At 40.8% G+C, this 123,392-nt stretch overlaps 1 protein-coding gene across 2 annotated transcripts; it reads left to right on the top strand.

The window, feature by feature from the left end:
* Positions 1 to 36,856: 36,856 nt before the first annotated feature.
* Positions 36,857 to 119,304, top strand: CIB4 (calcium and integrin binding family member 4). Of its 2 annotated transcripts, none has more exons than XM_072644113.1 (7): positions 36,857 to 37,006; positions 37,702 to 37,736; positions 46,200 to 46,296; positions 109,362 to 109,503; positions 113,411 to 113,520; positions 115,441 to 115,529; positions 119,096 to 119,304. In XM_072644113.1, exons 1-7 carry the CDS (start codon positions 36,953 to 36,955, stop codon positions 119,124 to 119,126), a joined length of 558 nt encoding a protein of 185 aa, XP_072500214.1. In that variant the 5' UTR covers positions 36,857 to 36,952; the 3' UTR covers positions 119,127 to 119,304. The 2 variants fall into 2 exon arrangements, with proteins under 2 accessions (XP_072500214.1, XP_072500204.1); XM_072644103.1 differs by having other exon boundaries at positions 109,359 to 109,503.
* The last annotated feature ends 4,088 nt before the right edge of the window (positions 119,305 to 123,392 follow it).

Raw genomic sequence — 123,392 nt, 5'->3', positions numbered from 1 at the left:
TCTCTCCCTGTAATTTAGGAATTTCTTGAACAGGATTCTCAGAATAATTGGAACTCAGAATAGGAAGGGACCTTAGAGGCTGTCTACTCCAAATCATACCTGAGTATTATTACATCATACCTATCAAATAGTTATCCAGCTGGACCAGCTCCAGTGAGGGAGAACCTCTCCTCTCCACAAGTAGCCCATTACATGCTCTAATTGTTAGGAAATTTTTCTTAACCTTAAGCTTAAATTTGCTTTTTTCAACGTTCATTAATTTCTCTTTGTTTCTTTGGGGCCAAGTTGAAGAAGTCTAATCTGTTTTCTGCATGACAACTCTTCAAAAATGTGTATATTCTTGCAGTGGCAGTTTATAGGACCCAGGTTTGGGAGGATGGCATGGGGGGAGAGAATATCCAGAGTTCACCAGTTGACCATTGAGGGACACACAAGAGTTAGAGCTGGGCCACTACAGACACCAAAGGGGTGGAGCCATCCTTCCTCCTTTATCTGTGCCTGAGGCAAAAAAGGAATGATAGCTCTCCTTTGCTCATGGCTTTTGGGAATCTTTGTTCCTTTGGTGGTCTATACCTCTCTTAGTTCCTTTAGTGGTGCACACCTCCCTTGGTTCCTTTGGGAAGATGAATATATGAACTCAACCATTAATGCTATAGCTGCAAGCTAAAGTCCCAGAGGGACTGATCCTTTTACTCTAGCAATATAAGTAATTTGAGAGTCTCAATATTATGTTCTGTTTCTTTTCTATTTGGGCAATAAATGTACCTAAACTATCATCAGTGTCTTTTTTCCTTTTCGTCACTCAAGGCTGGCATAGAGATGAACATCTTAATGGGGAAATGAATTTCACAATGTACATTTCCCATGATTTCTAGGGTGGGGACAAAGTATGAGTCAAAATTATGATAGATTTATGAAATATTATATGCAGATGAAATGATGGGTTGAGCTGAAATGAACCAAAGCAGCAGTAAAGGAGGATAAGAGCAGAGGCAGTTTGGAAAATCTTACTAGATGGGTGGGGCAGACATCATTCTTTACCTACATACTTTTGATGATGGGAAGAGATCTTTCATCTCCTTAGGATCTTTCCCCATCTCTCTATGTGGGATGGTTCTTGTTATTACTTCCAGTAGCAAAATGGTCAATAAGGACACCCACCTTGTATTTTCTTTTGTTTGAATAAATGCTCTACTTGTGGCTGGTAATCTACCTTGCAGTCACCTAAGATGAATGTGTCTGGCTCTGTGGTTCTCTGAATGCCCTGAATGGGAATGGTTTAAGAACATAACATTATAATGGAGGTATAACAGTATGGCTCGGTAAGAGGATCCTTGGATGTAGAGTCAAATGAACCTGGATTCTAATCTCATCTCTGCTACTTTTATGACCTAGCTTTTGGCAAATCAATTTTCCTCTGTGAACTTCAATTTCCTCATCTGGTAAGGAGGGAAAAACATTTATTAAGCACCTACTATGTGCCAGGTGCTATATTAACTGCTTTGCAAGCATTATCACACTTGATTCTCACTACAACTCTGGGAGGCAGGTGCTGGTATTATCCCCATCTTATAAATGAGGAAACTGAGACAGACAAAGGTGAAATGACTTATCTAGGAGCAAAAGAAAAGAGGTGCTAAGGTCTCTAATATAGAGACTTTTGCAAATTGTAAAATAATAAAAATAGCTGGCATTTATATAGTGATTCAAGACTTGTGATCTCATTCAAGACTTGTAATCTCATTTTATCTTCTTAACAACTCTTGGGAAGTAAGTGTTATTACAATTCTCATTTTACAAATGAGGAAACTGAGGCAGAAGTTAATTGACTTCTTTGGGGTCACACAGTTAGTAAATGTCTGAGGCTGGATTTGAACTTGGATCTATCCTGACTCTAGGTCCACACTCTATCCACCATCCCACATACAATGAAAAGGTTAAGATAAAAGGGAGAGGAGGTAGATTGGAGCAGAAGAAAACAAGAAGGCTTGGCAATTGATGGGAGGTGGGTGATGGAGGTGAGGGATGAACTTAAGATCATTCCATATAAGTCACTAAACAACAGCATATTATGGGAAAGAAAAATGAAAAACAAATGCAGCTTGGATTTTCACAATCTCCCCTTCTTATTTCATTCTGCCCTGTGGCTACAGTGCTGTGTAGATTCAGCTTGTGTCAGGGGCTTGGAACTCTAAGGTCTAGGGGAAAAGAATCACTGGGGGCAAGTTGCAAACTGCAGAGAATGGAAAAGTGAGCTGATCACACTCGAGGCAATTAACACAAAAAAGGAAAGTAACCATGACAAAGATGGTAAAAGTGATGTCACAGAACAACCATGTGGGACAATGGAATGTGCTTGTAACATGAGGAGTCTGAGAGAACAAATGGAAAATTAACTGTCAGGCCCTGAGGGATATCTCCTGCCTCCCTACCTTGATAGGGTGCTTCATTAGGCACCTGGTTAGACCCTTCCTGTGGAGCGGGAATGGGCAGCAAATTATAGTACAGGCAGAATCACCTGGCTTGGGGACCCTGGGCAGGTCACTTGATATCCACTTTCTCCTCTACAAAATAAGAAGATTGATTAGACTTGGGAAGGTCCTTTCCAACTCTGATATTCTGTAGTTGAACAATTATGCCCTTGAAATCTCCACAGTCTTGCCTTCTACCTCTCCTCTTCCCTCATATACATACAATTCCTTATCTTTCTATTGGGTAGAGCACTGGATTTGGAGTCAGCAAGACTTGGGTTGGAATCCCTACTAGCTTTGTGACTGACCCTGGGCAAGTCTCTGTGCCTCATTGTTTTTATCTATGAAATGAGGATGATAACCTCACTGGGGTAACATGAGGAGAAAATGAGATTAAGTCCTTTACACATTTTAAGTCGACAGATAAAGTGTTAGCTATAACAAGATACTTGTTGAATTGAACTGAGTCTACAGACAGCTCTGTTGGAATGGAATGGAACACTAAATTTGGCATCAGGAGACCTGGTTACCAGGTTTAAAATTTCAGCTTTGCTATGCCATTTTTGGCAAATGATCTAGCCTATTAATTTCTAATTAATATTTGCCTGACCCACCTCACAAGGTTATAGTGGAAGCCCAATGCAGAGACAGACATATAGATCTTTATAAATTGTAAAGTAAATTAGCTGCTGTTGTTCAGTCACATCTGATTCTTTGTGTCCCCGTTTGGGGTTTTCTTGGCAAAAACACTGGAGTGTTTGCCATTTTCTTCTCCAGTTCACTTTACAAATGAGGAAACTGAGGTAAGCAGGGTTAAGTGACTTGCCCAGGGTCATACAGCTAGTAAGCATCTGAGGCTGAATTTGAACTCAGGTCTTCCTGACTCCAGGTCCAGTGCTTTATCTACTGTACCACCTAGGTGCCTTGTAATAATAATAATAGCTAGCATTTATATATTGTTTTAAGGTTTGCAAAGTGCTTTACAAATATCATCTCATTTTATCCTTACAACAACCTGGGGAGGTAAGTGCTATTATGAACTTCATTTTACAGATGAGGAAATGGAGACTGTGAGATATTAAGTGACTTGCCCAAGGTCAAATAGCTAGAAAGTGTCTGAGGCTGGATTTGAACTCAGGTCTTCCTAACTCAAGGTCCAGTGCCACTGTATGTACTGTGCCACTTACATGGCTATAATTTACCAAATAAATTGTAAATGTCAATTCTTATTATCAACTATTATCTTGAGTTCAAATCAGGCCTCAAATACTTACTAGCTGTATGACCCTGAACAAGTCACTTAACTCTGCCTCAGTTTCCTCATCTATAAAATGAACTGGAGAAGGAAATGGCAAATCACTCCAGTATTTTTGCCAAGAAAACTCCTAATGGAGTCACAAAGAGTCAGACTCAACTGATATAACTGGACAATAATAACAATAATATTGACCTCAAGGAAAGACATGGATAAATTGGAGTATGTCCAGAACCTGGCCACCAGAATGGTGAAGGGTCTTGAGTCCCTCACATATGAGGATCAGTTGAAAGAACAGCAGATGTTTAACCTGGAGAGGAATAGAACTTGAGAGCTTTCTCCAGTTACATGAAGGGCTGCATATGGAGGTGAAATTAGGCCTATTCTGCTTGGCCCCAGACCACAGAACCAGGAGCATTTGGTAGAAGCTGCAGAGAGAAATTTAGGCTTGAGGAAAAGGGAAGGGAGTGGGGTGGAGTGGGGAGAGGAGAACAAGTATTTATTAAGCCCCTACTATGTGTCAGGCTCTGTGCTAAGTTCTTTGTAAAGGTCCCAATTGATTTGAACAACAGTCCTGCGAGGTCAAGTTTTGTTTTGGGTGGGCTTTTTCCTTTTTTGAGTCCAGATTGATTTAACTGATAATAGGAACTCCTAGTGAGGAAATCTCTTCCTCCAGTATAGAAGAGTAACTGCCCTGCATCTCAGAATTCTAGAATGTTGTCCGGCTTGGAGAGATTAAATGACTTACCCAGAGTAACACAGTCAGTGTACAACAAATATTGAGAAACCCAGGTCTTCTTGACTCAGGCACTGACTTTCTCTCTACTACACCATACTCTCCCTTGAGGTAAACACTAGCTACTTTTATCTCCATTTAACAGGTGGGGAAAATAGAGGCTCAGGGAGGTGATAAATGACTTGCTTGATGTTACACAACTAACAAATGTCTGAGGCAGGAGTCAAACCTAGTTCTATCTGATTTTTAATGGATGCTCTGAGTTAGTGGTACCTTTTGTTTGAAATAAAATCCTATAATTTCAAGCCATTTTTATTATGAGCAAAAATCTCTGCTTTACAACCTCTACCTCTCTTTGTCCTCTGGCTTATTTCTAGCAGTATGAGATATAAGAAAAGTAACTGGCAGTTTTGTGGAATTGGTTGTAACCTACGAAGGGCTGGCCAAATTCTGCAAAATGGATGTATCAGTTCATCAGTCAATCTTGGACTGTTCCTGTGAAATCTTATAAACTGAGGGGAAACCCAATAATTCCATTTGCAGCTGAACTCTAATTACCAGATCCTGGAGCAGAGATGACCCTCCCAAAGCAAAGAGCAAGAAGCAGCTCGATGCCACAGCAGATAGGCAACTGCTCTTGGCCTCAGAGGAGCCTGAGCCTGAATCTTGATGAAGATAATCTAACCCCCTCACAGCCTCATTTTTCTCATCAGTAAAATGAAGATAATGAGACATGTGAAGTGCTTTGCAAACCTTAACATGCTCTAGACATTCTTGCTATTTGATTATTATTAAAAGGTCTCCCTCACTCACATCTCCTCTGGTTGTCATCCTCATAATCATTCTTCTGAGGACAGTTATTATTGTCCTGTTCAACCTTCTCTTCTCCAGGCAAAATCATTTCAGTTCCTTAAATTGCAAATTGTATTTTTAAATCTTCCATTATTTTGATATGAGTCACTAAGCCTATACTCACCACCTGGGCCAACAACCTCACCACCATCCAAAGCAGGGAATAGGGAGAAGGAGAGAGGTTATCAGGGAAGCCTAGAGAACAGTCTAGAAATATCATTGCCCAGAAGGAGAAACTGAGGCATGAAGCTAGCCAGTGATGGAGCAGAGGCCAGACTCTCTCATCTTTGAATTCCATATAAGGGACTGAGAATGGCCTGGGACTATAGGGGTAGACAACAGGGTGGGGGAATAGTCTGTTTCCTCAGGTTCTCAATTGGGATTGAGAATGCCAAATCCTCTTTGAATGAAACAGAAAAGGGATTAAAAAGAGAGAGATGGAGAGATCAAGATATTAACCTGCTGAAACAGGACACTTCCACATAGAGATTAAATTCTTTTCCTAAACATTTTTTATTCATTTTCATCAACATCTTAAAAATCTATCCTTGCATCATAGGCTTCCTGGATTATGAATGGATGGATGGGTGGCCTTATTTCAGAGACATGTGTGCACGTGCACATACACACATATTCATCCACACACAGAGACTTGAGAAGAGGAAGGCAGGTCTCTTGGGTGGAGGGGCTACTGCTGGTTAAAGGTAGAGAAGCCTAGAAAATTACTGATGTTTTTAGAGCTGAAGGAAACCTTGGGGATCACCTCCATTTCTCCCACCCCCTCTCCTTTTATTTACAGGAAATCAAGTTGTATGACTATTTGCTGGATATGTTATAAAAACTATTTCTTTTGTATGTGAGTTTGACTAAAGAGAAGCTGAGGTCTCTTCCAACTCTGAGATTCTATGAAATTGAAAATGGACTGGACTTGCTTGAAATCAAATAGATATTGGCAGAGCTCGGATTAGAACCCAGGGCTCCTGACCCAAGATCCAATGCTTTTTAAATCATGCTCCAACCTTCCCTCATTCATTTATTCATTCCAATCATCACTCAAAAGTACTTACAGTGTACAGAATACCATGATAGGTGCCAGGAGAGATGAAAAGACAAGTCAATACTTGGTCACAGCTCTTAGAAAGCTCACAATCTAGCTGGAAGGAATACAATATACATATAAATATTAAAAACTATAAAGTAAATTAGGTAATTGGAGGGCAAGTTTATGAATTGGTTATTGCCTATAATCTTTCTTGTCTGGCCTGACTTTTCTGCTAAGGAGTCCCAGCTCTATCATTGTCCCAGACACCTGCCTTACTCCTATCCTACCACAGGCCTGGGTTCCTCAGCCTCTACTCCTGGCTTGTCTCATCAAACATTGGTCCAGTCCCATCTCTAGCATTAGCTCTCTGAGCTCCATCACTCCTAGGCCTCAGTCTGATAGGAAAAGTCCCTGGACTTGACTCAGGACTTCACTGGCTGTACTGGGGTCTGACCAAGTACCTAGACCTATTTCTTTTAACCTGAGTCATAATTTAGAATCTGAAGCCAATTCATTTGAATTTGGAAGGAAGTATGGGGTGTCTTAAGGAATCATTGTTGGGTGTGATTGAAGTAGATTGGAGAAAGAGGTCATGGAAGTTGAAAGGTTGAGGAACTAGGAGACTAGGGTGTTCAAAAATGGCAAGGGCTGGGGCTGAGAAGACTATGAGCATTACTGAACTTATTGGGGGAAGAGGGAGAATGACCTTGGCTATCACGGATGATAAATCAAGATCTCTCTATCTGGAGGGGCTGGGGTGACCTTGAAAGGAGGGGAAGAGGTTGTGGAGTGATGTAACAGAAAGAGAATCTGGAAGGAGTGAGGAGCAAGGGGTATGCCAGCCCCCATTTCCTCTTCTGTGTCTCTGGGATGTGAGAAGAGCAACCAGACTTGGAGAGAGAATGCTAAGTGATGTGGTGTCTTCAGGAAAACACTCGGCTTTAGTGAGCACTGGAGAATGAAAGAAATGTGAGAGGAAGTGCTCTAGTATCATAGGATGAAAGCTGGGGAGGAAAACTTGGAGATTAAATAATCCCATCTCATTTTGCAGATAACTGAGGAGCAGACAAGTGAAGTGACTTGCCCAAGGTCACACAAGTAATAAGTGGCAGAGGGGGTTTAAACTCAGGTCCTCTAGACTCCAGTTTCAGCAACCTTATCAAAGGACCAATAATAAAGGTTTTATAGGGTATAATGGAAGGGAAAGGCAGAGGAAAGAGTGACCAGGAGAGGGCTAGGGCTGAGTCTACTGTGAGAGAGGGGGATGGAGAAAGGTAGGCAGTTACAGAGGTCAGCATTGAGCTACCTTTGCATCCTCCCAGCTGATCCTTGACTCATCATGTGGTGTAGGTTCCCAGACCAGGGTTGGAGTAGAGATACATACTTACCATCCCCAGAGGACTGTAAGGGTCATAGGAACCTGGAATCAGTGAGAAAGTGGCCTAATGGGGTGATGGTGGTGGTGGTGACTATACCTTCCAACTGGTACTGGTTGTGGGGAGGACAAAGAAAGGAAGGAGAGTTGGAGGAGGAGAAGAAGGGGCATAGGATGTCCCAATCTGGTACCTTGTCCCAGTAACCCGTACTAGTTCTGGCTATGTTCTTATCTCTCTCAATTACTGTATAAGAAAAGTTTCTTTGCAACTTTGTGTTAAGGTAGAAGACCTTAGTTCCATCCCTTCATGAAACCCAAACCTTGGAAAGGCAACAGTGTAGTGGAGAGAGTGCTGGTTTTGTAGTCACAGGATGATTGTAATGGTCTTGGGGGACTCAGAGTCAGAAAGAGTATGGGCTAATGGGAAAATTGAGGTGAATTACCTGGTACTGGAGTGAAGGGGGTTAGGGACAGGGAGGAAAAGAGAAGAGGAAGAGGATGGTAGTTGGCCATAGTCACAGGAACTGGGTTAAAATCCCAACTCTTTCTTCTTGTGCAAGTTTGTGCAAACCACTTTATTCTCTCTGGATCTCAATTTCCTCATCTATAAAATGACAGAGTAGAGCTAGGTGACCTTTTCAGTTTCCCTCTTGCTCCAAATCTATGATGGTTTCGGTTTGGGATGCAGATAGATTCTGACAAATTACCAGGTAGTAGATGGTTAGCATTTCAGGTACACTGAAAAAAGAAAAGCTTACTGAGATTCCAGCTTGGACAACACACCTCACCCCCGCCACTCTAGTTTCCTCACAGAGAGTAAATAAGATTTAGACAGTGTTCTGGCCAGCAAGGAAAGCACTGTCTAAACACACAGTGGGGCCTGCTGGTCTGGTTCTGGTTTTCTGGTTGTCACTGCTTGGCCAGGTGAACCCATTGACACAGAACAGGAATTTTCCATTTGCGTAGACCCCGGAGGCTTCACACTTCACTCTCTCTGATTCAGATCCAAGGCATTTTCAGTGCTTCTTGTAAATTCTAGTTGCCAGTCTCCTCCCCGCGCCCCCCCCCCCCCCCCAACCACATCACCACTCCCCTACTGCTCAATTTTGCTTCAAACCAGCAAGTACTCTTCAGTTTCAGCTATGTGCAGGACACTGTCCTAGGCACAGAAGGGAGCTAAGAGGTTAAATGAGATTTAGTCTCTCCAACTACACCCAATGGATATTCTAAAAAAAAAAAAAGCCTCTGTATGAATCTTAGCACTGTTCCATTATCCCCATCCCTGCAGAAGAAGAAAGAGCCCACAAAGGACTAATTCGTTACCGAGTGGGAGTGGCCAGCCTCTCCTTGCTTAGTTCAACTACTTCTAAATAAGCAGATACAATCTATTACTGGGATTATACAGGAAACCTTTCCAGCTTGGTAGGACCTGCCAGAGTTTTGTGCCATGCTGGCATAACCCTTGAGAATGGTGGTATAGTGGGTAGGGTGCTGGACTTGTAATAAAGAAGACCTGTGTTCAAATCCTACCTCAGACATACGCTAGCTATATGACCCTAGGCAAGTCCCTTAACCTCTCTGGGCCTGTCTCCTCATTTGTAAATGAAGGAGTTGGATTCAGTAGCTTCTAAGGTCCCTGTCAACTTTAAATATGTCATCCTATGAATCCAGAATCACTCCTGTTCCATGATGTCAGCTTGGAAAACTAACAGATAGCCTACATATTCCATTGGTATCTTTGCTATGTCAAGAAAAACCAGGGAAATTCCCCCAGTATGCTGGGTAGACCCTTGGTAGTGTATTTACTGGAGCCCTCATGTGAAAGTGGCCCAGAAGGGATGGTCCCAGATGGGCTGCCATCTGCATCACTGGAAATATCTGCATCATTGAGCTCATAAGTGCACTGGAGTATTTGAGCCTAGACTCAGAGAAAGAGTTTGTGTCCAGTAGGAAGGAAGAACTTACAATCTAAGGCCTTGGGTCAGCTGCTTCACAGCTTCTAGGTGTTATTTATCCTTCATTTTCTTTTTTGTTTATTTATTAAGTTTACTTTTTGACATATTGAATTAGAATTTTTTTAAAAAAATTTATATTTAAAGTTTTTAGTCCCAAATTCTATCCCTCCCTACCTCCCCTTTCCTCTCCCTGAGATGGTACAAAATTTATCATTTTGTACAAGAAGACTCGAATAAAAAAAAAGAAACAAAGAAATTAAAAATAGCATTCTTTAGTCTATATTCAGTCAATATCAGTTCTTTCTCTGGAGTCAGATAGCATGCTTCATCACCAGTCCTTTGGGATTGTCTTGGATCATTGTATTCCTGAGAATGGCTCAGTCATTCACAGTTCTTCATTGAACAATATTGCTGTTAGTTCCTGGGCACAATGTCATCCTGGTTCTGTTCACTTCACTTTGCATCAGTTCATGTAAGTCTTTTCAGGTTTTTCCGAAATCATCCTGCTTATCATTTCTTACAGCACAATAATATTCATTATAATCATATACCACAGCTTGTTTAGTCATTCCTCAATTGATGGGCATCCCTTTGATTTCTAATTCTTTGCCACTACAAAAAAGAGCTGTTATAAATATTTTTGTACAAATAGATCCTTTTCCCTTTTTTTTGATCTCTTTGGGATATAGACCTAGCAGTGGTGTTTCTGGATCAATGGGTATGCACAGTTTTATAGTTCCAAATTGCTTTCCAGAATATCCTTCATTTTGAAAGAGGACCAATGACATCATAGGGTGATGTCTAGCCTTGCTTGTGAATTGGACTTAACTGAGACAGAGCTGCACAAATTTGTCAGCCTCATTTTCTCTTCCAGAGCCATCAAAATCCAGTGGCAAGAGAAAAGTCAGAATGACTGGTGAGGACCTGGGATGCAGCAGATGACCTTGGCATCTTTGATGTCTGACCAAGCTTTAAGCACTGTACAGGGTCTGCTTCAGCTGCCTTTGCAGCCATTGAAACAAGTTGTTCTCATCTGCCCATTCTTCTGGGGAAAGTCTTCACATACTTGGAGTGGACATGCCTCTAAGTCACTAACAGGTTTGAGGCTGTCAGTTTTCCTCAACCTGGCTTAGCCTATCTGCCCAGATAGTTTGACCAGGGTGTGACCAGTGCACATGCTACAGCTTCTTTGAGCCACAGGTGAGAGTTGAGTGACAGGTGGACACCAAAGTTGGATGATCAACCCTCACACCAGAGGTCCTAATCCTCCTTGCCCATACCACATAACACCAGCTTTCAGGTAGATCTCCAGGGATTCTCTCAGACCTCTTTTCCTAGATATTTGTCCTGTCAGGTCTTCCTTACCCTAGCTCTCATTCTTTTTTCCGGGAAGTCTTGGTCAACAGTGGGGAGAATAGATTTCTCCAACAATTTAATCCTATGTGTTGGCCCATCTCCTTTCATTTGGCTTTGTACTACATCAATGAATACATCAGGTATGAGGGAAAAAATCCTTCAACTTAAGGAAAAATGTTTACTACCTGGCACATTTACTTTAATACTTTCCATAATCATTTATGGTTCAGGTCTAAGTCCTTGGAATGCATCTAGACTGCCTATAAGAACTTAGAACTTCCCACGACAGGGAGCCAAGATGTCAGAGTAGAAAGACGCATATACTCCAGCTCTTCCCCTGTAGCCCACAAAATAACTGTAAAAGATGACTCTTAATGAATTCTAGAGCAGCAGAAACCACAGAACAACAGAGTGAAAGAGGTTTGCAGCCAAGGGTAACCTGGAAGGTTGACAGAAAAGGTCTATCCCATGGGATACTGAGCAGACTGGAGCCCAGCCCTGGCTGTGTGGCACTGGGAGGAACAGAAGCTGAACAGACTTCCGGGGCATAATTTCCAGCATGGAGGGTTCCAGATCCCTCAACCTGCAAGCAACAAAGAAAGCTCCAAAGGTCAGTGTGGGAGGGCTTTCCCAGCTGGGCAAGAGGGGAACAAGGTTCCCCCAGCACTAGCCCCAGGTGATGGCAGCAGCGGGAGGTGGACAGCTATGGTGGCTGAGAAAGCAGCCTGGGTCCGTTGTCTAGGAAGCTCAGCTTAAAACCTCTGGTGGAATCAAGAAATTGATCTGATCCTCAGCCCTCAGTGGTGGCCCCATCCCTACCCAAAGCCCCTGGGGAACTGAGTAGTTGATTTGAATCTCAACCTTGTATTGGGGAGAAGAGAAGCACTAGGACCCTCCTCTTGACAAAAGATGCAGAAGTGAAGTTACTGGCTGGGAAAATGCCCCCAAAAATAAGACCATAGAAGGTTACTATCTTAGTAAACAGGTGTCTCCTTCCATCCTTTCAGATGAGGAAGAACAAGGCATGCTGTCAGAGGAAGTCAAGGCCTCTGCCTCCAGTACCCCGAAAATGAATATGAAATGGGCTCAGGCCATAGAAGAGCTTGAAAAGCATGTCAACAGCCTGCTAAAGGAGAACCAAAAAATGCTGAGAAAAATAACACCTTTAAAAAGAGGCTAACTCAATTGGGAAAAGAGGTCCAAAAAGCCAATGAGGAAAATTAGCCAAATGGAAAACAAGATTCAAAAGCTCACTGAACAAAATAGTCCTTTAAAAGAGAAAATCAAGTTCAGGGGGAAGCTAATGACTGTGAGATAAACCAAGCAGTTAGAAAACAAAACCAAAAGTTTGAAAAAATAGAAGATAATGTGAAACATCTCATAGGAAAAACAACTGACCTGGAAAATAGATCCAGGAGAGACAATTTAAAAATTATGGGACTACTTGAAAGCCATGATCAAAAAACAGCCTAAACATTATCTTCCATGAAATTATCAAGGGAAACTGTCCTGATATTCTAAAATCAGAGGGCAAAATAAATATTGAATGAATCCACTGATCATCTCCTGAAAGAGACTCAAAACAAGAAATTCCTAGGAATATTGTGGGCAGACTTCAGAGTTCCCAGGTCAAGGAGAAAATACTGCAAGCAACTATAAAGAAACAATTCGAGTTATTGGGGAAATACAATCAGAATAACACAGGATCTGGCAGCCTCTACATTAAGGGATCAAAGGGCTTGGAATAGGATATTCCAGAAGTCAAAGGAACTGCGATTAAAACCAAGAATCACCTACCCAGCAAAACTGCGTATAATACTTAAAGGGAAAAAATGGTCATTCAATGATATAGAGGACCTTCAAGCATTCATGATGAAAAGACCAGAACTGAATAGAAAATTTGACTTTCAAACACAAGAATCAAGAGAAGCATGAAAAGGTAAACAGGAAAGAGCAATCATAAAAGACTTTCTAAAATTGAACTGTTTACATTCCTACATGGAAAGATAATATTTGTAACTCTTGAGATTTTTCTCAGTATTTGGGTAGGTGGAGGGATTATACAAACACACACACACACACACACACACACACACATATGGACAGAGAGTACAGGTTGAGTTGAATCAGAAGAGATGATATCCATAAAAAAAATAAAATTAATTTAAGGGGTGAAAGAGGAAAATATTGGGAGGAGAAAGGGAAAAATGGAATGGGGCATGCTATAACTCATAAAAGAGATAAGAAAAATCCTGTTCCATGGAGGAGAAAAGGGAGAAGATGAGGGGAGAAAAGTGAAGTTTACTCTCTTCACATATGGCTCAAGGAGGGAATAACAGGCTCACTAAATTTGGTACGAAAATCTATCTTACACTACAGGAAAGTAGGGGAGGAGGGGACAAATGGGGTTAGAAGGGAGGGCAAATGGGAGAAGGGAGTAACTAGAAGTAAACACTTTTGGGAAGGGACAAGGTCAAATGAGAGAATAAGAAAAAAAGTGGGGGAGGACAGGGTAGGATGGAGTTAGTCTTACATAGCATGACTATTATGGAAGTCTTTTGCAAAATTACACATATATAGCCTGTATGGAATTGCTTGCCTTCTCAGTGGAAATGGGTTGGGAGGGAAGGAGAGAAGTTGGAATTCAAAGTATTAGAAACGAATGTTGAGAATTATTGTTGCATATAACTGGGAAATAAGAAACACAGGTAATGGAGCATAGAAATCTATCTTGCCCCACAAGAAAAAAGAGAAGATGGGGATAAGGGAAGGGAAGGGTGTGATAGAGGGGAGGGCATATTGAGGGAAGGGGTAATCAGAATGCAAGTTATTGTGGGGAGGGGGAGGGGAGAGATGGGGAGAAAAATTGGAACTCAAAATTTTGCGGAATGTTGAAATCTAAAAATTAATTAATTAATTTAAAAAAAAGAACTTCCTGCAACAATGTTGCAGGCATTGGAAACCCATAGAACAGTCTCATCTACCAGACTACAAACTTCATCAGGAGATGCACCAGGACTGACTATTTCAGAAGCCCTCATTTCCTCTGGCACAGTGCTAAAGAATACAGTAGACATTCTATAACTATTTGTTGAATGAGAACCAGCTGATGATTATAAAGTGCTTTAAAGTTTATAAAGCACCTGACATACATGAACTCACCTGAGCCTCACAAAGGAGGAAGAAACCATAAGTAATATTATTCCATTTTACCAGTTAGGAAATTGAGGCTCAGGGAAGTTAAGTGAGTTGTTCACATTCACACAATCAGTGAGTATCTGTGTCAGATTTTGGACCCAGACCTTCCTGACTTTAAAGTTAATTCTCTAACCACTGTTACACTGTCTCCTTTTCAATTCGATATGCCCAAAATGGAACTAGAATATTTTTCTCTAGACTTGTTCAGTCATTTTCCAATTGTGTCTGACTCTTTGTGACCTCATTGAGGATTTTCTTGGCAAGGATATTGGAGTGGTTTGCCATTTCCTTCTCCAGTTAATTTTTACAGATGACGAAAACAGTCCTCAACAAACAGGATTACGTGACTTGCCCAGGGTCACACACCTAACAAGTACCTGAGGGAGGATTTGAACTTGAGAACATGCATTTTTTTGATTCCTGGACCAATGCTTTTTCCACTGCTCCACCTGGCTGCTCTTTTCTATCACTTCCCTTCCTCCAAATTTCCCCAATTCTATTGAGGGTCCCATCATCCTCCCAGTCTCCTAGGTTTACAGCCTCAGAATCCTCTTTAGCTCTTCTCTTTCCTCCTCATTCAGAGAGCTGGGCCTGGAATCAGGATGACCTGAGTTCAAATCTGACCTCAGATACTTGCTAGCTGTGTGACCCTGGGCAAGTCACTTAATCTCTGATTCCCTGAAATGGGGATAATAATAACATCTACTTCTCAGGATTGTCATAGAAGATCCAATGAGATAATATTTGTAACATATTTAACACAGTGCCTGGTACATAGTAAGCACTATATAAATGCTAAATCAAAATTATTATTTGATTGACAACTTCTATTGCTTCTATCTTGTCCGCAACCTTCTCTTTCTCCTTACTCATACAGCCACTACCCTAGAACATTTCCTTTTACCCTAATTATTCCAATATTCCAATATTCCAGGCTTTTGGCTGGTCTCCCTGCCTCAAGTCTCTCCCTACTCCAGTTCATCTCCACACAGCCTCCAAAATAATCTTCTTCAGGTATAGGTCTGTCCATGCCATCTTCCCACTTAAAACCTCTCCTTTGTAGTCTCTCTTATCTCTAGGATAAACTTCAAACTCCTCAGTCTGTTCTAAGGACTTCCATAATATGACTCCTATCTACCTATCTAGCCATATTCCCCATTATTCATTCCCCTTCATGTATCCTATGATCCAACCAAACTGGACAGACTACTTTCTATTCCCTGAACATGCCGTCTCCTGTCTCTAGACATTCTCACACACCTAAATGGCTCTCATTCCTCATGTCTACTTTTCAGAATGATCATTTCCTTTCATGCTCAGCCCAGGTGTCACCCACTCATGGAAAACTTCTCTGATCTCCCCACCTTCTTCTTTAGTATCTTCTTCCTCCTAAAATATTCCCAGGGCACTTGGACTGATTTTTCCTTTGTCCCCATCACTCCCCAGTCCTGGACGATTTATCTACATTCAAGCTGTATCAGCTCTGTGGAATATAAGTTCCATGAGGGTAAGGATTGTTTGATTTTGCTCTTCGTATCCCCAATGTCTTGGGGATACAACAGGGAAGCTGGAGATAGTAGTGCACATAGTTTGTTTTTCGTATTTATTGAATATGAGTCTCATTTCATATTGCTTCCTCTTGAAGACAATTCCAGTCATTCTAGTTTGTTAGCTAGTCCCAGGATGTACCATTCTAGCTGTGTACCTTTTTTTGCCTTTGCACAAGTGATCTATCTCTTCTTCTTACAATCACACAGTTTCTTAGATGCCAATGTTTGCTGCAAGGGTGCATCGATGAAATTTTATTGCATTTAGGTAAATGGAAAACAGTGTTGGTGATGAGAAGGTCATGCATGACCATTACTATTGCCAAGTCTGATAGTCTGAGTCTACTCTAGCATTAAAGTCACCCAGAATTATAAACTTGTCCTCTTTTGGCACATTGTTGATAAAGGTCTCTAGATTTTCATAAAATTTTTCTTTGTTCCAGTGGCCATGAAGGCAGCTGAAGCAGGTGATGTGGAGCTCTTAGAGCTTGGTTAGACACTGAAGATGCCAAGGTCATCCACTGCATCCTGAGCCATCGCCAGACATCTTGACTCTGTCCTGCCACTGGACTGTGATGACTCTGGAGGAGTCCTGTGTCCTTACCTCTGCTGCAGAAAATCTTTAGCTTCCTTTCCATAGGAGCTCAGGCACCAATCCTACATGGACCTTTCCTGGTTTTCCTAGTTATCAGTGCTCTCTACCTCTTGATCTCATCAAGGTTTGTCATGGTGGGAGCATAGGCACTGATGATGATAGCATGGCATTTTCCTGCAAGTGGCAATTGCATTGTCATGAGCCTTTCATTCACTCCTTTTGGCAGGCATACTAGCTTGCTGACTAGATTAGTTTTGATTGCAAAACCAATGCCAGCTTCACGGTGCTCCTCTTCACTGTAGCCACTCCAGAAAAATGTGCATCCAGCTTCAACTTCAGTAAGTTGGCTTTCACTTGCCAGCCTTATTTCACTCAGGGCTGCTATTTGTATGCAATACCTGTTGAGTTCTCTTGCAACAAGAGCAGTTCTTCTTTCAGGTCTACTGAATTTTGTGTTGTCTATAAATGTGCACACGTTCCATGTGGCGATGGTGAGTGGAATCATCTTTGTAGAATGTTTTTGTACATTTTGTACATTTTTTTGTATGTTGATAGTAGAGTGGGATTCCCTGCCTGCTGTGGTAATCAGTCCAGGGTTGGGTAGGCAGACAATTTTTAGGGCACCTTTTCTAGCCCCCTTCTTCACACCAGGAAGTAAGCAGTGTGATCCTTAAAAGGCTGCTCAGACACCCAGGGGGCTGCTGAGTCCCACTGCTTCTTCCAGTGAGAAATGACCCTATGGCCTGAGCCGCCTAGACGCAGGGTTGTGACTACAGCTCCCAGTGTATCCGCACCTGCTACTTCATCACTTGCCTGTCACCACAGAACTTTGAGGCATAATAGTAAAATGGTATGGGTGATGTCTTTTGATTCATGCTTAAATTGGATTTAAGTGAGGCAGAGTTGCATGAAGTTGTCAGCCTCACACTCTCCTCCAGAGTCATTATAGTCCAGTGGCAGGACAGAGTTAAGACATCTGACGATAGCTCAGGATGCAGTGGATGATCTTGGTGTTGTCAGTGTCTAACCAAACTCTAAATGCTCCACATCACCTGCTTCAGCTGCCTTATGGCCATTGGAACAAAGAACAATTTTATGAAGATCTAGAGACCTTTATCAACAATGTGCCAAAAGAGGACAAGTTTATAATTCTGGGTGACTTTAATACTACAGCAGGCTCAGACTACCAAACTTGGCAGGAAGTTCTAGGGAGGAATGGAGTTGGAAACACCAACGCAATGGTCATTTACTGCTGAAGACTTGTGCATAGCATGACCTTCTCATCACTAACACTGTTTTCCATTTACCTACATGTAATAAAACTTCATGGAGCACCCTCTCAGCCAACATTGGCATCTAATAGACTATGTGATTGTAAGGAGAACAGACAAGATGTGAGAGTGACAAAGGCAATGTGTGGTGCAGCGTGCTGGACTGATCATAAACTTATCCTTTCCAAACTAAATATTCACATTCATCAAAAGTGCTGCCCCCAGGGCAAAATGACTACCAGAAGAATTAATGTCAACAAATTAATGTCAACAAATGTCTCTGAGTAGGAACAGTTTGTTGCTAACTTGGAGGGAAAGTTGGACCAACACACAGTTGGCAACAGTGGAGCAGAAAAGGAGGGGGCAGCTTTCAGAGATTTGATGTACAGCACTGCATTTGCTCATCTGGGTCAGAACACTCACAAACACCAAGACTGATTTGATGAAAATGATGGGGAAATCCAGAAGCTGCTAAATGAAAAACAAGAACTCCACAGGATTTACCAGCAGGATAGTTCATTCATCTCTAAGAAAGCAGCATTTGATTCCATCAAAAGTAAAGTACAAGCAAAATTTAGAAAGATGCACGATTCTTGACTCTGTAAGAAGGCAGATGAAATTCAGTTTTATGCTGATAGTAACAATCCAAAGCACTTTTATGATTCCCTGAAAGCTATTTATGGACCAATAACCTACAGTGCATCACAACTACTCAGTACTGATGGAGCCACATTGATTAGTGATAAGGACATGATCCTAGAAAGACAGGCTGAACACTTCCATAGCATTCTCAACAGACCATCATCAATCAATGCTGAGGCCATTGACCATTTACCTCAGGTTGAACTCAATCCCTCCTTAGCTAAACTTACAACTGAAGAAGAGGTTTTCAGTGCCATTAGACTCCTTTCATGTGGCAAAGCACCTGGTGCAGATTCTATTCCAGCTGAGATTTACAAGTGTAGGGAGACCATTGCTCATACAAAAGCTGACTGAAATATTCCAGGTTATATGGCAAGACAAGGTTATCCCCCAGGAGTTCAAGGATGCTTCCATTGTCCATCTCTATAAAGGTAAAGGGAATAGATTACCTTGCAACAATCATAGAGGGGTCTCTGTCTTAGTAATTGCTGGCAAGCTTCTTGACAGTCCTCCTTAATAGGCTGATCCTTCAATGGAAGATTGTCTTATACCTGAGAGCAAGTGTGGCTTCAGAAAGGGCTGAGGAACAGTTGGTATGGTGTTTGCTGCCTGACAACTCTAGGAGAAATGCCAGGAGCAGAACAGAAGTGTGTACACAACATTTGTAGATCTGACCAAGGCTTTTGACACTGTTAGTCATAAGGGCTTATGGAAAATTATATCAAAATTTTGGTTGCCCAGAGAAGTACATCAGCATTGTATGTCAATTTTATGATGACATGTTTGCCTGGGTTCTGGATAATGGACAAGGCTCTCGTACCCTTCCAGTCACCAATGGAGTGAAACAAGACTGTGTGATTGCTCCCATGCTTTTTAGCATGATGTTTTCAGCCATGTTATCAAATACTTTCAGTGAGGATGAACACAGTATCAAGGTCAACTACCTTACCAATGGTAAGTTCTTCAGTTTGGAAAGGCTACAAGCCAAGACCGAAGTGGAGGGAGTGTTGGTGCATGATTTTCTGTTTGCAGATGATTGTGCACTCAATGCAGCCTCTGAAGCTGAGATGCAACAAAGTATGGATCAATTCTCTGCTGCCTGTGCTAATTTTGGCCTAATAATTAACACCAAAAAAGCTCAGGTGCTCCATCAGCCACCACCACATCATGCATACATGGAACCATCAATTACAAAAAATGGAGAAGTTTTGAATGCTGTGGATAAGTTCACTTACCTTGGTAGTGTACTTTCCAGGGATGTATACATTGACAATGAGGTTGATGCACACATTACCAGAGCTAGCTCAGCATTTGGGAGACTCCAAAGAAAAATTTGGGAGAGAAGAGGTATTGTACTGATCACCAAGCTGAAGGTCTACAGAGCCGTTGTATTGACCTCATTGTTGTATGCCTATGAAACATGGACAGTTTACCAGTGCCATGACAGGAAACTGAATCGCTTCCATTTGAACTGTCCTAGGAAGATTCTGAAGATCACTTGGCAGGATAAGGTATCAGAGATCAGAGATCCTTGCTTGAACTAAACTGCCAAGTATTCAAACTATGCTTCAGAGAGCTCAACTCTGATGGGCTGGCCATGCTGCTCAAATGCAAAATGTACTCTTGCCAAAAAGACTATTTTATGGAGAACACACATGGGGCAGGAGATCACATGGTGATCAGAAAAAGCGATACAAGGACTCTCTCAAGAACTTTGGATTTGATTGTGGGACATGAGAGACACTGGCACAGGACTGCTTAGCATGGCATGCCCACATCAGAAAGTGTGCTGTGCTCCATGAGCAAAGCAGAATTGAGACAGCACAAAGGAAATGTAGGATGTGTAAATTTGGGGTAAATATCCCAAATGTTCATGTGGGCTATCTGTGCCCAATCTGTGGTAGAGTATTCCAAGCTCATATTGGTTTGATCAGTCACAGTTGGACACACTGAAACTTCACTTTGTCATGATAATGTCATTTTGGTCCTCTTGAGAACGAAGGACAACAACCAACCAATCCACCTCTTGATAAACTTTAAAGTTTTGTATAAATGTTAGCTATTGTTAACCTTATCACTGTTATAACTTACTATGTATTTTGTATTTACTTGTCTTCTTTCCCTATGCTCCCCTTTAGAATATAAGCTCACTGAGTTCAGGGACTATTTTACTTTTGTTTTTAATGTCTTCAGCCTAGTGCTTAACTCCTATTGGTATAGTGTCTAGGGTGGTGGAATTAAAGTCAGGAGGACCTGAATTCTCTTCTGCCTCTGATATTAACTTAGCTATGTGTCATTTAAGGTTAAATCATTTAACCTCTCTGGGCCTCAGTTTCCTCATCTGCAAAATGATCATGTAGGATTAAATGGCCTCTGCAACTACTTTCTATCAGTTCTTCCTATGATTCCCCTTTCCCCTCCCCTAAAAAGAAAAAAACGATCTTATGATCCCAGGAACCTCCCCACTGACTGAGAGAAAGAATTCTCCTCCTTTTCTAAAGTCCTAATTTTAAGAAGTTCATTCTCTTGAAGGACATTGCTGACAGTGACATTGGACTAACTTTCTTGTTCAGACCCCACTCAAGTGGAGTAATCACTGTGTTCTGTTCAGGCTTGGGTGGGGCATGCATTTTTTTAATAGCTTGCTCAGGGGAGGATGGTGGCAGACTGGGGAGAGGGGTCAGTGTGGGTATAGAGATAAATCTCTCTGTCCAAGGGTGACATGATGTCACTCTCAGGCCCTCACTGAACACCTAGTCTTTGAAGGTTGTATAAACTGTGAGCCACCCCCATGATTGGCTTTGGTCTAAAAGAGAGACAGTCAAATGATCATCCTTTTAGTCATAACGTGCTGGCTTTACTAATAAAATGATTCAATTACTGAGAAACCATGTCTCTGGAGTCTTTTTAACTGTCACATTGGCCCTTCCTTCGGTAAAGGCTCAGGAGGGTGCCTTCCCTCGTGCACCATCACTTCTCTGCAAGCTCTAGTTCCCTTCAAAGCTCAGCTCAAGCACTGAGGGCCCTACCTTGATCCATCCAGTTGGTAACTCCTCCTCCGTGGGATTACTTTTGATTTTGAATTAAACCTGTAATTTCATTTGCATGGGGAACTCCTGATGAGGAAACTCCTTACATAACCATACATCATGTTTTAGATTTGTATCACTTCCCTTGGCAGTTTATAGTCTTTAGAGTTGTCTGGGCCCTGAAAACTGACTAAACCCAGGCCATGCTCTTCAGAGGCAGAACTTGAACTGAGGTCTTCCTGAATCTGAGGACAGCTTTCTAATCAGCATGTATCACTGACTCTCACTTTGTATTTACTTTGCATTTATTTTGCATTGACTTCTTTGTGTCCATATTGAATTTCCCCACAAGTAAGTTTCTTGGGGATGAGGGGGAGGGAGCTCTTTCATTTTTTCTTTTGTATCCCTAGCACCTAGAATGATGTCTTAGGGACACTAGGCACTTTGGATCGTAGGCTCATAGATTTAAAGCTGAAAAGAAACTTAGGGAACATCTGGACCAGATCAATCGTTTTATGGATAGGGAAACTGAGGCTCAGAAAAGGTAAGTAGCTCGTAGGAGGAAAAATGTAAAGTATGTGTGAGGAGAAATGTCTGCCTTATTCTTCCCTCCTGGCAGCCTTTTTATCACAATAAAGAAAATAATCTTATCCTTAATCTCACAGTGAAGAAACCTAAGAATACTATTCAGCTTCATCTCTCTGAGACCATTTCCCCACTAGGAAAATGAGGGGTTTGGATTAAATCACAGGATCCTAGGCTGAGATCAGGAAGGCATCTCAGAGATCACCAAGGCCCCTCATTTTCCAGAGGAGGAAATAGCAGCCCGGAAAAAGGTAGCAATTTGCCCAAGATTTCACGGGTCCTAAGTGTCAGAGCCGACCCCCAGATCCCCGCAGTGATCTCCGAGGTCCCTTCCAGTCCTGACATTTTATCTGAGCCTCTAATTCTCTCGCAGGGTGACTAGACCACGTGACAGCTTGCTATCACCATCAGCAGAACTGTTACTGGAGGGCTCTAACACCAACCCTGATTTCTGAACAGAAATAAAATTTGGCTTGTTTCTATTTATGCCCCATCGTTAGTACTGCACCTGCAGCTGGTTGCCAAATCCTGCTGCTTCGCGGATCCCTTCTCACTCTAAATTTCTGATCCTTTGATCTTCTGACGTCTGCCCCTTCCTCCTTGTCGTTAGCCTTGGTTCTAGGCATCTTTCACCTACAGTCGGGGCTGCATCTCCTCACTACTCCTTCCCATTCCACTTTTGTTAAAACGATCTCTCCTTTGGTTTGCTCTCCATATGCTGCATCAAAAACCTTTTTTTTTTTTTTTTTTTACCAGCCCCCATCCTTGGCTAGCTTTTATTAGCTCCCAGTTTTTTTTTCTTATCACGTGGTTTATTCACCCTGCTTAGAATGATAGAATCAGAGAAATTCTCGGACTGGAAGGGCTCTTAGGGATCATCTAATCTAATCCCATTAGTTTCCTGGTGAGGAAACTGAGGTGGAGAAAGGTGAAATGATTTATGCATGCAAAGTCACACAGATTAGTGGCATAGCTTGGACTAACAGGAAGGAAGAAAGGAAAGAAAGGAAAGAAAAGAAGGAAGGAATGAAAGAAGAAAGGAAGGAAAGAAAGAAGGAAAAGTAGAACAGGAGGAAGGAAGGAGGTGGCATAGTGCTAAGTACTTTACAAATATTACCTGATTTTATCCTCACAACAACTCTAGGAGGTAGCTGCTATTATTATCCTCATTTTACAGCTGAGGAAACTGAGGAGGATATAGGTTAAGTCACTTGCCCATGGGGCACACAGCTACTAAATGGGTGAAGATGGATGTGAACTCAGGTCTCCTGATTATAATGCCTATACCCTTTACATTGTTTTGAATAATGATCAGCATAGTCCTCTAAATAGTTTGATGAATGATATTCCTGATACGTGACATTTCATCTCTTCTCACCATGCCTTTGCAGAGGCTGTCTCTCATGCCTAGGGTATACTATCTCCTCTTATCTTCCTCTTAGAAGTCTCTACCTTCCTTCAAAGGTCAGCTCAAACACCATTTCCTATATTGGACTTTACCAGTCCTTCTGTTCTTAAATGGCCATATATTTACTTCTGTGTGGACATATCTGTGTACATTTTGCTTCTCCAAATAGAATGTAAGCTCCTTGAGGGTAGAAATTGTTTTTTTTTCTCCCTAGTACCTACTACAGTGCCTAGCACATAGTAGGTGCTGAATAAACTGAAGAACAGATAGTGGTTGATAGAATTAATGAAGTAGTATGTAGTGGAGAGAGTGTTAGATTTGGAGTCAGAAGACTGGGTTTGAACATTACCTCTGTGTAAACTTAGGTAAATCACAATGTCTCTGGACCTCAGGTCCCTCACCTGTGCAATGGGAGGTTAGAACTAGTTAACCTGAAAGGTCCTAACATCTATGCACCTATGATTCTTTGAAAATGATGATGTTGCGGTAGCTGGTTAATAATAATAACCATGAATTTTCATAGCCAAAACATTCATGAGTTTAGGTGATCACTCAGGGTAACCTTCATGTCATGGTAAGGAATCAAAGTAGGGTTTTGGTCCAGGAGAAGGACTCTAGCTTTCTAGAAATCAATTATGGGTATTTTAATATCCATAATAATGAGGGCAGCTAGGTGCAATGGATGGAGCATTGGGCTTGTGTAATGGCAGATAAAATTAGGATCTTTTGCTGTTTTTGTTTTAGTATAGTCGAGTGTCTGACTGAATCTTGCCTTTATCAATCAAGAATTTTTACTAGGAGTAAATTACAGAAACAAGAGTTTCTTTAACTAGAAACAGTATATGTATTTGTATTGTTAATGTGATTAAAGATCTTCTCCACCCATTAATGGGCCTGCTCATTAAGGGGAGTTTGATTAGGGAAGATTTGGAGGAACACCCATAGCTTTTGTTAATGAGACACTGGTTCTCAAGGGTTGGGATGCCCTCTGGCTCTGAAAAAGGTATAAATACTCTGAGTGGAGGGTAAGAAGGTCTGAGTGCCAGATGAGGACTCTGGGAAGCAGCTAAGGAGCCCCCTGGCTTTGAGAACCCAGATGTCATGCTTCCCTCTCTGGTAACTATGGTCCAATTGGGGTCCAATTGTCCACTGAATTCAGGCAGAGGAAGCCATGTCTGTTGATCTTTTGATTTCTCTGTATTTTCTTTGAAATTCTGAAATTCTGAACTAACCTGAATGATATATGTACTTGGTTAAATGAATGATACATGTGCTTGATTAAAGTGATTGTTAACCTCTCAAAAGCTGCCTTTCCAGATCTAAGAACCTGTGGTAGCAGACCCTCCAGTGTATGTTGAGGTTCTTACTGATACAACTTAGAATTGGAAAGGCTCTTCTTCTTGAGTTCAAATCTGACCTCAGACACTTACCAACTGTGTAATCTTGAGCAAGTCCCTTAACGCTGTTTGCCTTATCTGTAATTTGGAGAAGGAAATAGCAAACCACTCTAGTAGCTTTGCCCAGAAAACCCAAATAGGGTCATGAAGAGCCAGACACAACTGAAAAAACACTGAATAAAAGTAGTAAGCACAATGAAGATGTTAAATATCTCAGAAACCAATGAAAGTTTGACAGTAAACTTTTGATCTCCTTGTCAGAAGGAAAGAATTATCAGCCAAGGGAAATAATGATTTAGAATAAAAACTCATTTGTAAAACACTCTGGAGAATGATGGCAGAGGACCACTGTGAAAAGTAGTATAAGTAAAAATAAGCCTAGAGAAAGCTTGGCATGAGACATGCTCATATCCCCATCACATAATTCCAAGGGTTGTCAAAGATGAACCTGGAAGGAGGACAATAAAGAGACGGGAAATCAAACTGCTGTGTCAGCGTTTCTATAATGCTCTATTTTCATCATCAGTGACAAAAAAAGTGCTAGATTTAGATCTTAACACCTCAGTCCTCAATGCACAAGGAAATCACAGCAGCATTTAGGAAGAGGAAGTCAGGAAGAACAACTAGACTACAGCAAACATCCCCTGAGAAAATCTATGTAAAAGATGATGTAATCTTAAAAATATTGAAGACTTGATTTCCAAGATATTTCATGGGGGTGGGGGTGGGGGGTGATACCAAAATAATGGAAAAATCCTAGATTATAATAACCAAAAACAGTGATTAAGAGAGAATCAAAAATTGCTGACTCCGATGCCTGCTTTTTCATCTTTATAAAATATGAGAATGGTCTATGTGCAAATGGAGGGTATCCTTGATGAAGGTAGGAGAAGGGAGCAGGTAAGCTTTTGCAAACCATCTCCTTTAGTAGACTACATGTTTATATTCATATAATTGTCATAAAGATTCATAGAATGCAAGATTCCACTGTATTTATTTTTTGTTGATCACACAAAAAAATGCATTTGAGAGAATGGCAAGTAGTAATGTAGGAAAAATAGCATTCTAGAGGACAAGTAATTCACAGGACAGAGGAGTCAAGGAGAGAGCTGTAAATAAAATTGGTGGCCTAATATGTCTATATAGAAATATACAAATTATGAGTAATATGCAAAAAATTCTAATGCCAGGAAGTAAATTTAACCACATAGTTATTGCTAAGACTCATCCTGACTAACAGAAAACTATGAAAGGGATGTCTCCCTAGCAAGGAGTGTAGTTAAGTTCTACTTATATCACCCTCCCCCTTACCTACCTAGGCAGTGGCTGAATGTCTCAGGTTGGCTTTACCTGAAAAACTGAGGCTAAAAGAGCTAAAGAATGTGTGGGTGGCTGGGGAGTAGGTGGGGGGAGGGAAGAGGGATGACCAAGTGGGACTTTTGAAAAGGAAAAAAAAAAAAGCAAGGAAAGAAAAGGTAAGAGAATTCTGGGCACAAGAAGAGTCTTTTTTCATGCCATTGTACCCTTGAACCCAGCCTACATTACCACTAGTGATAAGCAAGCATCATGGAATGACTAGGGTCCCAAACAGACTGGCTAAAACAAGATATATCAGAAAGCAGTTAGAAAGTAAATTATTTCCAGTGACATAATTCTGAGTAATAAAAAGTAGATGGAAGATAGATTGAGTCCAGAGTTCCCCAAACTGACTGGGCATTGACTTCAACTGCTATTTGGCTGAGAGTAGAAGAGCTTTGAGGGAACCCCGCTTGATATCAATTTCCAACAAAATTCCATTGTTGAAGAACCTGTGAGCATTTAGATAGGAAAACAAATTATTAAGAGTCAGCATGACTTTCTCAAGTACTGGCCATGCCAGATCAATTTTTGACATGGTAACTAAACTATTAGGTCACTAGAATGTTATAGAAATAGCATACCTGGACTTCAGAGAATCCATAGATTTTCATGTTATTTTTTTGGACAAGATAAATAAAGGTAGGTTAGGTGATAGTGTAGTTACGTGGTTTTGGAAATGGCTAAATGACTGGATCCAAAGGGTAGTTGTCATTCATTGACCAATGTCAAATTGGAGGGAGGTTCTGGTAGGGTGCCACAGGGATCTGTCCTTCACTCTATGCTGTTTGGCAATCTTGTCAGTGTTAGAATAAAAGCTTCTATGTCATTCTAATCAAATATTTGGAAGACAAAGCACTGAAGGAAAGCTAATACACTGAATGACTGTTGGGATGCCAAACAAATCCCAAAAGGATAAAATGGTGAGTCAAATCTAATAGAACAAAGTATGATGGGGATAAACATAAGTGCTTCACTTGGATTCAAAAGTCAACTTCACAAGTATGACATGGAGAGGTATGACTAGTCTAGACAAAAATACATGTGAAAAAGATCTAGGGGAGCTTGGGGGACTACAGGTTCAATACGAGTCAACTATGCAACATGGGAGCCCTGAAGGAGAGTGGAGGCTAATCTGAGGCATAGGGTCTATAACATGGGAGTTGTACTTTTTCCTGGTCAGACCACATGTGCAGTATGATGTTTAGTTCTTGGGGCAATGGACAGTTGGAAGGATATGAAGAAAACATACTGATAAGATGCAACCTGTCAAGAGATGAATTACCTGGGCAGTGAGGGTAATGGAACCTGAGTCATGTGATACCTGGTAATGAGAGATGGTGGGCTGGAGAATAGAAGAATTAAGGGGCAAATGATTGCTGTCTTCAAACATCTGAAGGGCTGGCATGTGTACAAGGGTTTCTAGCCTATGTAGCTCCAGAGGGAAGAACTAGGGTTAGTGGATAGAAGAGGTAGAGAGGTGAGAAGAAGAGAGAAGGAAAAGAGAGGGAAGGAAAAGCCATCCTAACAATTTATTCAATCATTTTTCAGTCTTGTCCAATTCTTCATGACCCTATTTGGAGGTTTCTTGGCAGAGGTACTAGAATGGTTTCCATCTCCAACTCATTTTACCCATGAGGAAACTGAGGCAAGGTTAAGTGATTTGCCCAGGGTCACACAGTTAGTAGGCATGTGAGCCTGGATTTGAACTCAGGTCCTCCTGATTCCAGGGCTGGCACTCTATTCGTTGTGTACCCTAGATGATCCATTCTAACAATTAGAGCTATACTAAAGTGGAATGAGCTGCTTCAAGAGGAGGTGAGTTCTCTCTCATGAAGTTTTTCTTTTATGTATGTATGTATTCATTTGCTCATTTGTTTATGTGTACATATATACATATACATATATGTATTTTCACAGGGTTTTTCAAACAAAGATTGGACAGTATTTCAATGGGAATTCATGTTCAAGTAAGGGTTAGATCAGATAATCTCTGAGGTCCCTTTCAACTCTGAGATTCTGTGAAATTTTGTTCTTGCTCAACTCCCTATTTGACTTGGGGAAAAAGGTTTTGTCTTTCTTGCTGCTATTAACATTTTTTTATCCAAAATTTCTCCTAATTTCTCTTTTCACAGGGCTGATGTCTTCCAAGGAGAGAAAACTTTGCATAAAAAACTTGCAAAGGAGCTTCTGGGATTGGCCTAACACTGTAGGCCTGTGATATGGAGGACATCACAGTGTGGTACTTAACAGTTTGGTTGGGGTGGCCTATGGACCCATAAGAGAAGGATGCCATAACCAGTGTAATGTCTGTGGATTAAGTTCAATAGGAAGCCAGAGAAAGCAGAGATCAATGTGGACCAGAGATGTTAGGCAAGTCCCTCTGGAGGCAATGAGACCTGAACAGTGAATCCGGCCATTGTTTGTTTGACTCTTCCTGGGGCCATAGATTTATGTTCTCATGGAATCTGAGTTGGAAGGGATATCATCTTGATCCAAACTCACCACCACTGTAATAATCCCCCGCAATAGCATCAGACTTCTGTTTTGTTAAGCCCTTTACATCTGCTTCAGGAGGGGGCCTTCTGGGCTTCAGTCTCCTGGAAGGAGCACTGGACTTGAAATGAGAGAAGCTAAGTTCTTGTCCTGCCTCCTCCCTAATTAGCTGGATGACTTTGGGCTCTGGGCCTTGGCTCACCCATTTGTACAATGAAGCAATTAGATGGTCTTTAGCTGGCCTTACATAAACATGAACTGATTCCAGAAGATCTTCAGTAAGAAAATCTCAAGATGATTTCAGAGAAACTTGGCAAGACTCATACCAACTGATACAGAGTGAAATGAGCAGAATCAGGAGAAAAATGTCTTCAATAACAACGTGGTAAAGAAAAACAACTTTGAAAGATGTAAGAATTTCGATTAGTGCAATAACCAACCATGATTCCAGAAGATCAGTGATGATAACGGTGACCTACCTTCTGACAAAAAGGTGAAAGATTCAGGGCATAGAATGGGACATACATTTTTGGACAAGGCCAATGTGGGAATTTGTTTGCTCACCTGTTACTAGGGAGAGAGAGACAGGGATAGAGAGAAACGCAGAGAGAGAGAGAGATAGAGACAGGAGACACAGAGAGAGACAGAGACAGAGAAAACATGTTAAAAAATAAAACACAATAAAAGTAATTTTAGAAATTTAGAACTAGAGGGAGCTAGGACTAGTGAGAAGTTGCTGGGAGTTCTATTTCACTTCAAAAATAAGGAGGAACTTCATAACAAATACAACTGCCCCAAAACAGAGCAAGCTGCTTCACAGCATAATGAGCTCCCTATCACTAAAAGTGTTCCTACAGAGTCAGGATCACTAATCATCCAGGATGTTGTAGAAGGTATTCATGCTCTGGGTAGGAGGTTGAACTTGACAGCCACTAATTAAGCTCCCTTCTAACACTAAGTTTGTGTCCTATCCTCATTTCTTCCTGTTCTTGATCTTCTGTTATTTTATCTGACAGAGGGGAAAGCTGGTGATTGGAAGAGCTCAGAGGGATAGACAGTTTCAGGATCTCTCCATGCCTTTCTGTGTGGTACTGTTGCCTCTCCCACTAGATCAGGGACCAGGGTCACACATCTCTCTGGATATTCTCTCTGGCTGTGTTATACACTTGACATGCTATGTATTCCCCTTTAAAGGGCGTTAGATGAGGTAAGGACTTGACAAACTAAACAAATTTTCTCATCAGTTATATTCAAAAAATGATGTTTCATTTTGTGTGTTGAGTCTCATCACCTCTATATTAGGTGTTGAGTGGTATGCTTCATCATGGTCCCCTGAAATCATGATTGGTCATTGAGCTGATCAGCATTCTTAAATCTTTCCCAACTGGGAATATCTCTGACTTTCTTTGTCTAGTCTTATTCTGACCAACATTTAGTCTGTTCCCCAGCCACATTCCTTTCCACTGCCAGGTTCTCCTCTGTTTCTGGCCTGTTCCCTTTCTGTAATCTTCTGTGACTGAATCTTTTCTGCTGCCTGGAAGCTTTTAGGCAACAGGTTTTTCATTTCCTGCTAACTGGTGCCTCCCTGCCTGTGACATGAGGTTGGGGAAGCCAGTCAGACCTGCTTGAGAAGGATCATTATCCCCCCTCATCTGAGCAGCCATGATCCATATGCATCCATGATCCTCTTCAGTTTTCTTACACCTCACTGCTGGACTTGTACTCTTTGATCCAGTGACATTCATTTCCTTCCTGTTCCACTAACAAGACATGCCATTTCTCAGCTCTGGGCGTCCTCTCTGGCCGTCCCCATGCCTAGAATGATCTCCCTCTTCTGCTTTGACCGCTGACCTTCTTGGCTTCTTTTAAGTCCCCACTAAAATCTCACCTTTTACAGGGAAGCCTTCCCCAATCCCTCTTAATATCTGTGCATTCTCTATATTAATTATTTCCTATTTATCCTGTATTTGACTTGCTTTGTACACATTTGTTTGCATGTTGTCTTCACCATTAGACTGTAAACTCCTTCAGGGCAGGGACTGGTTTTTTTTTTTTGCCTCTTTTTGTGTCCCCACTTCTTAGCATAATGCATGGCACATAGTAAGTGCTTCACAAATGTGTTTTGATTGTTGATAATCTCTAAGATGAGATAGCCATAACCCTGGAACTGTTTAACCTGCCCAGAATCTTGGACCCAGGAGCCTCCAGGAAGAGAGATTATCATATTTGAGACTCTCTGGTGACATTCTTGGTTATGTGGCTTCTCTGGCCTTTCCCAGACCCACTGAGGGTTAGTCTCCATGGCAGGGTAGGTCCTGCGCCTAATGTGAGGGGGACTGTCATGGAACTGTCCCAATAGCACCTTTTCTTTATTGTCCCTGCCTCCCATTCTCTTGGTTGTCTCTAATTAAGCCATGTGGCCTTCCCTTTCATGCTTTTCCTTAGACTCCAAATAAAAGGACCTATTGCTCTCAACCTTGACTGGCTTATCTGATTCTTCTGCAATGCCTTTTTATCCCTAGCAACAGATTCTTATATCAGGGGACCTTAAGTAAGCCCTATTAGCTCCAAGAATTTAAACTAGTATAAAGACCAAAGAAGGCTGTACCTACCATTTGAACAGAACTCATATAGCCTTAACTAACCTTACTTTATAATTGGTGAAGGAAGGGGTCATGGAGAGACAGAGAGACATAGAGAGATAGTGAGAGACAGAGAGAAAAATAGAGATAGAGAGAAATGCAGAGACAGAGATATGTGAAAGACAGAGAGAGAAACAGAGACAGAAAGAGAGATGAGAGAGAGAGAGAGACAGAGAGAGAGAGAGAGAGAGAGAGAGAGAGAGAGAGAGAGAGAGAGAGAGAGAAGGAGACATATAATTTGAGAGATACAGAGAGATAGAAAAAAAGACATAATTAGCAATAATAGCTAACATTTATAAAGCACTTACTATGTTCTAGGTACTCTACAAATATTATATCACTTGATTCTCACAATGATCCTGGGAGGTAAGTCCTTATACTAACTTCCTAATTTTACCGATGAGAAAAATCAAGGTAAAAGAGGATGGAACTTGCCAAGGGTCCTACAGCTGGTAAATGTCTGAAGCCAGACTTGAACTCAGTCTTCCTGACTCCGATCCCACTGTGCCACCTAGTCTCTCCCAGAAGAAAAAGGAAATGAGGATGGAAAACAATCTTAGAGTTAGCAAGGAGCTAATTAGAGGCTGTCAAACTCAACCTCCCACCCAGTACATGAATATTGTCTACAATATCCTTGATGATTAGTGATCCTGCTTCTGTCGGAACTCTTTTAGAGATGGGGAGCTCATTATGCTGTGAGGCAGCTTGCTCCATTTTTGGACAGTTGTATTTGTTATAAAGTTCCTCCTTATTTTTGAGGTGAAATAGAACTCCTAGTAACAGAGATAGCAAGACAGAGACAAACAAAAATATAAAGGTAGAGAAGGGCAGTGGCAGAAAGCAAAAGACAGAGATACTGGCAGGCAGAAAGAGGGATGGGAATAGAGAAAGACAAAGACATAGAGAGACAGAGACATACACAGGGACAGGAAAGGAAGGATGGAGGGGAAGATACAGAGGGGGGTAGGGAAGGGGAGAGAGAATGGTGGGGGAGAGAGAGAGAGAGAGAGAGAGAGAGAGAGAGAGAGAGAGAGAGAGAGAGAGAGAGAGAGAGAGAAACACACAGTATTTTCACTTAGTGCTGGAGGCATCCCAGGGCTGCCCTGGAATATAAATGAAACCACTCCATCATCTTAACCTGCCTCTAATGACTTCATCTATAATTAAAGAGGGACTTTGTGGATGGCCAGCAGGAGGGAAAGAAGGAAATGCTTTGATTAGATGGGTCCTCTTCATTGAGAAGAAACAGCACAGAGGAAAGAGAACTTGTTCTGGAATCAGGAAATCTTGTTTCCAATCCAAGCTCCAACACTTCCTAACTAGGTGACCTTGGTCAGTCAACCTCTCTAAGCCTCAGTTTTCTAATCTGTAAAATGAGAGAAAAAAATATTTGCACCACCTACCTTCTAGGGTTGTGGTTGTGGAATGGAGAAAAAGAGAGAGCTAGCAAAAGGAAGAAGGAGAGAGAGAGAAGAGAAGGGATGAACTGCCCATGATTCTTCCCTTTTTTCCACAGGAATGGGACCAGGCATCCTACTTTAGGTCCATCTGTCTTGGGTTTACACTTCCTGCTTCTTCTGACAGTGGTTCTCCCCAAACATCCCACTGTGACACATTTTTTTCCTCACTGTTGCCTTCTTTCCTCCTTTGCTCCCTCCTTCTCTTTCCCTCTCTTTTCTTACTCAATGAGAGCAATATTTATAGGTTAAATCTTAAAGCCTTTCTGTTATTCACATTTCCATTTTCTAGAATAATTTCCAAGCTGTCTCGTCTACCTACTTTACACAGGTCCACCTTTTTTTTTCAGGTGTCACTTCATCTCCTGAGATGTATTTAACAACTTGGGGACCACAAATTTGGGAGACACTGCCCGCAGCTGTCCTAGCTCTGGCAGAGCTTGGTGTCTGACCCCAGAAGGAGGGACAACCTACCCAGGCGCTACCCTAGTGGAGCATTCAGTTGACAAGGCCCCTTTAATGTGGGGACAGATTTCAGGGATGACACTGCATGGAAATCTCTGAGACTGCTCTATAAAGGGAATTATATTTATCTATAATATTCCCTTTATAAAGGGCACAACTTACCCTCCTGGAAGAGATCTCAGTTGCTGCTTTCAGCCACGTTCCTGCCCCCTCCCCCACACCTCTACTTCCTTTTGGCTACTCTTACCTTGACCTAGATTGTTGACTAAATTTATGCTAATTTCTCTTGTCAGCCAGCCTTAGTTTCCACCTTTGAATTGTCCTTGCTTGGTTTGCCCAATTTCGTGAGGAGTCTCTGCCCCTCCTTTCCCTGTCTCAGCCTTGCCTTTGGCATTGACTCCCAGGTCTCTTGAGAAAACATCTGTCCAAGCCCTGTACTTGTCTAAAATATCTGGACCCAGTCCCGCAACTAGATCATGCATCTGCATAATCAATAATTCAACCCAATCCAAAGATCAACCAGCAAGTATTTATTGAGAGCCTACTATGCGTAAGGCACTTTGTTTTAGGTGCCTTAGACACCTAACAAAAAATAGCTGGGCAACATATACCAAAAACTATAGGTAAACATTAAAGATAAACAGACGATAAAGGTAAACACATAAATATTCACATGATAATTTGAGGAGAGAGTAAGTTCTAAAAAGTAGGAGAGATCAAGAAAGTCTTCCTGTAAGAGGTGGCCCAGATGTTAAACCTTCAAGGAAGCCAAGAATCCAAAGAACCAGAGTGAGAAAGGATATCTCAGGCATTGGGCACAGCCTTTGTAAAGTCACTGGGACAGGAGGTAACGTGCTGAATTTAGGGAATTGCACATGGGCTGGAATGGTTAGAATGTAGAATGTATGAAGGGGAAAGAAGGATGCAAAGATAGACTGGAGCCAGACTAGGAAGTGCTTGAAATGCAGAAATAAGGAGTTTTTATCTTATCTTCAAGACAATAGGGAGTTGCTGCAGGGCCTTGAGCAGGGAAGTGGCATGATCAAACCTGCTTTCAGAAGATTCTTTGGGCAGCTGTTTGGAGGAAGGATGGGAAAGGGAAAAACCTTGAAACCAAGACTCCAAATATCCCCAGCTTCTGATAGGACCATGCCTATCATCAGTCAAGCCCTGGTTCCCTATTGCACCTTGCCCTAGCACATCTAGCCTCTTAAATTAGCTATTCCACCAATAAGATAAGTACCATATTTTGCTAATTCTCCAGGCAGGTATCAGAAATATGATCCCTAGAATTTTATCTTCTCTTTCTTGGGCTGCCACAGATTCTACCCTTGAACTCCTACTAATGTGGTTTAGGGAAAATGGCAATGAATTTGATGCCCAAGGACCGGGGTTTAAATTCTGCTTCTGCTTCTACCTGTGTGACCTTGGTCATGTCACTTCCCCCTCTCTCATTAGAAACGTAAGTTTCTTTATTTGTCAAATGAAGGAATTGAACTGTATTGTCTCTAAGATCCCTTCTAGCTCAAAATCCTGTGGTTGTCTGATTATTACCTCTCAGTGTTCAGAACCCTCTCATCTACCCATTCCTCCTGCCTCCAGTTTCAAGGGGTTTCTTCCTCTTCAAATTACCAGGCATTTTAGGGTGTAGTACATTTATTAGTTATATATCATTGCATATTATATATTTATAATTTATGTAGTTCTTATATTTATCTGTGCCCATGTCATATGCCCTTCAATACAATGAAAACTTTTAGAGAGCTATTACAATTACATTTTGTCTTCTTTGGCATATCCCTAGAACCTTACACAATGCCTTGTACGTGTGTAGTTGTCAGTTTAGGGAACTTCTGGTGTGGGAACTCACTCCCACCAAAACATTGCAATCTGTCTCTAACTTAGTAGGTCAGTCCAAGGGAGTTGCTTGAGGCATGTAAAGGTAAAATAACTTGCCACAGATAGTCACACAGGTAGTAAGCACAGAGGTGAGATTTTATTTTTTCCATTTTAAAAAGTATTTTTATTTAGAGTTTTGAGTTTCAAATTCTGTCTCTCCCTCCCTCCCTTCCTCCCTCCCTCCCTCCTTCCCTTCCCTCTCCCTGAAATGGTAAGCAATCAGATATAGGCTATACTTCTGCAGTTATACATACATACGTGTGCAATTTCCATATAAGAAGACTCAAATGAAAAAAGAAAGCAAAAAACCCAGCATGCTTTAGTCTGTATTCAATCAATATCCATTTTTTCTCTGGAAGTGGATAGTATGCTTCATCATTAATCCTTTGGGATTGTCTTTGATCATTGTATTGCTGAGAAGAGCTAAGTGATTCACAATTCTTCGTTGAATAATATTGTTGTTATTGTGTACAACATTCTCCTGGTTCTGTTCACTTTACTATGCATTAGTTCATGTAAGTCTGCCCTAGTTTTTCTGAAACTATCCTGCTTGTCACTTCTTATAGCACAATAATATTCCATTACAATCATACAACACAGCTTGTTTAACCACTCCCCTATTAATTGGCATCCCTTTGATTTCCAATTCCTAGCCACCACAAAAAGAGCTGCTATAACTATTTTTGTACAAATAGGTCGTTTTCCCTTTTTTGGATGTCTTTGGGATATAGAGCTAGCAGTAGTATTATTGGAACAAAGGGTATGTACAGTTTTATAGCTCTTTAGGCATAGTTCCAAATTGCTCTCCAGAATGGTTGGATCAGTTCACCACTCCACCAACAGTGTAGACACCATTGGTGTCCCAGTCTTCCCACATCCCCTCCTACATCCAACATTTTCCTTTTTTTGTCATATTAGCCACTCTGATAGGTTTGAAGTGATATAGAGGTAGGATTTTAAAATCAGTTCTTTTTTGCTCTTAGGCCATCATTTTATCATCTATGACAGATTACCTCTACTGCCAGTATTTGGTAGGCATTTAATGTTTATTGGAGTAAATTATAATTTCTGCTAAATACTGCATATCTCATATCTTTCCCACTACACTTTACATTCCTCAAAGACAGGGATATTCATCTTATTCATTCTAGCTGGCCTGTCTACGTGGGCTTTGAATTGTGGAGTGTTAAAATGGAGTCATGGGATCTAGAGTGATAAGGGTCTGGGTTTGGGGAAATTATCAGACCATTTAGATTTGTATCAAATGTTAATATTCCCACATACACCCTGGCAACTATGTGAGAAGGTAATATAGCATGCAAAAGTCTGTGGACTTTCATTTTCAATTTTAAAGAAAAAAAAAGGTAGAAGTGCCTAGTGGTACGCTCTGTACCTGGTAGAAGCTTGAGAAATGAATGGATATACTACTCTGGGACTTTCCCAGAAGGCAAAGAGACACCGGGACACAAAAATGGGTTTAAATTCTGTCCACGGAGAGGTATATTCCAGGAAAGATAATGTGGAGGTATTGATATGGCTTACCAAGGAAGGATATGTTGATAATATCCTTTTGGTTGAAATGGATTGGGTTCAGTTCAGCCTGGAGGTAGGAAGATGTATTAGGTGACCCCTGGAAAGTCCTTTTTTAAACAGCTGGTTCCATTCAGGATTTGGGGAAAGCCCACCAGCACCAATGCTGCTATGCTCAAGGATTTGATAAACTTGGGAACCAAAAAATTCTGGCCCTCTTCACTCTTGGCCCTTTATTCTTCATCCTAGATAGAATAGGCAGGAAGTGGAATGGAATGTCACTATGGTAACCAGGCCAATCAGTGACCATATACTGGAGAGAGAAGGTTCCCACTAGGGCATGGGCTCCTACAGTACTGACTTCAGGCTGAGAGAAAAGCCATAAGAGATAGCATGGGCCAGTGTATAAAGCATTCCATGACCTGGGAGGAATTAGAAGAATATCAGGTGGGTACAGTTAGTAATGTTATCCCTTGGAACCCCTCCACTCCATATGCCCAAAGTTCTGAAGAAATGCTAGTGAAGGAAAAACAAGCCTTGCCCATGCTTCTGATGCTACAGGATGGTTTTAGATAATTGGCTCTCAAAGTATAGTCTGGGGACCTCCAGGTATACCTAACATCCTTTCAAGGGATACATTTTTATAATAATATTGTTTTAGTTTCTAATACAGTAAATACCATGAGATATATCTCACATAAACAAAAGCTCTTTGGAGGATCATCAGTAATTTTTAAGAGTATAAAGGAATCCAGGACCAAAATGTTTTAGAATCACTCATCTAGAATAGATCAGTCCCTTCAGTCCTGTCCTTGCCCTTTCCCATTCTCTTCACCTAGTGCTTAAGACTCTCACAGTCTTGACCTGATCCTTACATCTGGTCCTTGGTTCTGTCCATATCGTAGTTCAGTCCTTAGAGCTTTCTTTAAACAGGAACCTGTCCCATTTCCAAGAGACTCCTAAAAGATTATGTGAGAAAACAAGCTGATGACTGCAACTCTACTTCCTGCACAGGACATTATGTGACTCAGGCCCATTTGATGTTTCTGTTCTCCCTTGTGTAAAATGGGAACCTGGTCCTTCCCTCCATGATTCCTGGGACCCCATAACTCTGAGTTTAATGGCTCTATGGTTAATTGCAGGCGCTGACTTTTCTGACCAAGAATGAGATCTTACGGTAAGTGGATTCCCCATCCATTCTCAGAACAGATGTTTAGTTTGGGAGGATGCTCACAGCCCTTAGTCCTGGGTCATTTGTCCCTATCTCCACCTTTTCTCTACTCAGGTTATTGACTAAGGTTAAAGTAAGAGAGTCAATAAACATTTATTACTCATTGACTAAGTATCAGGCACTGATAAGTGCTAGGGATACAAAGGAACACAAAAGACAGTCCCTGCCCTCCTGAAGTTCACAATCTAGCAAGGGAAAGATGACGCATAAAAAGAAGCTGAAAAGTGATAAGGAAGGGGATAGTAACCTGGCAAAGGGACATGATGGAGATCTGCATCCTGGAAGGGAAATAATTTGAGGAGGTTTGAGTTACACTGTTGATTTCATTTTGTAGAATAATGAGTTTCTGGAGAACATGAAACACAGGAGAGTCTGCCTAGTCTCCCAAGTAACCCCCTCTTAGGTTTCCTGCCTGGGTGCAGATCCTCTTGTTCCCTCTGCCAACCTGATTTCTGCAGCTTTCCTGCCTTTGATCACTTATGTGGTTTGCCCATTGCCAGACACTTTACCCTGTTACCTGCTGGTTCCCCGGCCTTAGGCTACTCACCCAGTTCTAGATTCCCAAGGTTCACCTTGATCCCCAGCTACTTTTCTGGATCTGATACAAGTCTTCCTCCTCCAGTGTACTCCCAGATTGGTTGTAGTCTTGATTCTGTAACTGAGACTCCATATGCTAATTGCTACTCAGTTTCCCTGAGTTGAACCAGACTGCCTAGCTGTCCCGTGACATTCACCAAGGTCTACACCAGGGTTATCAAACTCAGGCAGAAACAGAACCACTCAGCCATCCATCAAGATTCATGCTAGATGCATATTGACTTAGAAAACCACATACTAACATTATCTATGTTGTACTGAATTTTTATTTGTTTTGTTAAATATTTCTCAATTACTTTTTAATCTGGTTCTGCCATCTTTTCTACCTGGCAATATGTTTGATGCCTTTGGTCTACACAATCTCTAGGATGCTGGTCTGGGTCAAGAGGTGCTAAGACAACATCCATGGTGATAATAGGTTGCGTTAATGAACAGCTGGGTAGATAAGAAAGAATGATGAAATAATATTTAGTTTTATGTTATGATATTTCATAGAGTGTTGGGTCTATAGTCAGGAAGATCTGAATTCAAATCTGCCCTTAGACACTTACTATCTGTATGACTGAGCAAGTCAGTGTTTGCCTCAGTTTCCTCATCTGTAAAATGAGCTGGAGAAGGAAATGGCCAATCACTCTAGTATCTTTTTTTGCCAAGAAAACCCCAAATGGGGTCACAGAGAGTTGGACGCAACTGAATAGTGACTGAACAGCAATTAGAGATAAAAGGAACCTTGGAAGAAACTTTATTTAGCCATCTCACAAATGAAAACTGAGGGCCAGATAAGATAAGTGACTTGTCTAAGGTCATAGAGCAAGTGAATGTCAAACTGGGCTCAAATCCAGGTCTCCCAACTCCCTGTTCCTGTATTCTTTCCATCATATCATGAGATTGTTGTGTTGTTGTTGTGTTTGTCCTTTGTTTCTGGAAGGGGACCATGACATCAAGATGATGACATGACTTGCAATTGACTTTGATTTGAGTGAGGGAGGGCTGTGCAAGGTTACCAGTCTCGTTTTCTCCTCCTGAGCCATCTGGATTTAGCGACCTGATATTCATCAGGATGACTGGAGATGGACCAGGATACAATGGGAGACCCTGGCCCTTTTAGGCTAAGGTCTTATCAGATTCCCATTTTGAGTGAGATACAACCATTCAATGAATAGGCCTCTTTAAGTAGTTACTCAGGGGATGAACCCTTTTAATAATAATAAAAAAAAAATCAAACTGGGAGGGGAAGACCCTCAGGGTTCCTAGATAAAAGAGAAGCAGTTACTATTTAGTATTTACATTCAATTTGTGCTGGCTGAGGGGGGTCCTGTTGTCCAATCTATGAGCTCCAGAGTGAATTGGGTTTAAGGCTTGGTCTTTGAGCAAGAAATCTAGCCAGTAAACCCAAAGGAAAAAAGGCAGCTTTTGGACATGAAAGTGTATCTTCCCCTAGGTAGAACACCCCAGGCAAGGACAGAGAGCATAAGGGAGGGAAGAGGAGAGATGGGGAGGGGAGGGTTGAGGTGGGGAGGGAAGGGAAGAGTACATAATGTTCTATGGTTCTATGGCCTGGGGTCAGAGTAATCAATTCAGCAAAGCCCCTGAGAATAGACGTGGGTGAAGTGGCCCTGACTGTGGCCTCTAAGGTATCTGCCGCCCTCCAAACTAAAGCATCTTAGGCTTTCCTGATTGGCCAACTTCTAGGCATTTATAGGGCTCTTATGGTACATGTGCTTTGGAAAGGACATCTCTAAGTAGGGAGGCTAGAAGAACACCCTGGAGTCTTGGGACCTGGGCCACCATGTTCCTCCTCATCACTACCATTACCATCTAAAGCATGGCCTTACAGTGTGGTAGAGAGTGCTAGACTGGGAATCAGAAAGACCTGAGTTCCAAACCCACCCCTGCTACTTACCAGCTGTGAGAGCCTAGGATGTCATGTATCCTCTCTGAGCTTTAGTTTCCTCAACTATAAAAGGAGTGAGTTGGATTAGGTAGTCTCCAAGGTTCCTTTCAGTTTTAAATCCATGATCCTATGGTCAGAGAGATGCCTGGGTCCCTCAGACTTGTTGGATTCAATGCAAATGAATTCAATTCAATACAAGTATCTCTTAAACATACTATGAACTAGGTGCTGTGCTAAAGCTCAGAATATAAGAAAATAAAGAAGTCCTTGCCTTCAGGGAGTTTACAATTTTTTTTTTGGATGCTGCTTCTGTTTCCCCAGCCCAGAAAATGATTTTTCATTTTATCTCCATGCATTTGTCCAGGAAGTCTTTTTCCTTTTTTAGAATCCTTTTCTCCCTGCAAAGCCCTCTAGGTATTTCCTGGCCTATGGACGCTTCCTTAAGCCCCTCAGTGGAAAGCTTTCTTTTCCTCTGCAAATTTTTCTAGAGTCCTTCACATCTTTTCTTTGTTTCCATTTTTCTTTTCCTTGTGAACAACATATCTATACATGAATCACATCTTACCCCTCTCCTTCCATCCCCCCACCTCTGTCCTGTCCTGGTAGCTAATAGCTAAGGTTTGTAAAGCACTTTGGCTATATGATGTTATTTTCTCCTGCAGTTAACACTGTGCCAGAGTATCTAACACCTGGCATGCCACTACTTACACTTAGCAGGTATTTAATAGAAAAGAAATTCAGGAAAATGTCCTGTCCCTGTTCTTAGCGGTATTTCAGTGACTTGCCCATGGTATGTGTCAGTCAGGATTTGAATCTAGCTTCTCAATCCATTTTACTATGTTTGTTTCTGTAATTATATTTATTAACAGAGCAAAAAAGATCTAAGAATACTTATGCAGTGGTGAAAGGGTTCTTTGTTGCAGGGAATTGATCCTGAATTGGGAGTTGAAAGCTACTGACACACTTAGGGCTTGAGCATATCGGAGGAGATGGTGGGTAGGAAGGCTGCTGGGAGAAGCTTAGGAACTTTTGGTTGTGGCCTGTTTCCCCCTGTCTGAGAGCAAGAAGTGGAGGAAAGCTGCCGTCTGAGGCTGCTTGATTGATCATCAGTCTAGCTGGGTGAGCTTTTAAATCGTTGGGACTTTGGAGTCCATTAGCAATGACTACAGCCCTCCATTTAGAATCCATTGATCCATATTTGGACACACAGAAGGATGTCTTATGGCAGGAGAGATGCGTGCATCGTGCCCAAGAGGCATTTCACTATCAATCCTCAAACATAAGGGCCTTCTCAGTCATCTGGAAAATCACATTGTGTCAGGGTCCCATGACATAGTAGGGTTCAGGAGGCCTTGTCAAAAATGCAATGTAGTGTTACTGAAAGGGCCCTGGATTTGGAATGAAAGGACCTGTATTCTTATTTGGACTCTGATATTTACTTAACTGCATGACTTTGGACAAGTCACTTAACCCCTCTCAGCTTTGGGGTTTTTTTATCTGTAAAATGAGGATTTGGGGTAAGATGAGCTACTAAGGTACTTAGAAGATGTATTTTTCTTTCCTTTATCATTTTTTCATTTTTAACATTCATTTAAAAATTTTTTTGAGTTCCAAATTCTTTCCCTCCCCCACCCATTGAGAAGGAAAGCGACGTGATATCCATTATACGTGTGATGTCATACAAAACATATTTCTGTATTAGCCATGTTGCAAAAAAAAAAAGCATGAAAATCTTCACTCAGAGTTATCTGTTCTCTCTTTGGAGGTGGATAGCATTTTTTATCATGAGTCTTTTGGAATTGTCTTGGATCATTGTATTCATCAGGGTAGCTAAGTCTTTCATAATACAATATTACTAAGTACAATGATTTCCTGGTTCTACTTACTTCACTTTGCACCAGTTCATGTAAGTTTTTTCAGGTTTTTCTGAAACCACCCCTACTTTGTCATTTCTTATAGCACAATAGCATTCCATCACAAACATATACTGCAACATGTTCAGCCAATTGATGGACATTCCCTCGATTTCCAGTGCTTTGCCATACTTGGCAAATTTAAAATGATGATCCCTAAGAACCAAGGATCCCTTCTGAGGCTATGACGGTTATCATCACCCAAACCCTTTGGTGTGCTTTGTGCCCAAGACCTCGGAATTTTCAGAATAGACCAATGCATGAGACATCTCCAGGAACTAACACAGGAACACAAATGAAGATGTGCAAAAAAGCATCCCAGGAACCTTAGACTCTATGGAACTAGCAACTCAATCTGCACAAGGAAGTGACAAACATGGCTTTTCTGTTCTCTTCTTTTAATGCCATTAGTTATGAAGTCACAGAATAAAGCTGAATTTCAGGTTAAAGATTTAGGGTCTCCCTGATTCCAGCCTCAGAGAGGCAGAGAGGCCTTGTGGCCTTGATGGGCCTATTGGCAGCAAGGCTCTCTTCTTGCTCCTGCAGTTCAACTCGGCTGCCTTCTTGATTGTACGGCTGCTTCAGTCCTGGCGGAGGCTTCAGGGTCGGTTTTAAGAGGCCCAATACCCATGAACCTGGATCCAAGCTAGGAGGAGAGGAAGCTTACATAAAGATTGGTTGCTGATGTTTTATATCCCTTTCCTTAATTGCACAAGAACCCAGAGCTACTAAGAAGAAAAGCTGGGATTCAAATCCGAGTTTCTTAATGCCTAGGGTCATTGTCCTGCTATACACCCTGCAAGGAGATGAATTGGTTTTAGGTTTGCTGAGGAGAGGTGCCAGTAGGGTAGTCAGTGTGGAGATGTTCTGTGGGGATGGTGGTGGCAGAGAACAAGCATTTATTAAGCAGCTACTATGTGGTAGACATTGTACTAAGTCCTTTGGAAATATAATTTCATTTGATCTTCACCCTGGGAGGCACGTAATATTATTATCCCCATTTAATAGTTGAGGGAATTGAGGCAGAGAGTAATTAAGCAACTTACTTAGGGTCACACAGCTAGTAAATGCTTGAGGCTGGATTTGAATTCAGGTCCTCCTGACTCCAGGACCAGAATTCTATCCATTGAACTTTGGGAAAGAAATATGTGATAAAGAAGAAAAAGTATGGAACAGGGAGTTTAGGGACTTGGTTTCCAGTCTTCAGCTCTTTTGTCGTTAACCAGCAATAATTATATTATTTTATAATAATAATATAATATATAATAATATAATATATAATATAACAATATAATATAAAATATAATAATATAAATATTATTATTTTTTAATAATAAAAGTTAATAATAATAAGTTAAGGATTTATCCCTTAACTTCAACAAATTTATTTGTTTTCAAAATGAGAAAACTATTTCACAGAGTTTTTGTGAGGAAAATCATGTTATGAGTTAAATTGTATTTAAATTGTTGTCATTTCTGGTTATGCATGTCATTCTTCTCATCCTTCTTCAATGGCATTCAGACAGAAAAAGTCCTGGGGCAAAATTCTTTTCTGTAATTATGCCTTTATGTGCAAAGTCTGGTAGACTACTAGTGATAAGCAATATTTAGTGAGAGCAAGTTTCTAAAGGTCTTCTCAGGTTCTGATTGGTTGATTATATACCAATAAATTCATAACCCCCCTGAATTAAAACTATTTGCTTTCACTCTGGAAACCACTAGTGTTCATGGTCACAAGAAGTCCAACACAACAAAGATTTTAAGTTGGAACAAAAGTGCAACAGATATTAACATGCCATTAATATAGTAAATGACAAAACAGTTATGTCAAGGGAGTTGACAGAAAATCTAACTTCTCTATGAAACTAGAAAGGAGGAGCCGATAAGATCTATAATTATTGGCTCAATAACTATCGGCTTCCTAGTACCACACAAATTACTAACAAAGTATTTTATCAGCTTCTCAGAAATAAGACTGACTCAACTTTTCATAATAGAAGACCTGACATATTTGCAACTACAAGATGCCAGTGATCTGTCTAACTCTGGGCCAATTATTTGTTCACATACTTTATATAAAGCATTTGCAGCTCATGTCACTAAAAAAAATGTATAAATACTTAGAAGAAAACAATATATTGGCTGAGAAGCAAGAAGGATGTGTCAAAAAATTCCAGGGTTTCAAAAAGCAACTTAACAATTTGGCAAATTGAATAAGCCTCAATGCACTGTCACATGTATATAGTCTTTGTTAATTATTGCAAAGCCTTTGGTTCAGTTCAGTGCTCATGGCTTATCTGTGTACTGCAGTTTGTTAATAGCTTTGATGGATCTCAGTTTCCTTATCTGTAAAATGGGGATAATAATTCCTGTCTACCTCCTGCGATGAGCATGAGGTTTCAAGTGAGATTTGAAAGCATTTTGTAAATTGAATAAATGTAAGGGAAGCTAGGTGGCACAGTGAATAGAACACAGGTCAGGAGTCAGGACAACCTAATTTTCAAATCTGGCCTCAGACACCATCTGTATAACCCAAGGCATGTCATTTAACCCTGTTTGCCTCAGTTTCCTCATCTGTAAAATGAGTTGGAGAAGAAAATGACAAACCACTCCAGTATCTTTGCCAAGAAAACCCCAAATTGAGATCACGAAGTGTTGGACACGACTGAAACATGACTGAACAACAGAAAGGAATTGTTATTTACAAAGCTTTGTTTCTCAGAATTCTTCCCTCTTCCTAAGCTCATGATGAATATACAGGAGGCATTCAGAAAACAACCTGCTGATCAATTAACTGATCTTAGTTTGTGGAGCATAAATCTTCCTCCAGGAATCCCTCAATTACATTGAATGTAATTTTTCCATTCAACAGCCTTTAGGGATGTTTCATTGCCTACAAGATAAAATCATAGTCCTTAGTCTCAAACTTAAGAGCCTGAACAAGTCTCCTACCTATTTTTCCAGACTGATTTCATATTCATCCCTTTCTTGAACTCTACACTCCAGTCAAACAGCCTACTGTTCCCCAAACTCAACACCGCTCTTTCTCTATAGATTGCACACCAATAGGTCCCTGCCCAAACTCCACTTAATGGCTGTTTTCAGAATCCTCCTGCCTTCAGAGTGCTTGTCAATAGTAACTGCTGCTCTTTCCCTCCCAGCTTTACTTACTTATTTTTTTTCTTTTGCTCATTAAAGGGGCCATTCCCTAATTACTTCTTAGAGAGGCTTATTCCATGAATAGCCTTATCTCACTCTTAAGTGAGTACTTGAATAGAGCAAGGTCTCCTATTGCATCCTGGGCCTTCTACAGTCATCCTGAAGACTATCTGGTCACTGGATCCAGATGGCTCAGGAGGGGAAAATGGGGCTGGTGACCTTGCACAGTCCTCCTTCTCTCAGAACAAAGTCCAGTGCAAGTCATGTTGTCATTTCTCTGATGGCACGGTCTTTGAAAATGAAGGACAAACACAGACGGACAGACAGCACCAACTGTTCCCCAGGCCTGGAAAGCCTTCTTTCCTCATTGCCACCTCTTAGAATTCTTGCCTTCCTTCAGGACTCAAATGAGGTGCCACATCTTCTATGAAGGCTTCCCTGATACCCTAAGACATTAGTGTTGCCTCCTGCCTCAGTTTTTCTTATACTACAGTTATCCATTCTCTTTGCCCCAGTCCCACAGTGGAATGGGGCAGGATCTGGTTCATTTCTCCTCTCTGTCTTTGTCTCCCTCTGTCTCTTAAAAGTTAGGTTCAGAGCCTTGCACATAGAAGGTATTTATTAAGTGTTTGTTGAATTGAATTTGTTGATGGTTTTTGGACAGAAATAAGCTTCTAAGGGCCTGGGAACATGAGAGAAATCCTTCTATATTCCTCAATGGAACATAGGCTGATTTTGCAGCTGAATGATGAAGAGATAGGGAATTTCTGGGACTTGGCTTAAGATTCCAGATACTGAACTTACAGTGATGCCTTTGGTAACACCCCCTTTCATTTTTTTCTTCAGCATTCACGACACTTTCTGCAAGCTCTGTCCCAGGGGCAAGTACTACAAGGAGGCCACCCTGACCATGGATCAAATCAGCTCCTTGCCAGCCTTGCGAGTGAGTCCGGGGACCTTGGGTCAGGTCTTTCTGACCTGCTTGGAGAAGGGCAGAATCCCAGAGAGCTTTGGAGATGATGAAACTCTCTGGGCAGATAAGCATATGCATTTACAGGGTCAGACTCTGCACATTTAAAAGAACAAAGTCCTCTATGCTCTTTTTGATATTCTGCTCCTGAAATCAGGGAAATTTGTTCTTTTGATAAACATTTACTGAGTGCTTGTGATGTGCAGAGCATTGTCCTAAGAGCTGGGGATACAAATATAGGTTCAACCCAGACCCTGCTCTCAAGGAGTTTAATGTGTTTCATTTTGGTTCAGAGAGACCTGTGATTTCAAAGGTTTGGGGAACTCCTGGTGTGCAAACTTCCTTGACAATGCAGATTGACAACTCATCTGAAATTTATAGTTTTAGAGTTCTCTATAGGCAATGAAAGGTTAAGTGTCTTACCCTTGGGGTGACACAGCTTGTATATATTAAGGGCAGGATTTGAATCCCAGATTGCATTTCTAAATTACTAAGATACCAGATGAGGAGCAGTGAAGTACAATGGAAGGAACATTTAGTTTGGAGTTGTAGGGCTCGAATTTGAATTCTGGCTCTACCACTTAAAACTTGTGTAGTCTTGGGCAAGTCATTTCCCCTCTCTGGGCCTCAGTTTCCTTATCTGTAAAATGAAAGGATTGGACTAGATGAATCCCAAATTTCCTTCCCACTCTAGGTCTACAATCCTAAATCCAAATGATAAACTAAACTTCTTGGGGACAGGGGCTATTTCGTTTTTGACTTTGTTTCCTGTGTATCTGTGCAGTGAGGTGGAGCAATGGAGAGAGTACCAGCCCTGGAGTCAGGAAGACATGAATTCAAACCTTTTCTCAGATACTAGCTGTGTAACTCTAGACAAGTCACTTAACCCTGTTTGCTTCAGTTTCCTCTTTTACAAAATGAGCTGGAGAAGGAAATGGCAAACTATTCCAGTATCATGGAGTCATGAAGAGTTGAACACCACTGAAACAAATGAACAACAACAAATCCCAAGCACATACCATAGGGTCTGGCACTGCCCGCCGCCCCCCTCCCCCCCGCCCCATTCCTCACTCTAAACCTGTGATTTCATTTATGTAAGGGACTTCCAGAAATGAAACTGCATCTGCTAATGCAGATCAGCAGTTATACTGAATTGGTCCTTTTTATAAGTGAAGGACAATCACAATAGTCTAAGAGAGTTGCTCTGGGGCACAGAGAGGTTTAAGTGACCTTAAAGTGACTATTCAGTAATACAGCCAATCTAGGTAAGAAATAGGAGCTTTACTTGAGTTCTTCCTGACTACAAGGTTAGCTCTCTATCTACCATACTGTCCGTCTTGTACATAATAAATAATGCTGATTGATGAGAACTAGAATTTATATAGCACTTGAAGGTTTGCAAAGAGTTTTAAAAATATTGCATTTGATCTTCACAACAAATTTGAGAGGTAAGTGTTATTATGATCACCATGTTACAGATCAGGAAACTGAGGCAAACAAAGATTAATTAACTTACCTAGGGTCATACAGGTAGTAAATATCTGAAACTGGATTTGAATCCAACTCCAGGTCCAGTGCCCTGTTGACTAGACTATCTAGTTGCCTCTTAATAAATGTTAGTGTAGCATGGAGTAAGTTATGTGTGGCTCTTAGGTGAGACAGATGTCTGACATCTTCTTTCTCCACCCTTCTCCAAGAGAGGCAGAGAGGGGAAGCAGAAGTTTAGGGCCAACAACTCTGGTCTCCTCAAAGAGAGGGGATACCAGGCTAGAATTATATCAGCTTCCTTAAATTTTATGAGTTTAGAGTATATGATTTTTAGGTTCAAGGTAAACTCCTGATCACTCTTTCTCAAAGGGGAAAGGAGGACCCCAGACTTTATATCCAAGGCTTAACTTCCTTCTCACCAAATACCAGTTTCACAATGAACACACATAGTAGATAACAAAGAAACACATTTATCCAAGTTGATAGCAAAACAGAAATCAGAGAAAGCACACATGTGAGACTATATAGCAGCTAGTAGAGTAAGGGAATTCTCCTATTAGGATCAAGGTAACTCAGCTCAACCAAGAAAGAGAATCCCAGATCTCACCCTAGGGGACATGCTCAGAAGTCTCTAGCATAGTAATGTGGGAACAGGGCCATGATGGAGATTACCAGCAACTCTCAGGTCAGCTTCTTCCTAAAGACTTTTTCTCCCTTTAGTAACCTAAAGAGGCTGTGACATTGAACATCTTCTCTCTCAAAGCTGGAAGCCAAACATGACTGAAGTAACTCAAGAGCCCAAAGAGACTGAAATGACCAGATCTCTTTTCCCAATCTCTTGCTGACTCTACCCCACCCCTCATGCAGGCACAGGATGTTTAACTTCACCAGTAAGGATAAAGTCCCATACCAATGGGGTTTGAGATTCAGATTACATTCAGATATTACCTCCAGATAGAGAGCTGATGGAGTCAGAGTGCAGATTAAAGTACGTTTTCTTTTCTGTCTTTCTTTTTTAAACATGACTAATGCAGGAATTTTTTTTGGCTTGATTATTCATATTTGTAATAGGTTTTGTTTTTCTTACCTTCTCAGTGGGTGGGGGAGGAAGAAGAGATAGGAAAGAGAGAATTCTAAACTGAAAATAAAATTAAGTTGAATTTAAAAAATAAATATTAGGTTATTTATATTATAAGAGGGTTTTCCCCAAACCCTTAACCCTAATTTATACTATTATAACTAACAGTCTTCTTTGTACCCTGATAGTTTTATCAAGTGCGAACATCTTTCTGATGAATTTCATACTAAACAAATCAAAGGAATAAATTAAATTTAGGCAAATCCTTAATCAGTTTGAGACTGGTGTGTTTTTGAGCTATTGGATGAAATAAGACAGTCGTAAAGAAATTTTGTTGCAATTGGTTGAAAGAATTAGGGCCTGCATATACCAAAAAAAGGATTCAAGTTTAGTCCATTTTGGGGAGACCTTTGAGATGACAGCCTCTGCCAGAGGGAAAGATTTGGACTTCCCATCAGAGCTAGCTAGTAGCTCCCAGGAAAGCAGTGAACCCAAGGACAAACTAGACACATCAAAGAAAGACAGTTTTAGGGAATGTGACCTCTTCAGGGTTGAGAGAAGTGTAACTAGAAATCTATAAAGGCACCAACTCTTGGATCCTATCGGAGAAAGAGATGATAGAGAAAGTTCCGTGTACCCTCGGGCAACTTCGTGAGGACTTCATATAGAGAGATAGATAGATAAAAAACATTTGTTAAGTTCCAAGGACTGTGCTAAGCACTGGAGACAAAAATACAAGCAAACAAAACATTCCATTCCCTCAAAGAACTTCCATTCTAATTTGTGTTGTTATTTTTATCATGTGCATAGGAGTGCTGGAATTGGGAGAGGATAGGTATCATGTAGTGTAGTCATGGCCTGGAAGTGGTCTGTAGGCCTGGTTAAAGATGAGATAAGGCAAAAAGAAAAAAAAAATCTTGCCTATTATAGCTGAGTTTAAGGTTGTAGCAGGGAGAGGAAATGAAGATGAGGACTGAAGTGGAGCCAGCATGGTGAGGAGATGTCCGAGAAATCAAGAGAGGAATAAAAGGATCTAATCAGGAGCTGGCAGTATCTACTTTGCCACTAAGCTTAGGTTCTCCTGGACTCTGTATGTATTTCGGGGAAAGTGTGTTCTAGACCTTTGGGGTAAAATTTTTTGCAACTGTTCTTACTATACCATGTTATTAAAGATCCTTTTCTCAGTGTTCATTTGTTGGCTGACTGATCGTCAATGGAGAGCACATTAGATAACCTAGTACCAGAAAACCACATGTAATCTCTCAGGATTACTCCTAGAACCCTGAGGGGAGAAACGGTGAGTCATCCTTTGAGGACTCACCTGCTAGTAATAGTGAGAGCTGCGGAGTGCTCTAAAATAGACTCCATTCTCTAGAATCTTGAATAGTTGTGGTTATAGCACCAGTGGGAAGCAGTGTGTGTGTTCGTTCTTTGTTGCTGAAGAAGATCATGCCATCATCAGAGAAATAATGACATGACTTGCACTTGACTCTTGTTTTTTTGAGTGAGGCAGGGCTGTGCAGGTCACCAGCCTCACTTCTCCTCCAGAGCCATCTGAATCCAGTGACTAGATATTCATCAGGATGACTGGAGATGACCCAGGATGAGGCAGTTGGGGTTAAGTGACTTGCCCAAGGTCACACAGCTAGTGAGTGTCAAGTGTCTGAGGTAAGATTTGAACTGAGGTCCTCCTGACTCCTGCACTGGTGCTCTATCCACTGTACCACCTAGCTGCCTGGGAAACAGAAAGGGGAAGGAACACAGCACAGTTTTGGATGTAACAAGTCCTTCAGGTGTGTACTGTACCCCATCTCCCAAGGTGATCATTTCTGGATCTTCTCACGCCTGGAAAGTTTTAATGGACTTGCTGGCTCTTGCTATGAGTCAGTACTGTGATGTGGGCAGCCAAAAAAGCTTCAGTAATGGAAATATAATACCCAAAATGAGGGGAGGCAATAGTCCTGCTGGATTTTGTCCTGGTTAGACCACATCTAAGATGTTGTACTCCTTTTGAGGACATTATTAAACTATAGTGTATTTAGCAGGAGGTAAATAGTACTAGGGGAGGGGGTTCTTAAAAACCATGTCATGCAGAGATACATTGAAGAAATTAGGGAGTTTTAGCTTGAAGAAGAGACTGGAAGAAGGAAAGAGCTTGAATCATCATAGCCCTAATGTCAACCATGGCAGAGAAGTATATATAGTAAGTACAAAAATTCATTTCATGCATTCTTTTAGCAGCTAGAAAATCCTATTGCAGGGATCAGTAAAGTTTTTCTGCAAAGGACCTGATAGTAAATATTTTGGACTTTGTAGGCCAAAGAAGCAAAATCAAAATTATTATGTAGGTACATATATAACAGGAGAAAAAACCAATTTCCACAAAATTTTTATTGATGAAATTCAAAATATAGTAACAATCCTACTAATAATAACTGAGTATACTTTTATATAAAATTTTTCTTTTGTTTTGGAATAACATTTTACTTAAGTGGGGTTCAAAGTTAATGTTTTCTATTAGCAAAATTGATTAAAATTGTTCAGCTGTTAATGCTGATATGTAATAAGACTTTATGTATTTCATCTCTGAAATTGTCTTTTTACATAGATGGGTACTATCAGATACTGATATCAACATATAAGCATATGATTTAAATTGAATATATTTATCACTTGAAAGGCATGTATATATTTCCATAATTCTATAATTCTTCTTTTGATATTTTCCTTTTAGCTTGTCATTACATTGCAGATTAATCACTTTGAATTGGAGGTTAGGGGGAGGCTCTTTAATTGTGGTTAACTGGATTTTGAAATATGGACATTTCTCTTGCACTTTTTATTGAGAGCTGAAAAAACTGCTAGAACTGTAGTTTGAGCTTGGAAAATATATCCACTGCAAATTTGTATGGGAATGGATATCTTGCTTCTTTTTTTAACTTTTGACAGCATGAGAAGTGTATAAAGCAGCTTGACATAACTTGTAACTGACACAGTGGTTATGCACTAGTAGTGAAAATAAATAAAATGCTGCAGTTCAGGATTAGGTGTACTACTCCATATGCTGCTGAGTTATACTTGCATCACTGTGATTCATAATGCACTGAGCAGCACCACATATGGTCTCTTTTGCAACTACTCTGCTCTGTCATTGCAAGATGAAAGCAACCATAGATAATACATAAATGAATGCATGTGGCTGCATTCCAGTAAAACTTTATTTATAGACACAAACTAGAATTTCATGTAATTTTCACTTGTTGTGAAATAATACTCTTCTTTTGATTTTTTTCAGCTGTTAAAAAATGTAAAAACAATTCTTAGCTTGAAGGCTATACAAAAATTGGTAGTGGGCCAGATTCAATCCAGGGGATAGCTTGCCAACCTTTGCTCTACAGTAACTGCCTTCCTCCTAAGCAACTGAATTTTTATTAATTACTTATTATATTGAGAGGTAGGCATGGTGGACAACCTGATACTCCTTGAAGTCAGGAAGACCTAGATTCAAGTCTTATCTCTGAGGCATACTGGATATGATCTCAGGGAAATCACAATGTTTCAGTGCTCTCAGTGACTCTCTATAACTATAACTTGTAGAGAAGGTCCTAGCCTACATTAGTAGAAGAAGTTCCCTCACCAGGGATTTCTCTACACCAAGAAAATCATAAGTTCATTTCCTATTCCTGTTCCCACTTATGAATGACAACATTGATCTGATGGTCTGTATTTATGCATCTTGACCCCAGGCATATTTTGTGATACTTGCCTTGGGTACCAGATTTGCTAGTTACATTCAAAGCATGATTACCATCTTCAAATATTTGAAGGTCTGTCATTCAGAAAAGGAATCTGACTTGTTTTGCTTAAGCCTGGATAGGTGGTTGGGAGAGAGGTAGAGGTAGTAAAGGTGTAAAAGTTACAAGGAGGAGGGTTTAGGCTCAACATAAGGAAAACTCTCCTAACGGTGAGAGCTGTCCAAAAATGGAATAGAATGCTGCAGCCAGTGATCAGTTCCTCAACAATGGATGGCTGCAGGCAGAGGCTGACTGAGCAACTGGGAATATTATTGATGAGATTCATCTCTTCCAGCACTGTCTATGATTCTGACTTCTGATAGCAAACTCTGCTTCACAAGCACCCAGTTCCATTTATTGAACTTTTCTTCTATCCATCCTTTAATAGCTCCTCTATCATACCCATCCTCTGACTAATCTTCATTTTCTCTTTTTCTACTAGTGATTTCTCCATTGCCTAAAACAAGTCCATGTGTCCTCCATCCTCAAAAACCCTCATGTGATCCATCCATCTCTGCTACTGGTGTTCCTGTAGCTCTTTTCCTTTTTATGGCTAAATTCCTCAAGAAAGCCATCTACAATGGATGTCTCTACTTCCTTTCCTCTCACCCTCATCTTAATCTCTACAATCTGACTTCTGACTTCATCATTCAACTGTAATTGATATCCTCAAAGTTCCTCACAATCTCTTAATTCCCAGATCTGATGGCCTTTTCTCAGTCCCTATCCTTCTTGACTTCTCTGTGGGCTAAAATCACACTATTGATCACTGCCTTGTCCTGCATTTGCTCTTCTTTCTAAGTTTTCATCACACTAAGCTCTTCTGGTTCTCTTTCTACCAGTCTGACCACTCCTACTCAGTCTATGTTGCTGGAGACTAACTAATTGTGGGTATCCCCCAAGGCTCTGTGCTTAGCTCTCTCAAAACAAATACTTTGTTTGACATGCAAAGTCCTTTGTAACCTGGTTCCTCCTATTTCTTTTTCAGTCTTCTTTTTCCTTATACCTCCTACATACTCTGCAATCAAATGACACTGGCCTCCTGGCTTGATGTCTGACATCATCTCCCAGTTCTGGGCATTTTCACAGGCTGTCCCCTATGCCTGGTATTCTGTTCCTCTTCATATCCTTTTCTTGCCCTCCCTGGCTTCCTTCATGTCCCAGCTAAAATTCTGCCTTCCACACAGAAGACTTTCCTTGTCTCCTTAACACCAGCAGTTTTCCTCAGTTGATTATCTCCAATTTATCCACTATCTAGCTTGTTTGTTTGCACATTGTCTCTCTCACCAGACTGTATTTGTGGCAGACAGTGTTAAGACGCAAGGTCTAACACAAAGTAGGCACTTAATAAAAAGGTCCCTACCTAAGCTCTACTTAATGCCTACATTTTGGTCCCTCCTGGCTCAGAGTGAATATCAATGGTAACTGTTTCTCTTTGGAATAGCAACTCAGAGGGTCTTCCTCTCCCAACTTGCTTTTTTCTATCTTTTTCTAATTAAAGGGGCCATCCCTTGCCTCCTTTCTTAAAGAGGCCTATTCACTTGAATGGGTGTTACCTCACTCCAAGTGAGTACCTGAAAAGGCCTTAGCCTAAAAGGGCCAGGGTCTCCTATTGCACCAGGGCCATCTCCAGTTATCCTGATGAATACCTGGTCACTGGATCCAGGTGGCTCAGGAGAAGAAAGTGAGGCTGATGACCTTGCACAACTCTCCTTCACTTAAATCAAAGTCAACAGTAAGTCATGTCATCATTCCCTGATGTCATGGTCCTCTTCAAAAATGAAGGATAAATACAACAACCTGTTGACTGACATTCTTCATAAAGCCTTCTTGGATTCTCCAAAGCTGAAGTGACATTTCTTTTCTCAGAACTCTTATTGACCTTTCTTTGCTCTCTTAAGCACTTATTTTATTTACTTTTACCTTACAATTAGGTATGGGCCCTGGACTGCAACAAATATTGCATCTCTCAGACCACCTAGCACAATACTTAAGAGCTCAATAAACGTTTATTGAACTGCATTAGGAAAGCTGAGTTGAAATCTGCCCTCCTGTATCGGCCATCCATTGGTCCTCCTTGGACCCTCTGCAGCTACGTAGAATAAGTCCAGTCTCTCTTACATTTGACAGGCCTTCAAATATTAGATTTAACTGATTCTTCCATCCTGTTGAAATCTTCCTGGACCCTGATTTTATCACCAAATATATTCACTATCCTTCCCAGTTTGGTGACATGAAAATTTGATAGGCACACCATCTACATTTTAATTCAAGTCACTAGTGAAAATGTTGATGAAATAGGCCTGAGGACAGAAGCATAAGACTAAAGACCTCCTTGCAACTCAAAAATAGAAAGGATCAATGCTTTTGTCAGCATAGGAACTCCCTTCATCAACTGAGACCCAGATAAAGAAGTCTCTGCCTTAGGCAATAAATTCCAGGGAGTTTCCTGAAGGAAAATCTTGAAGTCACAGGGAGGTAGAACTGGTAATGAATAGCATGCTAGGAATTGCACTTATCTCTTCTGACTCTGTACCTAACAAGCCTGCTGCATCACTGTTCTGTTCATTCAGTAAACTAAAATGCATCTTGCTGTGTTATCACCCAGCCCACATTTGTCTGTCTTGTCCACAAGGGTACGACGGAAGGCCCAAGATACCCAAGATCTACCAGTCAATCACTATCAATAAAGGAAACAACTGTCACTACTCGTTTAGAGTGAATCCATGCTGGTTCCAAGTGGTCCCCACTTTATTTGCCTTTAAACTACCCATTTAATAGAAGCAGGAATGACGCTATGGAAAGAGTACTGGATTTGGACTCAGATGACACAGATCAAAACCTAGTCCTGCCATTTACTGCTTATTGACCTTCTATGGGTCATGTAGTTTCTCTGAACCTTAAGTTCTTCATCTGTAAATAAGGATGTTGGATCAAATGATCTCTAAAGTCCTTGCTAGCTCTAATATTCTGTATTTGTATAATTCACCTCAGCTAGACTCTTGACTATCACAAGGTGAAATCTATCTTCTTGTTTCTCTTAGGTTTAAATCCTTTTTACTGATGTTTTTACTATTTAAATCAGTCCAAGCTTCATTGTCCATAATAGAGAAGAGAGAAGCCAATTAACAGCCAAATAGCTTAGTTTTCTGTCTTCTACTTTTCTGTTGGCACAACACCATATACTCTCTTTTGAGCTAATGCTGTATTACCTTGACATTGTATCTACAACTATATATTTCCTCAGTTTAAATTAGGATCTCAGGAGCAATCTTGAAATCACTTAAAAATTTGGGTCATGTAGACTTTGTTATCTAGGGTTATCCTATCTTTTCCTTTTTCTTCATGTTATATTAATAGTGATACCTTAGATTTCACAGCATTCCCTTGTGGGTTCCAGATGCCAGACAGACATGTGTCCTTCATTTCTACACCTGACAGATGGGATATAATTTTAAATTCCATGTGATTTAACACCTAGAGAAAATGCACAGGGTTCGAGAGGTTATATATTTTCAAGGATCTTCACATCAGAGACTCTCCAGTGCCACTAAGGGAATGGATAAGCTTTGGAGAATTTTTCCTTTTTTCATCTTATTACCCTGACTCAGACAATCATTATCTGACACCACCAAATATATTTTGTCATCAACTCTCCTTGCAAGTACATGGCCCCACACACTCAGAGAATGAATACTTTTATTTACAGGTCAAAGGAAACAAATATAGCTCCCACAGAACTTGACAAGGAATGATATCTGACCATGAGCAGCCCTCCCAGAAGCCTGTAGAACCGGTTACTCCTCAGTATTACCTTGAGTTGGGCTCAAGTCTTCTTCTAGTAATCTAATTGCCTTCAGTTCTCAATCTGAGACTCCTACGGAGCCTCATTCATCACCAGTGTTCCCCTTCACTGTTCCGTTGGCCTTTCTGCAGATAACTCATCATTCTGCCTGCAGTTCCCTCTGTAGCTCCCAACAGACTGAGGCAGATGTTGTTCTTCATATCACTGCCCCCTTCATTCCCTCCTTCTACATAGCATCACTTTGTCAGCAGATCTACAACAAATGTAGTCAGTAATTCATTGCTCCCCCATTGCCGCCTCTTGTGACAGTCTCTTTAAGCACCTCAGAAGTGAAATCTCTTCTCAGAGTCTTGTCTGATTGTTGCAGAGGAGGGGCTCCAGAGCTCCGTTGTTTCTCCCTGAGACTTTTGTCATCCTTGCATCCATTTCTAACACAGTGCCAAACAAAGGACTCTGGGTTTCTCACTTGTGCTACAGTTTTGCAGATTTCTTGACTCATGGAAGTTTGCCCAGCAAACAAGAACACATGGCTTCTCTCATCTTCCAAATGGGACTCCATCTCCAAGGTCAAAGTGAATATCACAGTCCTATGCCCTCTTTCTCCTAGCACCCAGCCAGTGTACTTCCCACCTATGCCAGTAGTATTAGGGAACTTAAGAGCCCCCTAATACCTTCTCCAATCTTCCCTCCTACCCCAACTGCCCCTCGGAGGCTAAGTGAAAAGGGTTATTCAAATTGCTTGGAGCTCCTTTTAGAGACATCCAGGTAGGGGAAAAGTTAAGTACTCCCTTCCCTTTCCCCACCCCCTCCCCAGGGAGGACAAAAATGTAGTCCCCATATGGCCCTTCTGGCTCTGCTTGCTGAAATGAGTTTTGTGGGAGTGAATATTTACATGGACTGAGAAATAAAAAACATTTATGGCCAGGAGCCATGCCTATATAAAGTGGATAGATGTCTGGTTTAACAGAGAAGTCTTGGATGTTAACTTCCTGTCTTAGGATCATGCAATTTTAGAGCTGGGAGGGGATTCAGGGGTCACTGAATCCAACTCTCCTTTTTGTAGGTGAGGAAAATGAGGAATGAAGAAGTCGAATGAGTTTGCCCTGGTTTGCTAGAGAAATCTGTGGCAGAGAAATGATCAGAACCCATGTCTTATACCTCCAGTAGCACTATTCTTGATACCATGCTGAGTTGCCTTCCTTCTGACACATCTCCTTCAATTTCCTTTTAGTCCACCATTGGTCCTTACCCCTTCCTTTTTCTCTTTCTCTCTCTCCCCCTCTCTTCTTCATTGAGAGCCATATTTATTCATCAAATCACAGTCCTCATATTTCCCTATCCCGGAGATGTTTTAGGGTTAATGTCCTGAACAATTCTCTTGATTAAAATCATCTATGGCTATGTCCACTTCCTCTCTGACTTGATCCTCTTTTCCTAGGCTGAATTTTATAATCCAAACATGTCTGATACTAAGGGTGAGTACCTGGTACAACCCTCCACCCCTGTTCCTTTTGCAGTGAGTTCCGCAGTTTTGCCTGCTCTGGTCTGCACAGGCATTTCTGAAGTCTGGTCACTTCTAGGTTAAGCCCTGGAAAGCTTCCTAGCCTGGCTCAGGACAGTGGAAGAATCAGTGTACCAATGTTTTAGTCTTCGCCATCTCTGGAAAGAGACACAGCCCTTCCCCCAGTGCAGCCTGGAAGAGCTCCGCATGACTCACCCTTTAAAAGGATTACAAGATTGCTCCTAGGATTTTAATTAAAAGTGGGGAAGTGCACAGATAAAGATATGATACCAGGTTAGCCAAGGATGGCACTGAGGGGCTTTCCTATTTTTCATTCCAGTCTATGCAGGAGAAAGGAATTAGAGTCCTTTCCATTTCTGCCTGTACCCAAGCCCTAGAGGTGACACAATGGGCCCACAGAGGAAGTAGAGATAAGGGCAAAAAGAGGATGGAGAGACCAGTAGGCTCAGAGCACATAGAACAGGCTGGGCACCAATAGCAGAAAGGAGAAGATGGCAGAAGATGGTATAGTAAGAGCTAACATTTATACGGCACTTTAAGCACTGTGTTGTTTTGGAGGGAAGAAGGTAGTATCTCCTTTCATTCATTCAGTGTGGGAAGATTTAGAGCTGGGAAGGGGTGTTAGGGGCCGCTTAGTCCAACTTCATTTACAGATTTAAAAAGAAAAACAGAAAAATTGAGGCTCAGAGAGAGAAAATGATTTTGTTGTTACTCAATCATGTACAACTCTTCCTGACCCCATTTGGGGTTTTCTTGGCAAAGATACTAGAGTGGTTGGCCATTTCCTTCTCCAGCTCATTTTATAGATGAGGAAAGCAAGGCAAATAAGGTTCAGTGACTTGCCCAGGGTCACACAGCTAGTAAGTATCTAAGGTTGAATTTGAACTCAGGTCTTCTTGACTCCAAGCCTGGCAATCTATCCACTGTTCCACAAACTACCCAGCAAAAGTGACTTTGAATCCTAGATTTAGAGCTAGAAGGGATTTCAGAAGTCACCTAGTATTAATCCTTTGTTTTACAGATGAGGAAACTGAGACCCAAAGAGTTTATGGCCTATCCAAGGTTGCACAGGTAGTAAAAAGTTGAATTGGTATTTAAACCCAGGTCCTTGGACTCCAAACCAATGAAATATAAACTCCTTTAAGATTACGGATGATCTCATTTTTCTTTATGTTCCTCCAGCACCTGACACAGTGCTTGCCATTCAGTAAGTGTTTAATAAATGCTTGTTGAATTGAATCTTAACAAAAAAACTTTTTTAACTCCTCAAAGAGTATTTCTCTGTCTTTCATGGGATCATAGATTTAAAGTTAGAAGGGACCTTAGAGTCCATCTCATAAAAATGCTTCATTTTACAGAGGAAAAAATTGAATCTCCAAAAGGAAGTACAATTATGAGTTCAGAGGAATGGAAATTCATAAATTTAGAAGTCATCAGGTCCAACTCTTTCATTATACAGATGAGGAAACTGAGGCCCAGAGTGGTTAGGTGACTTGACCAAGATCACACAGATTGTTACGTGACAGAGTCAGAATCCAGCATGCCTCATTGTTAGTCTCCCTCTAAAGAAGGGCTTGATCTTTTGTGTGTCACTTATCCTTTTGTCAGTCTGGTGGTGTCTATGGACCCTTTTCCAGAATAATGTTTTCAAATGCGCAAAATAAATGCATATTTTAAATGAACAAAATACATAAGATTGCAAGGGAAATCAATTATATTGATATACAGACATCAAAACATATCTCTTTTAAAACACAAGCTGGCAGACCCCCAGACTAAAACAACTCATTAAGTGCATTATTCAATGCTCCCTCTCACCCTAAGCATGTTCCCTCCTACATGGAAAACATATATTATTCAATATTATTCTATGTTCAATGCTGTTTACGGTGGGTAAGGGGGAAGGGGCATGTAGATAGCCTAGTCCATGCTCTGGGGGAGCTTACAGTATGATTACTGTGCTATTACTTGTGTCCTAAAATGCAAGGGGATGAAGAACGTCTATTGCCCAGACTATGAATATACAGGTAGACAGACAACCCATGGGGTTATTTATCAATATATACATATCTTGGTTGGACCCTACAAATCAATGATGAGTTTGGTCCAGAACTGAACCCAAAAGGAGAGTAGATGGTATTGCCCTTGGAAAACTGAGAGTTCTTTTGATGACCCCAAACTTCTCCCTAAAACAAAGGCCCATCTTTTTAAACTATTTTATATTCTTCTGGCAATGCAGTATGGCTGTGAGTCATGGAACACCATGTCACCAAAGAGCCAATGTTGAAGATCACATAAGGGTGATGGAGTGGGCGCTTAGTGGGCATGAGCAGGCTTCAATGCCTTACAAATGAGGAATTACCAAGGAGAAGTGGTGCAAAGAATGTCACCATGGAAAGTATTTGAGTGAAAAAAAAGAGAGGCTGATCATGCAAGATATAACCCAGGGATTGCTCTATAGATAGCCTTACAACATCAAGAGAAAGCTTGAAGGAGCCCAGGTATGTTGTTGTTGTCTTTTTTGTTTTTCCTTCATTTTCAAAGAAAATTAGTGACATCACAGAGCAATGTCTTGACTTGCCCATGAATTGGATTTAAGTGAGTCAGAGTTACACAAAGTTGTCAGCCTAATTCTCTCTTCCAGAATCACCAAAGTCCAGTGACAGGACAAAAGTCAGGATGACTGGCAATGGCCTGGGATGCAGTGGGTGACCTTGGCATCTTCAATGTCTGACTAAGTTCTAAGCACTCCCCAGTACCTGCTTCAGCTGCCTTCATGGCAATTGGAACAAATTGTTCCCATTCACCCATTCCACCAGGGAAAGTCTTCACATACTTGGGTAGACATACCCCTAAGTCACTGATGGGTTTGAGGCCTGTCCATTACTCTCAACCTGGTTTAACAAAGATGGTTTTATTGGGGTATGACTGCTGTGTGTGCTACAGCTTCTTAGAGTCACAGGAGTAAGTTGGGTGAAAAGTAGATCTCTTATAAAAAACTTATGAAAAGACACCAATAATCACACAGAATAGGTAGTCTTGGATGGGTTGCTGGATGGATCTGCATTGTTGGATGGAATACTAACATGAATGAATGAATGAATGAAAAAGGATTACATGCTTACTATGTACCAGGAACTGTGGTAATCACTGTAGCTATTTTAATTTGGGAAACAATGCACATAGGGGAGTGATGAATAGGAAAGGGAGTTTTAGACTTAGTGCAAGGAATGGCAAATTAATCCATAGGAAAATTCTTTGAAACATCTTTTCCAGAAGCAAAGTAATGTTGATCAGATTACTAGGCCTGAGAAGTTGTTGTGTTCATCCTTAGTTGCTGAAAAAGACCATGCCATCGGAGAAATGATGACATGACTTGTACTTGACTTTGTTTTGAGTGAGGGAGGGCTCTGCAAGGTCACCAGCCTCACTTCTCCTCTGGAGCCATCTGAATCCAGTGACCAGATATTCATCAGGATGACTGGAGATGGCCCAGGATGCAATGGGAGACCTTGAACCCTTTAGGCCAAGATCTATTCAGATACTCACTTAGGGTGAGGTAATGCCCATTCAGTGAATAGGCCTATTTAAGAAGTAATCAAGGGATGGTCCCTTTAATGAGGCAAAGAAAAATCCCTGAGAAGTAGAATGTGGAGGGAGGGGCACATGGCTAGATAGATGTGAAGCACGGGCCAGTCTTTAGATCACTAGATATAGTGGGCTGGGCAAGTTTGTCTTCAATCACTCAATCATCAACCAGCACTATTCAGTTCTAGGGCAAGAGCTTCACACTTGAGTGGATTGATTTACCCAGGGACTGGGAACACGACTTCTGGAGGACCAATCTAGAGGTTGGAATTCCAGGTCAGGAAAAGCACCACTTCTCTTTGGTAATATCTCATTTGTAATGCATGGAAACCTGCTCATGCCCACTATGTGCCCACTCCATTGCCCTTGTGTGATCTTCAACATTGATTGTTTAGTGACGTTGGTGTTCTATGACTCACAGCCATGCTCCATTGCCAGAAGAATACAAAATGATTTAAAAGATGGGTCTTTGTTTTAGGGAGAAATTTAGGGTCCTTAAAAGAATTCTCAGTTTCCCATGGACAACTGCAGCAAGGTGACCTGGAACGGATGGATACTTATGATGTGATCACAGGTCTATTGGAGTGTTGTTGTATCATCATAACTCAAATTCTCTCAGATTGGTGAACTCCCAGTGTGTTGTTCTTTAGTTGTTTCTGAATTTTTGTGACCCCGTGTGGGGTTTTCTTGGCAAAGGTACTGGAGTGGTTTGCCATTTCCTTCTCCAGCTCATTTTACAGATGAGGAAACTGAGGCAAACAGGGTTAAGTGACCTGCCCAGGGTCACACAGCTAGTAAGAGTCTGAGGCCAGATTTGAACTCAGGTCCTTCTAACCTCAGACCTGGCTGCACCAGACTCTAGACTGCACTAGACCTCAGACTCTATCCACTGCACCACATAGGTGCCCTTTTATAGATTTTAAGGAAAGACTATTATCCAGGGGGAATTGTGTCTAGCCTAGTGTAGGCTAATTGCACTTGGATGGCCATTTCCAGCTCCTGAGACTCTCAGACCTGTCTTTCCTTCTCGTTGGGGCAAGGCAGGAAGCCTAACACTAGTTCTAAAGGGATGAGAATAAATTGACAAATCAATGAACAGACATTTATTATACACCCATTCTGTGCCATACTATGTATCTCTGAGGTTACAACAACAAAACAGACTTCAATAAAAATTGAATATCTACAGAGTCTAAAAGACTGAGAGGTAGAAAGATAAAGGGAAAAGCTTTCAGATGCAAAATTCTTCACCTTAGAAAAAAATGGAGCACAGATAGATGACAGAGGATAGAGCACTGGGCTTGGAATCAGAAAGATTCATCTTCATAAGTTATTTGTCCCTTGTTTTCAAAGAGGACCAGTGACATCACAGGGCCAAGACTTCATGAGTTCCAATCTGGCCTCAGATACTTATTAGCTGTGTGACCCTGGGCAGGTCACTTAACCCTGTTTGCCTCAGTTTCCTCATCTGTAAAATGAGCTGGAGAAGGAAATGGCAAACCACTCCAGTATCTTTGACAAGAAAACCCTAAATGGGGTCACAAAGAGTCAGACAAGACTGAAAAATGAAAGAAGCAGCGACAATAACAAGAAAAAATGGAATCCTTAAATATTTTAATTGCATATGAAGAAGTCAACAAGACAAAGTATGCTCATCTAGGCCATAGACTAGATAGAGGCATCCAGGGATGTGGCTAATCTTTAGTATTCACACCTTGTCCTTAGCCAGTCTGCATAATGTTCCCAAAGGAGTATGGCAGTTGGAAAATACTAGCTAAGGGACATGGTGTTACTCCGGGAGGGAAGGGGCTTTTGAGCAGGAAGAATTCATGGAAGAATAGGTCCAGATCTTTACCATTTCCTACTAGGAAGAGATGAATAACTCCAGGACTGAGCATCCCAGGGAAGCAGAGAGAAGAATTATCTTCCTGTCTTAAACTAAAGGTCATTTCTCTGTCTGAAAGAGCTTTTGCAGTATTCCAGCTGAAAGAAAGTATAGTAATCCTTCGCTCCACCATCATTTCCCTATGCATATTGTAGTGACATTGTACTGTACTTTGGGTTCCCTTATGGAATAGCTTGTCCTGGTGTTGGGTAAAATTGCTTGTAATGATTGGTCCTGCCATTTGAGTAAATGGGGACTCAACTGTCCAGCAGCACTGTGAGTTAGGTGAACGAGCCCTGAGGGGTTACATTACATGAATATGTGATGTGCAAAATACATGAAGTAAATGTAAGTCATTATCAAAATCCATATATATGTGGGGTGTACAAATTCATTTATGTAATTAATTTTATTGAACTTTAATCATAATAACTAATTGATCCAAGCTGGGGAACATGATACCTGGTGAAGTTAGTTGCACAGTGGGCAAGAGACTAGAGCCCATTAGCTTCAGTAGGTCATGTATGCTAATTCATTAGGCAAAACATTTTTTTTTTTTGCACACTTCTCAAGGAGTCCACATAGATATTAGATGTCTGAGACCTTGTTCATATGATAAGTCTGTTGGGAAAGCAGAGAAGGGGGAACAGCTCCCAAAAGCCTTGACTTCCTCTTGAAAGTCTTACTGGTACTTATGATAGCTAATAATAGCTAACATTTATATAATGCTTCTACATGACAGGCACTGTGCTAAGAGATTTATAATCATATCTCATTTGATTATGAGACACAACAATCCTGGGAAGAAGATGCTATTATTATCCCTATTTTACAGACAGGGAAACTGAGGCAAATAAGTTAAGTGACTTATCCAGGATCACACAGCTAGTAATTGTCTGAAACTGGATTTGAACTCAGGTCTTTCTGACTCCAGACCCAGCACTATATCCACTGCACCAACTAGTGGATAGGGGCCATGTCTTACTCATCTTTGTAATGTCTCTTGCTCCCTAGTGTTGCACATGACTGGTATTCAGTATATACTTATTGACTTTCTTAAACTGAGCAAGTTCTGAAAACGCCTTTTCCTTCTTTGTCTATAATCCAGAATTCTCCTGCTTCTCCTTTGACCTCTCTGCCTCTTCCTTCTCTCACTCCCTGAGGCTCTGTAATCTACCCTCTGTCCTTTTAATCAATCAGCAAGCATTTATTAAACATATTCTTATGGGCTATGACACTGTGTAAAACAATGGAGATACTAAGAAACAAATTACTCCCTCCCTTTAAGAATCTTACGTTCTAATAGGACAGAATGTGAATATATAGTTATATGTGAATTGCTTTCTTCCTCTCCCTTAGTGGATATAATCACAGAAAGTAAGGGACAAAAGTAAGGAGGTATTAATATGTTAGCAAAGTGCAAAGAAGTGCCCTGTTATCCAGGGTATACTGGTAAATGTTTAACAACTGGTTCTCTGGGAAAAAAAGGACACATACATATAACTTTTAAGTTTAATCTGTCTTATGAGCTTTTTCTCCATCACTTATTTAAGTCTAGATAATCAACAAAACAATATATCAAGCCCTGATATGTAGCAATTGCTGATTTCTAAGGTATAAATGGTTACCCTAGAAATTTAACGACTGGCTTTCAAGAATCTATCGGAACTGGCCCTAGCACACTCCTGTTGTTATCCATTTCAAAGCAGGAGAAAGTTTTTCTAATTGAATTAGAAGAGGAACTTGACATTGATTGACTAAAGATTGGCCACATCCCTTCATCTCTTTAAAAAGATAAGCCTGCCAAGTCTTTAAGACAATTTCAAAATAGTGGAATAGTGTTTGTGTCAGGGAACAACTTTGTGAAGTATGAACCCTACCAAAAGGTGTAGGGATAAGATTTTCACACACACCCACATACACACACAGTGTAAAATGACTGTTATGTGTTGAGTCTGGAGCACACAAAGCAGGGGCAGAATACATTTCCAAGGAGTGTAACCCACTGGCAGCAGAGAAGAGAGCCAATCATAGATTTAAGGGAGACTTAATCTTGGCAATTGGGAGCTGACTTATGGAGAAGATAAAACCCAGGGAGCTGAGATGAATGATGTGTCTAACAGAAACACTAGACCAGAGGTGGGGAACCTGCAGCCTTGAGGCCACATGTGGCCTTCTAGGTCCTTTGGGACAGTTTTTTGACTGAGTTCAAGTTTTACAGAACAAATCCTTTTATTAAGAGGATTTGTTTTGAGAAGTTTGGATTCAATCAAAGGGTTGCACTTGAGGACCTAGAGGGCCACATGGGGCCTTTAGGCCACAGGTTCCCCACCCCTGCACTAGACCCAGGGAGGAGCAGCATGAGGATACCATGAAAAGAGACAGTTGGAACTTCCAGTACTAGAGGCATGAGTTTTCTGAAGGCTTGGCCACATGTGGTGTCTACATGTATGCCTCACTATCAACAATCTCATAGTGTGTGGCCCCTCTTTCCACTAATTCACCATATATTTATGGGAATGTGTGTCCCAGGTTTTTTTGATTAATATTGTGTAGTTAATGGTTCTTACTATGCCATCTTAATAATACCTTTAGTCTGAGCTGATTGTGTGTACTGGCTGACTACCAAAGATAAGCTTACTGGTGGGAGCTGGTAAACTGTAACAGTTTTAGGAATTTGGACCTACAGAAAATCCTTAGATAATAATCACTCCCTGGGAAACCAAATTATAAACCATGAGTCGAAGAGGTAATCCGGAGGGAGTATTTTATAGGTAAGATACATACAAAATAGTGGCAAGGTAACATGAGAGGGAAGGCACTAGAAGCTGAAGAAATCAAGAAAAGTTTCTTGCAGAAGATGAGGCTGGAGCTGAGATTTGAAGGAGACCAGGGATTCTAAGGGATTTTAGATGGTTCTGAAATCTTAGCATCTAGCCCCAACTTGTCTCCTGAGCTCCAGGTTATATTCCTGTTCACCTGTTGACTACTTTCACCTGCAAACCCCTTTCCCCCTTACCTTCCAACTCTGTATGCCATGAATTAGGCAATTAATCTAGCTATATCCATATATGTCTACATAGATATAGAATGCAGTTATAATATATGTAATATACATTATGTGTATGCATATGTGTATACATATAATATGCATATATGTATGTATACATATACACACGTGTATATACTAAACAAATGAATCAATGAACTATTCAGATTCCTCTTCTCTCTATCCTTGGGGAATACTATTTCCCAAAGCAAGGGCTAAATCAGAACAGGGTTCATTAGTTAATCTGTCCTGACTAACGTAGTCAGTTGCTAGCCAAGAGAGGCAGGCCTAAGGACCCTCTGTCCTCACAAGTTCCTTCCTAAAAACTGGGGCTTTATGGGAGATAGTGACTCACACTACCCATAGCACAGCTTTGGAAAATGCTTAGAAAATAGGGCTCCAGGGAGGTCTGAGCAATGATGTCACTTAGCTCTTGGTGACCTATTGGTCTGGGAAGAAAGTTCCCTTTTCTTAACTTGGGTTCACTTAGGAAGAAATGTCTTTATTTAACATGGGACTTAAACACTGATGAGAAGCTGTTTACCTGTCAACCTGGCAGAAGCAACTGGAGTCACAAGGACCAAGGTGATAGAAAAATTTGTGGGTTGGAATGGTCAATGAAGTGACATGGTCTGCTCTCAGTACTGAGATTTGTTTTCTTTTGGATCCTTTTCTATTTGGTCTTGTGAAGTTTTTTTATGTTTAAAAGTTGATTCACTTGTTTCTGAGTAGTTGTAAATAGTTATCTTCATTTATATACACACTGGTGAGGGGTGAGTATTCTGGCCCTGGGGTGCCTTAAGTTTCCATTGCCAAATCTTCCCAAGTCTAGATTTGTTTACTTGGTATACTGATCCCTCCTCCCACTCCAAAAAAAGGCATCACTACTCACTAGTGGCAAGGACTGGAGCAGACTGCACAATCTGGAGAAGATCTGTCTTCAGTAGCAGTGATGAATGTCATTCTTAGACTCAGGGACCAGTAGAAGTAACTGGGACCTTGGACCTCACCTAATCCAGTCACCTCATTTCACAGATGAGGAAGCCAAAGGTGACAGAGGTGAGGTCATCAGCCCAAGGTCACATAGCTTTGTGAGTAGTACTACTGGGATGAGAGAGAACTCAGACCTCCAAATTCCTCCTGGCCTGGAGGGAGGGGGTATCTTTCTACCATACTGGTTTTTTTACTTTTCCTTCACTGTCCTGATCCCTTCTCCCTATCCTCACCCTCCTGACCTTGACCCAATTCATTTCTTTGTTTTGTTTTGTTTTTATAGAATCTGAGAGTTGGAAAGGACCTCAGAGACCATTTAGTCCAACCCATTCCTTAACAAGTAATCCTTCCATAAAATACTGTGCAAGTGGTAATTCAGCCCTTGCTTAAAGCTCTCCAGGCATAGGAAACTAGTTAGTTTCTGAGGCATCCTATATCTCTTTGGAGATAGCTATAATTGGCAGGAATTCGCTGCCTCTACTTCCTCACTTCTCATTTCTCAGTCCTTTTCGATATGGTTTCTGACCCCATTACGCAATTGAAATTGTTTTCTCCTAGGTCATCAATTTAACTTCTAAATCCAATGGCATTATCTTAACCCTCATCTTTCTTGGCATTGCAACTTAGTTCAGTCAATTGTATAATTGTAAAGATGTGGTCTACAGTGTGTGAAAATCTACTTCTATTTTTTTAATCCCCTCCTCAAAGATACCCTCAAATAAAGATTTCATATAGATGGGAAAGTAGGCATGTGGACAGTAGTTATTGGTCTTATCTTGGCTGTAGCTTTGCCTAATGCAAAGGGCCAAGACGATTTTCTACACCTTTTTCAGACACCCTGACAATGGATTCCTCAATGCCCTCAAAACTGTTAACTCCAGCATGGCCGTGCTTGGCCTCATCTAGCTGTATTTTCCTTGATTTCTTCAGTGCCATTTCTACCACATCTAGCAGCACAAGTGAGACATATTTAAAGTTCTGCTACTGCTGATCCATTGCCCTTGATGGTTAAGAGTTTTTTCAATTGCTTACTGCTCTCTTTCTAGTTCATCTTTCACAGCCCCCATAACGTCTTTGTTTCGTTAGGTCTCACCCACTGTTCTTTAAACTTGTTTTTTTTCCCTTTTGCTACTTCTCTCTGTGGCTATACTGCTCTTAATCTTTCACCATCTTTCTTAGTATTTTACAAATGAGTTTATCTCCTGGGCTTCAAACCCACACCAGACCAGGACTCCTGAGACCTCCACTCCTTCCCCAGTAGTGGTCTTCTCTCATAGCAACATTTCCACCCCTATGGCCTTTTCCTCTTATTAAGGAGCTCCTCTATGAGCATCCATTTGAGGAAGCACCTGCACCAGACACACGTTCTTCAAACCCAGATCAGCCTATGACTCCCCCAGTCATTTCTCCAGCTTGATCCCTTGAGTTCATTCACCCTCACTTCAGTCCTCTTTTCAGTCTTTTAAGTATAATTTTCCCCTACTAGAATTTAAGTTCCTTAAGGCCAGGATCTTTTCAATAGATTGTAAACTTCTTGACATTAGATTATAAACTCCTTGAGGACAGGGATTGTCTTTTGCCTCTTTGTATCTCCCCTGCTTAGCACAGTGCCTGGTAGTAGGCATTTAATAAATATTTATTGTGATTGGTTTTTGCTTATATCTGTATTCTTAGCTAGTACTGTGCCTGGCCCATAGCAAGCATTTAAAACTGCTTTATCTAATTATAGCCTAAACTGAAGCTGTCCTTGGTTTCTGTCTCTCTGCTAGGTGGCTTACCCAACCAAGGTCATCCAGTAAATTAGACTGGGAATCAGGAAATCTGCATCCTGTCTTTGTCACAGAGTAACTGGGTGACTTTAACCATCATGGGCCTCAGTTTCTTCATTTGAAAAACATAGGGATTGGATAAAATGATGGATAAAATCTCTTCCAGTTCTAATGTTTTATGATTCAGTGAACATCCAGTGGAGTAGAAAAGTACAAGAATTTTTGGAAGTGCTGCAGAACTGATTAATTTTCTGTTTGGGGTGCATTTCTTCATGAAGATCTTAGAATTCTTTCAGACATTTCCCCCTTTATTTTCCTAGGGAAAAATCCTATAGAAAGTCAGAAAGCAGTTTGAACTCATTTCTACAGTAGGAGTCAGGAATTAACCAACAAGCATTTCTTAAGACTAGGTGACTGACGGGGCTTCAGAGACAGTCACTGCCTTCAAGAAGTTTGGGGGCAACAATTTCTCCATATATAAGGAGAGAGAAAATGTAAATAACATGGTTGTCATTCACATTGTACATTAAGATCATCAAGGTTTGAGCCTAAGGAAGGTTGGAGTAATTGAATGTGTGTGTGTGTGTGTGTGTGTGTGTGTGTGTGTGTGTGTATGTGTATGTTTAACTACAAGCCAGTTGGCAAACATTAATTAATTAATTGATTGATTTTTGGGGGAGACAATGGGGTTAGGTGGTTTGTGAGGATCACACAGCTAGTAAGTGTTCGAGGCCAGATTTAAACTCAGGCCCTCCTGACTCCATGACCAGTGCTCTATCTGCTGCAGCACTTAGCTGCTCCCCTACTCCCCCAGACTTTTTAGAAGGCAATGCAAGGGGGATGTTCCTAGGACTGGAGCTAATTTTTTTTCCTACTCCCCTCTCACAAAAAGGGAAAGAATTTTTAATTCTTTTCCATTTTATTGATGAGGAAACTGATTATCAGAGAAATAAGAATGACAGGATCTCACATCCTGTTGGAATGGTTGAGGTTCTGTTTTCCCTCCCAACTTGATTCCAGACCAGGAAAGTTCAAGGGTTGGAACAACTGGAACCCAGGTCCCTCCTGACTACATGATATTCTTTCCACAGGCTGATACCTCTCAGTCCTTAATGGCTGCCTTGAGCCATTATCAACCCAGAGTCTAAGGGTTCTGGTCGCCATGTTCAGTGCTAAGTGGGGCCCATCCCCATTCCATGCATTTGTGTACATTCCTATGGAAGAGATATATTTCTCTTTTTATTTTGTCTTTGTATCCCTTGGGACTTACTACAGTCCCAGGATAGAAAGAGCTTAATGAATACTTTTTAATTGAATTAAATAAAATACATGAGCTCTTTCATATGAGAACTTCCTTCACTTTGTCATTTAGGCATCTGGGATCCCAGGGCAGTAGGTCACACAGCAGCTAGGACTTATCTTGACTCAAGCCCCACTCCCTCTCTGGGGAGTCTTTCCACTTCCTCGTCCATCCCCCTGCCTCTCCCCTTCCCCCACAAACTCTTTGCATGGGAATAGCTTCTTTCTTTCTATCTTTTTTTTTCCCTCTCACCCTTTGTAATTGCAACCTCAAATGGAAAAGACACCTCATTGAACACACTGAGAGGACAAAGGGATCAGTGAGTGACTGCCTGGCTTCATCTCTGAAGCTTAGCCAAATTAAAGACTCCCACATGGACACCCCATGCCCACCCTTCCCTCCTCTCTGCCAAAAGGCTGGAGTAAATAGCTTAGCCTTTTATCATGACCTTCAGGTCAGAGTCATTGTGTCCAAATCTAAGTGTGTTTGTAGTAAAGGGCTTATGTAGTTGAGTTATTTATTAAAGGCACTGTTCCTCTCCCAAATGATGTAATATTCAGTGCCATGAGATAATTCCATATACAGAATGCTCCGTGGGGCTCAATGGATACCCACGCTGCTCCAGGCCGATCAGAAAATGGCCAGAATGGAGGGTTGGGACTGGGGAGTGGGAGCAGGCAGCATGGCAAGGGTGGTGCTGTTTCCTAGCATACACAGTCCTAGGGGGTGAGGATTTAGTCAGTTGGCCCACACTCAGCATTTGCATGCCTCATTAGACCTTTTCTTGACAACTTCATCCATTAGGAGGACCCAAAATATTCCAAAGATCCTTATTTAGAAATTCAGCCAAGGCTTAAGAGGCAGGAGATTTCAGTCAAACCTGCTGGTGGGAGTCAGGTATTCAAAGGCCTTGGTTGAAGTCAACACTGAGAATTATTCCCCCCTGGACCTGGGGGGCTCTGGACCCTCAAGAATTAGTAACAGAGGTGGATAGGATCTTGACCTGATGAGCCCAGGCAAGGGAATCTTAAAGATGTTTGGTTGTTTGTTTTTAACTGTTAGTGCTAAGAAAAAAGGTGAGTGGCAGGGCCTGTTTAGCTGGAAGCAAAAGAGGTTGAGGAAAGGTGATATCTGTCATCCACAGAGATGTTGGAAGACTAAATAGGGGCTTGGCAGAACTGTCCCTTGGCGGAACAGTGGACTAAGAGGCACTGAGACTAGATATCAGAAATGCATCTGGCTTAAGTTTAGTGACCCACAGAAAGATGGAACCAATTTAGGAGATAAGCCATCCCTTCAAGAAAACAAAAGCATACATTTTTCCATTACTAACAGGTACAGTATCTTAAATAAGGATAACATACCTCTTCCAGTCAACACTCTGACCTTACTTGAAATTCTTTACTGGATCACAGATGTTTCCCCAAATAGAAGTTCATTTGAGTTAACAAAAACTCCTTTAAAACACATATCCTTGAGTTGCTAAAGCAGAAAGCTATGTCATTCATACCTTAGTGTGAAACCCACTCAAGGAATGGAAGTTTTAGATGGTGGGGGTGAGGAGGGTAGCAAGGAGTGGATGCAGATGGACAAAAATTTTGGAACCTGGGCACTTTGGGATAGAGAACATGTCTAGAGAGAACCCCACAGGGGAGAAACTTTGGCTAACCAGAGGACAAGAAGGTAGTAGGTGGGGGTGAATAAGTCAGAAAGTAAGGAGGGGACAAAGGGGAAGCTGAGTGATCCCCAAAGACAAACTGATTTCTTTCCTAGTTTTAGCGCTTGACCCCGCCCTCCTAGAGAGCAGATATGAAGAATCTACACTGTCAGAGTCTTCAGGGAACCTTGAGACAGTCAACCACCAAGGCTTTTTTGGTTAATATGAGAAGAGGAACCCTAGACTCATGCCCATGGAGTTTGGTGTATCCAGTGAGGTGAAGGGAGAGGTGGAGATGAAAGTGGGGGAGTGGGGAGTGGTGTTGGATGCAAAATAGGAACTTTGCAGAAGTTAGGGATAAAACGCTATGAATGGAAATATTTTACGCAGTTTGATCTAAAGTTCTGGGCTGAATCAACTCTCCTGGGACTGCTCTAAATGGAAGAATCTAGAGCTCCTTGAGCATTCCTGGTCTGGAATCAAATTGAGAAGAAAAACAGAACCTCAAAGCAATGGCCATTCACATCAATACATCTTACTCTCCTCTGCTTACATATTCTTTTCTGTATTTCACCAAGGTGCCTGAGAAACAGCTGGAGTGGCGATTTTCTTATTAGACATTTTCAAATCCTGGATAAAAGTCTTATTGTATTGCATCATTTCTGTGAGATTTTAGCCAGAGATGTGTTGGTCAATGTTTAACAACTGGCTCTCTGAAGGAAAAAAAACCCAAACATATCCTTGATACACTTTGAAGTTTAATCTGAATGTCTAACATTTTCTCTGTCACTCTCTTAAGCACAGAAAATCAACAAAACGATAAATCAAGCCCGAATTTGTAGTCTTTGCAGATTTCCAAGGACTTAACACTGAACATTTTACAATTGGCTCTCGAGCCAATTTGAGCTGGCTCCAGCAGACTACAGAGTCTAACTCTCTGAAAAGACAAGTGCTGACTTTCTCTCTACAGATTATGCTGCTTCCTTAAATTATGAAGAGGGGAGCTGGGCAGGGGGAGATGATTGCTTAACCCCTCTTCCCATTCCCAAACCTAACTTTAAGGCTGGAGCCAGTATGAGATTTGGGGAAAGGAAGGGTAGGGAGACCTGTGTGGCTGGTACAGGCTTTTGGGGAAAGAGAAATAAATAAAAGCCTAAGCTTTTCAGCTGCCTCAGGCAGTCAGCCCTTCCAAGTCTGATCCCTGGAGGGTCAGCTCCAATCATGTCTTTTCTGATCACTTCATTTATACCCCCAGAGATCCTGGTTTAAAAATAGAAAAATAAACACTGTTAAGAAAGCTCCTGCGCTCCTCACTACCCTGCCCCCTCACATGAAGCCTTACTTTTCTTTTTCCATGGGTTCTCCCAGCCCTTCTTATGAAGTCCAGGCCCCACTGCTGGTTCCTCACAGGCAGCCTTTTGCAGAGAGAGGCATTGTTCCCAGAAAATACCTTCCACTTTGTTGTTCATGGGGTCTGGTGATCTGGGTCTGGGAGGGACTTCAGAGGCCATCCAATCTGGCCTCCTTGTTTTTTCAGTGGAAACAAGTGAGACCTAAGAAGTTAAATGATTTGCCAAGATCACATCGGGTAGTAAGCAAGAGAGGTGGGTTTCTGATCCAGGTCCAGAGTCTTGGCTGCCATTCATTTCAGAGCAGCAAGCATTTTTTGTTGATCCTACTCTGTACAAGTTACTGTGTTAGGGCCTGATGAATACGAAGAAGAAATAATTCAACTCAATTCAGTTTCATTCAACAAACATTTGTTAAGTGCTTACTCCTTGACAAGCACAGTGCTAGCTGGGCACTGGAAAATAAAGTTGAAAAAAAAATAGTAACTGCTATTTTTATAGTACCTTTCAAAGTTTGTAAAGCACTTGACATAAATTCTCTGGTTTGATCATTAGAATGATCCTTAGAGGTAATCAACCAGTCCAACAAGAAACAGGCATTTGTTAAGTGTCTTCTATGTGTCGGGCACTGTTTGAAGATAAAAATGAAACTGCTTAAGTGTATACAGAATAATTACAATCTAAATCCTAGAGTTTCCATTTTACAGATGGGCAAATCAGAGCATCAGAGCTGGCAGGTTCCCTATTCCTCCTCCCTCCTTTCCAGAGAAGGAAGTGAGGCCCAGAGTAGGTGAGTTTTCTGAGGTCACATATAAATAGTAGTAGAGTCAAGATTTGAATCCAGGTCCTTGGACAACAGATTCAATATTCTTTCTGTTGTAGGATGTGACAAAATTCTCTGGGAGTCTGTAATAATACAGAGATGGGGAGAAAAACTGCAGTTTATCATTCTGAGAGTTCATTGAATTCTCTTTAATACTGAGTAAGCTCTGAGCCTCAGTTTCATTTTTGTTGTTCAGTCCTGTCTGATTCTCTGTGACCTCTCTTTGAGGGGTTTCCTTGGTAAAGCTACTGAAGTGGTTTGCCATTTACTTCTCCAGTTCATTTTACTGATGGGGAAACTGAGGCAAACAGGGTTAAGTGACTTGCTCAGCTAGTAAGCGTCTGAGGCCAGATCTGAACTCAGGTCTCCCTGGCTTCAGGTCCAGCACTCTATCCACTTCACCACCTAACTGCCCTTGTCACAGAGTAGGTGCCTAATAAGTGCTTGTTGATTGATGGAGAAAGGTTATGGGGTGTGTCCAGGCTCTCATAGCCAATTAATGTCTGAGGTGGCCTTTGAATCCAACCCTTCCTTATCCCAAGTCCATCATCCTGTCCAATGTGCCATGGAGCCTCTCTCCAGTGGCAAGTCATCTTTATAGAATTGGACTGGACCTGTCATTTCATTGGTGTAAGTGACTCCCAATGAGGAAACGTTATCAAGGAAGCACCTTGACAATTCATAGCCTTCGAGTTGACTAGGAAACTTATAGATGTTAAATGTTTTGCTCAGGATTATACAGCAAGCTTACATCAGAGGCAGGATGTGCACTCAAAGTTTTCCCGTCTCTGAGGTCAGCTCTCTATCCACTTTACCATGAAGCTTCTCAACTCACACTTAGTTTAAAGGCTTATGAAGATTTTGCTCATTACACTCCTGTGATATAGACATTGAAAGCCAGGGTACTGAACTGCAGACTTTTGAAGTGACTCATCCAGGATCTCACAAATAATAAATGTTATGGGAGTTTGATGGTACAGTGGATAGAGTGCTGGGCTTGGAATCAGGAAGACTCATCTTCTTGAGTTCAACTCTGGTCTCTGACCCTAACTAACTGTGTGACCCTGGGTAAGTCACTTAACCCTGCTTGCCTCAGTTTCCTAATGTGTAAAATGAACTGAAGAAGGAATGGCAAACTACTCCAGTATCCTGCCAAGAAAACCCCAAATGGGATCGTAAAGAATTGTACATGACTGAAACAAATGAACAACCACAAAAACAATGATGATTCAAACCTAGGTTTCTATTCTAACCAGTGTTCTTCAACTCCATTATTGTCATCAAGAAGTTTCATAGGGGAGGTATGAAGAGAGTTGCTGATCAGTTCAATCAGTTTGAGAATTAATTCACTAGATTATAGGGTGGGAGCCTTTGTTTGGAGACCTCAGAGGGGCCTGGCTCCTCCTGGAGTAGGGGTATGCCCAGTGGTACTTTTCTGACTGGACTTTTAAACACTGGGTGGGCCTGCTTCCAAGATGATTGGCTGACTGAGATTCATGAGTCGAAGACGTTTTTCATTAGGGTATACACCCATGGTAATTCAGTCTATCCAGGGACTGATAGATCTATGAAGACAACTTCTCAGGACACTCTAGTACATTTATCCTTTTTTGTATTTAGATGATAACTTTGATAACTTTTTCTTTCTTAATACATTATTCCTGCCAGAGGATGCCCAGTTAACTTGGGGTTTACTGACTAGATTTCTTTCTTTGTTTCTTCCTTCTTTCCTCTTTTCTTTCTTTCTTTCTCTTTCCTCCCTTCCTCCCTTCCTCCCTTCCTCCCTTCCTTCCTTCCTCCCTTCCTCCCTTCCTTCCTTCCTTCCTTCCTTCCTTCCTTCCTTCCTTCCTTCCTTCCTTCCTTCCTTCCTTCCTTCCTTCTTTCCTTTCTTCCTTCCTTCCTTCCTTCCTTTTTTCTTCCTTGCTTCCTTTCTGTTTTTCTTGTCTTTCCACAAACTTTAAATCCAGTGCACTCTGAAGCCCATAGATTAGACAACAATAGGTCCCTGCCCAAGCTCCACTTAGTAGCTGTTTTCTTGACCCTCCTGGTTTAAGAGTGATATCAATAGTTACTGTTGCTCTTTACCTACCAGCTTGATTTACTTATATATTTTTTTCCTTTTGCTCATTAAAAGTGGCCATTCCCAAGCTGTGAGCTCTCCCGCCCAGCGCACACTCACCTCCCCCCTGCCTCCAGGTGTGGCACCGCCTCCTCTCTCTCTTAAGGGTTTAAACCTGCCCTTCAAAGTGCGCCATGGATGATGATGTTGCTGTTCTCATTGTTGACAATGGCTCTGGCATGTGCAAAGCTGGTTTTGCTGGAGACAATGCCCCTCAGGCCATCTTCCCCTCCATTGTTGGGCACTCCAGACATCAGGGTGTGATGGTAGGTATGGGCCAGAAGACAGCTACGTGGGGGATGAGGCTCACAGTAAGAAAGGTATTCTGACCCTGAAGTACCCCATCAAACATGGTATTGTCACCAACTGGGATGACATGGAGAAGATCTGGCATCATACTTTCTACAATGAACTCTGTGTGGCCCCTGAGGAGCACCCTGTGCTGCTCACAGAAACCCCCCTGAACCCCAAAGCCAACAGAGAGAAGATGACTCAGACTATGTTTGAGACCTTCAACACCCCAGCCATGTACATTGCCATCCAGGCTGTTCTGTCCCTGTATGCCTCTGGTCATACCACTGGTATTGTGATGGACTCTGGTCATGGTGTGACCCACACTGTGCCCATCTATGAAGGTTATGCCCTTCCCCATGCCATTCTCCATCTGGATCTGGCTGGCCGTGATCTGGTGGACTACCTCATGAAGATCCTGACCAAAAGAGGGTACAGTTTCACTACCACAGCTGAGAGGGAAATCATGCGTGACATCAAGGAGAAGCTCTGTTATGTCTCCCTAGACTTTGAGCAGGAGATGGCTACTGCTGCATCTAGCTCCTCTCTGGAAAAAAGCTATGAGCTCCCTGGTGGTCAGGTTTTCACCATTGGCAACGAGAGTTTCCAGTGGCCAGAAGCTCTCTTCCAGCCATCCTTCTTAGGTATGGAATCCTGTAGAATCCACGAAACTACCTTCAACTCAGTCATGAAGTGTGATGTTGACATCCGTAAGGACTTGTATGCCAATACTGTATTGTCTGGTGGTACCACCATGTACCCAGGTATTGCTGACAGGATGCAGAAGGAGATTACAGCCCTAGCTCCCAGCACAGTAAAAATCAAGGTCATTGCCCCACCTGAGTGCAAATACTCTGTCTGAATTGGAGGCTCCATCTTGGTGTCTCTTTCCACCTTCCAGCAGATGTGGATCAGCAAACAGGAGTATGAAGAATCTGGACCCTCCATTGTCCACTGAAAATGCTTCTAAATGGACTGTGTGCTGTTTTGATTTTTTTTTTTTGTCAAAATGGTGTGACATGATAATTGCCCAAAAGAAGAGATGAGATTGGCATGGCTTTATTTGTTTTTTGTTGTTGTTGTTTTGTTTTGTTGTTTTGGCACTTGACTCAGGATTTTAAAACTGGAACAGTGAAGGTGATGAGCAGTCTAAGTATGTTGGAGGCAAATATCCCCAGTGCGTCTTCAGGACTCTTGATTGTACATTTGTGTTTTTTTTCAAGTCATTCCAATTATTGTATAACGCATTGTTACAGAGAAATTAGCTCTGTAAAATGAGCTAAGTAACAAATCCAGATGGGGAGGAGAGGAGGGGGAAGGTACTAGTATTGCTTTACATGTAAATTAATGTAATCCTTTAAAAAAACTTTTTGTATTTTCCACCTTAAAACTTGTTCCTTTTTTTTTAATTGTCAGCCATATTGAATGGCCCCCTAAATTCCCTCCCTGTCCCCAACATAGATGTGAATGAAGACTTCACAGTCTCCCTGAGAGTTTTATGAGATTGGTGCCAGTACTTGGGGGAGGGGAGGAGCTTTACCAGTACACTGACTTAAGACCAGTTCAAATAAAAGTGCACGTATTAAAAAAGAAAAAAAAGTGGCCATTCCCTGATTACTTCTTAAAGAGTCCTATTCACGGAATGGGCATCACCTCACTCTAAGTGAGTACCTGAATAGGCCTTAGCTGAAAAAGGCCAAGGTCTCCCCTTGCATTCTTGGTCATCTCCAGTCATCTTGATTAATATCTAGTCACTGGATCCAAACGGCTCAGGAGGAAAAAGTGAGACTGGTGACCTTGCACAGTCCTCCTTCCCTCAAAACAAAGTCAAGTGCAAGTCATGTCATCATTTCTCCAATGTCATGGTCTTCAAAAATGAAAGAAGAACAAACAAAGAAAAAACACCCATGGGATTTTGTTATCATTATTTTTAAAGACAAACATGTACTAAATGCTCAATCATAAAGAATTATTTTTTTCACCAAACCAAGGAAACTAAAACTTAACTAAACTTACTTTTTAAATGAACATTTTACTTTACCTTAACATCATTCTGGTTTCCTGTCTGGAACTCACTCCACATAGCTCATTTCTTTCCAGTTTTTGTCATTGCTACCTTCATGTCTCTTCTGGCCACTGCTTTGGTGCCAGCGCTGATGATCTCGTGGCTGAACTACTGCAGTAGCCTCGTGGTTGGTCTCCCTGTTTTAAGACTTTCCTCATTCCATTCCATCCTATACTCAACTGCCAAAGGTTCTTCTTAAAGTGCATGTCTGACCACATCCCTCTTGTATTCAATAAACTCTTATGGCTCCCTATGACCTTCAAGATCGAATAGAAAATCCTCTGTTTGACTTTTAAAGTTCATCATAACCTGGCCTTTTCCTACCTTTCCAGTCTTCTTACAAAAGTTACTCCCTCATACAGATGATTCTTCCTGATTCCAAGCCTGGCACTCTATCCACTGTGCCACTGAGATTACCTACTGTTTACTCTGTATATATCTGGTATATAATTAGTTAGTTATACATGGTTTTTCCCATTAGAATATTAGCTCCTTGAGGGTAGGGATTATATCTTTGCTTTTCTTTGTATCCCCAGGATGTAGCACACAATAAGAATTTAATAAATGCTTATTGACATTGATTTTAAAAATACAAATTTGGAAAAGAGAGCTAAAATATCAAATTTTTGCTGTGGTGTTAATCAAGCACATACAAAGATACAGTCAACTGTAGGACTATAGTTTTAGAACTAGAAGGAGCCTTAGAATTGGTTGAGTCCAACCATTTCATTTTATAGTTGAAGAAACTGAGACCCAGGAGGTATAAAGACTTGTTCAGGGTCATACATTGAATAAGAATCTGAAGCAGAACCTAATCTTTTATCTTCCTGACTCTTCAGTCCAGAGATCTATCCACTAAGACTCCAAGCTGCCTCCCATTACATGATTGTAATTAAGTGACACAGTCAATTCTTGTTGAGTGCACAGATCATGAGTTGAGTAGAGATGCTTTGGGGACATTCTCTTTTTCACATGTGCTAGTTTTGACAAGGCTGTCTCATACAGTTTGTAATGGGGGAAAGCAAAGGGGAATAACCATTTGCAAAGCACCTATTGAGTTCCAAGCACAAAGCTCTTTGGAAATATTATCTCATTTGATCCTTGCAACAATGCTGATAGATTGATGCTACTATCATCCCCAGTTTACAGTTAAGGACAGCAAGATAAACAGAACTTAAGTGACCTACTCAGGGTTACAAGTTAGAAAGGTCCAAGGTTAGATTTAAATTTAGGGCTTCCTGATTTCAGGCTCAGTACTTTTCTATAAGAGTACAAAGTATTGAAGAGTAAAAGACCTCGAAAATGGGAGAGCAATCCAGCTCCTTTAGCCAGTAGAACCATTGTCTAGTGGTGTAGGTAGTGTGTTACCTTTAGGAACAGTATGTCTAACCTTGAGTCAATATAACTTTAGCTTCCACTTTCTCAAGGGGCAATATAAATTTGTTGGCAGTGAGCCTCATAATATCCTTGCCAATGGCACAGCTTTTCTCCAGCTGAATCCACAATTTTACAAGTCTTGTTTAAATTCTTGGTCAATGTCAGTCCAGGAATGGATACAATGAAATGAGTCTCTTCTGCTTTTCTTTACAACAAAGGCGTTCTGGGACTTAAATGCGTCATCATCACCAAGTGATCTTTTTTTTTTTTTTCCTTCATAACTGTAGGAATCGATATATCTTTTTTTCTATACACATTTTGACACTGTCATTTAAAATAGATTGAAAATATTATTCTAGGGCAGCCTCTCTCTGCAGCCAAAAAAATGTCACAAGTTTTTCTGCCCCTGTGATTGAAATGACTAAACTGAGATCAGGAGCATGGAGAGTCCTATTCGCTTTTACCACCATCTGGAGAACAGGATGCATCATGTAAAGAGCAAATATGACCTTGAATGAGTTTGGTTCCTGGCTATAGCCCCTGGATTTTATTTTAGGGTCAGTGAGGAAAGTTGTTTCCTGAATCTCTTGTAAAGCTTGCCAAATGTTGGAATAGTTTTGTTTTACAGCAAGTTGCTGTTTCTCTTCTGAATACTCACCTTGTGTTTGACAGTGACATGCAATTCTTCATCTGGGATCCTACTTCCTGTGAAATCACCATTATTTTATGTTATGCAGAACTCCACTCCATGAAAGTGTAGAAAGTCTGAAATGCCCTAATAAATAAATGGATGAATGAACGAATAAATAAAAAACATTTCTGCTTTGTTTGCTTGAGTTGCACATATGTCCTAAGACAAGATTCAAATAATATCTACACAATGCACACTTTGTTGTTGTGGTTGGTACTTCATTTTTGATGAGGATCAATGACATCATTGGGTAATGTCTTGATTTGCACATGAATTGTATTTAAGTGAGGTCTGTCTCAGAATCATCAAAGTTCAGTGGCAAGACAAAAGTCCAGATGACTGGCAATGATCCAGGATGTGAGGAATGATCTTGGCATCTTTGATGTCTGACCAAGCTCTAAGTCTCCACAGCAACTACTTTAGCCACTTTCATGGCTGCTGGAACAAATTGTTCTCATCTGCTCACTCAACCAGGGAAACTGTGGGTTTGAGGCCCGTTGACTACCCTCAACCTGATTTAGCCCATTTGCTGAGACAAATGGTGTGGCCGCTATGTATGCTATAGCTTCTTGGAGGTATAGGTAAGAGCTGAGTGATAGGTAGACACCACAGGTGGATGATTAGCCCTGAAAAGAGTTCGGCAAGCCCTCACACCAGAGGTTCTAGTCCTCCTTGAACACCCCATACATCCTTTCTTTACTTTTAATTTGAACACTTGTAATACATTCAGATATAGCAGATGAGCCATCAAAATAGGCAGTTAACATTGATGACTGGTCCATTTTAAGAAAACCATGGACATCATTTAAGTGATCAAAAATCAACTGTGCAATAGAATATGAATGGACATATAAACTAGCCATCATTATCAAAATTTGGTGCCTCAATTGACATCTGTTCATGGTGTCTCCAGGTATCAATGTCAGAAGTCATTGAGACCATTTTGCCATTTAATAAACATGCTATTGTTTGAGGCATTACATTTATGCAAGACTATAATGAAATCACTTTGAAAGTGATAGCTCAGGTAACATTGGGAAGAGGTTGCTGAGCCATATTTTTGAAGAACTTTCTCAAGATTTAGACATAAACTTTTCTGGTTTGCATAATTTCATTAGATTAAAATGTTGGTCTCTATTATCTAGATGTCCTTATATTAAAAGAAAACTGTCATCTTAGATTTAGATTTAAAAAAATCAGCCTTTTTAAAAATCAAACACCAAAAAATGTCAGTAGTTATAGTAACATTGTTATAGTTCTGTAAACAGATATTTCAGCTCACTCTCAGGTAGTAATGCAGCAACAGGTTTCCCTTCATTAAAACTTGACCAAGAATATCAGATCAGCCCATGGGAATTTGACAGTTGCTGGTTTTAAAAATGTTAATTAACTCTATTCTACTTTCTGAATCCCTTACCAAAATGCTCACTCAGTGTGACCGTTGTTTGTAACATCATTAGAACAGTAGAAACATCAATTAAAAAAAAATCCTAAATCCTTTCTTGGTCTAGATACTTGAAATCAAATGTTGCCTCAAATACTTACTAAGCTGTATCATCCTGGGTAAGACACTTTCTTCTAGACTCAGTTTTCTCATTTGTAAAATGGGGATAATAATAGTACCTACTTCACTGGGTTGTTGTGAAGATTAAATGATATAACTTACATGAAGTGGAGTACAAGCTAATGTACTATATGAATCCTAGTTATAATTATTATTTAACTCCCCATACATTTCACATGAAACAGGCTGAAAGTGTGCACATTTTTTAAAATTCCCTATTTTACTTCTAGGAAATATGTTTAATCTAAGATGATTAAGACTTCTAGATAATGGAGAATGGCATTCTAATCCATTTTTTTAAGAAAGCACATATTGGATCACCAGAAGAGATATTTAATGGCTTTTAACAGCTAGGTAGCACAGGGTTAGAGTACTGGGAGTTGAGATCGGAAGACTTGAGTTCAGATCTAGCATCAGATGCTTTTTAGCTGTGTGACTCTGGGCAAATCACTTAACTTCTATCTACCCATTTTCTTCAGCTCATAAAATGGGGATAATGCTAGTAGCTACTGCTGCTCAGGGATGTCCTGAGGATCAAATGAGATAATAACTGTAAAGTGATTAGCACAGCGCTTGGCACATAGTAAAGTATTTACTAAATATGTGTTTCCTTCCTTACTTTTAACAGGAACTACAATAATTTGAACAGAAACAGAGGGTTTTTTTTTTTATTGGTGGGGGTTGGTCATTATTCAATTTATCTTATACACTAGAACTGGCAGCAGCTTTATCTTCACGTAAATTCTTAATCAAGGGAGTTCAAAGTATTCACACTACTGTCAGCACATTCATTATAATTAAGTTTATCTGTTGCTTTTCTTATCTTAACAAAAAAAATGATCCACATTTAAAAATTAATAGGTGATGTTGCAAAATGGAGACAAAATGTGATGCTAAGGGTTTACTATGCTATTTAAGTAGCATATATGCTACAAAGATTGTAAATGTTCCTCTCTGCTAGGTAACCTAAATTTGGCCATTTCTACAGGTAAAAGAATTGTCTAAAATGTAGTCAGAAAAAAAAATAGTAGTCAGAGAAGGTAAAGTAGTGCTAGTTCATAGAGAGCTTTGAATGTCAAAGAATTTTAAACTTTATTTGTTATACAAATAGGGATTTAGCAAAGATTTTTTTGCACTTAATAGTATTTTTTTCCAATTACATGTAAAGATAGTTTCCAACATTTGTTTTTTAAGATTTTGAGTTCCAAATTTTCTTCTCTTCCTCCTTTCTCACCCTTCAAGATTACAAGCAGTCTAATATAGGTTATATAAGTACAATGATGTTATATATATTTCCACATTAGTCATATTGTGAAAAAAGAACCAGAACAAAAGGGAAAAACCATGAGAAAGAAAAAACAAAAGCATACAGACTCCATAGTTCTTTCTCTGGATGTGAACAGCATTTTCCATCATGAGTCTTTTGGAATTGTCTTGTATCACTGTATTGCTGAGAAGGGTTGTCTATCATAGTTGATCATAACTGGAAGGTGAGTTTTCTCATTACTTTTGAGAGCAGAAACAAAAATAAGACAAACTGAGACATCTTCCAACTCCCCAACTCAATCCCTAACACAATAATTGTTCAATCTATTGCTTACTGTATACAATGTTCTCCTGGTTCTGCTCACTTCACTCAGTGTCAGTTCATATAAGTCTTTCCAGGTTTTTCTGAAATTTACCTGCTCATTATCTTTTATAGATCAGTAGTATTCCATTACATTCATATACCACAACTTGTTTAGACTAGCAAAGATCTTTAAGCATAGGATGGACATACCTAGATTTATGCATGAAAAAGATTAATTTGGCAGAGATATGAATGATGGATTTGAGTGAGGAGAGGGAAAAAGCAAGAAGCCTTCCTAGGCCCCATGTGCCCTTGATTATCCCTTCCAGGACCCACAACTCTTTGGCGTGAGGATAAGAGGTGTAATCTGTGACAAAACTAACTGATTCAAGCACCTTATTGGTATTAGAACCTGTCTCAGATGCTTTGGGCTGACTGACAACCAATACTGTCTCTCAGCTTAGTATTTTGGAATAGTTGAAATAGCACTGGCTTTGGAATGAAAGAAACTGTTCAAATCTTGACTCTACCACTTATGACTTGTGTGACTTTGGACAAGTTAATTTATCTCTTTGGGTCTCAGTTTTCTCTTCTGTAAAACTGGAATGGTGGTGGAGGGATTGAAAGAGGTGATCTTTAAGGTCCTCCTAGTCTTAGATCTATGATCCTTGGTCTCTGAAGTTCTCATCTCTCTATGAAGTTCCCTCACTCCTTAAGCAATAGATCGAACAGTTATTGTGTTAGGGATTGAGTTGGGGAGTTGGAGGATGTCTCAATTTGTCTTATTTTTGTTTCTGCTATCAAAAGTAAGGAGAAAACTCACCTTCCAGTTCCTGAAACATTTATTAAGGGTGGAAATGGGGAGAGAAAAACAAGAGAGAGACAGAGGGAGAGAAAGAGGAAGGGGAAGAGAGAAAGAGAGGGGAGGGGACGGGAGAGGGGAGGGGAGGGGAGAGGGGAGGAAGACAGAGAGACAAGTAGTGTACTACTCAAGTGGTGTTAAGAAACTATTAGCATCTCAAAGGTGGGTTTATAGTAAAAACAAGTGTACTGCCCATGTGGTGTTGAGAAGCTATTAGTACTGCAGAAATGGGTTTATGGTGAAACAAATATATCAACCATATGGTGCTTAGAAACAGTAGGCACTGCAAAGATGGGCTACAAGAAAACAAGAAGTGCACATATGTGGTGGAAGGATACTGCTCTCCTAAGGAGTTGCTCTTGAGTTCAAGCACAAGATTTTAGGACTCTGTAGGATGTTCCTTTGCTGAGAAGAGGTGATGCAGTATAGCCTAAAGAATGCTGAATTTGGAATGAGGATTTGATTTTAAATTCCATCCCAGTCACTTACTATCTGAATAATCTTAGAGAAGACACTTAAATTCTTTGGGCTTCAGTTTCCTTATATGTAAAAATTAGTAAGTTAATAAATATTAATTAAGTGCTGGTGTGTGTTCTAGGCAACTAGGTGGCACAGTGGATAGAGCTCTGCGCCTGGAATCAGAAGACCTGAATTCAAACCCGGTCTCAGACATTTACTGGCTACGTGACCCTGGGCAAGTCACTTAATCATGTTTGTGCCTCAGCTTCCTCAGTTGTAAAATGAGCTGGAGGAGGAAATGGCAAACCACTCCAGTATCTTTGCCAAGAAAACCCCAAATGGGATCACGAATGATGGCACAACAACCACTTGTACCATTCACTGGGCTAAGCACCAGGGATAAAAGCAAAGGCAAAAGACAGTCCCTGACCTGGAGAAGCTCCCAATCTAATGGGAAGAGACAACATTGAAACGACTAGCTTTAAACAAGCTATATGCAGAACAAATTGGAAATAATCAATGGAGAGAAGACACTATAATTAAGGGGGATCAGCAAAAGCTTCCATTAGAAGATGGCAATGTTAGTGGACCCTTGAAGGAATACTGGCAAGTCAGGAGGCAGAGATGAAGAGGGAGAGAATTCCAGTCGTAGGAGACAGCTAGTGAAAATGTCCTGAGTCAGAGGGAGGGTCTTCTTCAAAGAAGAAGGCTGTGCTAGGAGACCTCTAAGATCCCTTTCAGCTCTAAATCTGTGAACCTATGAACTGTTGCATGATTATCCTGGATTCCCAACTCACCAATCTTTGGAAACAAAGTCAGCTTTAGATTCAAGGCCCAGCAGTATACATAGGTCAATGATTGCCCTGATTCTAATCCCAGTCCTGTTCTTTCCTATCTATCTAATCTGGGGTTGGTCACTTAACATCTCTGAGTTCTATTCTATTCAACCCCTCAACTAAAAATGGAGGGGACTGCAAAAGACGATGTCTAAGGTCCCTTTTAGATAGATCTGTGAAGCCCTTGCCTGAAGGGCCTCAGAAGCTACCTTTCATTCATACTGTTTCTAATTTGTGGGTATAATTTTTCTGTATGTAGTCTCCTCCCTTAGAATGTGATCTCCTTGAGGGAAAGGCATGTCTTTCTTTGTAACCTCCATGCTCAGTCCAGTGCCTGGCACATAGTAAGCTCTTAATAAATGACTATGATGTCACCGTCACTGGCTGACTGGCTTCACTGAGGTGAGTTTTTATAGTTCCCCTGGAAGCCATGACAATTGTTTCTTTCAAACATCAAAATGACCCATTTGTTAAAACAGTTCAGTCCTTGACTTATAGAAAATCCTTATTAGGGAAATGATGGTTTAGCCAGCTGAGTGACCCAGCGGTAGACCCCAGATAATTAATGTGTGAATAAGGTCAATGGGCAAGAAAGAGGAGAGAATTTCTCCCTTTGACCAACTTAAATGTTACAAACCCAAAAGCAATAAACTTTATATGTTGAGCGTTGAATGTGCTCCAAACCTAGATTTGGCCCCCCAGTTTGGAGTAAATAGAAGAGATAGAAGACATGGCCCCTTTCTATTGCAGAATCCAATGCAGTCTCATTTTTCTTCAACTTTCCCACGGTTCTGCCCACATTGCCCATGTGCCCTACCAGCTTCTTCATGTGTAAGATGAAAGGGTGGGGCTGGATGACCTCTAAAATCTCTCCCAGCTCTAACATTCCATAGTTTGTCCTGATCCTGTGACTAACCTCCCAAGAACTCTTCTTGGAAGGCTGCTGTTGCCTAGCAATGGGGTGTCAATCAAACTTCACTTGACGGCTTTGCTGACCCAGGGCCACTTTTGTTCAACGAGCCTTTGGAGAGGGCTCCTGCCTCACTCTTTGGAGCCATTCCAAGCATTTGGCATGCCCTGTCTCCTTCCTGCTGGGAGAGAGCAGAGATCATCTTCTGTGTTGTTTTTTTTTTTTTAAACAAGATGGCAAATGAGGCCCACAGAAGGGGTTTGCTCAGGCTTACAGGAGCCGGCTCTTAAGCTGGAAATGAAACCTGAGGGATCTCAGTTCCCATTTTCTCTGGGAGGACAGCTGCTCTGGGCAACTAGGGAGAAGAGTACAGAGTATACTCTTTTCTCTACCTCCAGGCCCTATAGACAGTATGAGTAACATTCCACTCATGTCCAGTGAGTTTCAGTTGGAAAGTTCTCACACAAAGGAATGGAAAAGAAACTAGCAGACACTATTGGTCAGTAAGCAGTAGAAACCAAAGAATCAGAGAATCATGGAACCAGCAAGCGTGTTATTTAAGATCATACTGTGTGCCAGATACTATGCTAGGCGCTGAAGATATAAAGATAAAACAAAGCCACAAACAGTCCCTGTCCCAAGAAGCTTATAATCTAACCAGGAGAAATGTATGTGTAGACACACATATATGTATATACATTTGCATGTATATGTGTATAGAGGTAGGTATGTGTATGTATGTTTATACGTGTGTGTGTATGTGTGTGTGGACAGCTAAGTGACATAGTGAAAGAACACCAAGCCCGGAGTCAGGAAGACCTGAGTTCAAATCTGGCCTCAGACACTTACTAGCTATGTGACCCTAGGCAAGTCGCTTAACCCTGTTTGCTTCAGTTTCCTCATCTATAACATGAAGGAAATGGCAAAATACTCCAATATCTTTGCCAAGAAAATCTCAAATGGGATCATGAAGAGTCAGGCATGCTGAAATGGCTGAACAGCAGCAAGATGTTATATGTGTGCAAATGCGTGTGTGTGGGGTGTGTGTGTGTGTGTGTGCATGTGTATTTATAAGTATATAAAATACATACAAAATAGACATTAGGTAATTTTGAGGAGAAGCCACTGGCAGATGAGGAGAATATTATAACTCAAAAGAATCTCATGAGGTCATCTAGTCTAGCCCTCTGACTTCAACCAAGGAAAGTAAAATGACCTCTCTGTGAAAATACAAAGGGCATTTGTTCTGGACTAATGAACTGTCTCATTGTCGTATAAATCATCAGACCACCCCACACTGAGGCCTGTCCATCACTGTATCCCTGATACTAGGATTTGTCCCTGAAGCCTTCCCTCTAATTATTTACCAGTTCCCACCCTGTAACCCTCTATCTACATGATGTCATCTCCAAAGCAGACGAACAGGGAAGCAGTGGACATGTATAACCTGGGTTACATATAAAATATAGAGGGCAGAAAATGAAGCTACAGGGCCAGAGTTCAAATCCTGATTCTGCCCTCTTACTACCTGTTCAATCTTGGGAAGTCACTTAAACTCTCTGGGCCTTTTTTCCTCATGTATAAAGTGAATGGGTTGGGCTCTTTGTGGTAGCAGAGAACTGGATACAAAATAGTTGCCTATTGATTGGGGGAATGGCTGAACAAATGATGATAACTCAATGTTGCCCTGTAAGAGATGATGGCCATGAAGGATTCAGAGAAGTATAGGAAGGCATATATGAGCTGATGCAGAAGGGAGCAAGCAGAAGCAGCAAGACATACATACAGCAATTACAACACTACAATGGGGAGAAAACAACAGCAAAAGAAGTGGAATGCTACGTAATGATAATGACCAAGCTTGGCCTAAGAGAAGAGCTAGGAAAAAAATCCATCTCCTTCTTTTCCTTGAAGAAGAGGGAGACTAGGAGTGGGGATTGTTGTAGATATTATCTGATTCCAATGATGTGTTGGTGAATTTTATTAAACTGCTTTTTTCCTTTTCTAAAAAAATTCTTTGTTCATAGAGTCATAATAGAAGTAGTTTGGGGGCATCGGTGAGGGGTTGGTGAGCAGGAGCAACAGCTCTTCTTGCCGCCTGGATGCCCCCTGCCCTCTTGAGGATGAAGCCTCATGTGCCCAACTCCTCCCTTCAGGCTTTTTCTCTTGTTACCACACTCCACTACCCTCCTTTGAGGAGGATATTTCCTTAAATCTGCTGGGGAGTGACAACAGGAAAGAGGCTACCTGAAGTAAGTAGCATCAGAGGAGCTAGCCCTTCCCCCACAGGCAGTGTTAGAGGCTGTTATGTCTAGGCTTCTTTTGGTCTGCTTGGGGGAATTTATAAAATATGAATGAATAATATCTCTTTTCTATCTAGCTCTGAGTCCTTGTGCTTAAAATGTCTCCAGTTATGAAAATCTCTCTCTCTGTTTCTCTTTCTGTCTATACACACACACACACACACACACACACACACACACACACACACACACACACACCCCATCATCATCTTCTTCTTCTTCATCATCATCACTCATTTTCCCCCTCGACTCCCAGAGCATACAAACCCATCAGTACAATCATTAACCACTACAGTCTTGGAGAAATCCTTTTCTTTTAAAGCAAATGGCAAAACAGAAAGCAAACAGACTCTTAATGAACAAAGAGCGAGAAAACAGATTTGATCCTCCCTAGAGAGAGAATTAGAAGGTGTGGGAAAGAGTCAGAGGATGAGAGTGTAGAATTAACCGGCTTTGTCTCTGAAACGCAATTAGACAGTGACTACATCATTCCATCTGGCTGATCATACTGCCCCATTATCAGAATCTTCACCTTCTCCATCTCTGCGCCTTGGTTCTTGGGTGCAGAGGTTGAGGCTAGAGTAGGTACCAGTCTCTCTCTCCCCATACCAATATGGTTCTCTCTCTTTCTCCATTGGGGTAGCCCTCACATTTCTCCCCAGGTCCTAAAGTGTTCCCCTCAGATGGCTTGCTCACTTCTCAACTCTCTCCTCTCTTTTGGGAAAAAGGGAAGAGAAGTCTTTTCAGACACAATCACAGCCTCTTTGTTCCTTAAGTCCTGACCCGTAGGTATCCACATCTTTAGTGTCTATTCTAATCCGTTGGCCAAGAGGTCTGCTGTATTCAGAGGTGAAAAGGACATATGATAAAACCCCCTCATTTTTCAGCAAAAGAAACTGAAAGGCTATGACGTGCCCAAGGTTACAAGGTGGTGACAGATCCCCAACTCCATAGCCAATGTTCTCTAAAAGAGCACATTGTACCACATTGCTTCATGTTTCAAGGGATGGATTAATTGGTTGGGAAGGTAGAGGGATATAATTCCCCCAATCTCAATCAATAAAAATGGGGGAAGGTAGATTAGATGACCTCCATGCTCTCTTCCAGCTATATCCATAACTCTATCCTAGATGTCTAGTAGTATTTTAAAAACTGGCCATACTTTTTCACTAGCCCAGACCCCCAATATTCAATACAGCTATTGTCCATCTGGTCTCCTTACAGAGAAGCTCTGCCTATCCACAGAAATTAGGGCACCAGTGCCTGTCCATTCACCTCAGGGCAGGGAATATAAGAACAAACTGAGGTCAGTCCCACCTGTTGTTCAGCACTTCTGGATATCTGAGTGCCTCAGTTTAGTGATGATTCCAAATTTACAGACCCTGACTATAATATGGACAGAACTTGAAGTGATTTTTCCAGCAGGAACCTTAGACTGTGGGACACCTTCACCATGACTATGGATGACTTGTCATTTTTTTCTTTTACTGTATGAGTTTCAAGTGCTTTGTGTGGAATCAAAGGGCTTCAATTAGAGCTGTTTTGTAATCTGTATTTCCTGGAGCTTGGGGTCCTATTGCAGGTACCTAGCATTTTGCATGTGCTGTTGAGGACTGGTGGTCCTCAGAGGATAGATAACAGAGTCACTGGTGGTCCATGAAGTCATATGGCTCACAGACATCTTGAAACTCTGTTTTTGTGAAGGACAATGATTACAGTATAATAGATCTAGGGCTGGAATCTTCTGTCTTTTGTGGCCACCCTAGTCCAAAATCTTTCTTTTGTATGTAGGAGTCTGAAGCCCAAGGAAATCAAATAATTTGCCTAAAGTAGTAAGCACTTGAGGTGGGTTTTGAACCCAGATCTTTTGATTTCAGAACTATTTCTATTTTTAATATACCATGCAGACTCCACTTAATGGTAAAACTGGACTTGTGTTAGAAAGTATTTAGACAACTGAATGGAAACGAAGGGTGGGGATAGATTATGGAAGGCCTTAAATTCAGGGGCAGGATTTTAGATATGATAAGTAATTAGAGAGAATATAGTATAGTGGATAAGGACGATTTCTGCATCAATAATACCTAAAGCTGGAGAAGAGGGCTGTAACTGCTTTAACAAGCCTGGAAAGTCCTAGAGAGTGGACAGAGCTAACAGAATAAACCCAGGGCCCTGAAGATGAAAGCTCTCAGGATCACTTTGGATTAATCCCAGAGAGATTTCCAAGGTTCCGGAGGGCCTTGGTCTGGAGCTGGGATGGGATAGTGGTGGGGAGATGGTAGAGGCCTTTGACCCTGTGTCCTCTCTCTTGCCTTTCTGAACTTCTCCTCCAGTCTTGGACTGTTCTCAGCCCCTTGTCCTGACCCTGAATCCAAAACATCTGACCTTTACTAACTGACTCAAGCATTATCAGGCTTCAACTTACCCACCTGCTCTGGTTGGGCCCTGGATCAGCAGGCCATTTCTCTAGTTGGATTTCCAACAAGGCGTAACACGATGCAATCAGCGTTGAAGGAAGATTACTTTGGCAGCAGGGGGATTAAGGGAAGGAGCATCTGGAGTCAGAGAAACCTGCTAGGAAGCTATTCCAATAATCCAGGTTTTAGGTGATGAGGATGTGAACTAGAAATGCTGGTAACAGGAATGGAAATGAATGGATAGATATGGAACTCATACTTTTTTTTATTCATTCACTTGACAAATGTGTGTTGGATACCTACTATATCAATGCACTCTGCTGGATGCTGTGGAGGCCGTAAACGAGGGCCTGTAGTCGAGCAGACCTCATTTTATACGTTTCTGTACTAAGATATTTACTGTTGCTTATTAGATTTGGGTTTGCAAGGCCAGCCCTGCAGAAACTGGTTGTTTCCTCCAAAGGGTTATGACTGCAATTTGAGTTACCACTACCGAATAGTTCCTAGCTAGCCAGGTATGGAGAGCAAGAACATAGGTCAAAACCCAGGAAATTGTGTGTGTGTGTGTGGGTTTCCATGAAAATGTAGCTCTTTATTAAATAATACAATATCAGCTAAACATAATTGGTAGCAAGATAAATCTCTAGGTATTATTGGGCAGCTCCTTATACTGAAGTTTAACTGTTATTTACCACTGATCTCTTAATAGCTAAATCTAATGGTCATTTCTCAGTTCTAATCTTCCTTGGCCTATTGGCTGCATTTGACACTGTTTACCATCCCCTCCCTCATGGATTCTCTCCCTCTCTCTGGGTTTTGGTGACACTGCTCTTTCCCAGTTCATTTCTCTGAACATTTCTTATCAGTCTCCACAACATGCTAAACTGTGGGTATTCCCAAAGGTTCTATCCTGGGTCCCCTTCCCTTCCCTTTGGAAGATGGACTGCCACCTGTATCAGTGGCTCATAGATTTAAAACTCAAAGGACCTCAGAAGTCATCTAATACAATGCTTCCATTTTAGAGATGAGAAAACTGAGATCCTGAAAGATGAATTGACCAGCTTAGAGTTACAGTGGGGCAGGATTCAAATTCCAGGCTTCTGATTCAAAATCCAGCCCTGTTTGCCACAAGCCCATGAACTAGTGAATGTAAATGGCATAGCAAAATTGAGTCTGGTGTTTGCACTGATGTTGCAACTGGTTATTTTGAGCAGAGTTTGGTAAACTTGGCTTTGATACCAGGAATTCAGAGCTAAGACCTGACGACAGGCAAAGACAGGTTTAGGGACAAAGACAGGAGATAGTTGGAAAAAAAAAGCAGGGGGTGTCTCTCAAAGGAGGCAAATAAGTTCAGACTGAGAGAAACTGTAGGTGGGAATCAACATGGGTCAGACAGTGAAACAAATAGAGGAGATTAAATCAATAGATCCTGGAAGAAGGGATGCTGCTTCTACTAGAACACTCAGTATCCTCAGTGTAACAAGGGAAAAATACTATATCCTTGAGAAGGTCTCTGCTGGGGCCTCAGTGGGTACATGTGGACATGATGTGGTCCAGTAACAGGGTGCTTTCTGAGAGTTTTAACTTGTCCAATACAAAAAGTCCCCTCTACAACATTCAAACCAAATGGTTACCCAGCCTGTTTGCACACTGTCAGGAAGCTCATTGTCATATAAGGCAGCCCGTTTTATTTGGGATAGTTCTGTGTAGTAGATAGAGAGCTAGCGCTGTAGTCAGGAAGACTTGGGTTCAAATCTGCCTCTGATACTTAAGAACTGTGTGACTTTGGGCAAGTCACTCATACTCTCTGAGTCCAAGTTTATTCAGCTATAGACTAGAGGTAGTGATGCCAAAGTGCCCCAAAGCTCTATATGAATGTATGCTGTGATTATATTGAGTTGAAATCTGTTCTCCTATCATTCTACCCATCACTGCTAGTTCTGCCTGCTGAGGCCAAGCTGAACAAATTGAATATCCCTCATCTACCTGATGGTCCTTCAAATATTTGAACACAGGAAGGGAGCCTGCTCTGGAGCCAATTTTCAGTGTGAATATTTACACCTTTGAAATTGGCAAAAGCTAGAAATCAGGGCTTGATTTAATGTTTTGTTATTGTCTAGACTTAAGAAAGTGATGGAAAAAATTTTAATGATGCAGATTCAACTCGTGTGTAAATTTTTTTTGAAGAGCCAGTTGTTAAATATTTACCAGCACACTCTTGAAAGAAAGATCACCTCCATCCACCCTGCCCCCTTCCACTAGTCACTGCTTCTTCTGGCCTAATATTGAGGAACTTCATAAGCTATGCTGCATAAGGGAGGGTGAGGAATGACAGATGACGCCAGGTTTCAAATCTGTGTAAATGGAAGGATGGAGGTGCCCTTGACAGAAATAGGGAAATTCAAAAGAGAGGTGGGTTTGTGAGGGAGATGTAATAAGAAATCTGCAACGCAGATCACAGCCCATGCAGGCCTTGTCCTCTGGGTGACTCACTCTGTCTTATTGAAATGACAAGGGAGAGGAGGAGGTGGGGTGCACACAGACCACTGCTCCACAGAGTCTGGCTGAGCCTGAGCCGTGCCTATTATGGCTCCAACAGGACCTGATGAGTGGGTGCTGAGGGTGGAGGGGGCGTTAGCAACACTCTGGGAGACCTGCTCCAAGTGGAGAAGGAGAGAAGTTCATAGCTTGCACAACTATGGGATGAGGGGACAGGAAGCCAAAGGAGATAGGGTGGGAGAACATTGGGCAATGTGAATTAATGGGTTGATATAGCACTATTGGAGACAAGTTGGGATTTGTTGTTGTACGGAGATTCAGATGGAATCTATAGTCCTAGTCTTTGAGTATTGGTTAATTATGCTCCCTTTGGGCCCATACTGCTTTAAGACATACTATCTTCTTTAGAATTCAGTGATTTATATTGAATTTTTTTGTGGTAACAAAAGAAAAAACAAAATAAAACAAACCTGGAAACAAAAAAAAGGTGGATTTCCATTGATTTCAGAATGTCTGAACAAAGTTAGGCATGCAAATATACTCTGATATTAACTAATTAGCAACAACAAATATGAGAATTCAGAGAAGCATGGGAAGAACTATATGAATTGACACAGAGTGAAATAAGTAGAAACTGGAGAACAATTTATACCATGACTATTACAATATAAACACTGAAAGGCAGTCACAGTATAAATGAGGAAATAGTTTTCCTTCCTCTCTGTAGAAAAGTTGGGGATTATAGATGTATAATGTTATATCACTGAATAGAGTACTGGATCTGGAATCAGGAAAACTCATTTTCCTGAATTCAAATCCAGACACTTCTTAGCTGTGTGACCCTGAGCAAGTCATTTAACCCTGTTTGCCTCAGTTTCTTCAATTGTAAAATAAGCTGGAGGAGGAAATGGCAAACCACTCCAGTATCTTTGCCAAGAAAACCCCAAATGGGGTCATGAAGAGTTGGATACACGTAAAACAACTGAACAACAGCGACAACAACTTGTTATATCCACTGTCAGATTTAATTGCTTTGTTGGTTGGTTTTGCTTAATTGTTTTTTATATGGTTCAAACGATGGTCCAATAGAGGCATGGATGGGTAGGATTGGAATATCTGGAAATGGCTATAATATAAAATCCGAAGGTATCAATAAAACCTTCTTAAAAATTAAACAGCAAATTAAAGTATCTGCTAGTTGGCAGATGCCTGAATAAGCTTTCTCCATCACATCTCAGTCACTCAGTGTCAGTACTCTAAAGGTGACACCAAGCAATCAGATCTGGGAAATATCTCATTTGCTCAATAATAGGAAAAGAAAATATTAGAACCAGGAAAAGGGTTAGATTAAGAAATTGGTGGGCAGAGATTAGATTTAGTCCTCCCTATAGTAAGTCAGTCTGAAGATGTTTATTCAGTCCAGTCACTATATTGTGTGGGGGATAGAAGAAAAGGAAAAAATATTGCCTGCCCTCAGGGAGCTCACTTTCTAAGATAAAGTGCTGGGAGATCCCATCTCAACCCATCAGGTTTAGGAACTTTTTCTGTATTTGGCCTAGGGCAAGTCCCTTAGGGATCTGTGGACTTCACTTTCCCATTCTGTAAAATGAGGGAGCTGGAATAGATTGTTTATTCCCAAGGTCTCTTCTTGAATGCTCTGATTTAAGAACTGTGAGACTTGCCTCTGCCCCGGAAAGTAACATTTCCTGGGACACTCACAGACAGCTTCTGGCTTTGATGCTGGCTTGTTAAGTACACCAAGTTCCCAGCCAGAGTGTTCCCAAAGTCTGTAAATCGGTTATTTGGTCTTCAGAATACATTTTTTCCAATGAAACAATATTCAAAAGATGGTGAAGCTCCTTTCATCCAGAATATAGTGGAGGAACTATACATTTACAATGAAGAGCTGGAGAAAATAATATTATGGCAATACTAGTAACTGACTAGAATATAAAAACAAACGAATATGAAGTTCATGTTCAGTGATGGAGCCTGAAGAAATATAGGTTTAATAGAAGGAGAATGGATTAGGAGATAAGGTGAAGGAGATCAGGTAAAGATGCTCAAAGTGCCTTCAAGTCACCTTTTTCTTTTTTGTTATTTTGTCAAATTCGCTATACATTAAAATTATAAATAATTTAGAGTTTATGGTTATATGCACTGTATTGGCTTACCTGGTGCTTTGTTGAGGGTTTTATTAAGCTCAGAAATTTTTAAAAATTAATGTGTCCCTACACCTTCCCTCCTCCACTGAGTACATAAAAATAACAACCCCCAAAATAGATTCCCTCAATATATACCTGCTTAGTATGCCTTTTTCTGCACATTAAGTTCATCACCTCTCCGTCATCATTCTTTGGACTCATACTTTATTAGAATGCTGAAGTCTTCAAAGTCTTTTTTCTCTGTGTTATCAGCAGATACCAATGGTGTCAAACTAAAATAGAAAGGGTGGGGGCAGAGCACTGAGTCCTACAAAAGGATCTCTGTAGGCTACATAGCGACACTTTAAAATTATTATTGTTGTCCAGTTCTTATTTTCTCCAGTCCTGTCCAATTCTTTGTGACCCCATTTGGGATATTTTTGGGCAGATACTGGAGTGGTTTGCCATTTCCTTCTCCAGCTCATTTTACAATTGAAGAAACTGAGGCAAATAGGGCTAAGTGACTTGCCCAGGGTCACATAGACAATAGTAACTGAGGCTGAATTTGAATCAAGATGAGTCTTCCTGACCCCCCTTCTTGTGCTTTAATCACTGCACCAGCAAATAACTGACTTTTAAAATGTCATGTTATCTATGTTTTGTTGAATTTTTACTTATTTTGTAAAATATTTTCCAGTTAAAGTTTAATCTGGTCCTGTACTTGGGAGTGTTGAGGATTGCATGTGCCCTCAGGGAGTATGTTAACATCTCTGTTGTACACATTATATAGTTCTCATGGTTCTGTACTCTCTACAAGTTCAGAGAAGTTCTAGACTCCTCTAAAACTGTCCATTTTATTGTGTCTTACAGCAGTATAATAATATTCCATTACATTGATATGTCATAATTTGTTTAGTCATTTCCTAATATGAGGAACCTCTATCCCTTTCTTGCCCCTCACTTCCCTCCACCCCCAACCAATTTCCAGTTTTGCATGCTTATAGATCTTTTCTCTCTTTCCTTGATTTCTTTAGGGGATAAGTCTAATAGTGGTGTAGTTGAGTCAAAAGGGATGCACAGTTTATTAACTTTCTGAGCATAGCTCCAAATTGCTTTCTAGAATGGCCCAGGGATGGGGAACCTGTGGCCTTGAGATCCCCTAGGTCCTCAAGTGCCACCCTTTGACTGAGTCCAAACTTCACAGAACAAATCCTTTTATTAAGAGCCTTATAGGTCTTTGGATGTGGCCTTTTGACTGAGTCCAAGTTTTATGGAACAAATCCTTTTATTAAGGGGCTGTACCCACAGCCCCTCCAACATTCATCATTTTCCTCTGTTGTTGTCTTTGTCAGTCTGACCAATGTGAGGTGGAACTTCAAAGTTGCTACAATTTGCATTTTTCTAATTATTTTTGATTTTAGAGAATTTTTTCATATGATTATTCATAGCTTAGATTTCATCTTTTGAAAGCTGCCTATTCACATTTCAGATCCTTTTTTGGTTTGCTTGTTTGCTCTTTTCAAGGTAATCAGGATTAAGTGACTTGCCCAGGGTTACACAGCTAGTTAGTGTCAAGTATCTGAGGCCAGATTGAAATTCAAGTCCTCTCAACTCCAAGACCCATGCTTTATCCACTGAGCCACTTAGTTGTCCCACATTTCAGATCATTTTCAAGAGTTTCTTTAGAAGTTTATAGATTTAGTGCTAGAAGGGACCTCCAAGGTCACAGGATCATAGAATCATAGTTTTAGAACTAGAAAAGACCCTAGAAACTATCTGTTCTAATCCCTTTTGGGGCCCAGAAGCTGAGTGACTTGCCCCAAGTCACATAGATTCTATGCGTCAAATCTGGGATTTGAACTTGGGCCTCCTGACTCTAAACCCAATGTCCTTTCCATTATAGCATATTTTAGAAGTGAGTCTTGGGCATGCAGAACCTTTCCTGTACCTATCAGGGGAATTCAGTACAATGCTTGAGGACAGTAGAGAAACTCAATAAAAATTGTATATTTCTGAATACTTAAATACTTCAGGGAACTATAATTTTACTATTGTGGGCATTACTTCCAGAAAGACAGAGGGCGACCCCTCTGAGCATTAAGATTATTTTTCCAAGTCACTCTTGCTGAAAAATTCATCACCTTGTGGCCAGCCTGGTGACAAGTCTCTGTGTGCTCCACGGGTTTGGTCTTCAGACAGCTGACGTACAGTGTGATGCTGCTGGCTCCTGCATGTGATGGATTTCATCTATAAATGTAAGGTTTTCTTTCAATTCTACTATTTTCCCTCTGCTGATTATTTCCAGTTTATCCTGGCTATAGTCTGTTTGAACACAGTTGTTTGTATGTTGTCTCTCCTGTTAGATCACGATCTCTTTGGAAGTCTGACCTGCCTTTTGCCTTTCTTTGTATTTTCAGTGTTTAGCCCCGTGCCTGACACATAGTAGGTGCTTAATAAATGACTAACTGATTGACTTTGATGACATTTTATCATTAGTAGTACTACTTTTCAGTGGTCAATCATGGTTGGAATAATTCCTCCTTTAAAAATCACAAATAGAATGAAGAATGGGATAGAGAGAGGGTGGGGAGGGAGAAGAGAGCTGTTTTTTTTTTCCTGAGGAAAATGTAGAAGTTAGGAAAGAGAGGGAAAGAAGGATTTGAGAATGTATAAATGTATGAGAAAGGTGACCTGAGATAGGACAAACAGATTGAATAGCTAAAGAAAGAAGAAAAGAAGGATTATAATATGTACATTGTTCCTCTAAGAAGGAAAAAGAAAAATGGTGATTCATGGGTGGGGAACCTAAGGCCTCAAGGCCACATGTGGCACTTGAGGACCATGGGTACAGCCCTTTGACTGAATCCAAACTTCACAGAACAAATCTCCTTAATAAAAGGACTTGTTCTGTAAAACTTGGATTCAGTCAAAAAGCAGCACCCAAAGACCTAGAAGGTCACATGTGCCCTCAGGGTCATAGGTTTCCTATCTCTGGAACCATTAGACAGTTACCCTAATCAGCCACCAGGAGGTACGACTGGTTTAGTACCCCACTCCATGCCCCAATCTATCCCACTCCATTCCATTTGTGATTTTTAAGGAAAGAATTATTTTAGCCATGACTGAAAACTGAAAAGTAGTGCTAGTGATGCTAGTGCTAGTGATGATACAACCATACCAAGACTGATCAGTCAGTCGGTAAAAAACACTAATTAAGCCCCTATTATGTGTTAAACAGGGTGCTAAGCATGGAAAATACCAAGAAAGACAAAAGACAGTCCTGGCTCCCAAAGAGCTCATGATCTAACAGGACAGGCAACTTGTAACCAACTATGTACAAACAAGCTGTGGACAGGATAAATTAGAAATAACCAGCAGAGATAAAGTGTTAGAGTGAAAAGAAAACCCTAAATTTATGAATGAAATCAGTTACATGCAGGAGCCAGTTGCATTATACTGTATGTCAGCTGCCTGACAACCAAACCAGTGGAGCGTGTAGAGACTTGTCACCAGGCTGGCCACAAGGTGGTTTGGTCACAGTACGTAAGGAGCTGCAAAGGAGCAGGAGAAAGGGTACATGCAAATGTCTGGGAATATGTGTACGATTCCTATAAGTTGGAGATGCAAAGATAAAAAGGAAACAGTCTTTGCTCTTAAGGATTCTCCATGCTATCAGAGGAGACGATATGGGTATGCAGACATACACACACACACACACACACACAATTGTTGTTCACACACACACACACACACACACACACACACACACACACACACACACACACACACAATTGTTGTTCTCCAGGACCGACGACATCGTGAGGGTGATGTCTTGATTTGCATGTGAATTGGATTTAAATGAGGTAGAGTTGCATTAACTTGTCAGCCTCACTTTGCCTCCAGAGTCAAGTCCAATGGCAAGATATAAGTCAAGATGACTGGTGATGGCCCAGGATGTAGAGAGTGACCTTGGTCTTTCTAAATTAGTTTGTCTGAGGCAAAGTTCATTCAATGACTAAGGGCTAGATAAGAATTTGACAAAAGATGGCCTAATACATACGCAAAATATAAACAAAATATATGAAAGGTAGTTTTAGTGGAGGAAGCAAATGGACGCCCAGCCTCTGCTTTCCATCTCCACGGAGGAGGATCCCCAAACCTTTAGAGGTAAGTCATTCCACTTACAGATAGCTCTAATTATTAGGAAGCTTTTCTTGAAACTGAGCCTAAATTTAACCCTTTGAACTGCTCCTCACTGCTCCTAGTTCTATCCTCCGAGGCCAATGAGAATAAATATGATCCCTCTTCCACATGATGGGATGAATGAATCCCTTTACCGTAGAAATAACAGGCTGCCATGACAGCATAGAGAAAGGGGCCTTCGAAGATCATCAGTCAGAGCTTATAAACCAGCAGACGTGAGATTCAACTCCCAATGCTTCTTGAATCTTTTTGAGGCATCATGGATTTTAAGCCGGAGGCCCCGGCTTCGGATCCCAGTGCTGCTACTCTGAGTACGTTGTTCCCCGGGGGAAGTCACTCAATCCTTCTGGTCCTCAATTTCCATATGTGTAAAATGAAGGTATTGGAATAAATGACCCCTAAGGTCCTGTCCCCCTCTAAATCCCATAATATTCCACAGTAAAGTGTCAGGGTTTCTGAGAAGTTGGTTTTCTTTAACCTGGAGTCTGGAAAAGATGCTTTTGTGTGTGATTCTAAGCCAGGTCCTGGGCCCCATTATTCCTTGGCTGTTTAATAATATTTAGCATTTTTACTGCTTTCCTCCACTCTTTGTTCCATTAGTGACGCCTCGGAAGGCCTCCAGGCAGGACACATCCTTAGATGGTCCCTGCCAGCCCATCTGTCACACAGGAGACAGTTCCAGTGTAGCCTTTCTGTTTTTAGACTCCAGGAAGGTTGAACATTTAAAATACATAGTCTGTCTATTTTTTATAAACAGTTGGCAGGAAGGACTCCTCTGGGGGCTTAGCCAAGAGAGATAGTGCATTAAATTAAACGGATTTGATTTCTTTTGATTAAAATTTCAGGGCCCTTTCTGCCCTGGGAAGGATGTATAGAGGCTTGCATAGAAGCTTCCCTAAGGGATTTAGAATCATGGACTAATAGATTGCTGGAGATGGAAGGGGCCTCTGAGATCATCAAGTCCAATGTCCTTATTCTTAAGGCTCCGGGGAGCTGAGTCCCAGAGGAATCAGGAGACTCAGCTTACACAGAGAATTAGTGACAGACCTGGAATTAGAACCCAGGTCTCCTAACTTCCAGGTCAATGCTCTTTCTTAGGTCATCCCAGGAGTTTTGGCACCTAGATCAGGATCAAGCCATAAACTTCCTTTCTAACCCCAAATCTCCTCCCCCTCCATGTACCCCTTCCCCCCCAGTCTCTCTGTCATACCATTCATATTTTCAAATAGGGAAAACCAGTTTAAAATGAGCACAGAAGGACTGTGGGAAGAGGAGGAATTGTCACAAAAGGGAGGTGGATATGAGGAGAGCAATGGTCCTGCTTCTTCTGTCATCTTCATTTGGTGACAATCTGACTCATGCCATGGGTAGTTTGTATATATACTCTCAGGATTTTTAAAGCACCAACTCCAGCACCTAGAGTTGGAAGGGACCTTGAAAATTCTCTAGTTTAGGGGTTCTTTCAATTTTTGTATGTCATGGACCCTTCAGACAGTCTGGTAAGTCCTACAAACTCTTTCTCAGAATTATGTTTTTAAATGCATATATATATATATATATATATATATATATATATATATATATATATATATATATATATATATATATATATATGAGTCCATAAGATTGTGAAAAAAAACAATTAGATTTAGATAAAAATGCAATTCTTCCCCCATCCGTTCCCCATCACAGACCTGGGGTGGAGAACCCCTCATTTTACAAATAAGAAAACCAGTAGGCTGAAATAAAAAACTTACTGTAGTGGAGAGGACAAAGGGAACTGGATTTGGAGGGAGGAGAGGTCTAGGTTTGAATCTCCTCCTGCTCTGGCACTGACAAATAGACTCTGGGAAACTCAGATCCTCCTTTTGTGAATTGGGGATGTCAACATGACTCCACTGGAGTCATCCAAGTCCGTGGCGGCCAAGTCAAATAGAAATGGGGGCCACTAAACCACACACAAGGATCCTCATGGGTGCATATTGATTAGAAAACCAAGTATCAGCATTATCTATGTCTTAGTGTATTTTTATTTGTTTTGTTGAATATTTTCCCTTTACATTTTAATCTGATTCTGGCCTCATTGAGGAGTGTAGTGGGCCAAATATTTGTCACCTCTTGCTAATGTACCAGTTAATTCCTCTCAAGTGTAGCTGTTACCTAATATCAGCATATGGCCAAGGGCAGTAATTTTCAGTACCCCAAGACTGTATGTAACCCAGTTCATTTTTAAATCCTGTATGAAATCTTGCTTCTGAAAGAACTAAAAGGTTGAAGATTTCAGTCCTACACTGCCACCTTCTGGCAGAATGACCTGTGCTCAAACTATCTCAGCCTTGTAGGCTCTAAGGATGGAGGGATTTCTCTTTGTCTGCAAAACTGGGATCGGCTCGGTTCTGGGACTTGATCCCCCTCTTTGGGAAAGGTTACTGTCATTGCTAGAGAAAAGCCTTGCCATGATTTCTGAAACCACGGTAGGTTACTTGGATGAGTTATCTGTATATTCACTAGGGAGGCAGTATGGTTATGGACCGGCTCTAGAGGCAGATGGTTTATTATTCAGTTGTTTTTCAGTTGTGTACAACTCTTTGTGAGCCCTTTTGGGGTTTTCTTGGTGAAAATAATGGAGTAGTTTGCCACTTCTTTCTCCAGCTCTTTTTACAGATGAGAAAACTGAAGCAAACAGGGTTAAGTGACTTGCTCAGGGTCAGACATCTAGTAAGTATCTGAGTCTAGATTTGGACACAAGTATTTTGACTTCAGTTCCAAGTAACCTAGATGCTCTCAAGTCAGATGATATGGGTTCAAATCCTACCTCGGACACAACTTGTGTTGTAGTTTTAGGCAAGTTACTTAATCTCCCTGGATTTCAGTTTCTTCATCTAGAAAATGAAGAGATTGAGTTCTCTGAGCACTAAAACCTCTTCAAGGTTTGCTTCCATTATCTCTACCTATATGAATTTCCTTCTCTAGTTCACTTTACAGATGAGGAAATTGAGGTAAGCAGGGTTAAGTAACTTGCCCAGGGCCACACAGCTAGTCACTGTCTGAGTCTGAATTTGAACTCAGTGAGATGAATCTTCCTGACTCCAGGCCAAGCACTCTAGTCATTAAGCCACCTAGCTGCCCTCTAAATGTTACATTCATCCCCATTAAATTTCATCTTGTCAAATTTGGTTCAACATTCTAGTTTATCAAGACCTTTTTGGATCCTGTCATACAATGTGTTAACTATACCTCCCAACTTTGTGTCATCTGAAGATTTGACAATCATGCCATCTATGTCTTTATCCAGATGTTAAATAATGGGGTTAGGCACAGATCTGTGGTATGTTCCACTGCAGACCTCTGCCTAAAGTGACATAGAACCATTAATGACAACTCTTTGGGCTTGTCCACTTAGCTGTTGTTGTGTGTTGTTGTGTGTGTGTGGTGTGTGCTTGTCCTTCATTCTCAAAGAGGACTATGACATCAAGATGATGACATGACTTGCAGTTGACTTTGATTTGAGTGAGAGAGGACTGTGCAAGGTTACCAACCTCACTTTCTTCTCCTGAGCCATTTGGGTCCAGTGACCTGATATTCATCCAGATCCAAGTAACTGTCCTATCCTATATTCCTTATGTCCCCATCATTTCCATAAAAAATAGCATAAAAGCCTTTAAAAACTTTGCTCCAATCTAGTTAAACTACACAAGACTCCTTGGATCTACCAGTCTAGTAACCTTGTGCAGAAAGGAATTGAGCTATTCTTTATGAAGCCTGACCAGTTCTCTGTGATTACCAAATACTTCCTTTTCTAAATGTTCAACACTTTAATAATTTGGCCTTGATTTTTCCAGATTCCAGTCTCTAGATTGTTGTTTACAGACTCCATTCTCTTCCCTCTTTCAATAAATGGTATATAACACCTACCATTTCCTACTACCTTTGAAGTATTACTGGCTCAGTAGTTCCTTCCACCAGTTCTTTAAGGACCCAAAGATGTAGCTCAGTCTTGGGGATTTGAATTTGTCAAGGACAGCCTGGCACTCTCTTACAATCTCCTCATTTGTCTTATAAATATCAGTTTCCTCTTACTCTTTTCTTTTCTTTCCAGCCTAAAGATCATTTTCCTTGGCATAGAATATAGAAGCAAACAAGGGCTGTGTAGCTCAACTTTCTCTACATGGTCCATGCAAGAGTCCCTTCTTTGATTTTCCTCTCCCCCTTCACAATATGGCTTTTGAAAATCCACATTTTGTTGTTGTTTTTACCTTTCTGTGCCAACCTCGGTTCATTCTGAGCTTCAATGCTCCTAATGCTACTCTTAAATGACTGTGTCATACCAAACATTTGTGTTCATTTTCCATTATCTGTCCTTGGTTGGTTAGTTCTTTGTGCAGTCAAATTGGTCTCTAAACAATTACCTCTTTCTTCCTCATCAGAAAGGTTTCTATTTGTGCTTTCAGAATGTCATTTCTGAGAGTTTCCCATCCTTCCTGGGCTGATTTCTTGTAGAGAATTGGAGTCCCTGAGACTCTACCTATCCTTACTCTGATACCACTGAAATCTGTTCTTCCAAAGTCTATGTCACATAATCATGTCAAACTATGGTTGACTTCCCTTTCCTTAATCTGAATATGAAATAGTTGTTTTAACGCTAGCAACTAGTTCTTCTTTGGTGGTCTAGGGAGAGTTTGTTGCTGGTCAAAATGTCTCTGGTAGATATGCGTGATAAAGGCAGAAACATAAAGCAAAGCCAGAGACCAATACTCCTGTTAGCTTCACCTAGCTTGTGAGAATCACATTCACAAAAAACATCCACTTCATTGGTTCCTGCAACTTATAAAGATGAAGTTATCAATAAATAAATCAGGAAATTATCAGTCGTTCTGGACTGGTCAGGGAAAAGGCTCCAGCAAATGTTGAGGTAATTGAAGTCTTCTCTCACCATTATAAGAGGCAATTTCGTATAGAAGATGGAGGCCAATCTTGGAGGCACGAAGTCCTGGATTCAAATCTCACCTCAGACAGGCTGACAGACATATTGTCTGTGTTACTCTGGGTGAATCATTTAATTTATCAGTGCTGTAGGCAACTCCTTAACACTCTTAAGTTGTGGAGAAGGTGCTGGTCCACATCGGTAGAGATAATTTCCTTATCTGGGAGTGCGTTATGCCAATGAAATCCCAGGTCTGGCTTCTCTCCCTACCTTCATTATAGCAGGTTCCCAGGTCAGAATTTTGATCTGTTTCCCAAACTCTTCATCTCTTTCTCCTTTCTGTGCTGGCTTACAGCACACTTTGATATCTACGTTGCTTGCCTTTTGACTTCTGTTAATCTTTGCCGCAGTGTTCTTAGCCATGCTTCCTCTTCTGGTTCCTGAATTTCTTCATGTGAGTATTTTCCTAATCTACAATGCCATCCACTCCCTCTAATTCCCCTTAAATATCCTGTTCCCTTTTAATTTGTTATACGCTTTAACACATGTAGTCCAGTCATCAAATCTAAAGAATACTTGCAAGATTTCTTTGTGTTATGATCTACAAGTCTGCTAACCCACCTGTCTTCCTAACTTCCCTTCTTCAGGTTTGCAATGTCAGTCATCCACCATTCTTCACTCTCTTTTACTTCCTCCAGATCCTGTCCATTGCCAAATCTTGAGTATCCTATTGCCACCATATCTCTCAGAGCCCTCTTCTCTTAACTCTTGCCATAATCATTGGTAGAGGTATTTCCTTTAAACTTTTAACACACTGACACTTTGTTATCTGTTACCTTCTCCTTCTGTGAGGTCATCAACTGGACTCTTTGCATCCTAACTGAATTGATTCCATTTGTGCAAAAGTCTTTTAATTTTATATAATCACAGCATTCTAGAGTCACCTCCATGTCTTGTTTGAGAAATCTCCCCTTAGCCATAGTTGTGGAAGATTTTTCCTTCCATTATTCTTTAATTATTTTTGTGACATATTCTCTTATATTTAAGTTATATAATCCCTTATTAAATTGGATTCATTTAGAGATTACTGTAATACATATATGGTATAAGTAAGATGTTTATATAAACTTAATTCTATAATATTGGTTTCCAAGTATCCCTATTTTATAGGGAGACCTTGTCCTGGTAGGTTGTGTTCTTGGCCTTATCAAACACTAGACTACTGTGTTTGAAGGTAGGGAGGTCCTGACTAATTCCTCACGTTGCCCCTCTCCCACCATGTGTATTTCTAAACATTTGTGAACACCTTGCATTCTTTTCCTTCCTTTAATAGAACATAAGTATGCTAAATATTTTCTTGATATGTAATTGTGGGAAAAATAAAATACTGTGTAAAGCAAAGGCAAACAAATGAAAAGTAAAACATAAGTACCTTTTGGGCAGAGACGACCTCTTATGTCTCTGTATCCCCAGAGCCTAGCACAGTGACTGACACATAGAAGAGATGCTTAATAGGTGATTGTTGGTTGATTGAGTTATAGAATTAATGCCATACCAATCAAACTATCATGTAATTATTTGGTAGAACTAGAAAAATAATGACACACTTCACTGGGAGGAAAAGAAAGATCAAGATTTTCAATGGATATAAAGAAAAATGTTAGGAATAAAGGGAGTCGTTTATTACTATATTTTAAATAATAGCACAAGACAGTAATCATCAAAACCATTTGCTACTGGTTAAAAAATAGAAACATTGATCAGTGGAGCAGACTAGGAAAGTAAAACTCACAAGCAATCAAACATAATAGCCTAGTCTTTGATAAGCACAAGAACATAAACTAGCAGGGCAAGGATTTTCTTTATTCAACAGAAATATAAGAGAACTGGAAGCCAGTTCAGCAGAAATTCAATAATCTACAATACTGCAATAATCTCTAAATGGATATTCAATTCAAATATAAAAGGACATGTCATCAAAACAATTAAAGAAGAATTACAGGACATACCTTCCATAACTATGGCTAAGGGAAGAACTCTCAAACAAGTTAGAGAGGTGATCATAAAAGATAAAATTGAATATTCTACTACATAAAATTAAAAGACTTTTGTGCAAAATTAGTGCAGCTAGGATAAGAAGAGAAGCTGTTGACTGAGAAGAAAAAGTCTTTACAACAAGTATCTGTGACAATGGTCTGATATTTGAAGTACAAATATATGAGAACAAGAGCCGGTCCTCAATAGATATTTGCCAAAGGATATGAATAGGTAGCTTCCTAAAGAAGAAATGTAAACTATCAATGATTCTATAAAAACTGCTTCAAATCACTAATAATAAGACATGTACATTTAAGCAACTGAGATTTTACCTCACACCCATCAGATGACCAAAACCAACCAAACGAAAAAAAACCAAACCAGTTGTTGAAGGGGCTGTGGTGAGGGAAATAGACTAATACATTACTAGGGGAACTATGATTTGGTACAACCATTCTGGAATATAATTTGGAATTATACTAGAAAATCACTGAATGGTTCATACTTTCTGATGCAGTGATATCACTACTGAGCATATGTCTCAGGGAGGTCAAGAACAGAAGGAAAAGTAACAAATACAAAATTATTTATAGCTTTTATTGACAAGGTTGGTACCTAAAGCTTAGAGAATCACTGAACAAGTTATGTTACTTGTAATTATATGTAATATAGTTCTATGTGTTATATAGAAGTATGTATAATATAGTTCTATATAATATAGAATACATTAGAATTATGTAATGTGTACTATTCTATAATATAGAATACATATGCATTGTATTATTCTATTGTCATGGTTATATATTCTATATATGATGTAGAATTCTACATATAAAATATAATTGTGTATTATATAGAATTATATGTTATATGGATAATTTATGGTAATATATAACTATATATTATATTATATATTGAGGACTGGGGAAATAAGCATTCGTTAAGTTTCTACTGCATACCAAGTGCTGTGCCAGGCATTTTATAAATATTATCTCATCTGGTCCTCACAACTTTGCAAGCCATTGGTGCTATTATTACCCCCAATTATTATTATATAAAATATTATTTTTTATATAAAATATTGTGCAATAAGAAATAATGAATATGAAGACTTCACAGGAAGATGAGGACACTTGTATGAATTGATGTAGAAAGAGGTAAGCAGGGCCAGGTGAACAAACAGACAATAATGTAAAGGAAAGAGTAGTAATAAGAAGGCAAACTCTGGTTCTTAGGACTAATCCTTATCCTGGAGAACACATAATGAACAATATGACCTTGAAGGAAGGTGGGGGGCTAGAGGGATAGGATATTATATACATTACCAGAATTACTGTATCTGTTGTTTTTTGCTTAGCTGTTTATTCTTTGTTATAAAGGGAGGTTCAATGCTGTGTATATGCATGTGTGTGTATGTGTATATGTGTGTGTGTGTGTGTGTGTGTGTGTGTTGTGGGATAATCTGGAAGTAGCTATGATATAAAACTAGTTCCTACTTTAAGGAGCTCACAGTCTAACAGGGAAGACAACATGCAAGCAATTATGTGCAAACAAGAAGTCAAAACTATCAATTAAATTTATTTTTAAGGAAGTTCAGACCATAGACACAGGCAGTGAATACCAGGGTGTGGCCAGTGGATATAACTGTCTTCTTCCTTGCTCAGCAGGTTAACCCCTTCAGAGACAGAATCTGCAGAGTGTTCTCCCACGATGACGTCTTCTCATTTGAAGATGTTTTGGGAATGGCTTCCGTATTTAGTGCCCAGGCCTGCCCTAGCCTGAAGATTGAGTACGCCTTCCGCATCTATGGTAAGATACATTGAGGGTCACAATATTCAGAGAATAAAAATAAATAAGATTTTGGGGGTTGGAGGGATCCCATGCTTCTTTCCTCTTGCCTCTCTATGCTTCCTCTCTGGCCAATTTCACCCCCACAGTTTGAGTAGGAATGTGCTAGAGCTAGGTTGAACCAGTTCCTTGATAAAGGTGATTACTAAATTTTCAGGAACACTTATACCCTGGAAATTGGCAAACACTACAAGTCACATCTTGATTTGCTTTGTTGATTGTCTAGACTTAAGAAAATGATGGAGAAAATGATCATAATGTATATTAAACTTAAAAGTGTATGGCACATACTTTTTTTTTTAAGATCCAGGTGTAAAACATTTACTAGCACATCCTTGGCCAGAGACAAATTGATGGAAACATTCTATCCAGAAAAAAAAGGTAGAGTTGATCAAGGTTCAAATTCCAAAACTAGACAAGGGATAGTGATGAGGAAAGGTCATGTGGTCTCTAGTGAGAGTGGTCAATCATTTGTGGAGGCAGGGAAGGAGCTGGGTGCCTCAGAGCTTCCTTAGTAAGATACTGAAAAGGGACCCAAATCTGTACTTGTGGGAAAAAAGGTCAAGTCAGAAAGAAGAAGTTCACCAAGGAAGAGTGCAAGGGCAACCTAGCAGGGGAGTGGGGTCTGGAGCTCACTGCCTGAATCCAAGAAAGGGGAAAACTGACTGTGGTGGCTTTTTAACAAAATAATGCAAGAAACCCCCAACAAATTCCAAGAGGAAATATATTTTCTAGGAGGCAATTTTTTTTCAATGACAATAATTTCTTATGCTTGCCTTAGCATAATGACACCACATGAAATTTTCACCTTGCAAATAAAAGAAAAATGGATACTGATTAGGAAACTTTTATCTTATAATTTGAGGGGTAGAAAAAAAACAATTTGAGGGGTAGGAGTAGGGGAGAGTAGGGGAGAGTTTGAACCTATGATTTCATGATGTTTGGTAATATGAGTGATGCAGATGTGTGTCTCTTCTGTAAATTATATGCATCTAAGAGAGCAAGTAGCCTGGGACAGTCAATCAACAAGCATTTATTAAGCTCCTACTATTTTGCCAATCTCTGTACTAAGTGTTGGGGATACAAAGAAAGGCAAACTCAAGGAACTCAGTCTAATTGGGGAGACAAAATGCAAACAGCTTTGTACAAGCAAGGTAAATTGGTGATAATCTTAGAGGGGAAGGCACAAGTGCAAGAAGGCTTCTTGCAGAAGGTAGGATTTTAGTTGGGATTGGAAGGGAACCAAGAGATAAAGATGAAGAGGGATAGAATTTCAGATTTGGGAGACAGCCAGTGAAAATGCTTAAAATTGAAAGATGAAGTGTCTTGTAGAAGGAACAGCAAGGAGGAAGACATTAAGTGACTTGCTCAGAGTCTGAGAAAGAACAAAGTCTTGTTGACCTTGAGGCCAGCTTTCTATCTGCAAGGCCAACCCTCCACTATCTTAGAAGAAAAAGGTTATAAGAAACTTTTCCTAGAAACAGTATAGGAAGCTTATTCATACTTGCCAGTCTAGAAGGAGAAAACTGACCACTCCCTTGCAGGTGTAGATAAAGAAAAAAACTTCCTAACAGGGGTGGTTGGATGTTCCAGGGTGAGGAGGCCCAGGTACTGAGGGAATTCTGTTCCAGGATTCTGTTCCAACATGGCTTGGAAGTCTGGGAATGAAGAACAGGACTAGAAGGTGAGGGGGGCATTATTGCTGGTAGGAGGAGATAGTGCCATGTCCTTCTGGTTACTATAGCTGGGGAAGATTAGTCCCAGAGCTGGTCCCTACCACCTTGTGTGTGGCTGGTAGATGGCTGAGGATCCTTTAGAGAGGGATCACCCTTTTGCAGACCCTGGATTAAGTCAGTTCAAGCGCCATCTTTCAGAATCCATCAAGTTGAAGATGATGCTTCTCCTGGAACTCCTGGGTTGTTCTTGGTCCTGGATTGCCTCTGTCTCAGTCTCCCAACCGATCAATACTTTCTGTTTTTCTTCAATCTGGTCTCAACAGAAATAGAAAACATCTAGTTGGTGTCTATCATACAAATGAATCCCTCATGGATTTTTTCTTTTCTTTCTTCTTTCCCTTCTTCTTCAGCACAGTATAGTAGAAAAAGAGCTGGGTCCTGGGTTCAAATCCAAGCCCTGACATTTAATAGCCATGTGACCCTAAGCATATTACTTCATTTGGTTGGGCCACCATTTCCTCATCTCTAAAATGGGGATAATAATACTTGCATTACCTACAAGAGAGACAGCTTGGTGTCATGGGTAGAGAACTACCCTGGGAACCAGGAAGTGGTGATGGGGGAGAAGGGGGGGAGGTGGGATCCAAGTGCTACTTTTGACACCTACTAACAGTATACCCCTGAGTGAGTAATTTAGCTTCTCAGTGTTCTTGCCCACTTTCTATGTTACAGAGTATGTCCTGATCTGCATCAATAGAATTTCTTTATCTGAGTATTTCATATAACAATGAAATCAAAGCTCAAGACTATGTATTCTTATTTGTTTCACAGGGTTGTTGATAAGTCACTGCCAGTGCCAAGACCATCCCTTAGTTCTTTCTAAGTCACTTTTGGTTTTCCTCATATCTCTTCCTTACTCAGGAAATGACAATGGTTTTCTATTGTCCCTAGGATGAAATGTGAACTCCTCTGTTTGGTTTCTAATGCCCTTCATAGCCTGGTTCCAGTCTATCTTTTAAGGCTTATCCAAGACTTATTCTTCTTTTCAAATATTGTTGGTACCAGGAAGAATGGCCAATTTACTTTTCCCTATATATGACATTCTACCCATCTTGGTGTGTTTGTGCAGGCCCCAGGCCTCAAATGGTTTTTTTCTCCTCACCTCTACCTCTTGGCATCCTCAACTCCCTTGAAGACAACTCAGGAACCACTTCCTATTCCACTCCCTTTTAGTTGTTAGCATCCTCCTTGTTAATTACTTTGTATTTATTTATCCTGCTGTTCAGTTGTTTTTTAGTCATGTCCAACACTTCATGACCCCATTTGGGGTTTTGGCAAAGATACTAGAGTGGTTTGCCATTTCCTTCTCCAGCTCATTTTACAGATGAGGAAACTGAAGTAAACAGGGGTTAGTGACTTGCCCAGGATCACATAGCTAGTGTCTGTGACCAGATTTGAACTCAGGGAGATGAGCCTTCCTGACTCGAGACCTAGAGCACTAATGACTGTATCACCTAGCTGGCTAAGCTGGTGTAACTGGCCTTTAGTGGTATTGTTGAGGTTTGACACAAGCCTTCTTAAAGCCAAAGAAAAACCAAGTTTATTAAAGATTCTCCATACTGGGCTGATTCTTAAGGAGCCTAACCATTTGTAACACTTGTATTGACAAGCAGGCTAGATAGAATCTCAGTTAGACAGAGTCTGTACTGGATTAAACCTGAGTGCCTTCATGGAGGTGAGATGGAACTTAAATACCGAAAAAGACTGAGGTTAGAATCCAGGTGTTGCCAAGTAGTCTGGAGTCCTAGGGATGGTCTTGACAGGGGAGGTCAGCCTGGAATGTAGATCAAACCCAGGGAGGATCCTGATAGGAGTGGCAGGTAGTCCAGAAAATCCACAATCCTGACTGGCCGACTTGGACCTCAAGAGAGTGCTAAGAAGTGGCCGTAATAGAATCAAAGGGAGAAATATTAAAAGAATACTCAATCAAGTAAGGAGAATCCAAGGAGCCCCCAAGCCACGCTTTCCGGGACCCTTCCTTCACACAAATGGGACCAAAACCCTCCCATTCCAAGGGACAAAGGTCTCTGTTTGGGCTTATACCCCATCAGTGTGAGGTAAAGAGAAACATCTTCCCCTACCCATCCCCCTCCACTTATTCATTATATTCAAGAATCACCTGTTCTCAGCAGATATTAATGAGAATGGCTTCATTGATGAGGACGACCTCCAAAGCATCATCCAGCGATTGCTAAACACTACTAATGTGGGTGATGAGCTGCTAAAGAATCTGACTAAACATGTATGTACCTGATGGGAGGGGATCAAGGGAGGAAGGGTGAAATCTTACCTTTCCTTCACCACTGGTGGGGCCCACAGGGCCTAGGAGAAGTGTGGCAAGTGTAACCTTCATGATCCAGTCCCTCAAATAAGTGACTAGGAAGGCAGGAGGGAGAAATTGATCTGTACCATCCAAACTCTCTCTAATGACAGTCAATTGCTTGTATTTGCAAAAGACTGACTTTACATAGAAGTTGAACATGTGGCCTTGTCTAAGTAATTGGGTACCATAGCTAAATAAGCTATATTCACTAGGGCCATCTGCTTGTTTCCACTCTCTGTTGCCCTTTTTTGGGGGGTATGGGGTAGAAATTCCTTGAAGGGCCATGATAAATGTTCAAAGTTTTAAGTCAAGGCCACAGAGTGAGTCTTTGCCATTTGTAGTTTTAGGGTTCTCAATTGGACTATGCTGAGGAATGGCCAAGAGAAATCACAGGATCATAGGTCTAGAGCTAGAAGAGAGTTCATGGGCCATCTAGTCCAAACCCCTCATTTTACAGGAAACTGAGACCCAGGGAAGTTAAATGACTTTCCCAAGGTCACACAGGTTTTGTGTGGGATTTGAACCTGGGGCCTCTGACTGCTGAACCTGTGCTTTTTTCCACTGTACCTTTAAGGCTAGCTCATCTTGCCTCTAGAGTATTTCAGGGCCTTAAGTGAAACTTGGCTAGGCCTTTGACACATAAAAATAGCCTAGCATTTAATGATAACAATCCCACTGCTGGATTCAGGGGCATTTCCCCCTTTCCTAAGAGGTAAGTGATCCCATTGACATTGGAATTGAGTGTTCCATGACTCTGTTTCTCTTGGGCTCTAGTTTACTATTTTTCCTGTCAATTTTATGAAAAGAAATCAAAGCTGTATCTAGGATAGGGTGACTAAGGCTTTTCCCCAGGGTACTGAAATGTAAAGTATGCTGGCAGTGTTTATATTCCTTCAGCAACAGGATAGAAACAGCTTAACTAAGCCCTTAGTTAGCAAGAATACTTTTTTTTAGTAGAAAGCTTCCAGTCAGTCAAGTAGCATTGATGAAGCACCTACTACCAGTTGGAGTGGAGTCTATTTCCTCCTCCCCTTGCCTCCACTTACACTAGTCTAAATGAACTCTTCTGTTCTATTTCTTTACTTCCTCCTTGGAAATAGTTGCAGGTTTCTGCTGCTGCTCCCCTTTCCACTGTTCCACTCCCTGGAATTAAGTTTGCTTTTGTGTTTATCGTCCTGTGTGTATGTGTAGAAATTGCTATTTACAACTCTTTAGGTGCCGTATCCTTCCTCCACCCACCAAAGGCAAAATCTGGTTCCATGGCAGGGACTGTGTGCCTCTGTGTGTTGGGGGCATGAAGGAGAGTTAATGTAAGGAGATATGAATGGGGAAAGAGTACAGGTACATCCTGACCCTGAGCTTTCTCCATGAAACTATCTGGGAGCCCCCCCAGCCAAAGGAAGAGGGTGTCACCAGCCCAACAAAAAGCAGACAACACCAAATCCTCGGAGGGTATAGGAGTAGAGAGCTCACTACTTTGTAGAGTTGCTTACTTTAAAAAAAAAATCAAATCCAACCCACTTCTCCCACCTCCAAATGGCACTGTACCTTTTAGGGACTATCTGAGTAAGGCTCTCTGGGGCCTCCAGCCCAGTTTGGCTACTGTAAATAGCATGGGGTTGCCAAAGATCACACCCAAGGTGAGCAGGAAAGGGCCAGGGTTGCCCAGCAGACATTTCCTCTAAAACATGGCCTATTGGATGATCCTTGGGAATTCCTGAGCAAAGGGCGCAAGCAGGGGAGGGAAGGAGGAGGAACCTCAATGCCTTTTCCCCTACACCTTCTCTACCTTATTATTTGTGCTATCTCTTGAACTCTTTTCTTCTTTCTCCATTGCAGATATTGGGAGAATCAGACCTGGACAATGACCACATGCTGTCTTTCTCAGAGTTTGAACATGCTATGTCAAAGTCCCCAGATTTCATGAAGTAAGGAACTTTCCTCAGCAGAAGCTATAAGAGGGGGGAAGGGGAAAGGGAAAGGAGAGGGGAAGAGAAGAGGGCAGGTTACAGAGCAGAAAGTCAGGTACACCTAGTCTCTCTTTGACCAAGAGAGCTACCTAAGTCTTCTGAGGACAGTACTTATTCTGTAGATTGTTGAATAGATTCTGCCAGTGTCACAAAGACTGGTCCTTTTTCATGGTATTAGAAAAAAATTATTGAATTAGGCATCTTATAAAGGTGTAAGGTGGTATAAAATAGCAAGTCCCTGACTGGAGGAGAATGGAAACTGGACTCCTCAAGATAAATTCCACTTTTTTTCTACCAATGGAACACACATAGTCCAAGAAGAGATTACTGAACAGTTAATCCATCTGTCCAGTTTCTCATCTGGTTCTTGTCCCAATAGGCCCTTCTCCTTCATTGTTATCCCTTACCACCATCCCATGAGATCAGCTCATCTCCCTCCACCCAATAGGAAAGAAACCTGAGGTGCAGAGAAGGTCACTTGATCTATCAATGAGAGCTCATTAAGTGCTGGCACCTGTGCTAGGGGATACAAAGAAAGGAGCTCACGTTCTTTTTTTTTTTTCTTTCTGAAAGGGAAATAGTGTTTTATTTAATTTTAATGCTGAGGGAAAGCAAAGTGGTGGCTATAAACTGTAGGAATTTGGAAGGGGCTTCTTTGGCACTATGAAGTGTTTTATTTTATTTTTAAGTTTTATTTATTTATTTTTAGATTTCAACATTTATTTCCACAAAATTTTGAGTTCCAGTTTTTCTCTCCATCTCCCCTCCCTCACCCCACAACACCTTGCATTCTGATTACTCCTTCCCTCAATGTGCCCTCCCTTCTATCACACCTCACCCTTCCCTTAACCCCATCTTTTCTCTTTTCTTGTAGGGCAAGATAGATTTCTATACCCCATTACCTGTATTTCTTATTTCCCAGTTATATGCAATAACAGTTCTCAACATTTGCTTCTAATACTTTGAATTCCAACTTCTCTCCCTTCCTCCCTCCCCACCCATCCCCACTGAGAAGGCAAGAAATTCAATACAGGCTATATAGTTGTCATTTTGCAAGACTTCCATAATAGTCATGTTGTGTAAGACTAACTACATTTCCCTCCATCCTACCCTGTCCCCCCTTTATTCTATTTTCTCATTTGACCTTGCCCCTTCCCAAAAGTGTTTACTTCTAGTTACTCCCTTCTCTCATTTGTCCTCCCTTCTATCATCCCCCTCACTGCACTTGTCCCCTTCTCTCTGTGGAAGAAACAATATGCAAAAAATTGTCCATACAAGACATATGGTGTAAATGGAAGACAATCTCTGAGAAGAGGCACTAGCAGTAGAAGGAAGTCAGTGGAATTTGAGTTGTCTTGTAGGAAGGCTGGGAAGGTAGGAATTGGTGGTAAGGAAGGACAATATCCCAAGCAAAGGAACTGACAGAGGAAGACCCAGAGTCAGAATATGAAATATTATGTTCAAGGAACAGCAAAAAGCTCAATATGGCTGCATCATGGAGTTTGTAGGGGCAAGGAATATGTAAGATAATTGGGAAGGTAAAAAAGAAGTTGGTTTTGAAGGGCTTTAAAAGCCAAACAGGATTTTATATTTGATCCTGCAGGTACTAGGGAGCTCATGGAGTTTATTGACTGGGGGGAGTGGTGACAGTCAGTTGCAAGCTTTAGGAAAATCACTTTGGTGGCTGAATGGAAAATGAACTGGAACAAGGTGAGACTTGGGACAGGGAGAACAATGAGAAGACTATGGCAATAGTAAGGCCTGAGATGATGAGGGCCTGTGTCAGGGTGGAGTAGAGACTGACTTCAGATGAGATTATAGAGACAGAAGTTATAATACAGAGACAGGGGAGGAATTAGAACTCATAGAATCATGGATTTAGAGCTATCTAGTTCAACCCCTTTACAGAAGAGCAAATTGAGGCCCTAATTGTTTAAGTGATTTGTCCAGGGTCACACAGCTAAAAAAAGCGCAAAAGCCACGATTTAGCCCCAGGTCCCTCGATACCACATCCAGTTTGCTTTCCATTGTACCATGTTGACTCCTGAATTTTTAGATCCCAACTAAGCCTGGAAAGAATAAGGGAAACAGCCTAGCTTTCTAGCTGTGTGACCTTGAGCAGATCACATAACTTGTCTGAGTCTTACTTGCCTCATTTATAAAATGAGAAAGGCTGGACTTTATCTGAAAAGTCCCTCTCTGTTCAAACATCCTGGGATCCAGGTGTGTATTTATCCTACTGGTAGCCTGGTATAGTGGAAAGAGACCAAGATGTAGAGACTAAGGACCTGAGTCTGAATCCTAGCCCTGCCATTAACTATTCTACTCTGCAGTTATTCTAAACAGCAGGTATTCTAAACCTTCTTGTCTTTCCTTAAGCCTCCCACAGTACTCACTTTCCCTACCCTACCCTCTCAGGTACCCTTGATGCTTCACAGAAAAAACAAAACTGGGGCCATCTATTGAAAGCTCCCTCTTCTCCCGTCTTCCTCATCTCACATCACTCGGACACGTTTGGCTACTCTCTATCTATTCCTTCACTCCCATCTTAGAGTTAGATGTGGATTTTCTCCTTGACAGGAGCACCCCATCCCCTACACACACCCTTGATCCCATCATACCCATCTTCTTCAGCATACTGCTCCCACTATCATACACACTCTATCTCTTATCTTCAATATTTCCCTTTCTACTGACTGTTTCATGCTACCTATAAACACACTAGTGTCTTCCCAATTCTTTTAAAAAAAACCCTCACTTGATCCTATTATCTCTGGTAGCACTTGTCCTATAACTCTTCTTACCTTCTCAGCTAACCTCCTTGAGAAAGCCATTCACACAAAGTGTCTCCATTTCCTATCCTCTTACTGTATTCTAAACTCCATGCAATGTGACTTCTGATCTCCTCCTTCAGTTGAAACTGCCGTTTCCAAAGTTACCGGTGATCTCCTAATTGCCAAATCTAATGGCATTTTCTCAGTTTTTATCTTTCTCAGTTTATTTGATGACATTGATGACCTTCCCCTCGATGATCTCTCCTCTCTAAGTTTGTGTGGTTCCCTTCTATCCTTTTAAATACTCCTTTTCAATATCCTTTGATGATTCTTCACCCATGTCACACCCAATAACTGTGATAGAGCCTCAAGGCTCTATCTTGGGTTGTATTTTCTCCTCTATACTTCTCATTTAGCGATCCCCCTGGTACTTAGCACAGGGTCTGGCACATAGTAAGTGCTTAATAAACGCTTGTTGAGTAACTGACTGATTGACTACTAGTTTGTGACTTTGAGCAAATCACTTCATCTTTCTAGGCCTCAGTTTCCTCATCAGTAAAATGAGGGGGAGGATTATCTATGTCAGTGATGATTATAATCCTTTGAAAAAGAGTTGGGGCTTCAAAAGGGATATAACATGATCAGAGCGAATTAGAAGTCATAAAGACTATATCAGACCAACGCCATTAGAATAAATAAAATTTCCTGCATCATCCAGCAGACCTACTGAATATTATATTCTTCTTCTAGTTCCTTTCGGATTAATTCCTGGAACCTCTGATGGTGAAGCTGCCTTGCAGAGAACATCCTAACCAAATGGTCTTCTCGTTGCCACATGGGAGACCTCTAGAATCTTGTTCACTTCCCTCTAATCTCTGAATGCTAAGGGAGGGATACAATTACAAGTGTATGTCTGTTTCATTTAAGAGAATAAAGCCACAGGCAAGTATTTTCCTTAACCTTCTGGCTCAGTGTTTCTTAAACCCAGGCAGCGTACCATGTTGTGATAAAAAAAAAAGGGGGGGGGGGTCAAACAGAATGAGTAGACCCAGTTAAGTTGCAAGTACCATCCCTCTTGGCCATGCTGTCTGTCAAGTTTGCAGACTATACTAAGGTTGCCAATGCATGGGAGGAGATTTTATAAGACAAAAATTTGAGAAGTTGTCTTGACTTAGAAGAATGTTCAATAAGAAGAAATGTTAAGCTATATGTAGCATCTGTCTCAGATAGAGCCAGGTCCAATAGATATTTCAGAGCCTATTAATTTAAAGTCACAGATAAGTTCTTACTAATGTGGAGATAATAGAAATCCAATAGTAAAAGTAATTAGCTCCCAGTATGCCAGCAACAAGTGCCAACTGAGCAAACCATGGGTAGATCCTGAGCCCCAGTGCAATGGAGCAGGCAAACACTAACACCAGGACTGCCATCCGCTCCACATACCTCAGCATAGACAGAGGAACAGGGCAGCTGGAGCTTTGAGAAATGCCATGTACTTCAGTGTAGCCCTGAACAAACAGGCAACCTCCAACTGCTAGATTGCCACATGCTTCAAAGTAGCCTCTGGGAAATGCAGAAATACCCTACCCGCACACACCAGACACCACTCAGCACCAGATAAGCTGCCAAACCCCTACAGCCTCCAGAAGCACTAGCCACCCCCTCTCTGCTCCCTCAGTGCAGCACCAGATACAAGGGTTACCCATGTGCCTCAGGGCAACCCTTAGGTAGCACCAGGTTAAAAGTCAGGGCCTCCAGCTCCCTGGCACAAGGAACCTGAGACAGTGCTCCTCCCACCCCAGGAGGAGAGCTCAAATTTAAAAGAAAGGAAAAAGGTTTAAAAAAAAAAAGATGAGAAAAAAACAATAGAAAAAGAATATGACAATAGAAAGTTATTTTGGTCACAGGGAAGAACAAGACACAAACTCAGAAGAGGATAACAATAGCAAAATACCTATGGCCAAAACTGCAAAGAAAAATGGAAAGTAGTCTCAAGCCTAGAAAGAACTCATGGAAGAGCTCAAAAAGGAGTTTAAAAATCATATAAAAGATGTAGAAGAAAAAATTGGGAAAAGAAATGAGTGATGCAAAAAATTATGAAAAAATAGCAGATTGGAAGAAGAAAACAACTGTTTAAAAAGTGTAACTCACCAAATGGAAAAGGAGACACAAAAATCCACTAAAGGAACCAACTCCTTAAAAAGTAAAGTTGGTCAAATGGAAAAGAACATACAAAAGCTAACTGAGGAAAACAATTCCTTAGAAGTTAGAATTGAGCAAGTGGAAGTTAATGACTCTGTGAGACATCAAGAACCAACCAAACAAATTAAAAAGAATGAAAAATATGAGAAAATGTGAAATACCTCATTGGAAAAACAACTGACCTGGAAAATGGATCCAGGAGAGACAATGTCAGAATCACTGGACTACTTGAAAGCCATCATCAAAAGAAGGACCTGAATAGCATCTTTCAAGAAATAATCAAGGAAAACTGCACTAATAGAATCAGAGAGCAAAACAGGCATTGAAAGAATTCACCAATCACATCAGGAAGGAGATCTCAAAATAAAAACTCCAGTGAACACTATAACCAAATTACAGAACTATCAGGTAAAAAAAAAATATTGCAAATGGCCAGAAAGAAACAATTCAAATACTGGGGAACCACAAATCAGGATTACACAGGACTTAGCAGCTACAACATTAAAGGATCAGAGGTCATGGAACATGATATTCTGGAAGGCAAAGGAGCTAGGATTATAACCAAGAATCACCTACCCAGTGAAATTAAGTGTAATACTTAAAGGGGGAAAAAGGTCATTCAATGAAATAAAAGGATTTCAAGTTTTCATAAGGAAAAGATGAGAACTGAACAAAAAATTTGATCTCCAATATTCAAGACCCAAGAGAAGTCTAAAAAGGCAAAACCAGAAAAGAAAACATAAGAGATTCAATGGAGCTGAACTATTTATGTCCCTGTATGGGAAGATGATATTTGTAATTCTTAAAAATTGTACCACTAGTAGTACAGCTAAAAGGAATATATATAGATAGAGGATATGGGTATAAGCTGAATTTGAGGGAAGGACATAAAAAAAATTAAGGGATGAGAAAGAAGAGTACACTGGGTGAAGAAGGAAGGGAGAAGTAGAATGGGATAAACTATTTCACATGAAGAGGCATGAAAGACTTACCTCAGTAGAGGGAAAAATGGGAGAATGGGTGATGGGCATTGATTGAATTTTACTCTTGTCAGTATTGGCTCAAAAAGGAAATAATATACAGAGTCAGTTGAATATAGAAATCCATTTTACCTGACAGAAAAGTAGGAGGGGAGGAGATTATATAAAGGGGAGGGGGATGACAGAAGAGAGAACAGACTAGGGGAGGGGAGAGAAAGGGTGAAAGGAGAGAGAGGACAAACAGAAGGAAAAATAGGATGGAGGAAAATACATGGTTAGTGAACATAACTGTGAATGTGAATGGGATGAACTCTCCTATAAAATAGAAGCAGATAGTGCAGTGGATCAAAAACTAGAATCCTGTAATATGTTGTTTACAGGAAATATACTTGAAGCAGCAAGACACACAGAGTAAAAGTAAAGGGCTGGAGCAGAATGTGTCATGCTTCAGTTGAAGCAAAAAAAAAAACAAACAGGGGTAACAATCCTGATCTCAGACAAAGCAAAAACAATAATAGATCTAATACATCTTGGTGAAAGGTACCATAGACAATGAAGTTACAACAATAATATATATACATATATGTGTGTGTATGTATACACACAACCACACACATACATGCATACATATACATATGTGTATATATATACATACATACACCAAGTGATATAGTATCCAAATTCTTAAAGGAGAAGTCAAATGAGTTACAGGTTCATGACTAAACGAGATAGACAGCATTATGAAATGAGAAATAGATAATTCTGATTATATTCAATTAAAAAGCTTTTTCACAAACAAAAAACCAAGGCAATCAAAATTAGAAGAAAAGTAGAAAGCTGGGAAATAATGTTTATAGCAAGTGTTTCTGATAAAGGCTTCATTTCTCAAATATATAGAGAACTGAGTCAAATGTAAAAGAATACAAACCATTTCCCAATTGATAAAAGGTGAAAGATATGAAAAGGCAGTTTTCAGATGAACAGATGAAAGCTATCTTGTCGGCATATGAAGGAATACTCTAAATCACTTGTGATTGAAGAAATGCAAATTAAAACCACTCTGAGGTACCACTTCACACCTATCAGTTTGACTAATATGACAAAAAAGGAAATCCAACCATTCTGGAGAGCAATTTGGAACTATATCCAAAGGGCAACCAAACTGTGCATACCTTTTGATCAGCAATACCACTACTAGGTCTGTATCCCAAAGAGATCATAGAAAAAGGGGAAAGGACCTACATGTGCAAAAATATTTATAGCAGCCCTTTTCATGGTGGCAAAATACTGGAAACTGAGGGGATGCCCATCAACTGGGGAATTGTGGTACATGAATGTAATGGAATACTATTGTACAATAAGAAATGATGAACAGGCAGATTTCATAAAAACCTGGAAAGACTTGTATGAATTGATGCAGAGTGAAATGAGCAATACCAGGAAAACAGTATGCATAATATCAGCAACACTGTGTGATGATCAACTAGGAATCAACTCAGCTCTTCTCAACAACACAATGATCCAAGAAAGTACAAAGGACTCATGAAAGAAAGTGCTGTCTATATCCAGATAAAGAACTGATGGACTCTGAGTGCAGATTGAAGCATACATTTTTTCACTTTATACTTTTTTGTGTTTTTTTCATTTTGATCTGTTTTTTCTTTCACAAATATGACTAATATGGAAATATGTTTTACGTGACAGCACATGTATAACCTATATGAAATTGTCAACCATTTTTGGAAGAAGGAACGGGAGGAAGCAGGCTAGAAAAATTTGGAACTGAAAATCTTGTAAAAAATGAATGCTAAAAATTGTCTTGATGTGTAATTGAAAGAAAATAAATACTATTAGAAAAAATATTT

This window comes from Notamacropus eugenii, chromosome 1, assembly GCF_028372415.1.
Source record: "Notamacropus eugenii isolate mMacEug1 chromosome 1, mMacEug1.pri_v2, whole genome shotgun sequence".
Classification (NCBI taxonomy): Eukaryota; Metazoa; Chordata; class Mammalia; order Diprotodontia; family Macropodidae; genus Notamacropus; species Notamacropus eugenii.
This window is presented reverse-complemented; position numbering and strand designations above follow the sequence as displayed.

What these genes read in the sequence shown, in the direction of transcription:
- CIB4 (XM_072644103.1), top strand. Translation starts at nt 36,953, where the DNA reads ATGGGCCAGTGTATAAAGCATTCCATGACCTGGGAGGAATTAGAAGAA. An exon ending in AGGAATTAGAAGAATATCAG is followed by an intron (nt 37,007 to 37,701) that starts GTGGGTACAGTT and finishes GGTTAATTGCAG; the next exon opens with GCGCTGACTTTTCTGACCAA. An exon ending in TAAAGAATCTGACTAAACAT is followed by an intron (nt 113,521 to 115,440) that starts GTATGTACCTGA and finishes TCTCCATTGCAG; the next exon opens with ATATTGGGAGAATCAGACCT.